The 125,299-nt window shown below is 51.4% G+C and overlaps 34 protein-coding genes and 3 non-coding genes across 37 annotated transcripts in view; 17 read left to right on the top strand and 20 right to left on the bottom strand.

The window, feature by feature from the left end:
- Nucleotides 1-2,966, bottom strand: part of V8C40DRAFT_245016 (uncharacterized protein) — a 3,492-nt gene extending 526 nt beyond the window's left edge. The window contains exons 1-4 of the mRNA XM_083215781.1: nucleotides 1,878-2,966; nucleotides 1,616-1,720; nucleotides 185-1,556; nucleotides 1-101 (exon numbers count right to left, since the gene is read on the bottom strand). The exon at nucleotides 1-101 is cut by the window's left edge and continues 526 nt beyond it. Coding sequence (XP_083072921.1) covers nucleotides 1-101; nucleotides 185-1,556; nucleotides 1,616-1,720; nucleotides 1,878-2,489 — 2,190 coding nt within the window. The 5' untranslated portion in view covers nucleotides 2,490-2,966. The remainder of the gene's footprint in view (nucleotides 102-184; nucleotides 1,557-1,615; nucleotides 1,721-1,877) is intronic.
- A 2,127-nt stretch (nucleotides 2,967-5,093) lies between these two features.
- V8C40DRAFT_t122 lies at nucleotides 5,094-5,188 on the top strand. Its single transcript has one exon. It is a non-coding gene; the product is annotated as a tRNA-Phe (tRNA).
- A 716-nt stretch (nucleotides 5,189-5,904) lies between these two features.
- V8C40DRAFT_287461 (uncharacterized protein) lies at nucleotides 5,905-7,952 on the top strand (the record flags this gene model as incomplete). Its single annotated transcript, XM_083222722.1, has 3 exons — nucleotides 5,905-6,102; nucleotides 6,163-7,207; nucleotides 7,265-7,952. The coding sequence occupies 3 exons, from the start codon at nucleotides 5,905-5,907 to the stop codon at nucleotides 7,345-7,347; spliced, it is 1,326 nt and encodes a 441-aa protein (XP_083072920.1). The 3' UTR covers nucleotides 7,348-7,952.
- Nucleotides 7,953-8,871: 919 nt separating this feature from the next.
- V8C40DRAFT_245006 (glucokinase) lies at nucleotides 8,872-11,855 on the top strand. The gene is made up of 3 exons (XM_083215780.1): nucleotides 8,872-9,687; nucleotides 9,762-9,841; nucleotides 9,922-11,855. Exons 1-3 carry the CDS (start codon nucleotides 9,591-9,593, stop codon nucleotides 11,308-11,310), a joined length of 1,566 nt encoding a protein of 521 aa, XP_083072919.1. The 5' UTR covers nucleotides 8,872-9,590; the 3' UTR covers nucleotides 11,311-11,855.
- Nucleotides 11,755-13,235, bottom strand: V8C40DRAFT_221666 (uncharacterized protein). Its single transcript, XM_083212218.1, has one exon. The coding sequence runs from the start codon at nucleotides 13,125-13,127 to the stop codon at nucleotides 11,985-11,987; it is 1,143 nt and encodes a 380-aa protein (XP_083072918.1). The 5' UTR covers nucleotides 13,128-13,235; the 3' UTR covers nucleotides 11,755-11,984.
- An 860-nt stretch (nucleotides 13,236-14,095) lies between these two features.
- On the top strand, nucleotides 14,096-16,448 carry V8C40DRAFT_245000 (uncharacterized protein). Its single transcript, XM_083215779.1, has 2 exons — nucleotides 14,096-14,769; nucleotides 14,992-16,448. The coding sequence occupies exons 1-2, from the start codon at nucleotides 14,701-14,703 to the stop codon at nucleotides 16,018-16,020; spliced, it is 1,098 nt and encodes a 365-aa protein (XP_083072917.1). The 5' UTR covers nucleotides 14,096-14,700; the 3' UTR covers nucleotides 16,021-16,448.
- Nucleotides 16,449-16,481: 33 nt separating this feature from the next.
- On the bottom strand, nucleotides 16,482-17,439 carry V8C40DRAFT_244998 (cyclophilin-like domain-containing protein). Its single transcript, XM_083215778.1, has 2 exons — nucleotides 17,333-17,439; nucleotides 16,482-17,238 (listed from the first exon to the last, which is right to left on the bottom strand). The coding sequence occupies exons 1-2, from the start codon at nucleotides 17,363-17,365 to the stop codon at nucleotides 16,783-16,785; spliced, it is 489 nt and encodes a 162-aa protein (XP_083072916.1). The 5' UTR covers nucleotides 17,366-17,439; the 3' UTR covers nucleotides 16,482-16,782.
- Nucleotides 17,440-17,591: 152 nt separating this feature from the next.
- On the top strand, nucleotides 17,592-19,903 carry V8C40DRAFT_244997 (aspartic endopeptidase). The gene is made up of 2 exons (XM_083215777.1): nucleotides 17,592-18,841; nucleotides 18,897-19,903. The coding sequence occupies exons 1-2, from the start codon at nucleotides 17,922-17,924 to the stop codon at nucleotides 19,723-19,725; spliced, it is 1,749 nt and encodes a 582-aa protein (XP_083072915.1). The 5' UTR covers nucleotides 17,592-17,921; the 3' UTR covers nucleotides 19,726-19,903.
- On the bottom strand, nucleotides 19,766-21,411 carry V8C40DRAFT_244994 (4'-phosphopantetheinyl transferase family protein). The gene is made up of 3 exons (XM_083215776.1): nucleotides 21,358-21,411; nucleotides 20,952-21,281; nucleotides 19,766-20,877 (listed from the first exon to the last, which is right to left on the bottom strand). Exons 2-3 carry the CDS (start codon nucleotides 21,036-21,038, stop codon nucleotides 20,077-20,079), a joined length of 888 nt encoding a protein of 295 aa, XP_083072914.1. The 5' UTR covers nucleotides 21,039-21,281; nucleotides 21,358-21,411; the 3' UTR covers nucleotides 19,766-20,076.
- A 135-nt stretch (nucleotides 21,412-21,546) lies between these two features.
- On the bottom strand, nucleotides 21,547-23,299 carry V8C40DRAFT_244991 (Alpha/Beta hydrolase protein). The gene is made up of 4 exons (XM_083215775.1): nucleotides 22,689-23,299; nucleotides 22,420-22,591; nucleotides 22,215-22,362; nucleotides 21,547-22,142 (listed from the first exon to the last, which is right to left on the bottom strand). Exons 1-4 carry the CDS (start codon nucleotides 23,020-23,022, stop codon nucleotides 21,813-21,815), a joined length of 984 nt encoding a protein of 327 aa, XP_083072913.1. The 5' UTR covers nucleotides 23,023-23,299; the 3' UTR covers nucleotides 21,547-21,812.
- Nucleotides 23,300-25,415: 2,116 nt separating this feature from the next.
- Nucleotides 25,416-25,841, bottom strand: V8C40DRAFT_244988 (uncharacterized protein). The gene has a single exon (XM_083215774.1). It carries the CDS (start codon nucleotides 25,828-25,830, stop codon nucleotides 25,513-25,515), a length of 318 nt encoding a protein of 105 aa, XP_083072912.1. The 5' UTR covers nucleotides 25,831-25,841; the 3' UTR covers nucleotides 25,416-25,512.
- A 3,009-nt stretch (nucleotides 25,842-28,850) lies between these two features.
- On the bottom strand, nucleotides 28,851-29,879 carry V8C40DRAFT_221569 (uncharacterized protein). The gene has a single exon (XM_083212217.1). It carries the CDS (start codon nucleotides 29,734-29,736, stop codon nucleotides 29,029-29,031), a length of 708 nt encoding a protein of 235 aa, XP_083072911.1. The 5' UTR covers nucleotides 29,737-29,879; the 3' UTR covers nucleotides 28,851-29,028.
- Nucleotides 29,880-31,894: 2,015 nt separating this feature from the next.
- V8C40DRAFT_221559 (uncharacterized protein) lies at nucleotides 31,895-32,981 on the bottom strand. The gene has a single exon (XM_083212216.1). It carries the CDS (start codon nucleotides 32,792-32,794, stop codon nucleotides 32,039-32,041), a length of 756 nt encoding a protein of 251 aa, XP_083072910.1. The 5' UTR covers nucleotides 32,795-32,981; the 3' UTR covers nucleotides 31,895-32,038.
- An 8,049-nt stretch (nucleotides 32,982-41,030) lies between these two features.
- On the bottom strand, nucleotides 41,031-45,173 carry V8C40DRAFT_244966 (PLC-like phosphodiesterase). The gene is made up of 3 exons (XM_083215773.1): nucleotides 44,656-45,173; nucleotides 42,482-44,502; nucleotides 41,031-41,753 (listed from the first exon to the last, which is right to left on the bottom strand). The coding sequence occupies exons 1-3, from the start codon at nucleotides 44,677-44,679 to the stop codon at nucleotides 41,582-41,584; spliced, it is 2,217 nt and encodes a 738-aa protein (XP_083072909.1). The 5' UTR covers nucleotides 44,680-45,173; the 3' UTR covers nucleotides 41,031-41,581.
- A 688-nt stretch (nucleotides 45,174-45,861) lies between these two features.
- On the bottom strand, nucleotides 45,862-46,441 carry V8C40DRAFT_244965 (uncharacterized protein). Its single transcript, XM_083215772.1, has one exon. It carries the CDS (start codon nucleotides 46,114-46,116, stop codon nucleotides 45,916-45,918), a length of 201 nt encoding a protein of 66 aa, XP_083072908.1. The 5' UTR covers nucleotides 46,117-46,441; the 3' UTR covers nucleotides 45,862-45,915.
- Nucleotides 46,442-48,919: 2,478 nt separating this feature from the next.
- V8C40DRAFT_221353 (uncharacterized protein) lies at nucleotides 48,920-49,795 on the bottom strand. The gene has a single exon (XM_083212215.1). It carries the CDS (start codon nucleotides 49,712-49,714, stop codon nucleotides 49,208-49,210), a length of 507 nt encoding a protein of 168 aa, XP_083072907.1. The 5' UTR covers nucleotides 49,715-49,795; the 3' UTR covers nucleotides 48,920-49,207.
- A 943-nt stretch (nucleotides 49,796-50,738) lies between these two features.
- Nucleotides 50,739-53,179, top strand: V8C40DRAFT_274887 (uncharacterized protein; the record flags this gene model as incomplete). Its single annotated transcript, XM_083220650.1, has 2 exons — nucleotides 50,739-51,073; nucleotides 51,130-53,179. The coding sequence occupies 2 exons, from the start codon at nucleotides 50,739-50,741 to the stop codon at nucleotides 53,177-53,179; spliced, it is 2,385 nt and encodes a 794-aa protein (XP_083072906.1).
- A 466-nt stretch (nucleotides 53,180-53,645) lies between these two features.
- V8C40DRAFT_244958 (glycoside hydrolase superfamily) lies at nucleotides 53,646-57,762 on the bottom strand. Its single transcript, XM_083215771.1, has 8 exons — nucleotides 56,834-57,762; nucleotides 56,524-56,773; nucleotides 56,440-56,472; nucleotides 56,288-56,383; nucleotides 56,092-56,226; nucleotides 55,949-56,017; nucleotides 55,280-55,892; nucleotides 53,646-55,206 (listed from the first exon to the last, which is right to left on the bottom strand). The coding sequence occupies exons 1-8, from the start codon at nucleotides 57,343-57,345 to the stop codon at nucleotides 53,867-53,869; spliced, it is 3,048 nt and encodes a 1,015-aa protein (XP_083072905.1). The 5' UTR covers nucleotides 57,346-57,762; the 3' UTR covers nucleotides 53,646-53,866.
- A 2,452-nt stretch (nucleotides 57,763-60,214) lies between these two features.
- Nucleotides 60,215-61,919, top strand: V8C40DRAFT_244954 (uncharacterized protein). The gene has a single exon (XM_083215770.1). It carries the CDS (start codon nucleotides 60,697-60,699, stop codon nucleotides 61,624-61,626), a length of 930 nt encoding a protein of 309 aa, XP_083072904.1. The 5' UTR covers nucleotides 60,215-60,696; the 3' UTR covers nucleotides 61,627-61,919.
- A 2,149-nt stretch (nucleotides 61,920-64,068) lies between these two features.
- V8C40DRAFT_287459 (uncharacterized protein) lies at nucleotides 64,069-71,971 on the top strand (the record flags this gene model as incomplete). Its single annotated transcript, XM_083222721.1, has 3 exons — nucleotides 64,069-64,209; nucleotides 64,898-66,197; nucleotides 66,315-71,971. The coding sequence occupies 3 exons, from the start codon at nucleotides 64,069-64,071 to the stop codon at nucleotides 71,861-71,863; spliced, it is 6,990 nt and encodes a 2,329-aa protein (XP_083072903.1). The 3' UTR covers nucleotides 71,864-71,971.
- An 800-nt stretch (nucleotides 71,972-72,771) lies between these two features.
- On the bottom strand, nucleotides 72,772-75,616 carry V8C40DRAFT_244950 (signal recognition particle receptor subunit alpha). Its single transcript, XM_083215769.1, has 4 exons — nucleotides 74,827-75,616; nucleotides 73,786-74,749; nucleotides 73,174-73,700; nucleotides 72,772-73,101 (listed from the first exon to the last, which is right to left on the bottom strand). Exons 1-4 carry the CDS (start codon nucleotides 75,058-75,060, stop codon nucleotides 72,856-72,858), a joined length of 1,971 nt encoding a protein of 656 aa, XP_083072902.1. The 5' UTR covers nucleotides 75,061-75,616; the 3' UTR covers nucleotides 72,772-72,855.
- Nucleotides 75,617-76,033: 417 nt separating this feature from the next.
- Nucleotides 76,034-77,462, top strand: V8C40DRAFT_221250 (protein transporter YIF1). Its single transcript, XM_083212214.1, has 4 exons — nucleotides 76,034-76,408; nucleotides 76,520-76,721; nucleotides 76,793-77,118; nucleotides 77,177-77,462. Exons 1-4 carry the CDS (start codon nucleotides 76,136-76,138, stop codon nucleotides 77,336-77,338), a joined length of 963 nt encoding a protein of 320 aa, XP_083072901.1. The 5' UTR covers nucleotides 76,034-76,135; the 3' UTR covers nucleotides 77,339-77,462.
- A 442-nt stretch (nucleotides 77,463-77,904) lies between these two features.
- Nucleotides 77,905-79,387, top strand: V8C40DRAFT_244947 (Mpv17/PMP22 family protein). The gene is made up of 3 exons (XM_083215768.1): nucleotides 77,905-78,360; nucleotides 78,462-78,541; nucleotides 78,686-79,387. The coding sequence occupies exons 1-3, from the start codon at nucleotides 78,262-78,264 to the stop codon at nucleotides 79,155-79,157; spliced, it is 651 nt and encodes a 216-aa protein (XP_083072900.1). The 5' UTR covers nucleotides 77,905-78,261; the 3' UTR covers nucleotides 79,158-79,387.
- A 740-nt stretch (nucleotides 79,388-80,127) lies between these two features.
- On the bottom strand, nucleotides 80,128-81,708 carry V8C40DRAFT_287457 (uncharacterized protein; the record flags this gene model as incomplete). Its single annotated transcript, XM_083222720.1, has 2 exons — nucleotides 80,128-80,588; nucleotides 80,672-81,708. 2 exons carry the CDS (start codon nucleotides 81,706-81,708, stop codon nucleotides 80,405-80,407), a joined length of 1,221 nt encoding a protein of 406 aa, XP_083072899.1. The 3' UTR covers nucleotides 80,128-80,404.
- A 1,614-nt stretch (nucleotides 81,709-83,322) lies between these two features.
- On the top strand, nucleotides 83,323-84,172 carry V8C40DRAFT_244945 (Dabb family protein). Its single transcript, XM_083215767.1, has 2 exons — nucleotides 83,323-83,630; nucleotides 83,800-84,172. The coding sequence occupies exons 1-2, from the start codon at nucleotides 83,415-83,417 to the stop codon at nucleotides 84,031-84,033; spliced, it is 450 nt and encodes a 149-aa protein (XP_083072898.1). The 5' UTR covers nucleotides 83,323-83,414; the 3' UTR covers nucleotides 84,034-84,172.
- Nucleotides 84,173-84,362: 190 nt separating this feature from the next.
- Nucleotides 84,363-85,341, top strand: V8C40DRAFT_221215 (RmlC-like cupin domain-containing protein). The gene is made up of 2 exons (XM_083212213.1): nucleotides 84,363-85,081; nucleotides 85,210-85,341. The coding sequence occupies exon 1, from the start codon at nucleotides 84,519-84,521 to the stop codon at nucleotides 85,077-85,079; it is 561 nt and encodes a 186-aa protein (XP_083072897.1). The 5' UTR covers nucleotides 84,363-84,518; the 3' UTR covers nucleotides 85,080-85,081; nucleotides 85,210-85,341.
- A 134-nt stretch (nucleotides 85,342-85,475) lies between these two features.
- V8C40DRAFT_265795 (major facilitator superfamily domain-containing protein) lies at nucleotides 85,476-87,510 on the bottom strand (the record flags this gene model as incomplete). The annotated part of the gene is made up of 6 exons (XM_083219688.1): nucleotides 85,476-86,264; nucleotides 86,418-86,640; nucleotides 86,707-86,913; nucleotides 86,982-87,105; nucleotides 87,163-87,296; nucleotides 87,341-87,510. The coding sequence occupies 6 exons, from the start codon at nucleotides 87,508-87,510 to the stop codon at nucleotides 85,476-85,478; spliced, it is 1,647 nt and encodes a 548-aa protein (XP_083072896.1).
- A 3,352-nt stretch (nucleotides 87,511-90,862) lies between these two features.
- V8C40DRAFT_244939 (uncharacterized protein) lies at nucleotides 90,863-99,005 on the top strand. The gene is made up of 9 exons (XM_083215766.1): nucleotides 90,863-91,332; nucleotides 91,389-91,445; nucleotides 91,503-91,590; nucleotides 91,660-91,725; nucleotides 91,799-92,001; nucleotides 92,059-92,299; nucleotides 92,370-92,719; nucleotides 92,771-97,214; nucleotides 97,274-99,005. The coding sequence occupies exons 1-9, from the start codon at nucleotides 91,114-91,116 to the stop codon at nucleotides 98,773-98,775; spliced, it is 7,170 nt and encodes a 2,389-aa protein (XP_083072895.1). The 5' UTR covers nucleotides 90,863-91,113; the 3' UTR covers nucleotides 98,776-99,005.
- A 43-nt stretch (nucleotides 99,006-99,048) lies between these two features.
- Nucleotides 99,049-99,128, bottom strand: V8C40DRAFT_t120. Its single transcript has one exon. It is a non-coding gene; the product is annotated as a tRNA-Gly (tRNA).
- Nucleotides 99,129-99,246: 118 nt separating this feature from the next.
- On the bottom strand, nucleotides 99,247-101,112 carry V8C40DRAFT_244935 (S-adenosyl-L-methionine-dependent methyltransferase). Its single transcript, XM_083215765.1, has 5 exons — nucleotides 100,677-101,112; nucleotides 100,579-100,624; nucleotides 99,859-100,530; nucleotides 99,523-99,788; nucleotides 99,247-99,463 (listed from the first exon to the last, which is right to left on the bottom strand). Exons 1-5 carry the CDS (start codon nucleotides 101,094-101,096, stop codon nucleotides 99,359-99,361), a joined length of 1,509 nt encoding a protein of 502 aa, XP_083072894.1. The 5' UTR covers nucleotides 101,097-101,112; the 3' UTR covers nucleotides 99,247-99,358.
- A 2,771-nt stretch (nucleotides 101,113-103,883) lies between these two features.
- Nucleotides 103,884-105,815, bottom strand: V8C40DRAFT_221122 (S-adenosyl-L-methionine-dependent methyltransferase). The gene is made up of 3 exons (XM_083212212.1): nucleotides 104,851-105,815; nucleotides 104,583-104,787; nucleotides 103,884-104,513 (listed from the first exon to the last, which is right to left on the bottom strand). The coding sequence occupies exons 1-3, from the start codon at nucleotides 105,713-105,715 to the stop codon at nucleotides 104,048-104,050; spliced, it is 1,536 nt and encodes a 511-aa protein (XP_083072893.1). The 5' UTR covers nucleotides 105,716-105,815; the 3' UTR covers nucleotides 103,884-104,047.
- A 1,260-nt stretch (nucleotides 105,816-107,075) lies between these two features.
- On the top strand, nucleotides 107,076-108,832 carry V8C40DRAFT_244930 (uncharacterized protein). Its single transcript, XM_083215764.1, has 2 exons — nucleotides 107,076-107,713; nucleotides 107,782-108,832. The coding sequence occupies exons 1-2, from the start codon at nucleotides 107,438-107,440 to the stop codon at nucleotides 108,640-108,642; spliced, it is 1,137 nt and encodes a 378-aa protein (XP_083072892.1). The 5' UTR covers nucleotides 107,076-107,437; the 3' UTR covers nucleotides 108,643-108,832.
- Nucleotides 108,833-109,970: 1,138 nt separating this feature from the next.
- Nucleotides 109,971-112,242, top strand: V8C40DRAFT_244928 (uncharacterized protein). Its single transcript, XM_083215763.1, has 2 exons — nucleotides 109,971-111,579; nucleotides 111,675-112,242. Exons 1-2 carry the CDS (start codon nucleotides 110,143-110,145, stop codon nucleotides 111,984-111,986), a joined length of 1,749 nt encoding a protein of 582 aa, XP_083072891.1. The 5' UTR covers nucleotides 109,971-110,142; the 3' UTR covers nucleotides 111,987-112,242.
- V8C40DRAFT_221086 (uncharacterized protein) lies at nucleotides 112,043-115,830 on the bottom strand. Its single transcript, XM_083212211.1, has 3 exons — nucleotides 115,640-115,830; nucleotides 115,245-115,559; nucleotides 112,043-115,172 (listed from the first exon to the last, which is right to left on the bottom strand). The coding sequence occupies exons 1-3, from the start codon at nucleotides 115,670-115,672 to the stop codon at nucleotides 112,254-112,256; spliced, it is 3,267 nt and encodes a 1,088-aa protein (XP_083072890.1). The 5' UTR covers nucleotides 115,673-115,830; the 3' UTR covers nucleotides 112,043-112,253.
- A 660-nt stretch (nucleotides 115,831-116,490) lies between these two features.
- On the bottom strand, nucleotides 116,491-116,580 carry V8C40DRAFT_t119. Its single transcript has one exon. It is a non-coding gene; the product is annotated as a tRNA-Arg (tRNA).
- A 3,008-nt stretch (nucleotides 116,581-119,588) lies between these two features.
- V8C40DRAFT_244913 (uncharacterized protein) lies at nucleotides 119,589-120,902 on the top strand. Its single transcript, XM_083215762.1, has 2 exons — nucleotides 119,589-119,929; nucleotides 120,023-120,902. The coding sequence occupies exons 1-2, from the start codon at nucleotides 119,908-119,910 to the stop codon at nucleotides 120,673-120,675; spliced, it is 675 nt and encodes a 224-aa protein (XP_083072889.1). The 5' UTR covers nucleotides 119,589-119,907; the 3' UTR covers nucleotides 120,676-120,902.
- On the top strand, nucleotides 120,903-123,361 carry V8C40DRAFT_244911 (bleomycin hydrolase). Its single transcript, XM_083215761.1, has 2 exons — nucleotides 120,903-121,856; nucleotides 121,927-123,361. Exons 1-2 carry the CDS (start codon nucleotides 121,627-121,629, stop codon nucleotides 123,224-123,226), a joined length of 1,530 nt encoding a protein of 509 aa, XP_083072888.1. The 5' UTR covers nucleotides 120,903-121,626; the 3' UTR covers nucleotides 123,227-123,361.
- Nucleotides 123,362-125,299: the final 1,938 nt, after the last annotated feature.

The raw sequence follows: 125,299 nt of genomic DNA, 5'->3' as shown, positions 1-125,299 counted from the left end.
CACTCGGTAAAAGGTACCCTGGGGGGTATCCATTCGCTCAAAGTCCTTTTCGAGGTTCTTGCGAGACAGATCGGATGTGAGAGTAACAACTTCCTTGATGCCTGGAGAAATAAGTGTGTTAGTCTCGCTCATGATTGAGTGGGGAAAGTGATAAGGATAATAATGCTAATGGGAGAAAACTTACGAGGATCCTTTGTATATTCGGGGCAGACGTCGTCGTCACAGGCGTACAAAACATCTTCGTACATGAGAGTGGCTCCTGGAGCGACCTGTCTGAAGAAAGAGACCTTGTAGGGCTCGCCGTTCTTGACCTTCTGACCCTTGTGGACAAAGATTTGTCTGGTGAACTTGCATCGGTCCTTTCCATCAAGAGACGGCACTCGGTAGGCCTCGGGGTGGTAGCCCTCCTTGAAAGGCTGCAGCGTAGCCATGAGATAGTGGCGACGAGCAATACGGTGAGTGATGACACGCTCCGTAATACCGGCAGTGACGGCGCCCTTGACAATGGCGGCCACGGAGTCCATGGGTCGGACAACCTTGGACTGGAACTGAGGAGGGACATGCAGCTTAATCTGCTGGAACAGGTACTCTGAGGCACCAAATCCACCGACAACCAGAATGTTTTGCAGTGTTCGGTTTTGGGCCTGGATGGCAATGATCTGGTTTCGCACCAGTTCCAAGATTCTGTTGACAACGGGCTCAAAGCACTGCAGAATTTCCTCATTGGTAAAGGTCATGTAACCTTCCTCAATGCCAGCCTCGGGGAACTCAGCCTCGATACCGACGTCAACAGCCCACTTCTGGCCGTTGTTTCGGAAATCGGCCTTGATTCGGTTCTCAAAGTCCATGATACACTTGGCGTAGACACGGCCGGCTGTCTTGGATCCATCCGGAAGCTTCATCTTTCGAATCTTGGTCCGCAGGATGTTGCTAAAGTTGCGGTTCAAGGCGGTAGAGCCACAGGAGTCACCTGATCCAGCGGTACATTCAGCGACTGTGAAAGGATTCTCATCCTCGACTTCGTACGCAATCAAATCGACAGTACCTCCACCACAATCAACAATCAGGACGGCATCGTGAACCTTGAGGTTGAGCAGACCCGTCTTGGAACAGAACAGAGCTGCGGCTTCCGGTTCAGAAACGAGAGTCAGGCGGTTATCGTTTTCGTCGCGAAGGAAGCCGGCTTGAATGGCGGCAGCTCGGGTGGCAGCCTTGCCAGCGTCGTTCCAAATAGCCGGCACGGTCAGATAGTATCGAATGTTGCGCTCTTCTCTGTTAAACACCTCTCCGAGAGTCTTTTGCAGCGATGACCGCATGGCTTGGCGGAGCTTGAAGAGGTAGTCGGCAGCGACATCGATTTCGGACTTTCCCGGAGGCAGAGGAGGCAGGTTGATGGGGTCAATATATGTGTTGCCGCTGAGCATCAGCTGCAGCTTGAACCACTCAACCTTTTGCACTCCTGGCTTGGGGTAACCTGTGGGAGCCAGAGCATCGGCGATATCTGGACCCCAGCCAACCACCTTTTGGTACTGGTCGTAGTAGAGCACGGTGGGGATCTGCTTGTGCGTCAGTTGTAATGCTCTTGTAGAGTATACGAGAGCGCAGCACTCCTCACCTTTTGCTTGGTGTATGAACCGGCACCTGGCCATTCTGTAATGATGTCTTCCTTGGCCTCGTTGTTGGTTGCAAAGGCAAATGCAACACCAGAGAAGGTTGTACCCTATGGAGACATCTTGTTAGCAAACACATTCTTGCGCTTCTTTCTTGTTTCTTGTTCTTGTTTCTCTCTCTCTTCTTTGTTTCTTATCTCCAGCCTCCTGCTTCTTGCTCTACCGAGCAGCACAGGCTGGTAGAATTTGAGAATCGGGGTTACTAACAAAATCGATGCCAACAATGAGCTGGGCCTTGCTTCTGCTCGCGCCCTCGACCTCGGCCGCCGGGTTATTCTGCTGAAACTGCTGCGTGATGGGACCTCCCGCGGGCGGTGGTCCAGGAGGGTATCCGGTGGGCTGGCCGAAACCGGGAGCACCTGGAGGAGGGCCGCCCTGGGGCATTCCCGGAGGCATCTGGCCCAAGGGATTCATGTTGGGCGGGTAGCCGACGGGAGCGCCTGTGTTGATAGGCGGAGGGCCTCCAGTCATCTGCGATGGCGGGGTGCGGTTCTGGCCTGGAGCCATGGGGCTGGTGCGGCCCATGGCGCCCTGAGGCGGTTGGGGATAGCTGCCAGCCGTGTAGCTGGGCGGGCGGGCGCCCGGGCCTTGGTGGTTCATTGGGCTGGCGGACGAGCCTGGAGGAGGCGGCGTCTGGGGATGCGGCTGCGGGAGCGTCTGCGGCGGGAACTGAGGTTGAAGCTGATGCTGTTGAGGTATTTGGCCTGGAGGAGGGGTACCGGTGCTGGTGGGGGGGACGCCCTGGACGCTGTGAATGCTGGCGGTGGATTTGCGTTTGCCGAGACCAAGGCTCTTGAAGCGGGAGTTCAGAGAACTCATATGGAGAGGGAAAAGAAGGGCAACTCGGGAAGGGGAAATAAGAAGAGGAGTGGAGGGGAGAAGAAGGGCTGATGGGGGACGAAGGCGCAGGGTGCAGGTGCTTTGCCGGGGCGAGAGGATTGGGCTTAGGCCTCAAAGGTTAGGTCGGGGTCTGGTAAGATCAGGTCCAGTTGAAAAGTGTCTGCTGGTGTCGGTTTTAGTGTCTGGCGCGCGCAGAGAGTCCTAAGAGAGGAATCTTTCAGCGGTTAATGCAGGGCCTGAGGTGTGGGAAACGGACTGACTGGATGGAGCAGAGGAGGAGGGAAAATGCAGGACGCACAATTGGTCTGGTCTGGCTCAGTTTGATTTGATTTGATTTGATCGGATCCTGCCAGGGCATGCACAGTACCAAGTTGAGGTGACAAAGCCAACAGCAGCCAGGACTGCACAGGACAACCGAAGGCAGGACTTGCGCTGGCCCTCGCTCGTACGAGTATGTACCTCGTTGCTTACCGTGCTTGTACTCGTAAATCGGTAGGTTCTCTCTCCCCCACGCCCCCCAGGGCTGGCTTGGCTGGGATAGGGCCAAGCCGGCCTGGCAGTCAGAATTTAGCAGCACGGCCAAGGGTGCAGTTTGGCTGTGCAGCGAGCTCTCTCACCAAAAGCGGCCATCGGATTGAATGATTAGCTATGATTATTGCCGTTTGCTGTGCAGGGCTGAGCCGCAGCTCGAGAAAGCCTCGGGGCTGGCGATGTGCCTTGCGCAGCACCCTAGTAAGAACCACACAGTCTGACACTGACACTGACATTCGATGACAGCACATGGCATCAAAGCTGTCTTGATCTTGACGACTGCCGAACGTGCTCCGTACCAGATGATACTCTGCAATTCCAAACATACAAGGTATCCCTTCGTCTGCTGCACCCTTTGCACCTCTGCCTCGTGTCAAAACGCAGGTTGGAATCACAAGTCACAAGCACTTCGTATCAAGACGAAATCGCCCACGTCCTTGACGTCAAGGCGCCTCTCCCCATAGTATATGCACTCCGTATTGCGTGGACGTTTGTGCAACTGCACGCGCTAGCTTTGCTCATTCTAGGGCCCACGAAAGGCTAACATGATTGAGTTGATTCCATCCCGTGCCTCCCCGTGCCCTGTTCCCGTCTTCTTCTCTCTTTCCTTTTACTCTGCTGTCTCTGCCGTCTTTGTTGCTCCTCTACGGATGCAAACAAAACCATTCCCATCCCTACATGCAGCTCTTGGAGCCATGGATGTTCAGCCAAGAGAGCGCATCCGTGTAAGAGCCAGGGTGCCCCCATCCAGGGCCTCTCATAGGCCTACCTCGTACCTGTAGGCTGTAGGCTACATCTGCTGGCCGTGCGGCTGAGAAACTCGGACAGCGATCAGCAGCAGCAGTAACACGAATATTGGATCGGGCAGCTCTTTGTGCCAATGGCACGGTTCAGTGGCGGGGCTAATGGCGAGCTTGCCATCTACTAGCGATGCAGTCAAAGATAGGCCAGATCTAGAATAGAATCAATGCAAAGGCGTTGAACGGGATGGCTTCTTCATCTTCATCTCTCTTCTCTGCTCTGCTCAGCGTGACAAATCCAATACTGTTACAGCACCTCTAAACAAAAGTCGCCGCGTCTAGCTAATCTCATAAATGGCACGACACGTTCAAGTAACAAGTGTGTGGACAAAGTGGGCTTTGCCAACCCAACTTCTCGTACTCTCGCATGCACTCCGTCCTTGGTACTGCCACAGTCAATGCCATTTGTGGAGGCGTTGATCGTGGCGGGGCGAAGCCACTCGCAAATCGACCACAAGCGTGAAGCAAAAAATATTCCCGCTGTTCTTTGTTTCCAAATGACCCGAGAGACAAGATACATGCACATGCCGTATTCCAACATCTCGCCTCTAGCTTCTGTGAACTCAACCATTCACCGTCGATGGAGGCCTCGGGCTGCTAACCTACTCGGCACAGCTGTACGGAGTACCTGCAACCAAAAGTACAGAGTAATGCAACGTGCCACACCCACAGGCAAGAGTCCTCTCCTCTCCTCTCCTCTTCTGTAGGGGCATCGGAGAGAATGTTAGCCCAGGACTTTTGGCTCTTGGCGGGTAGGACTTTGGTTTGGGCAAGGCGGGGTTGGTTCGGGCAGCCCTTGGGAGAGAACGGTGGGGCCTCTGGACTGACAGAAACCAAACCGTGTGCAACGGGCCATTGCGTTAGTAATCGTTTATCAACATGTCCAATGCCGCTCATGAGAACGACGTTGAAGCCCATCTGATACAGTAATGGGCGGTATTTATAGACTGGCCTGAAATAGGAGCCTTGCAGGCAGTTAGTAATCTTGCTCTCTATGTCCCTAGGTTGCTGGCTCAATCATAATATGCCCCAAATGAATCGACAATCACGTGTAAGCTTATCCATCTCCCAGGGACCGGCACAGAGCCGCATCAAGGCTCCACCGCCGCCGCTATTGTTTCTGTTTCTGTCTTTGTCCGCGTCAATTGCAAAGAAACAATTTTAGGAAACCACTTCGTCCCCACCCAATTCCACCCACCAACGAATGGTACTAATACCATCTAACTCTCGCAATTTCTCCAACAAATACCTTGCGACCTTAGCTCAGCTGGGAGAGCGTCAGACTGAAGCCTTTACTTCAATCACCAGTTTATCTGAAGGTCGTGTGTTCGATCCACACAGGTCGCATTTTTTTGCCCGTTTCAACAAATGCATCATGAAGTCTTTGTGTATTTTTTACCAACTGGTAGAATGGATTCTCCTTGTCTTTTCTTTTTTTCACTTTTTTCTCTCTCATATGGTTACTTCAGCAGGACATTTGAAATCCCAGTAGAGAACTCTCTGTCGTCTCCTTGCTCAACTATTTTATTTGGTTGCTGTAACAGGCCCATTCCGTTAACTCAGATAGTTCAAATGGACAACCTAGTTGTTGAAGTGATGAACCGAAATCTTCTTGGCTTGAGGATAGTATATGCATGATCGAATCTGTTACATATAACAAGACTGTCTATCCAGTGGGCAATTTCTGTGAAGTTGTTGCTGTTCGAAATCGTCCGTTGACTTCATCATCAGCTATTCCAGGGTAGCAGGCAACAACAGGAAAATAAATCCTATCGCAGAGAGATAAGAAGTCAATACGCCGATGCCTTCCTCATGCTCCCTATCTTTGCCAAATTGAGGCTCCTGCCTCGAGGAAATGCTTCAAGAGGCAGGTACAGGTCGACGGCAGACTTGGAAAGAGCGATGTATGACAAGCTCACCGGCAGATCGCCTGGACATGCACCATGGCCGTAAGGCAGACATTCACTGGCTTTGCTGTCTTCTCATTATTGTCAGAGATCGATTCGCCTCCTAGATCCAAGTCCAAAACATTTGAAGTGCAAGGCTATTTACATTCAACCACAATGGACTTCTATCAAGTGAATCTGGCCATCTTGGCCGTCGCAAATGTGTCTTCTTTCATCTACCATCGTCGCTCTCAGATCAACAAGCAGCGGCGTTGTGGTGTCCCACGAGATGAACAGAGTGAAGCAGTTGCTGCAAAGTTTCAACGGGAGTTCCTCTTCGTCTATGCTTTGGTGGTCGCAGCCGATTGGCTTCAAGTGAGTGAAACCTCCTTATCTCTTCTAGCTGTCCTGACCTTGACACGACCCACGGCATAGGGCCCCTACACATATGCAATTTATAAATACGAAAAGCAGCTCGAAGAACACACTGTCGCACTTTTATACGCCTCAGGGTTCGTTTCTGGTGCTGCGAGCGCCCCCTTTGCAGGACAGCTTGCAGATCACTATGGAAGGAGGGCTGCCTGCGTTGCATATTGCATCTGCTACGGGATTACATGCCTCACGATGCTGAGCCATAATCTCTACGCCCTATACCTCGGCCGCTTCTTTGGAGGCATTGCAACTACATTGCTATTTAGCGTCTTCGAGGCCTGGATGATTACCGAGTACCATCTATTGCAGCTTGACGAGAGTATGGTTTCTCTCAGCCAAGTTTTTGCAAACATGACCACCACCAGCACGATCACGGCGATATTCTCTGGCATAATAGGGAATGGCCTGGTCCAATGGTTCGATTCTCGGCTGGGACCCTTTCTTGCCAGCCTTGTCTGCTGTTTCGGGGCTGGCGTACTCATTTTGGTGATGTGGCGAGAAAACTATGGCAGTGTCAATAAGTCGAAGCAAACGCTAGGAGCACGAAAGCTGAAGCATCGCATGCTTGGAGCTCTAACTAACCCCAAGGTTATGGCTCTGAATTTTGCTTCTTGTTGTTTCGAAGGCCCAATGTACCTTTTCGTGTTTTTCTGGTCGGCTGCCTTGAAGAGCGTGAGAGTAAAGTCGGGGAACCAGGACGAGCTCCCCTTTGGTCTCATTTTCTCGAGTTTTATGTGCGCTATGATGGCCGGATCGAGAATCACCGCGATTCAGGACGCATTGTATTCAAAAGACAGCACATTGAACACGCTCATGCTCGTATTTGCCGTAACATCTGGGGGATTCGCTATTTCGACTATGCTGGATCACGAGTATATGCTCTTTTGGGCATTCTGTGTCGTTGAAGGCTGTGTGGGCGCATATTTTCCGAAAATGGCCCTCATGAAAAGCAACATAGTGGATGACTATGCGCGAGGTGGAGTCTATAGTGCTCTTAGGCTGCCTTTGAATGTCTTCGTGGTTGTCGTACACAGCCTCGATCGTGACGGTAAGAATAATTCAGCTTGGCCTGTTTAGTCTCCATCTCTAACTCGTTGGCTGCTAGGTGACGAACATAGGAATTCTGTTTTCTTATTCTGCGCGGGCCTCTTGTTGGCTGCACTCCTCATCATCTCGGGACAGGCCTGAGGCGGATATTATTCCAAACTGGTTTTTTTCAACCAGGGTAAGGCGTTATGACATCTGGCCTCTCTTGCTTCAGCTATGCAAGGTGGTCGGTCCACTTGTCCACATTGCTACGATCTGGCCTAGCACTGGTCCATTTTCTTACTGCCTGTACAATTGCTTCTGTACGACGATGTGTAATGGCGGCTCTACTCGAAAAAGTCTGAATCGATGGGCCAGTTATCCACACGGCATATAAGGAAAAAAAAGTTCTCCGGGTTAGGCTAAAGTGGGTGATCAAGGGGATATTACTATGGAATACCGCCTTTTTAAAGACCTAGAGACCAGTCGCTTTGTTGAAAACAGACCAGCTTCCCCGCGCCGATAGTTGATTGCTCGCTTTCGAGGGAGGAGAGTTCCCCATCTTTCTCTGCATTCGCGGATGATATAAGGCCCCCAAGTAGGACAGCTCTTGGTTTGTGCCGCTGAAGCTCCTTCTCTCGTTTGCGATTCTGTGAGTCGAGTAGGCCTTTTTTTCATGAGTTGTGAGATTGAATCGACGAGATCCCTTATCTAAGCGAAGCAAGCACAATTGACGTCTGCCGGAATTTTTGACTCTCTGGGTGTCTTATCTCTCCTCTCGAAAGCATTGTTATCGACGCGGCACAAATTGAGTCTTTTCTTACTTGCAGCTCTATCTTTCTGGACCCCCCCTACTTATCGAACCTTCAACCAAGCCTCCTCTGCGAAGTCGGACAGGCTCAATATTTTGTCAACGCCGCCTTGATTTGGTTTGCGCCATATACCATTATGCGCACCTGACGCTAGCATTACGGATCGAGAGTTTTCTGCGGTTCCCGGGTCAGCAGCAAGGCTATTCGGCGAAACTTTGCATCTGGCCGTGTCATTGCAGCGTCGTGATCGCCCGTCATCACCGGCAGGACCCAGGAGACGGTGGTTGTCTGGCGTTGGAGTGGCACTCTGTGCCTGCATCCTGCATCTTCGGGCCATTTGGGGGGAAATTAAACGATACAGGGGCTAAGTCCGCAGTACCACTTGATGAACGCCACTGGAGGAACGCTGAGTCGCCCAGCCTAACTAAACCAAAAATCGCGCGCTTTTCTCTCTACCACGAGATTTCTCGTACGCAGGACGGAGTACATACGCGGTATACGGCCCTTTTCTTCAGAGTCTCCAGCTTGGGCCACATTCGCTCCGCAGCTGCGTATGCGGGTGGCTCCATGGCCATTGTCTCTCCACGCCCAACTGTCCGAGTTCCTCGTGCCAGGAGGATCGTGAGGGTGTAAGTGGGAGCATGTACTGTGAGTAATGGCACGAATTGGAGAAGCTTGGCGGGATTGGGGTCCAAAATGCTTAATTGCCTTGTTAGCACACGATAAAAACGTCAAAACGGCGTGCCACGAGGACAAGGTTCGAGGCCTCGGCGCCGTGTGGCGCGACGGCCACGGCGACAGGGTGGTACCAGGAAAAGACGAACGGCCGAAGTCGACACTGTCCGTCGCCCATCGAGTGTGGCTGCTGCCCATACTCGTACTGTTTGTACTGTCCACGGTGAGCGAGCATCCCCTTCGTCATAGTTCCTCTGCTTCGTCTCAGGAGTCAGGGTACCTGTTCTGGAAAACCCCCATTGCCCGCGTTACTCCATCTCTTGCCCCGTCTCTACGTAACAGCCTACTCCTCAGTGGATGCCGTCTCGTTGGGGAACAGGAACATTCCAGAGCTTTGTCCAGCAGGACGGATATTCCGGTGGCCGTGAGCTTCCCACAAGCCTCCCACAAGCCCGCCGGCGTGTGACGAGTGGAGAGGCCTGTCCTGTGTACGCCTTGATTCGCCGGCCGAACTCTACACATGCGGGAGACACTCAATGGTAGGCTACGCTAAGCATGGAGCTCTCGGCCAAACGCCCCGCGCCGTCCCCAGAGTTGGGGCTAATCCCTGTGCTATCCATGCTCGCTGCGTAAATGCGCATCCACGGAATCACGCGAAAAGTATAAGGCACTGACGATTGTGGCCGGTTCGCTAATGTTTATAACAACTAGCTTGCCCAGCTCGCGCTCCATGACGCCAACATACAAACTGCCATCTCTCAGCTACCGTGGGCCTGCCAACTTCTCTCCCTCCTTCATCTCCATCCCAGAGTTCTGTGGCCTCTCTCTTCCTTGACCTCACAACTCACTATCCACGACGAGCTCATCTGTCCGCTACCACCTTTCGCATTCTCACCCCCAACGTCGCGAGTCCTCACAATGGGCCTAGCAGAGCACACCAGCAGGGTTGTGTCCGAGTTCGAGTTCTCGGACGAGGACCTCAATCGCCATGTTCAAGAATATTTGAAGCAGACCAGTAAGCTCAGCGCCAATTCCCTCGGGCGCATTGGTCGCCGCTCATGCATGTGCTCACCACTAACGTCATTGTAGACGAGGGATTAAAAGTAGATGGAACCAGTCTCAGTCAGATTCCCTCCTACGTAACTGCTGTACCAGACGGCACAGAGCGAGTGAGTTGTCCCCATAACTCTAGAAGTTCGCTGACGGACGGCACAACTGACCAATTGATTTTTTATTTTCATTTTTGCAGGGCATTTACCTAGCTGTTGACTTGGGCGGCACCAACTTTCGCGTTTGCTCCGTTACGCTAAACGGCGACAGCACCTTCAACCTGACCTACAACAAGGTCGCCATTCCCAAGAATCTCATGGTAGCCAAGACGGCGAGAGATCTTTTCGCTTTCTTGGCTAAGCAAATTGAGCTCTTCCTCCGAGAGCACCACAGAGAGCACTTTGAGAGCGCCACCTCCCGCCGCAACACGACTAGCTTCCCTGAGGGCTACCACGACGAGCAGATTTTCCGCCTCGGCTTCACATTCAGCTTCCCTGTACAGCAGCTCGGCATCAACAAGGGCAATCTCATCCGGTGGACCAAGGGCTTTGACATTCCGGACGCAATTGGCAAGGATGTCTGCAAGCTTCTCCAAGATGAGATTGACCGACTTCACCTTCCCGTCAAGGTCGCTGCTTTGGTCAATGATACCGTAGGAACCCTCATGGCGCGTTCATACACATCCACAGGAAAGCACCGCTCTCTTCTTGGTGCCATTTTTGGCACTGGAACCAACGGCGCCTACATCGAGAAGACTGCAAACATTACCAAGCCCATCAAGGGCGAATACGACGCCTCAACTGGCGAAATGGTCATCAACACTGAGTGGGGTTCATTCGATAACCAGCTCAATGTTCTTCCTACCACCGTTTGGGATACCGCGCTAGATCGAGACAGTGTTAACCCCGGCATCCAGATGTACGAAAAGCGTGTATCCGGCATGTTCCTGGGTGAGATTGTGCGACTAGCGGTTGCCGACATGATGAAGGATGACGAGACGTCCCTCTTCCGCGACACAAACTCTAGCACCAATGACTGGTCGACGACAACGAACCTCAGCCCCAAATCTGGTCTCCTGTTCCAGTGGGGACTGGACACTGCCGTCCTGTCCGTGGCTGCTGCCGACAACACCCCAGAGCTGGTGGCCATTCGACAAGAACTGGAGAACACACTTCAGGTGTACACCCCCTCACTGGAGGATGCGCAGGCATTCAAGGCTGTCGCCGGCGCTGTTGTTCGCAGAGCGGCTAGGCTCTCAGCTGTTGCCATTGGCGCCATCGTTCTCCAGTCAGGAAAGCTGAATGATCCCGCCGAGGAGATTGTCGACATTGGCGTGGACGGTAGCTTGGTAGAGCACTACCCCTTCTTCCGGGATATGATCTACGAGGCCCTGCGCGCCATTGACGGCATCGGCCCCAGCGGCGCCGGCAAGATCCGTATCGGTATCGCCAAGGACGGCAGCGGTGTTGGCGCCGCTCTGATCGCTCTGATGGCGCAGAAGATGGAGAAGCCTGGAGACTTCCTTGCTGACCTACGACGAGATATCAAGCGCCGCCTTTCTCAGCCTTTCGAGTCTCCTGGTATGTGACCTTCTCGAAAGATTTTACCATCTTTCGTCCTCTTTGCATTCTCCCTTCTTTGCATCTCCCCCCTCTCTGCTCATCTACTTTCTTGCATTTTAGCTAACATTTTTCTTACAGTCGAAGAATCATCATTGTTGTCCTTCCCAGTCTTGGTTGCCGCCGGCGTTGGAGTTGGTGCACTTGCCGCATTTTTGTACAGCAGATACAGCAGGAATTAAGAGGAGAAACCGGTGTTGAGCTGGTGTTGTCAATTTGGGTTGTTTCATGATTTGGGTCTTTTTCAATCTTTCAGGGGAATATCCAAAGGAGGCGTCTTTTGCACTTGGGGACACAAAAAGTTTTCTGTATATCAAGATTCCTGTTGGGACGATTTGTACGATGTCATGCATGATATGGAGAGAGCAGGTCTTTTTGTCTTTGGATTTAAAGCTTGTCTTGGTTTTCGTCGACTTGACGATGTTCTATATATGAATATGGAGGAAGGGGTGGATAGTAGCTAGTTGTAATTAAAGATTCTACGATAGTCATTAAAGATTCTTTCAAAGATTGATGTCTATTTTTCCAATTTTCCTTGAGTTTTGTTTCTTCTTCTTTTTGTTTTTGTGTATTCCTTTCTTTGGCTCAATCGCAACCAGAGGATTGGATGATTTCCTAGCAATTCTATAATGTATGATGCGCTTCACTGTCCAAACGCCGCAGCTGGGTATGATCTATCTTTCTTCCTTCTTACGGTGGAGCTGCTCCTCGAGCTCGCGCCGGATCCCGGCTCACTGCCGTTCTTGGGCGGTCCAAGGAGACCCGGCGCCATGTCCGCAGGGAGATCATTCCACTCCGTCTCGGGCCGCTGGTTCTGGAACGACTTGCCGGATGCTACTCTGGCAGGTGGCCTGACGGGGGGCTGGTTCGCCATGGGCGGCAGGCTCAGCACGGCCGCGGTGGTGCTGGATATGTCGGGGCGAGACAGCGGGGGCGCCGAGGAGGGGAGAGAGCCGAGGACGGAGGCGCTGACGGGTTTGGACACGAGCCAGGCCGAGTCGGGGCGCAGCTTGATGTAGTAGCCCCTGATGGCGGGCTCTTGCTTCTGGAAGCCGCGGGCCTCGTACCAGTGTAGGCCCTCTTCGTTCTCGGTCCAGACATGGGCCGTGACGGTTCGGACGTCGAGGGTCGGGTCGGTGACGGCAGCGGCGATGATGTCGTCAAGGGCGGCGGCGATGAGGCCTAGGGAGCGGTATGGCGACAGCAGGCATAGTGATTGGATGTATATGTTCTGGACGGTCTGGGAGCCGGCGGCACGCACGTCAACGTCGGGCTCGACGCGGCAGACGATGCCGCCGATGGGCTTGGGCTGGTCGTCACCCCGGTGCGCCCAGCAGATGACGCGCGAGAAGCGGCCTGTGACGGGGTCGGCGGCGCGGTTGTAGAAGGTCTCGGGGTAGCTGACGGGGAGCAGCAGGGCGTTGAGGCGGCGGAGGGCGTTGACGTCGGCGGAGGTGATGGGGCGGATGGATGCTTCGAGGGGGAGTCGGGGGTGACTTGAGGAGGAGGCTTGATGATTGTTGTTCTGCTCTTGAGCTTCTTGGTTTCGATCTGAGGATCGCGATGGCGGTGCGCCGGAGTGTGGGGATGTAGAATCCGGAGGCGGGGCGGACTCGGAGGATTGGGATTGGGATTGGGATTGAGATGGAGGAGATACTGGTATGAGGGGGATGGATGAGCCGTTGCTTTTGCTTGAAGGTGGCGGAGCGTATTGTGGTGGTTTGGCTTGGAAGAAGGATCGGATGGACGTTTGCGAGGGCTTCCCGGCGGTGGTAGGGAGTGACATTGCGAACAAAGATGTAGAGGGCCGCGTATAATGAGCAGTAATGATAAGTTTAAAAAAAAAAAGATGTAAATGCTTGAAGAAAGAAAGCTGGAGAGCAAAGCCACCAGATATAAAAACGAGTCAGTAAAGAATGTAGTTGAAACAAAAGTCAAGGGAGCACACGTTCTCCGGAGAAGTGCCGCAAAAATGTAAATACGAAGATAAAAGTGAAGACGGATGTTGAAGGTGTACGATTGGCTTTGGTCTCTCTTTTTTTTCTGGGTTCAGTTTAGGTTGTCTCGCGCGCGTTCGTTCAGGGGGTGCTATCAATGGATCTTTTGGCTGGACGGATCTACTACGGGATTGAGTTCAAGTGGCCGCTTGCAAACGGCGCTCGCCGGAAGGGCCATTTTTTGCCCAGCGGGTGCTTATCAGCGATAAGGCTGCAAATGTTCCGCTGGGTCAGGGGACGTGGGCGGGATGCTGGGCGCGCATCGCATGGCTAGTCAGGGGGGATGCAATCTGCAATCTGGGAAATCTACATGTGCAGTTTCTGGGCGCCGGATTGGGGCGTCTCATCGCTGTTCTCATTGCTGTACATGTATGTAAGGGATGGCTGGAAAGTATCATCAGGCACGGAGATCCATGGATGTTCGGAGTACGGAGTGCCACCAGGTACTGAGTACAGCCGAACCGAACTGTAGGGGCCTGTGCGCGCTGTAACTCAGCGGTAACCACCCGCTGGAGAGCTGCACGCAAGCCCATCTCGTCCCCTAAAAGCCTAAAATGACACGGGGGGAGATCCCGCAATTACGGAGTACCAACAGGCGCCTTAGCGGCATGCCGGCATCACTTTGCGCACAGCACGAGCACATGCACTCAACAGCAGCCAGTGGCAGCCACTGAAGAGTCAGTCAGCAGGCAAGCAGCTGGGGGTGCATTGATTCCTAAACCCAAAACTCCGATTCTGCACTCAATCGCCTTTTTTACACTGCATTCTGTTTCTAATCCACCTTTTTTCCCACGGCCCTGCGCCAGCAGAGCATCGCTTCTCATCTCCCTCTGCGTACTCGTACAGTAACCACTGCAATTAGAGCCAAGTCGCCAAGACGAGAGGAGCGTGACGAGAGCGGCCATCAATTCCCAACCATCGCTTTTATTTCCATCGCTCGGGAGAAATCAGCGCTTGGAGAGAGAAAACACAGACATACAAAAAAAAGAGATCGCCCTTCACTTCTCGCTCACCCCAGCCCAACCCCCAGAGTTACTCAGCGGAATGCTTAGTGCAAAGTGACGAAAGAACCGCAGGCGGCGCACCACTACCAAGTACTTTTGATGCTACTACTAGCAGCGTTCGGATTCCAAACCTGAGCCATCATCCATCCTTCTATTTGCCTCTGTTTAGCCTTTCCGTCAGATCAACCGGGGGCGAGAACCGGGACCGCCTTTTCCGCCCGGCATTGCTCGGTCATCCATCACACGACGCCAAGTTGCACAGAGCCGAACACTCACACACACACACACCTCAGCTCTTGGATCCTTATTTTTTTTTTAAACCCCTTCCTTCCCTATCCAGGGCTTACTGCGGCACATCATGAATTCAGCCTCGGGTCGGGCGGGCATCATCCGTGCCCGGGATGATGCTGGCAGCATGGATAAACTGGTAAGTCGTCGACACTGATGCAATTCCCATCTTCCCACCCTTGGCCTGCAAGACACCACTTAGGCTGGGCCCTAGAGCCTAGACGCTGGTGTTGCGATTTGCTGCTGCCCCGTCTGTCGTGGACGAGGACCAGTCTGCTGCATGCGTGCATCACCAATCAGTCTTGAAATGCTCTCTTCGGCGAGATGCGGCTGCTGACAATTCCCTGTCTCGTCGCTATAGGCGCATTCGGTGCTCGATGACATGCTATACAACATCGTGTCGGACCTGTTGATGAAGACGCATCGAGAGGAGAAGACGGCGAGGGCGACGACCGCTGCCATTCGAGTGCAGAAGCTGGCCTCGGACGCCTCAGAGAGCTCGACTCCCGACTCAGCTCCCGACGTGCGAATCGAAACGGATGCTGCCATCTACGAGGACGGCAAGGTGCTCCTAAAGGGTAACCCTCTCAAGACAACCGCGGATATCCTGTGTCCCCGATGCCATTTGCCGCGACTGCTCTATCCAACTGATGGCAAAGGCGCCCGAAAGCCAGACCCTACGATTGTCTACTGCAAGAAACACCCCTTCATCGAGAAGCCTGGGTGCGACATCTACGGCCAGAGTTGGGTTGGACCAGGCCCAGGAAGGGGCAAGAAGAAGAAGGACATGGACAAGAAGGACGGCTCGGATGCCCCCGAGCAGCGGCCTCCCAATGTTCTCTCGTTCCCTTCTGCAACCTGCAGCAAGTGCAAGAGATGTATCCTAGTTACACGGCTGAATAATCACATGGGGTCCTGCATTGGCAACAGTGGTCGTAACGCCAGCCGAGCAGCCGCTCAGAGGATGAATGGCAGCGGTTCCCAGAACGAACCGACGCCTCCTCCTTCTCAGAAGGCTACTCCTACGCCGACATCTCGGGCACAGAGCCCTAGGAAGCGAGACGTGAGCGACGACGACGACGACTCGGAAACCAGCAGCCACAAGAAGAAGAAGATTAAGCACATCCAGACGAAGAAGGTCATAATTAAGACGAAACCATCTTTGAAGAAGGACAAGATCAAGAGCAGCTCGTTGAGCCAGGAACAAAAGGCTGAATACGACGTGCCTTCGCCCAAGGTGCTGAATAAGATCAAGTCCAAGAACGAGAGCCCGATTAAGAAACTCAAGGTAACCAAGCCGGCCATGAGCTCGCCCATGTCGAAGAACGGTCGAGATATTGATGGGGAGTCTGAGTCGTCGGGAACGCTCTCCTCACCACCTCGCCATTAAGGGGAAGAGAGGATCAAGCAAATCTGGAAACCGTGCACGCGTCTGCTCTGCATGAATGCTACTGGCTAATTGGATACGGGATAGACTCGAAGCAGAGGGCCTTTGGAGTTTTGATATCCATGGATACTGTACTACTACCATTTCTTTCTTTTCTTTCAGAGATACAAGAGAGGAGAACGAAAAAGGAAAAAATGAATCCCCAGGGCTGCTTGCTTTGCAGTTGCTTTTCTTTACTTTTGCAGCTCTGGGGGCAGGTTGGCTATTGGGCTGGCTGACTGGCTTTTACATAAAGACGATGATACAACCAGCATCCCGAGGAAAACCGGGAATTTTGGCGTTGGGTGGAAAACGAATCTTTGCATCTTGACTTTTATTCATTCTTTTGCTTTAGGTTAATGAAATCTATATGTATAAAGCAAGGAGAAGATTTCTTCTTATTCTTTCTTATCTAGCTTCATTGTGCCGTCTACTCTTGTGTGAAATGTTCTTGATATTACGCCGTTATCACCTTGTTTTTGCTCTTGACGCGTGGTTGACGAAAAAGGGCGATTAACTCTCCCAAGATATATAGTAAGAATAACGAAACGCCATGCCGTGCCGTCTATGCCAATCCGCAAGCTATATACAAAGACGCCTCAATACACATAGAATATGTAAAAGCCGCGTCAAATGCATCCACATTATTGTATCCGTGTTCTCCCCCAAAAGACACCCCCAACTCGACCAAATACTCAACACAAGTCCCCTCAAAGTTTGACAAAATCAAAGCTCCTCCTCATCCTCCACCACCCTCGCCTTAAAAATCTTCACCTCCTCAACGGGCCTATCCTCCGGCCCCGTCGGCACCATGCCCATTCTCTTCACCACCCCCAGCCCGCTCTTGACCCTCCCAAAAATAGTGTGCTTCCCATCAAGCCAAGGCGTCGGCGCAAGCGTGATGAAGAACTGCGACCCGTTGGTGTTGGGTCCGGCGTTTGCCATGCTGAGAATGCCCGCGCCGGAGTGCTTCAGGCTCGGGTCGATCTCGTCCTCGAACTTGTCGCCGTAGATGGAGGAGCCGCCGCGGCCGGTGCCGGTGGGGTCGCCGCCCTGGACCATGAAGTCGGGGATGACGCGGTGGAAGATTGTGGATGCGTAGTAGCCGCGGGAGACGAGGGTGGCGAAGTTCTTGCAGGTTTTGGGGGCGTGGGTTGTGTAGAGCTCGAGGGTGATGGTGCCCTTTTTAATCGAGAATTAGTAGCTGTAATTTTTTTTGGCTGTGGTTTGGGAATATTGTTTGAGGCAAGGAGGGATTGTGAAGGGGTGGTTTTACCATTGAGGTTTCTAGAACGACGTTTGTAGTCATGATTGGCGAGATTGGCCTTGTCAGGGGAAGTTGGCGGTGGGATTTGAAAAGTTGGAATATGGAGGATTAAATGTTGGTTGTCACTGCGGGACGAGGCTGCGATGCTTGGTGTTGGCAAGCTTGGTGTGTTATCGCTATCGTGGCGCGCTATTGGCTGCCTTGTCTAGGCGCTGCAGCGGTGGCCGATTAGTGGCGTCTCTTCTGAAACCCACTGTATTTTCATGACTGCCTATTGAATCCATTGATGTTTTATGAAGGACAAGATTCAGAGTTCTTTCTTCTCATTCTTTTCTTTTTCGTGTCAACACATTTCACAGCCATTCCTTCTCATAGGTGCCTTTTGCTTTTTTTTTCCCCAGCTGCATTGGACTGGCCTGGGTCAAAGTGTCACACCATCTAGGACTAGAAATGTGCTGCTTGCTGCGGCCAACGTCATAAGCAGCCTTGTCGAGTTCAGACCACGTTTCGCCTGCCGGGGCATGTCCACGAAATATCCTCTAGCAGCTGGCATTCTCTGATCTTTGTATTAGAGCTACATTTGACACATACATAGACGATGGCTGCCACCAACGTCACCCTCATGGAGGGTTTGGACAGCCTCAACGTCACATTAAACACCACAGCATCTGCCGCCTCTCCTACTTCACTATTGGATACCCTGCAAGATGTGAGCTTCCTCCTGCTAGAGCTGAAGCTCGTCAGCGGCGCCATGGGAATCATCTATCTCGGAGCTCATGGCTCTCTACGCCGTCCACCATCTGCGGCTGTCTCGAAGGACAAGAAACGCCGGAAGCAAGACGATGAGACGTTCAGCCAGGGACTGGAGCTCTCTGACGCCATCCTGTTCCCCATCATGGCTGCCTGTGTGCTTGTTGGACTTTACTATCTTATTCAATGGCTCCAGGACCCAGCAATCATTAACAAGATTCTTCGCTCGTACATGACCACCATGTCCATGGCGAGCTTGCTGACGTTTTATGCACATGGGATCCAAGTGCTGACGTCGTTTGTCTTCCCCCGTTTCTGGCGTGGGAGAGACGGAAAGCTTCGAAGGGTTGATCAAGCCAAAAGGACCGTTGCGGTTTGCGATGACGCAGGCAACGAAGTTGAGAGCATCGACGCTGGCAAAGCGAATCCGCTTCCTGGCGCCTTGGGATTCTTTACGCCGGTAGCGTGGCTGCAGCAAAAGGCTTGGAACCTGAGGGATCTCCTGACGAGGCACTGGCTGCTGGAGATGTTTGTGCATGGAATGGGTAAAGAGACAGCGCACGTCAAGTTTGCGCACATGATGGCGCTGTTGATGGCTGTGGTCACGGCGATTGTGTACTTTGCTACCTCATGGCCGTTCCTGTCCAATATGCTGGGTTACGGCATGTGTTACGGGTCGTTTCTGATTCTTTCGCCGACGGATTTCCTCACTGGATCGCTCGTGTTGTGGGGCCTCTTCTTCTATGACATCTTCATGGTGTTTTATACGTGAGTTGTTCTTCTCTAATTTCTTTCCATATCGATGGACTAATGAATCTTGTAGTCCTTATATGGTGACGGTGGCCACGACTCTTGACGTGCCAATTAAGCTCACATACGAGGCAGCGTCTAGGAAGAGCATCCTTGGACTCGGAGACATTGTGATCCCTGGAATGGTCATTGGCTGGGCACTTCGACTTGATCTCTGGATCCACTACTATCGGAAGATCAAATACGAATCTACTGACTTGAAGATCATCGAGAAGGACTCCGACTCTGGAGAATCCATCACGCGAAGCGAGACCAAGCACAGAGAGGTTAAGACCCCATATGTCGATGTCAAAGGAAACTGGGGAGAGCGCATCTGGACTCGTCAGGCTTTTGGCCTTGTTAGTTCACAAACCCTTCCTGCTGAGGTTGCCGCGTCAAGGTTCCCCAAGACGTACTTTTACGCCTCCATGGTGGGATACTTTTTGGGAATGCTAGTTACGTTGGCCATGCTGCTCATCTTTAAGCATGGCCAACCAGCGTTGCTGTATCTCGTGCCGGGAGTGCTTGGGTCTTTGCTGCTGACTAGTTTGGTGCGCGGGGAGTTTAAGGAGTTGTGGATGTACACTGAGGATGGAAGCCTAGACACAGTAGACGTGGTGGTGGACCTAGACGGAAACGGCAAGGCAATCAAGACGATTGGCAAGCTGGAGGACGGCGTGGTGGACACGACCAAGGACGAGAAGAAGAAGGATGAAGAGAAGAAGGATGACGAAAAGGAGAAGGAGAAGAGCAAAGAAAAGAGTACAGAAGCGGGACAGACTGGCAGGAAAGGGCACAAGGTGTTTTCCTTTTCACTAGAGGCGCCGTCTGAGGGGGCAGAAGAAAAAGATCACGAAGAGTAAGGGATTCTGGTAAAATGGGTCATGGTTATATAAATATAGCATCAGATAAATGAATCAAGAAATGATACGGTACATCGTGTCTTCTATATGATGGAAGTATCCATACTTGGTAAATACACGAACAGGTATATATAGACTTACACGAATCGAGGACATTAGTCAGCCACATACAAATAGGAAGAGAAATATAAGATTCTTTCGTATCTAGAAGATGTAACCATCTTGCTTAGCAATTGCAATTCCGCTTGTCCTTGTCCTGTCCGTCTCTTGTCATGATGCATTCATCTATTCCATCTCTTTTGTATTCCATCTTATTTCATAAAACATGGCATGTCCAATCATCCCAGACATTCACTCGCCCAGCTCCTCCAACAGTGCCTCCGCACTCGCCAGCGTCTCCTCCAAATCCAAACTCTGCGGCTCTGGAACATCCAATCCCTCTCCCTTTTCTCCCCTCCTCACCACCGTGCTAATCATGTACTCATTTCCAAGCGCCCAGTCCAGCTTGACATCAACATCCGTCAGCTTCTCACCCTTGAACCACACCTCGAGCGTCTTATCCGCTCCCTCAGGCGGCGCCTCTCCCGGCGGCGCAAAGTAGCGCATCTCCAAGTCGTGCAGCCACGGAGCGAGAAGAGCGTCACCCGTCATCTTGACGTAAGCTTCACGAAGACACCAGTTCGCGTAGAAGTAGTCGAGCAGCTTCTGGGGTTGGTGCAACGGGAACGGAAGGCCGCGCATGCGACTGACCTCGAGCGGGCTGAGGACCTCGGAGTGCATGCCGATGAAGGAAGGCCAGCCCTGGGTCTGGATGTGTTTGACGTCGCGGTCGCGGCGCTCGCCGGGGCACACAATGTCAGTACCAATGGCGACACCGGGGGGAGGTTGATAGGCGCCGAAGAGGACGACGACGCCGTGCTGGTGGGTGACGTTGAAGAGGAGCGGCTCTTCGCCCGAGGGGAGGAGGAAGACGGGCTTTGTGCGGGCGTCGCGCACGGCGGTGGCGGAGCGGAAGGGGACGCGGCAGTAGCGGGAGATGGCGAGGCGTTTGAGGAGGGCGGATGCGAGGGAGAGCTTTGCGTCCTTGACGAAGTAGTATTTGAGGACGGCGGCTTGTTCCTCTGGGGAGAGCAGGGCGAGGGCGCGCTGGGCCTGGATTTGGTGTGTTAGTATGAGCTGGTGTTTATATAAAGATAATGAGGCAAGATAAGAAGATGAAGACGTACGTATTTGGGCAGATCTTTGGTGTTGCTGGCTTCGGGCCAGAGACTGCGGGTGTCGAGAGCCCAGAGGAAGACGTTGGGATGAGCCATGATGACTGCGTTGGTTCTATATCTCAGTCCCCGACTTTATCCCTTCAAACGCTTATATATAGATCAATGAAGCAAATAAGAGTGATTATGATGGAATTGGACAGAATAGAGATGATGTGAGATGAAGATACGGCCAGTCTCGGTGTTGAATGTGAGTAATTTTATGAGTGCAACGTCAGATTTGAATCCTACCTTATCATGAGATGTTGAGAGATGCAGTGAGATGGCCTCAGCTTTGAAACGCTGCCAATCACCTTGCTTAGCTGCCGCTTCCCCGCTCCGGCCCGCAGAGCCGCAGATTCACGGGCTTCTTGCTTACCGATGTCTGGCCGTATATTTTCTACGCTGTCCTCGGTATAATACTTTCAACTTCTATGTGGTGAGTCTAATTTATACATTGCTTTGTATGTGTCGTTCTGTTGGGGATTTTGACGCAAGTGGCTTTGATGTTGTGCCTGGTTTACTTGAACCTTGATTCATCATGCTTTTATGGCTTGAAGCTCATTGCTTTGGTGACCTAAACATACCATTCGAAAATTAAAGGCTCTATAGACCAGTCTTCATTAAGTATGGTTCTATAGCGAGCATATCTAGGTACTGCGGTCTTGGCCATTGTATCCGTCCCTTACAAGAGCACCTCTATCCGACTGCATAAAGAGGCATCACTGATGGGTAACTTGAAGCTTCCAGCGGTTTTATTCATTCATCTCATTCTTGTTTGCTTTTGCTTACAAGTAATCACTACACATGATTCAAACTTTTACACTTCTCCCTTCACACGTGCTTGCCAAAAAACTCCAAGAGCGTCTTGTAGCCTCTCTCATACTCGGCCTTGACCCGCGCGTTTTCCAAGTCAGAACGCGCCGCCATCCAGCCGTGGATCTGGTCAGCAAACGTCTCGACATGGTGGGGCACCTTGAGATTCTCCTCAAACTTCTTGACGTCCTCTGGGGTCTCATCTCCAGACGCCAGCAGGGCAAAGGGGATGGTGAGGCCTTCGGCATCAGCAGGGTCGACCATGGCGGGGTGAGCCGAGGCCCCGGCAACAAAGGCGTTTGTTGGCGCCTTGACTGTGAGAGCAACAACTTTGCCGCCCCAGCAGTACTTTTATTTCGCAACAAAAAACATCAGTTTCAAGTAGCATGACGGATACAAGCAGGGTGTTGATAGGCTTACCCCTAGCAAGGCAAGCTTGGAAACAGCCGGGCTGTGAGCCTTGACACCTTCCACATAGTCGGGAACATAGCCGGCAATCTTGGGAGGCGGAAACTCGCCAAAGAACTTGCCCAGGGCCTCTTGCTTCTCTGGGGTGTCGGGAGGGTAGCTGTGAGAGGCTGGGTCAGTCGTTTTGTGTCAGAATGCAACTGCTCAGGTGACTTACTATTCAATAGGGCAGGGCTTGCCCTTGAACCAGTCGGGCATGAACACCTTGTACTTGTGGTGATCATCGCCATATGCCAGGATGTCGGCTCCTTGGACAGTCTGGTCAAAGTAGCCAAAGATGTCGTAGATGACGACGATGGCCTTGGTAGCGTCGGCGGGGCCAGTGACATCTAAAAAAGCACAACAGGCAAATGGGCTCAGCGACAAGGACTCTTCACTGGGAGGGCTGTGGTCATGTGCATCGGATAGTGATCATGGGAAACATACACGTCTTGTAGCCGCCGACTTCCTCATACGAGCCCTTGGGCTGGTATCCCTTAGATACGATAGGAGGAATGTTGCAACAGGCGGCGCTGTGGCCGTGGGAAGCGGGCATGGTAGACATGATGCGGGTTTGGGCTGCGGTCACGGCGGATTGGCGATGGTGATGGCGATGGTGTTGAGACTTGGGTTGAGATTGAAGCAGAGGTTGAAGCTGACAGCAGGTCTGGAGCTGTGGGTGGGATGGGATGAACGTGGAGGGGCTGCTGTGGAGGTTGCTGCGGGGACCGGCGATAGTGGCAGACGTAGACGGAGAGGAAAGACGACGGAGATGCTTCATGAAACTGCGCGGTTCGGGCCGGACAAATAAGTCCTGTAGTTGGGCTGCAATGTCGTTCGGCCAGGGAAGATGCTGTTGGCTGGATGCTTGATGCTGGTTGAGGTGTCGTTGGGTGTTGTCAATTGTCGCGACTCATTGATTGCTTCATCCACGGCTCATGGCAGCGGCAGTCAGGCGCTGACGTATTTCAAAGCAGTTCAAGTCTCTACACGCACTCGGATAGTGCCTGCATAATCGATTCGTAAGTCAATGGGCTCTCATGGGTCCTTGTCAAGTTTCTAAGTGGAGGCTGGAGCTGTCGCAGAGCTTACGAGAAGCTTAGAGGTCGAGGTCGAGGTGGGGGCGGGGTTTAGGCCAACTGTTAGCCCGGTGATGTCAGGATATTGCAACTTGAGCATCAGAGAACAGAGACGGCAAAGACGTAGAAAACTCTCCGTAGTAGTGTCTGCCAATGCCATTCATCCAATGCCATGTTGCCATTTGTGGGAAAAATTGACATGCGCTGCGATATTCCAAAGGATGGTCTCAAAAGAAGCTTCCGATATTCTCTTCACCCCACACAGTCGTTCACTCTCAGCGAGCCCATCCAATAGCTTCATGAGGACCAAGCTGACAGCCAAAGATGTAGAAGCAAGTACAATGACTTCAATGGACAAGCGTAAGGTTTAGCATCAGCCAAAATACTCGTTGTCCATCCTATTCACCACCTTGTCACCTCCATGCCGGAAGCAGGGCATCATCTCGGATCGATTCTCCAGTCTCTGTAGCACTTTACATTTAATACATAAATGTACAGCCCTCGCAGCAGAACATCATGTACCGACCACCGCGTGACTGTCGTATTTTCAGCTCTGGATCTTTGAGAGACAAGTGTTGCGTGGACGAAGATAGAAACGAGTCGTCGTAGATCGCCTGGATCTCATTTTCAGAGCAGAAGCCAAACTCGGCATCATCTTCTCAAAGATACCATTTCATGTACCATTTCAAGACGGTTATACGACCACAAATCGCCTATTGTGATTGGAGTTGTATGAGAGGAAGTGCCCAGTCGCCCTTCTTAAAGAATGCGCATTGGATCCGCTATCCACGACGCCAAAGATAATGTGATCATTGACCTCCATATTGTCTATCTCTTTGGCCAAAGATCAGGGGAGTCTTGTAGCATTCTCATGTGTCCTACATTGGCTGTTAATCAATAGCCGCGATATCATCAGTCTCTTGACAAACCTTGGTTCCTTGATCGTGTGGATTAGTACTGTTTTTGACAGATAAAGGCCTCTGTGTAATCATGTCGAGATTGATTGTGATATATGCTCCCTGAATTGCTCTGCTACAGAGTAGTGTAGCTGCTGCAAGGAATTCTAAGCTGTCTGGATACGACTTGATAGAATCTGAGCTGCTGGCTTCTTTGGTATCATCTATTTCTTCATCCAGATGGACTTGGGAGGTGGCGTATGTAATGACCTCGCTGTGAATTGGGGTGTCACCACGCCCTTCCAGCCTATTAGAGATGTATCGATCCAATTCCTAGCTTGTCCATTTACGTTAACATCGTAGAGATCTAGGTAAGCATCATATCTCCCATGGCCCTGGATACCTACAATTTGGATAAGCAAACATCGATGTAATATGCCCAACAGTATGAAAACGAATAGATGAAAAGGTTTATTAGCAAAGTAGTAGAATATTGTCGAAAGATCAAGCTGAAAAGAAATTAATAATGAAGCTCTACGAATACTTTCGGTCTCAACGGAGCACTAAATTTGCCTGAGGCACCTACAGAGCATTGAATCTACAACTTGTGGCAAGAGCGCATTGCAGCTCCCCGCTCCTCCTTCCCACCACTCACTCGATAATTTCCAACCTTCTCGTAAATTTTCAACTCTCATTCTGTCTCTTTTCCTCCCTCTTTCTTCTCCTCTCCATACATATTAACCCTACAAGACAACCATGATCTTTACTTTACATCACGAGATTACGACCTATCACTTGCTTTCACCCCTTTTGTCGAATCTGAATCCCTTTTCCACTCGTCATTAGCGCCTTGCCAACGCACACTTTCCGGGCCACTAAGATTCGAATCCTCATTCTCCGGGATCCATACATTCCCTGGCTGTCCCGTGTTCTTGTCTTCTCCCTTTTGTTTTGCCGATCCATGCAGACGCACTCCGTATAGACAGGTAAATTCACTCTCTAGAGTTGGTTAAGCAGCAACCGCACCAGCACACCCCTGCTCGAGTTGCATTGACTAATTGAGAGTAGCCATGTGAGAAATGACAGCCAGACAGAGGGAATCAGATCTCAGAGAGGAGAGCTTCTCTGCATCAAAAACGCCAAAATGACTTTTCCTTGACGCAGAATCCACAATTTACAAGCAATTTCATATCCATACACCACACGCTCTGGAACCTACGGCTGTGGCCGCCATCTCACTTCGGGGAATAGCTCACGGTAGCCCACTCTCAAAGCCCGAAACTAGTATCTCGTAAATCAACCCGTCACTAACAAAAAGGAAAACAGGCAGCGTCTCGAATCCAATGGACCAAAATCGAGCCCTCGGCCAGCGTCCAGACAGACCACCCAACCCGGCTTTTGCATGACGTCCAAGCTTTCCCCCTTACATCCAACACCCATGCCTTGTCGCAGCACTTGGGACCCGGCTAGCTGGTAATTTTCCATCTCGTCGGCATATTGGCCTGCAGCTAGTGCGGTCCAGTGACCCAGACTATCTGTCGGTGCCAGCGGCGACCCAAAGCATTGACCAGACACACCACTGGGTCTCCTGTTGGCGGTCAGTGGTCCCTGCATTGCATTCCCCGTTGGCCCCCTCCCCAGAGCGTCTCCCCTTGTCCACATTCACCCAATCCGTCATGAGATATCTGCAAAACAGCGGTCACCGCCGCGGATTCAGCAAGAGGAGTGCGTGCGTCTGCCCCGCCGTGGCCTGTCTCGGAGACTTTGCTGCTGTTGCTGCTGCTAGTCGTAGCGGTAGTACCCAATTGGGTGGGTGAGGGAGCAGGTCATTGGTAGAGCAACATGCGATCTATCCCCATAAGCGATCGGCTGCTGCAGGTTCGCCTCATTTCATTGCCTTGCCTGTCCGGTGGGTATCTCAAGGCTGTCTCGGGGTTAGGCGGGGGGTTGGCCGGTCATTAGTCGCCCGGGGACAAAGATGTCATGTTTTGAGACAACTGCTATCAACTTTTTCCGTAGCGGTGGCGCTCTCGTACGGGATGGCCGCTTCACAGCTCAAACAGCCTTGATATCCCGCCGGAGGCACACGCAATCACGGGAGACGTAACAGTGCTCCATCACCAAAGCTAATCCAGCCCGGCAGTGCTGTCAGCGGCTCAGCTGAGACCCGGCTGGTCGGAAAACTAAGCGCTAGCCATAGTCAATCTGCATACGCAATTTATACAGCCGCACCTACAGCTGCTCCGTACAGTTGGAACCTCGATTGCTCGTCAAAAGAGCTCCCAGGACCCAGGGATCCGGAAACGCCAGATGCGAAACGGCAGGGGCCATGGCAGCGGCAAGACAAAGCGTCATCGACGAGCTGAGGCCAGTCCTGGTGTGCCCCCCTCAGCCTCATCTCTCCTCAACGCCAAACCGCGCCCAGCTCATGGCCCGGTCCTGACACTCACGAATCGTTAGTGTCGTGATTACTGTACACATCAGACGTCTCCGGCGCGCCAGCAGTTTAAACCCGTCAAGAGGTCACAAGATGGCCGCCCCTGGGCGACCTATAGCGGCCTAGAAGAGGCAAGACATGTCAATTTGACTGGGGTGGGAACATGACCTGTCGGTCTTTGGTCTTTGGCCTTCTAGACACACGGTAAAAAAAGGCCACTTAGTGTCCTCCCCGGGCCTGGCCCCCTCGCAAATGTCATCTTCCCATGAATCTTGCCAGCCGTCTGTTTCGAGTCGGTCCAGTTTGCAATGCCGCCAGCAACACATTAGCCGGGCTATTTGATGCGGAATTCAGACCCGTGTATTCCGACGGTACCACTAGTATCAGAAGAGCAAACGATGCGCCGTTTCCCCTTTCTCCTGGGCTTCTTTTGCACAGCTCAGTCTGCCCATATGTGAGAGGTCAGCATTTTCCATGTCTGACTAAATGCTTGGTAGCATCATACCTCCTATTCACCTACCTCCCTACAGTAGTAAGTACACTCCCTCATACCTTACTTACTGTGATACCGAAGGAGCACGCTGCATCTGGCCCATCTGGCGAATTACATCGTGCAGCATGCCACCTTGACAGCTTTAGCTCCATGACCGGAAATTCGTCATTCAATACCCGGCGCCAGAGGCCCATGTCTCGCATGGAACTTCGCACGGCTTCCATAGTACAAGCGGTAGCAGCACCTCCATCTTCCCCCAAACCCCCACGTCATACGGGGTGTCAGTGCATATTTTTTTTCTGCGCATGCGTCGATGCATTCGGCCATAGGTCTGTGAAACGCATCCTGCATGTTGGAAACGGCGTCGTGATTTTGCTCCCCCTGTATACAAAGAGCAATTATACCGGACAATTGGCTCATGCGCGTCCAAGTGGTTCTATGTTTGACATACTTGTGCCCAACACATCACGAGACAAGGTGCACAATGAAAAAAAAATCGCAAGACAAGAGTGGTCTCGTAAGATCGTCAAATATTAGTGTACATGCTACATCTAATTTACACATAAAACATGCTGGTATCAAGAAAGCGCCCGATTCCCCAGGCAGAGCACCCACGCACGAGGTTTCGCTAGCCGGGGTGCTCGTACCAAATAATTTGCCCAGTCCGAAAAAAAATAAGGAAAAGGAAAAGGAAACGAAAAAGAAAACCAAGAAAGTAAAGGAGAAAAAAAGCCCAGAATTTTGTGTTTTCCCATAGCCTTCCAGACTCCGCCCTTTGAACATGGAACTAAACCCGTACTGACTGTTCTGTCCGCACATGACGTCTTTTTTCTCTCTTGTCTTAAAGGAAAGAAACGATATAAAGGCAACAACTGCAAAGGAAAGTGGGAGAAGGAGAGCAGGAAAGAGGGGAAAGGTGGCGTCCACTCGTGCTAGCTGCACCTCGTCCGTGATTCGATTTGGCGTAATGCCCCAACAGATCCGGGTGCCTTAAAAGCTGAAAACAGGGTGCCATAAACGAGTTTGTCGATATACCCATTGTGAAGTAGAGAAGGCGTAAATCTCGATCAAAGAGAGAGAGAGAGAGAGAGAAAGTTCTGCGGTGTTCTGCCATTCTAATAACGCCGTCTCCTTGAAGCAGGTGACTCTTGTGTTCTTGTTTGTTTTGTAGTTGACGATCTGGAAATCAGAGTTAGTGGGCTGGCTCTAGGATACTCGGAAGATGCTCAACTCACGCTTACAAAGGATGATGCTCAGTCACACGGGGTACCGCAATAGCCGCAGCATCGGCCCGGGATAACCCAGACCTCCTTGCCATCTAGAGCACAGGTTGGGCATCTTGTGCCGGGGACCTACTCAAAGTTAGCATTGGTGCAGTGACTATTAGAGGCAAAAGCTCTTTCTGACCTTGGGTCCCAGCATAATGATGCCGTTAGGCATAGCAGAAGGCTGTGAAGGAACTGGGTGTTCCGGCAGAAGCGGGAGGATGGGGGCTTGGATGCCACGGAGAGTGTGTGAGAGGCACATGGCTGGTGAGTGTCTGAAGAGGCAAAGATGTATGACAAGAGGCTATCAAGTGAATGGCTAGTCCAATGTGATGGCAGAGTAGAAGTAATGGCAAGTAATGGTAGGGTATGAGAGTGGTAGTTGGCGAGCGAGACGATGATGGTGTTGGGGCCGGGCAGATAGGCGTATTATATGTCCAGAGGATTCAACGTGGGGTTGGCTAGGGGGCAAGGGCCCGACGGACGGCTCCAAAGACAATTGAATCGAGAGAGGCTTGGTTTGATCGATCGGTGTGGGGGCTCATTGGCATTTATGTATTGAATTATGGTTTTCTGGTCTGGTCGGGTCGGGGGGCAATCAGATTGGTATCAGAGTGCTAGCGGCAAGCAAGCTCTCCAGGAACAAAGTTGTGGTGACAAGTCGATGGCGCTAGAAAAGCGACTGGGGGGCGGCGGCAGAGGCAGAGCAGGCCAGGCCCTTGTGTCTTGTTAGTCGTGTTAGTAGCAGACGGGCTAATGCGGGCAGCGGCCATGGCTATCCGTCCGTTGATCGGGAGGCAGGCAAGGCGATGTCTCGAGGTGCTTGTTGGGGGTGGGATTGCCGGGTTGGCGCACCGCAGTGTGGGAGCAGACATGTCATATCGGCTGTGAGACGATGCCCTCATCTCATTGCTCGCTACCGAGCACGACGGCGCTTGAAGGCGGCCAGGCCTTGTACCTGGCAGTACCGCTACCTGTGCCTCGTCCGTCTGGGGTGGCTCTACTGGCAACAAGTACAAGTAATGGATGTACTGTACTGTGGCCCGGGGGGGTGTGCGGGCAGCGGCGCCGTGCGGCGGCTCTTGAGCTTGAGAGACGGAGACAGACAGCAGCAGAGGCGCGCTGGGTGGAGCAGCAAAGAAAAAGAAAGCTATCCAAGGGAATGCAGGGCAGGACAAGGCAGGGTCAGGGGTGCGGGCCTGGAGACAGATGACAAGGACGTGGAGCGATTCAGACATGGACCGGCTTTGCCATTGGCAGCACCGGTCCAGGAACCTGGTATCAAGGGCCAGGCAAGGGAGCTGGTCTTTGGCAACGTGACGCATGATGCTGGCCAAGCACAAGTCTTACCTGTGCGTACAGTACTGTACCAACTTGCACGGCATTGATGCTCTCTGCTCCGTACGGAGTGCAGTACCGTAGCAGCTTGCACTGCCGGAGGTGGTTCGCACACAAGTGTATGGGAGTGTGTCTGAGGTCTTACTCGTACGTACTTGCGCTGCGTGATGATGCCTGTCGTCTTGTTCATGCACGCCACGATGCGATGGCTTCTGCCATCCGCCTGCCGGGACAGCTCCTGTGCCACCCGTCGAACATGGTGCTGCATGTACGTCAAATAGAGAGAGGTGCTGAGCTGGGCTGGGAGCACCCGCAACTCGAACAAGGGGTGTGAGGCAAGGGTCGAGACGAGAACCGGCCAGAGGGAGGGGCAGCGTTAGCGGGGGAGAGGAGAGGAGAGGAGGAGAAGTGAGGACGGGAGATTTGATGCTTACCTCGTAGTACTTTGTATTTGTAGCTCGTGATGGTGGCATGGAGGAATGCAGAGGAGATGGAGGAGAGGAGAGAAAATGTGATGTGACAGCGGATGGACTTGCCTATCGCTCGTATTGATATCTTATCACATCATATCTGGATATCGAACTGAAGGCGAGGGTACAGTCCTGTACAGCATCGTACCTTCTTGGCCTGTGGTCTAGGTGCGAATGTACCCACATGTACCCTAGATTGGCTGAGCGTGCACAGGCAGTGCCAAGCTACCTTTAGCAGTACCTGCACGATACCAGCCCCACCAAGCTCGCGAATTACCCAGCTGGGACACTGCAGTGAAGCATCAACTGGCCAATGGGCACCGCGAATGGCCACGATGCGATCTCGGTTTCCATGTCGAGGAGCAACGCTACCGACAGGACGATGGACGAGCAGCCCACTAGCAGTTGCTAGCATCAGGGCCTAAAGTACTCGACAGGTACTAGGGAGTTTGTGGTGATTTGATTCGCAGCTACCGGTGCGTGGAGGTGCTGAGCTCAACCACCACTAACTTATACAAGGGAGTGGACGCTTCATCTTGCAGGCCAGGGCACTTCCAAGGATGGCGTATGAGAGCTTCGAGCTGCCATGAGACAAGACAGCACCACTCCATCCAATTCCAGATCAATTTGCTGTGTAGGCAAGGTACACCCTGTATCAGTGGTGGTCCGTACATGCACTGGTACCGCACAGGCACAGGCCAGCAGCACCACAAGCGCGCCGCCCTTGTTCCCGCCCCAGCTCGGTGGGCAACGACTGTATGTGCTGACATCGGCATCTAGGATCGCAGACTCTCGATTTTAGTCGTGCTAGCAAACGGCACCAGCGCAAGCCACCTGGTGTCATTGCTGTCCCAAGTGCATGGAGCCGCCTTGGAGGCATCAGGGCCCAACAAATGAGGGTTGACTGCACTGCTGCTAGCCGGCAAAAGGCAGCGCAGGGCCGGATGCCCAATGCTGCAAAAGGACGTTGGGACTTGAACTGGTCTATCTCTCTTGCTTCCGTTTGGCCAGTCGCAATTTCAAATTGGCGTCTCGTCTCTTTGCCCACACACACTCGCACAAGTTGTGGTGCTCGCTTAAGAGAAAAAAGAAACAACCAAAAGGAAAAAGAGGTAAAAAAAGGAAAGGACAAGGAAAAATGAGAGAATCCTGCTGACGCTGTTCGAGAACCAGAGACAAGGATCCTTGGTTGGAGGGGCACAACATCACAAGGTACGAGTACCAAGGCAAGTCTCTCGTACCTGTACTCACTTCACTCTGCCAAGTTGCTAGTAGTGGCAGGTACCACATGCCGTTGCAATATGTACACGAGTATCAAATTGCACATCAGTCAGGATTACATTTCCCCCCCTCTAGTTCCTTTTTTTCTTTTCTTTTTTTGGCATTCCTACTCTTGCCGTACTGAACTCAACTGGCAGTCTGCAAATTACCTGCGAGCCTGCCAAGCCCCAAACCTGGGAGCTAGGCACAGAATATCCACCCCTCACCTACGCCTACCTACAGGTACAAGTACGAAGCGATCCATTGACTGAGCCCTACCGCTTTCCCTCGCTAGCTCCCTGGCTTGCTGGGACAGACGATTGGGACGACACGCAGATCATGGAATCAATCAATGGACGGCTCCAGACTGGCCTACGCAATCCACTTCTGCACTGCATACAAACATACTCGTATGATGCACCAAGAGGCCACTTGCTCTGCCGTCGTACGTTTTGAGCGCGTGATTTCCCGCATGCCTGTTCTTCTGCGACGAGGCAGCATCGACGAGGCGCCTCCTTCATTTCCTAGCATGCATGCTGCCGCTGAGGCAAATCAAATCTCAATCGCAGCGCCGACGGCTCCCGGGACACACAGGGCCGAAGCGGAGACAGGATGGGGGGCATAAAGAGAGACGGAGTGACAGAGTGGGAGCAACAAAACTTGGAAGAGAGGGAATGGGAATGGTAATAGTGCCTTCGAGGTAAGCAGGTGGCGGCCGTGACTTACACGGATCATATCCAAGCACCATGGGATGGGGGCAAGACACAATTTTGGCAAGCTTCACGAGAGCCACATTTTGCTCTGCTCTGCGTGGGGCGGATGAATTTCTAGCCTCCGCACTCCTTCCACGGAGCCCGAAATGAGTCGAGTTACATGTGCGCTTACCAGCAGCATCGTCGACACAGGCGGCATCAAAGCAAATCTGCCTGTACGAGTATGCGAGCGCACAGCACAGCTGGCGATGGATGCTGGTATTGGGCTGCAACGGTGAGTGATGCCGTCCGCCTCCACTCTTCTTGTCGGCGATTACTAGTACGATGACGGTCTGCTGCAGCTTCACCCCAAACCCCCGCGACGATCCTTTCAGATAACCCCTGAGACCCAATAGTAGCCGTCTGGCATGCGGGTGCGATGGGTGATGGGCGATGGGTGACGGCCAATGTGGCCCAGCCGTGCCAATCGCCAAGGACGCTGTCGCAAAAACAATACCGATGCTATGATGCTCTACTCCGAACAAAGCCTTGATGCAAACTATTACCAAGAACAAGTCTGGCGAGACGAAACAAGAAGAAAGCACGCAAAGGGCTCCAGACATGGCAAGGGGCTTCGTGCTGTTAGCATCTCCCGCGCTACCAGATCCAGCAAGACCAGCTCCATCATTCTACATCTTGGATCAGACATCTTATCCAGCTATCGCCCCTCAGCCACAAGCGATCCCGGTCGTCGGGAACTTTACGAACGCTCCGTGCAGGTACTAGACTAGATGTATAGTCTCTCGATGAAACTCCTGCAAGTCTGCGGCGTGCACCATGTGCTCAAAAAGGGGGGGCCAAGGCAGAGACGGCCGCAGTTCCCTGGTACGAGTATTACACGTCTAAGTTTATTTTTTTCTTATTCTGTTTCTTCTCGATTGCCCTCTTAGACGCACTCCTCCTGTCTCCCAAGACAGCGGGACCACGTGCCGCGTACATGGATGATATACGAGCATCGCACACACAAACTTTGGCCATTTCATCAATGCGAAAAGCACGAGCGTTTCGCACTCTGTGCCGCTGCATACGCGGCTGCCCTTTTCCCTGCTCAGGGACCAGTTTTACAGCATGTACCGCTCCATGCCTTTGTACTGGCTGCGTCTTTGTACCACCTTTAGTCCGAACGGGAACACACAACGCCGATGACAGGTACAGAGTACCCAAGCTAGAAGTGGTGTAACTGGGTTCCGCGGTGATGGGAAAACATGTTGAGAGATGGACCGGGGTGGCCGCGGGACCGCATTGGCTGCCGGCACAGACATGCTAAGCCACTAGGAGCAAACCCCGACCAGAAAGATGGCTAAAGGCCTGCCTGCCTGCGGATCACAGCCGGCTTGTGCAAGGCGACTTGCAAATGGGATCGAATGCCGACTATTACGGCTTGTATGCGGAAGCGGGAGGTGGGTGCAGCTCTGCATCGTCATGGCCCGGTAAAACATTCTTATGGAGCATCGTGCTGTTGCTTGGGGGCCACTGCTCAAACGTCGACTGATAGTCTGACGCCTCGTGTCAAGCGGCACTCCATAACAGTCAGCGACGGGTAATACTAACTAACACCATGTTGCGACAGTCCAGACACCAGCACCGCAGAGCACCAGTTGATATCAATGCCACTTTTGCCGGCAAGGGGCTGCGTATTTGCCGGCCAGAACCTGATAGATTGCAGGTACAACGGGGAAAGGGATTAGGTTGCCGAAACATGTAGTCTGCGGTCGAGAACGTCTTGACGTTGATGCTTTTTTCAACTCGGTGAACATGTCGGAAAGGTTCCGTAGCTCCTACGAGTCCTACGAGCACGACTAACAAGTCTCGAGACGTTGCGATTGGGCATGCACAGAGGCCGTTCGCAGGCTAAACGAAGGCGTGGTGCCGTCTAAAGTACGGTACGAGGCGCTGCCGAGAAAGACGGCGGTGGCGCCCGTGTTGATGACACGACAGTATCGAATCGGGAATATACAGGTCCAACAAGCACGCTGCCGCACATGTGCTCGACCGTTGCCATTATTAATGCGCAGCGCACAAGTCCCGACTCTAGACGCGGCCCCCTTGGCTCATGTTGGACATACATACATATGTACGAATGCCCCATGCGTCCCTACAATTTCAAGTACAGGTACGAATCCCTACGCCAAGGCATGCAGAAGCCGGGCCTACAAAGGTGAAGATGTGATGATCAACTGTCACGGTTGCATTATCTAACCCGTGTGCATTTTCTGGGTCCCAGGCCAGCCCAATTTCACGCGGGATGCTGCTAGCAATGGCTACGGCTTCAACTTGCGTCGTCTTTTCTGCTCTCTCTCTCCCTCCCCCTCCTGGATTGTCCTGTACAGGACAGGACAGTACTCCATATTTCGTATCGCCAGTCTCATCATCTCTCGCCATCGCTTATCATCTTTCAGAAACGTGTCCACCAACTGCCAATAATTTCACTGTATCGAGTACTCTGCCGCCCCGTACCGGTACCTACCCGCAGACGCAATAAACCCCACCTCGTCTACCCGAGCATCCTCGTCTTTTGCCCTGGATTCGACTCCACCGCGCCAACATGGAACCACTGCAACAGGTACAGAGTACAGGAACAGGCGCGGGTACTGAGCAAGCTAAGGTCATGTTGGTGCTCCGACCCCACCATCTCGCAACCACATATCTGTAATTAATTAGATCGCTGGTGATGCCCTTGCCCATGTATGCTTACAGGTGCTACCTTATTTTGTAGTAGTGGTCATGCTTTTGCCGTCGTACAGGTACAGGCCAGGTACGGAGTACGGAATACGGAGCCGCCTCTATTTCCTCCGCAGTCAAGTCACCCACTTTCCGGTCAATCCGCCTTGATTGCTAGCAAATCATGTGCACTGATAATTGACGACTCGAAATTGGCAATATGCTGGTAGTTGTGCAAAGCCTCGCAACCAACAAGCTGCTCTGCTCTGGCCTACCCTGCTGCGTCCATGTAAGTGCGGCAAAAGGCCATGTCTGGTATCAAATGTGCTAATTTATTAGTGCCTCACCTTGATGCTCGGGCTTGAGCCTCGGCTCAAACGCAAGTCAAAGTCAGATCAATACTTGCTATAGCTCCAGGTCAGTCATCATTTAGACGTGACAAGAGGCCGAGCCCTTTTCATTTTTATTTTTTTTAATTTGTCTCGCTGATGCGTGTTTCGCAATTCCTTTCGAATGCCTCTAGCTACTACTAGCTCCTACTGGCTACTATAATCATGGATCCGTCTAGCATCTCTCTCTCCAGCATCTTGGCATTCGCATCGCCCGGCAAGAATGATTCTGGTGGATTAGCACTCCGTATCCCGTACATGTCGGTACAACTCCCAAACGCTCCACCCCCTGCCGCCAAGGAAGCCGTCCTGGGTCTTGGAGGAACCAAATCTGGCAGCACAAAGGCGTCAATCCTACTCGGCAACACTTGCAATATCTTCCGTAACGGTGCCGTTCTTTGACGTTGCATTCTTCAGCTGCCCTCTCTGGACATGTGCGCCATCCAAGTTCGAGGCTGGGTCGGGGGATCCGCAAGGGTTACCACCCGGTAGTGTGCTGGAGTCGTATTGAGCTGGGTGAGCACATGCCTACTAGGGAGTATGGGAAGTGTAAGGTACTGTACCTGGTAAGTGCTATATTATAGAGGTATGGATGTATGGAGTGTATGGAGTATATGGAGTATGGAGCACATGGAAGTACTTGTACGAGTACCTGCTTTTCCAAACCCTGACTGAGGTCATCGCCAGGATTCATGTTAGATAGGCGGCTCATCTGCTTGGCCAGATGCGGGCTGGTGCCGCTGGAATAGGCAAGCACGATGGGGCCAAGCCGCAAGGGAAAGGGAAACAAATTTTGGGGCGGGCTGATGCATCCGACAATCCTCCAGCTCCAGCTTGCACCAGTCAACGTGCCTATTCTCTTTCTGATGGACGGCTTTCCTTTTGCTGCCGGCATTATCCCCATCACTGGACTCCGTAACTGAGACATTCTTCTCTTGATCAGGTCAGGTCAGGTCAGGTCAGGCCGCCGGCCCTCGACAATCTCTCCTCTTTTACACCCCTGATGCCTGACGCCATTGGCCATTTGCCGTGGGATTGAATGGCTAGCTGCGTGCTCGCCGTCTGTAAACCTCCCGTCCTTTTTCTGGCCGGCGACTGATTCAGATTGCTGCCCGCCAACACGACGATCTGCATCTACGAGTACCTTGGCCATTACAATTACAGTAACTCGTACCAGCACAGGCGTCCTTTCGTTTCTCAAGCTAGCAACCGCAAACTAGACAGACAGCAGCTCGTGACCACTTTTCTTTTACGCAATGGCTCGCAGCAGCTAACCCTTGGAGTGCGGTTGTCTCTCCGCTTCGCAAACTCTCTAGCTGGCAGGCCCTATTTTTTATGTGTCCTAAATTGCTATCATTATTATTATCTGATGGGACTGTACCCGCGGGTGATGGCGAGTTTGCCGCGGGGTGCCAGCATCCAAAATTACAGAATCCGCATTGCCAATGGAGAAAAAGAAAGCACGAGGGAGAAGGGAAAACGCCGATGGCTACAAGATGCGGGCCCCGAGGTGTCACGAGAGACACACGCGGCTGTCAGTTCTCAGATGGCTCGACGGTCAGGCGGTCGCTTTGACGAGTGAATGAAAACGCAAAAAAACGGCTTGCTCAGCTTGGCCAGGGGAACCCAGCCAGAGCGCTATTGACAAAGCGGATCCCCTTTTCTCCCTCCCTCCACCCGGCAAACTGCACACACGACGGTATGGTTTTGGTTTCCATGGTGAGCCGCCATCTCATATTCTGGTCTAGTCTGAGTTTTCGCCCACAGGTATGTGCTGTTTGTTGCGTGTTGCAAGGGCACATTTCGCCGCAGCCGCGCTGTGGCATTGCTTTACCGAAACTGCCATGACATAAAACGACTCCATGAGCTGATGAGGGTTTCCTTTTTCCGCACTTGTCAAGCACGGACACAGAGTTTCGTTTCCCCTAGGATACGTCTCCGAGCCGGATCGACATATTTTTGATTCATATTACCAGTTTCGTCCCGTGTTAGCGGTCGTTGAAATTAGACAAGCCGCTCTATCATATCGTGAAGACTATGCAACATATGACGAAGCCTACCTACCTAGCTGAATAGTGAGCGAGTCAAAATCCAGGGGACACACCAGCCACCGTTCCACACGGCATCTCTGCAAGAAAAAAAATTAGCCACTCTTCTTTTTCCATATGTGTCTCCTGGTTCACATTTATCCAGCATTCTGTACCAAGGGAAACAAAGACGACGACCCTCGCCCCATGTTTTCACACCCCACTTGATCATCTCAGCGGCTGCAATGGCTAGCTGGTGGGTCATTGCTAGCAGAACTACCTTGTAGTTGAACTTTTGCCCCAGCATGGACTGGAAGTTTCTTTGGAATTACGGATCCTCTATATCGAAATGCATGCTCCTTCAACTGCAGGCATGTGTGGAGTACTACATGGCAATGCTAAACTACTGGGAGATAGTGCACATGGCCGTCCGGTGGCAGCTCCTAGAGAGATTCTAGATTAAGTTGCTAGTGGCCAAGCGCGAGTGGCCTTTGGGAGGGGATCCTCTTCGTGTTTACCGGCGTCAGCCAATGCCAAAGGAACCAAATCAACCTCCGGCCAGGCAGTAGTGCTGCCCAGTTATAAGTTATGGGACCCCAGACATATTCTCAAAACAGAGTTTCGACTTGCTTCGATTACAATACCATGACATGATACATGCTGCATCACAGAGGTGCCCAGAGAGGTCCGTGTTGTCCGTGCTACTGAGCTTTGCAGGGTGCTTATGCATATGAAATACAACCGGGGGAGGGTGTCAGGCTCTGAATGACAAGTTCATGCATACTGGTAACTCCTAAACGCCTCTCTTTTTCACCCTCGATTCAAACATGGATGGCAGTATTGGTTGGAAACCCCCCTATTGGACAAGCACTCGAGGGTCGCAACCTGCGAAAGAGCTTTGACCTGTGGCGCGAAGGATTACCGGCCAGCCGGCGGAACAAGGGCAATCCAGGTACTAATTTGCTCTTCAGTTGGAATTTCGTATCACTCAAGTGTCCTAGCCCCCCCTTTAGAGCAGAAACCAAGGCGGTGCTTTCAGGACCAAAGAGAGAGCTCTACAAGCATCCAAGGAAGCTGAATTAATCAGAGCGGAGCTTCCTTTGACCAGGGGAAGAGATCGGCCAAGCCACCAGCGGAAGGATGTCTCACATTTCACCAGCGGGAGGAGTATCAAACCACATTTTAAAGCCGTACCATGACAGGGCAACCCTTCGAAGAGCTTCCTTAGCGCCCATCGAGTGATTGGATGAAGCGGTCAGTCAGGTTAGTTACCCGAGAACGAAGACCTACCGTACGTACCCGGCAATCCTGCATGCTGCCATCACAGTTAACCGCACCTGTCTTATTGGACTAAGCAGGCATCATCCGTTTTCACATCTTACGTTTGAAGTATACAAAGTGGTCCCTCCTGCGGAGCCAATATGGAATCGAAATCACTGCTGCGGTTCCCATTTGCTGGATCAGATAGCTACGGTGAAAGACATTGGCGAACGAAGTGAGACCAGCAACCTATGGCTGCTAGGTACGCAAAACCCGTATGCCACAAACCAATCGCCGACGTCACTCTAATCTGGGGGCCAAACCAAGTCTTGCCATTGACAAGGAGTGCATATATGCCCAGCCCTCGTGACCGCACCCTCCTGTCCACTTGTCTTATTCCGCCAGACAGGCCCTGTCGAGGAGGGGGCGTGAGATGAGAAGAGCATTTTTTGAGGATTTGTTCACAGTAGCACTCGATTTGTCGCAGCCAGACGGCTTACTGTTCCCATGGTGCCACTGTTTTGGTCTGATTGATAGGCCCTTTCGACTTGTTGGGCCGGTTGTTTTGATACATGCATCTTCAGAGGCGCTTGACTTATAGCCCGCCGACTGCTAACCATAATGGTCCATATCCCTTGTGTGGCTAATATAGAATCCGCAGTAGTCTTTCAATCCTGTCGCTTTGCGGGTATTCGATGGGCGTATAAGGCATACTTTCAATTGGTATGGATGGAGTCCAGCTTTATGTGTCGATGCAGGTGCTGGACCCCGGCCGCATGAAGCATCACGCTTGGTTTCCTTCTCTCTCTCCACTTCGGCGAGTTCTGCCATCGGGTACAGTCCATCTGAGCAGCTGTATGGTCATGGCTTTGAGCTGCAAGCTTATCTCGTGGTAAGTTACCACGGGTAGTTGGCATTTCTTGTCCTTGTCGTTGATGATCTGACTCTGCTTTCTATTGGCGAAAAAAAGGTAAAGAAACACGGCGTTAAAAAGAAGCCCTACCCGCAATTCGACAGCACTCGAAAAAGGCAAGGCTATCCGGTTAAACTAGAACGCTTCAAGATGCCCTGCTCTGCAGACATCTCCTTGCCGGACGCATATAGCTCAAGACACCTGGACCAATAAAAAGCCAACGGCCACGACCTATCAGGCTACGCCAAACTCTCTTGCCCAGACGTGCTTCGATATGCCTAAACTTGTCCCCCACTTCAAACTAAGAGAGAGAGAAGAGGGAGGGAGGGAACAAAAAAAAAAAAAAGGTCGCACCATGGATGCGGTGCTGGCACGTTCTGTGACGTGTCGACGGCGGCTAGGACATGACAAAATGCAGCTTGCCGGACAACGGCTAGTAACCAGCACAGGTCATCCAATTCGTGGCATATTTGGTACACACCGGAGCTCTGCTAGCAGAATTCACTGCGTCACTGGCATTCAAGCCGGCATGGAGCAATACCGGCAGTTCGCAGGCTGTGGTTTGTCAATTGAGTTCTTGGTGGAGGATTCGTGCTCGGCCGCCAGTGCGTCCGGCCACCGACCGCCGGCAGTGAAACCTCCTACGTCCATTCCGTGTCTCCCAGACCTTGTTTTACAGCGAATTTCACACCTGGACAAAGCTCTGCCGACGGTGAATAGGCCGGCGTTGCGGCAAGTCCCTAGGAAACCCGCGGATACAGCCGCATCCGCACTGGCAGCACGAGGAAACCGCCCAATCGCTTCCTTCGGTCAGCGGCGTCGTGATGTCGTAGCATCAGCCCTTCGCTCCGATGCCACTAGCCGCGTTCCGCTCAGATAAAAAAGAGCAGAGAAGAATGAGGCAGAAAAAAAAAAGAGACGAATCAACTCCGAAAGGCCTGAAGGGGGTTGGGTCAGCGGAGAGCCATGTACCCAATTGGTTCGCTACCTTCGATCGTTGATGGATTTGTTACCAATTTCCGGGAGCCTCCCGCGCTCAGCGGCCGCACTACTGCGCGGGCAGCCATTCCTCAGACTTTTTTTTCCCCGAGCTGGTGACATTTTTCTTTTACGCGGCGGCGTTTCGCTAGTATAGCTAGCAGCAAGCTTGGTAGCAGGCAAATCTGCCTCTACCCTTCTTCGATGGTGGTGTGGATGGAAGAACAAGAAGAACGAGGAGGGGGGGGCATGCCATCTCCAGCAGGGCCAATGTTAGAGCTGCATGGCTCGTTGCACCACGGAGGAAGCGTGGCTACACCCGTGTGCCATTCCCGCGGAGGATTTAAGGCTCTTTTACGAAGTGTTCTAAGAAAGGGTCGCTGGACTGTGTGTGTGTGTCCTGCGAGTGTGGGTTGGGGACAGGAGGAGAACTGCGTCTTCTCTTTCTTTGCACAGCATCCGTCACTCTGCCGTCTCGGGCACTCACACGCCATGGCCAACCAACAAGACTTCACTTTTCACAGCAGGGAACATGCACAAGAATGCTGTAGATGGCAAATGACGCAGCAGTGCATGGCCTAAGACCTTTGATATCAATTTGATTGATTTTGCCAAGCCAGCAAACACAATTCCTTCCTTTCCCTCTTCCCCAACGCCTCCCCCTCTTCCTCCCAAAGGGAAGAGAGAAAAAATAAATAAACTATACTCGTCTTCGCCGAGAAGACTGTTTCCCCCGAAATTTCAATGGGGTCATTTCGATGCGGTTTTCTATAATGCATGAGGTTTCCTTCCTCCCCCTCTCTAGCCCGAAATATTCCAAGATGAAGATGAACCAAAAGAGGGACGCCGATTTCCATACGCTAAACGAGGAGGGAATAAAACTCGCTCTCTCTTTCCCGAGACTCTCTAAGAGTGTTGTTTCTGACAAAGGGAATCAAAGAAACCAAGAATGACAAAGGAGATGTAAATAAAAATGGTATACTGTTCAACCTCCGAGTTGGAAACCCCGAAATAAATCAAAGACCTGTAGACGTTTTCCCCCAATAGGGAAAAGGGAAAAGAAAAGAAAAAGAAAGAAAAGGGGATAGTGGTGCTGGGTGCCGGCGTCATCTTACCGCCCATTTACCGTAACACCTTTTCGACCTTGACAAGCAGCTTGCCGCCAAGGATTTCGTTGCCCTTCATGTCGAAGAGGCGGATGAAGCGGTACCCTCGTTGCAGCCGGTCAAGGCGGATGCATGCCCAGGCGAGACACGGTGAACTAACGGTGTGCGAGTTATCCTCAATTTTGAGTCTATTTTGATTCCTGGTTAGTCTTCTATTTTTTTCCCTTTCTCCTTTTTTTTTTTGTTTAATAAAATTTCTTGGGGTCACATCTCGGCCGTAAGCTGTGATACCACCGGGGGTAGGCGGCCTTTTCACCGTTTTTGCTGTGAGGCAGAAATGCAGCTAAAATAAACTAAGGGGTAATACTTGGTGTGCGGCCAGCCAAGAACTAGTAGTCTAGCAAATGCAAGCCACGGACACCCAACAAGAAATAGCTGCTCCTCTTGTGGTGGTAACCTCCGGACGGCAACTTGCCGCGAGGGCCAAAAAGGAGAGGGAGGGGGGGGGGGGGCAGTCGCGCAAACAGGACCCGAGAAGCTGGATCCGAAAGGATTTTCTTCTTCTTGACCGCTAGGCACACCACACCACACCAACTCGCATTCTCTTTCACACTCTCTCACACGAGCTTTGTGTAGTAGCCAAGAAGAGGGAAAAGATACGACATTGACTGAGCTCGGAAAGGAGCCGCCGACCGCTTGGTCGATTTTGCTACTCGCCGCCTAAAGCACCACGCTGTGTATCGCGCAACATGAAGCTCAAAAACAGCCATATTGTGGCGATTTTGAGCGTGACACAAAGAGCCCTCTGTTGCGCAAAACCCGGGTTAAGGAGAGAGAGGGGGGGAAGGGGGGATGACAGGGGGTAGCGAGAAGAAAAAACGACGGTGCAAGAAAAGTTTGTAATCAAAAAACTTACCGGATGAAGCTCAACTCCTCCACCACCTTGGGAATGTTGAGAAACTGCAACTTGTCGCCGGCGTCCTTGTGCTGCGAGCTGGACATGAATACCGGGTTGGATGACTTGGCCGTCTTTGTGTGCTGCTTGTAAGAGTGCTCGTGGCCGTCCTTGTCGTCCTCGCCAATGTGTAGCTCGGCCTTGACAACGGGGCGGAGGGCGCTCCTGCTACGCGAAGTGTCTTCTTCGCCATCCTCGAGCGGAATGTTGTGACCTGCGAAAAAGGTGATGGAGAGGTCCAGCGTGTGCTTGGCGGCGTGGTCCAGCGTGACGCTGGCCTTGTCGGCGCCCTGGTACGCGGCGGGCTTGAGGACCCAGCCGTCCTCGCCAGCGAACATAGCCTCGTTGAGCATCATGCCCTCGTCCATGTTCTGCCAGTTCATGGCCACCATCTGCACGCCTCTTCGCCAAAAGAGGCTCGGGTCCGGGTTGGAGCTGTTGATCCTTCGGCCGGCCGGGAAGGCCCTCATGAAGAAGTTCTTGTTGTGCGTAAAGACCTCGCGCGGGAACTTCTCGTGCAGCTCCAGAATCCTGTCCTCGCTGATGGAGAAGATGTGGGTGGGCTGCTTCGCCTGAGGGGTGCTGAGGCTCTTGAACCGCTCGCTGCGGGTGTAGACGGCGAGGTCGCTCAAGGGCTTGCATATCGTCACCTTGCCGTTCTCATCCTGCTGAGGGAGGGCCCCGGCTGGGGAAGAAGCGGCTGCTCGAAGACGAGGAGGAGCATGCTCATCGTCCGAGGTCGAGCCGTCGTCTTCTGTCTGCAAAACGGGCAAGGAAGCAGTGACGTCTTGGGGGCTGTTGATCTTGGGGAATGCGCGCTTGACTTTGACCATGATCTTGCACCGGAGGTCGTCCAACGTGGGTACTCTGAACTTGGGATCGCAGCCCTCATAAGGCTGTTGGACAAGCATATCTCCCCAGACATCCTTCATGATTGTCGCCATGACCTCTTGCTGGTTGTGATCCGCGTGGACCTCCAGGCTAATAATGATGGGCAGGTCATTGCCATGCGCAAAGGCATGGTCACGGATCGTCTCGCACACCTCGCGGAATCCACAGGGGGTCGTAAATGTCCATCCGTGGGTGACGATGGGCTCTCCCCGGGGCAGAGACTGTCGAGTCCTCGAGAGGCGGGGGATCTCCAACTTGTCGCTGGAGACGTTGACCACCGGGGCAAGGTATACGTTGCTGGAGCTGGATGATGTGTCGTCGGTCATGGTTCTGCTGTTGGTGCTGGTGCTTCTTGAGCGTCCGCCACTTGAGTTCCCGAGATAGCCCTTGGCAGTGTCCTTGGCGGCTTCGAGCTTGTCTTCCATCTTCTCAAAGACGGCAGCGGCCGCATAGGGGAGAGAGCTGCCGGATATGCCAGAAATGGCTCTCGAATGGCCGTTGCCAGATGGGGATTTGGATTCGCCGCCGACCGGAATATCGTCGCCATTCCAGACGTCGATTTCGATACAACGGCCGCCCCTTTTTAGGACATTCATGTATGCCTCTGGAGAAGTCTTTGAAGCCAATTGGTTGCCGCTGATGTAAGTATTATGACTGCTATTGATGAAATAGTTTGTGATGGGTTTCGAGTAGTCCTTTTGCGATGGCTTCCGGATGGCTTCCCAGCGATATTCGTGTGCCAAGACGTAGAGAAACTGTCCCAGAGTGTAGTTTTCTTTATTTAGTTGGACCATGGTTTCGCCTTGAATTTCTATCATGAATTTAATGAATGCTTCTTTCGATAGCTCAGGCTCGTCGCTTCGTAGGTCGTCGTATACTCTCTCTAGGATGGCAATCATTTCGGGCGTCATGGAATGCTCGCGTGTCAATGTGTTGCGGCGGGAAAGGGTCGGGTCGCCATCGCCGAGCCTTATCGGGGAGATCATGGTGGCGTTCTTGATCATTCGCTTGATGGCATCGAGACTCGGGTCGAAGATGGAAATGGTGCGGGTCCGCCGCGGCTTCTTCTCGTCCGTCTTGGAACGACGGCGCTGTAAGTTTGGCCATGTGTTAGCGTGGTGGGTTGGTTTGCGCATTTGATGGCACTGTAGATAGACAGGGAGATGGGAGAAAGTGAGAGAATAGGAGTTGGTATATTTAGAAGGGAAAAGAAAAGGAAAATTAAAGTTGGCCTGGACACTTACAAAGAGCCCGCAGGTGAGAGACATGGTAGCTGGCTGGGGGTGGGGAGAAAGACAAGGACAAGAAGCGAGATACTACCGCTGTCGCTGTCGCTGTCGTGATGAGGAGCGCATGAGAGGCAAGCAAATGCCAGCCGCTCTCGGAAAGCGGACGATGAACCCAAAGGCCGGGGCGAGGATGTGACGGGCTCGGAGGGTTAAGACGTCGGCGGAAGATGGTGTTGATATGGGACTTTTCTTTTGGATTTCCGCCCTTGAGGTGGATAAGCTGCCCGGTTTCTGTCGTGTGTGTCTCGTCTGTCTCTTGTCTTATATAAGGCGAGCTCTCGGTTCCCGTTCTGGATCAGCTGTATAACGGCGGAGATTATATTTTATTTGTGTATCTATCTTGTGCGTGGATATGCCAATCAGTCTGAAAAGGCAAATATCGACGCAAGAATACAGGTTTTCGAGGGGGAAAGAGGATGAGGATGAAAAGAGGGCAAGAGAGAGAAGTAGAAACGAAACGAGCTGGTGAGAAGAAGGAATCGGGTCAGCTTCTTAATTTAGGTGCCGCTACTAGCAAGCTCACTAGCAAGAGGTCTGGTGCTATTTCAGCTGCCAATGGTTCTCGTTTTGGGTAAGCTAGCGGAGGGTCCCTCTCGCTGTAACCCGAAGGGTACTTGTGCATGTGCAGCGAGTTGTAGCGGCGGCACTTGTCACTTTTGTCCCGTACTGTACGAGTTACTGGTACTGGTAGCTTTTCTCCCTGGGGCTTTTGCTGGGGCTGCTGCTGGGAAGTTGTTCCTGGGAGGGTCTTTTTTAGTGGAGCGACTTTGGATCCCAGGGCTTGAATTTGCAGTCATCAATTTGGCCTGGCACGGCAGAGAGAGAGACTGGAGACGGGAACTGGGCTGGGCTTGGACTGGGCTGTCGGGGCGGCTCGCACCGTGCGAGAGCCGGTTGTCTTTGCCTTGTTGAGCCTCAAGATTCGGGTGTTGCGGCGCTGTGGCGGGCGGGGAGGGCGCACAGTGCGAAGAGGGTCGCATGTTTGGCCCTTGTGCTGGAAGAATTACCTGACTCGAAGGCCTGGGCTTTGTCCGGTGTCTTGCTTCGTTATGCATGGGGCGGGATGTCCACCTCAGTGTTTTGCTGCGTGCACAGCCTTACTGCTGCCGCTGCTACTGAGGGCCCGGTGGCAATCCCCGAGAGCCTTTACGATTACAAGTTCCCACTCTCTGCGAATGGCAGTTTGCCGTCTGGTGGCATAATATGCACCTGTAACTACAGGGCGATGTATGTATGGGAGTACAGGTATGGAGTGACAAATAGGCGCCACTTCTCTGGCGCTGTTCTCGTGGCCAGCCTGTGAGCAGGGAAGAGAGGCTTTGCCATACGGAGTGCCTTTGCCGTGCTGTGTTGTCTTGCAATGCGGTCGCTGGCGATTGGTGCACTGGGCTGAGTGAGGCTGGCGGTAGCGGGCATGCCGTCGGATGCGAGCCACGGGATTGGAGGGGGGAAGTGAGGAGGAGAGTGGACAGGGTGACAGTCTGTGTATGGTCTGGTGTGTTCTGGCAGGGCTGGACGTGGAGTTGGTTGGTTGCCGTGCTTGGGCTGGGCTTGATAGGGCGAGGACGAGGATGGTTGTGTTTGATGGAGGACCCCGGCTTTCCATCTTGAATGTTTCCGTTTGGATAAGAGCACATGTTGACGGCGCTTGTTCCGGCATGGCTATGCTACTCTACTCCAGACACAGTTGTGGTAAGTACTTACGAGAGTACGAACTTAGGCATCAAAAAAGTCACAAGAGGTTACGGTATAGCCGGTTCTGCAAGTTTTCGCAAAGCAGGGCTATCGGGGGAGGGATTTCCCAATGCAACCCTCGCGACGCATGTGTGGTTGAGGCTAGGTTGCTTTGGACCGGTGCCAGCTGAAAAAGATGGGTGGCCTGATGGCCTCGTAGGGCGGAGATAATGCCTTGGGCAGATTTTTGACTACTGATGTACAGGAGAAGTAGGTAATTGGTCTCGTCATTGTTTCAGGGTCAAGCACATATTCAGAGAGGCTTCGCTAATTCTAGGCACCTACTCAAAGGGGGTTATGATGTTGATCAATGTCAATCATGATGCATTGGATGGCTATCAACATCAACATCAATCAATGACACAGTTCAGAAATTTTTTAAGGTTGTCCAAGCCTCCCAGCGCTGCGGCTCGGGGCGTGGCACCGTTGCTGGTGGTGCTTCAGGCTCTGGGGCTAGTGGGTCTGCGCCAGTGAGGTCATGCACTGTGAATAGCGCCATCTTCGCTTCCACCCTCTCTCTCTCTATCTCACTTTCTGCCTCTTTCACGGCCTCGCCCATTCCCATCGTTCATTCGCTTGGTTCTGCTTCTTCTCTCGGATGCGGCACAACCAAAGTATAACCAGCAGCAGAAGAACGAGACACGACCGAGCTCAGCCACCGTCTCACGCCGTATCGTATCAGCAGCCTCTTCGTCTGAGCGCCGGTCTGCCCCAAACGGGCGTCCACCACAAAGGCTCGCCTTGAACTCGAAGGATCCCGGCGGGGCGCGGCCTGCAATCGAAAAAGCACGCACCCGCCAAGATGGGTGACCGGCATGAGGCGCAGGTCAGATCGTGGGGGTTTGGCAACGTCTTTACCTGGAGTGATGGCCCGTAAGTCGAACCAGAGCGTCGATGCTTTTGCATGCCGTGCCTTTGGTCGTTGTGACTGGTTGATACGCGTATTTAGCTACCTGCGTATCCATCTAGCGCTTGTAATAGTCTGCTGCACATGTTTTGTATCATTCGTCTTCAGGCGTTGTCCCCTTGATGATACGTACCGTTGAGCAGTTGTATCATATTCGATAATGATCAGCAGCTTTCAATAGTCTTCTTCCTTCTTCTCTACTGTTCGGGCTCTGCGGAAGCATCGCCAGCAGATCAATGGTGGCTGTGTGCTTCGGTCGCTAATGCGCGCTGCTGCAGAAACTCTCACTACCCTCCCCACTCGCACGGCGGGCTGACAACGCATCTTATTATCGATGGCGAAATGACACTGTGGTATCCTAACGAGGCGGATCGTAAAAAGACGACGTACGGCGTCGGCTCGAGGGTGGACGTGGAGGCTGGGCGAGTGCATGAGGTTTGGATTGGGAGCCAAGGTTGTACGTATGTGATTGGAGAATGAGCTTCGGTGTCTTGGAGGGGCATTGAGGGTTGCAACGCCACCAATTCAGCCTGGGCGTGGAAGATTTGAGACATGCAGATGATTTAGTCCCATTTACGAATGCCGTCGTCATCATGTGAGTTGGGATAATTCAGTGTTACTAGATGAAGAGGCCAAAGGCATTGGATAACTGTGCCGTGTTGCATGCTCACGCACTTACATGCTTTGAGAGGATCAACCTTCAATTACAGTGGAGAGTAAAATTACGATGTGCTACAACGATGCAGAGTCGAAACGAGAGAAGAAAACTTCTTGAAAGTCAACATCATTCATGCAATTGATAATGGAAATGCAAAATCACGGCATCACGTCATAGGCAATAGAATAGAGTGCTAACGTGCAGATGGAAAAAAGGAAGAGAGAAGAAAAGAAAAAAGCCATTCCTCCAAACTCTCACGATAGTCTAGGGTAACTCTAATATGAGACATGCAATCAATGTTTTCTACTACTTTTTGAGTGGGTGCAGACAATGGCAAACGTCACGGATTTTCTCGGCATCGGCAGTCTCTCTCCTCCGCGCGTGCCGTCCAGCGAATGATGCAATTGCTACAGTATTTCGACTATCAATGGGATACCATGTCTCTGGGCGGAACCGAGATTTCGCTTGCCAGGGCTCCGGTCAGCACGATCCCATCGATGCTTTTTTGCTTCCTTTTTTGCATGTGGGCGGGAGTCAGCAAAATGGGATCGATTTGCCCGCAGGTTTGTCATCGGATGATTTCTCGGTGGATGGAGCTTCGCTACTGGTTCATTGGATCCAGCCTCTTTAAACCAGCCATTGATCCGTCTAAACGTCTAATAACTCCTACTAGCTAGCTACTGCACTAGCACGTTCGTACGAATACTCGTAAAGCCTACAAGTTTATAGTAGCTCGAATGATGGAGACGAGCAGCAGAGATTGCTTGTGCTGTACCTGTAACTGCAACCGCCTGATGCAACTGCTAGTAGGGAATGCTTCGTATACTCGATATTGCAGGTAGCAACAGCGAAAGGGGCAAGCTTAGTCATCGGCCTTGCTCATTTCTTTGCCCTCCACTGCCACTGTGACTTCACCATGGAATGCTGCCTGCGGTTTCTGTCTGAAATTAAAAGCAGCACCTCGTCGTCTTCGCCGGATCTTGCTGAGGGGCTCCGGTAATTATCGTTAGATCGTGGTGGGATCCGTTTGTAATGAGAGCTCCCCACACGCCATGCAGGCCAGATGGAGATCTTGCACCGAATGTGCCCGCAAAGGTCGCCGGTCTACGAGCATCCGAGGATCCGTCGTTGACGTTAGTTAGCGCTGGTTTCATTGATTGACTGGCGATATGGATTCGATTGATCGTCGATTGAAATTGAGTGTCTGGCTAGTTGGGCTGGTTGGGTTTGTGGACGCGACGTGGCAGCTTCGACAGATGGAACCAACCAGCCAAACAGGATGGACGGACGGCCAGACAGATGGCCAACCTCGACAGAGACAACCAAGACAGGACAGGACAAAACAGATAGGCGATGATGTGATATATTCTCCCACTGCAAATCCGGATTTCGGGCTTCAATGCCATGGGCTGACTCTCTCTCTTAGCTATCGACCGCGCTAGACCAGCTAGCCCCGAATCTTCCTCTCCAGCTGGACACGACGAAACCCAACCGTCGGCGAATAGGAGAAAGATGCTCCGAGCTTTCAGCTGCCAAGGTTTTCGCAATTGATGGGTCTTTTCCACGATGCTTCTTTTCATCTTCGTCGTCTCACCCATCGGGCTGGATTGCCCATGGTTGACAGAAGAGGTGCTCCCGTAGAAGAAGAGAGAACAGAAGAGAAAATAGAACAAATCAAGGAACGACGACGAGAGGACTGGATGCTCCGGCGGCATTGACTGGTGGACACGGCTAATCCAATCTGCTTTGTCTCAGACATGCAGCGTGACGAACTCTTGGCTGTAATGCGACCAACCAGGCAATCTCACAGGGGTAGCTTCGGTTGCAATTTGGGCTCCCCTGTCATCACCGTCGACCAGGAAGCGGCCTCAATTCCATCAGCGGCGTGCGAGAATTGTGGAGCTTTGCAGCGCATATACGATAGCTTTAGCCGCTTGTTGGATTGCCGTGGGAGATGATGTGCGAAGGCCATCGTCAGGCCCTGGTGTCGCGACATTTTGGCTGCTTGGATTGTTTACTCGGTCTTGCAGACTTCTTTTTCGCATCGATCTAGCTGCTCTTTCACGCGCCATTCTTTTGCCCAACGGACTTCCTTTCAATCTGATTCCCATTGATACTCTGTCAGACGAAAATACTGACGCCGGAACCGGATTCGAGGCGCAACGGCGTCGGCTTAGAACATACGTTCGGAGGTGGCGCTCTGGTCAAAAGCTTCACCCCTCTCTCCACGATTTAAGCATCACGGTGCGATTTGCCGCCTCGATTGTGGGAGGCGAAGGCGGAAGGGAAAAAAAAGAGGAAGAAAAAACTATATACCCGACTGCGCTACGCCCTCATCGAAACCTTTTTTCCCCATTGCTCTGCATATATTATTACTGTTGTTTTCGCCTTTAACTTCCGACTTGACGTTGGAGTCTCTTACAATTCTCCTACAAATTCCCCTGTCAAGTACCCCGTACATCCCCATGTTTTGAATTCTGCGCCCAAGTTTTGGAGAGACATGGCGACGGCTACATTCCACATCTGAGCACCTCTCACAGCTGGCCTGGTTGTTGTTTCCCTCGACTCTTCCCCGCGATTCTCGCCCAACCTTCGAAAACATCACTCTCTTCCCCTCTCTTCTTTTTCTTCTAAATACCCACCGGGGTGATCTACTTGATGGGGAACACACCGTCGTCAGAGGCGCCTCGGAAGCCTACTCAGAAGCTGTCTAAACCTCGAGCGGCTAGCCATGGAGCAATGCCGAGGCCGCAGAATCCTACGGGAGCAGCTGCATCAAGCAGCACCCGCATCTCAGAATCATACCTTGCAGCCTCTATGCCGTTCTCATCGAGGGATTCACAATGTGGCAGCGATGCAGCACAAGAGCCTTACATCGAGAGGCTGTATGAGCCCTCTAGACGGCTATCTCGGCGAGAGTCTGATTATATGCGGAGTCCCGTTCTACCAGAATCACCCATAACAGACGCGAGATCGCACTCTTTGTATGCAAACTCGACGACAAGCAGCCAGATGCGCAGGACGAGCTCCGTAATGCATAGCAATGCTGAACGGCCTCTTACGCGGACGCAAAGGTCTGTTCATGCGTTGGCTTCCTTCAATTGGTCTTGTGAAACTGACAGAAAACTAGCTGGCATGGCAATCGCTTGGAAAGGGGTTCGTCGATGCAATCCGAATTGCTACAGTTTTACGCTTCTCAGCAGCTGCCTCGGTCAAGCTCAGAATTCTTGCAAGAGCTTCAGGTGGCCGCCATGAACAGCCAAGTTGGAACGCGCCAGAACCAGAGACGAAGGCAGAGTCATAGCAGCCAATACCAAGAACGGCGAGCTTCCACCATTACGGGCGCCTCACTCGCGAGAACAACCTCAGACCTGTCAATCTATGCTCCAGTACGGCGGCGTTCTGTTATCCAAACGCCTGGCGTCGCTACCCGGCCAAGGCGAGAGGATAGGCTCTCAATTCCAGATAGGACAAGCTCTCGGAAGAGCCAGCCAGTTTTTGGAGATGGTCAATATGCATTCAACCCTAGCACTAAAGCGCCGAGACATCTTTCCATGCCTCCCATGTCCATACCTCCTATGTCGGTAGGATTTGCGCCCCTCGAGCGAGCTGTCACTCCGTGCGAGTCGGACTATAAGCAGCTTGGGGGTATCAAATTTGGTTCCTTGAAGATTATGAACGGAACTCCCCCTTCAAGCCCACCAAACAACGCCAACCAGCCGCACATTGAATCAAGCGCCGAGCCGCAAACCGAGGATTCAGGACTTGAACTGAACATGGCGCGCCGCAAAAATCGTCACACCGTCATTGGCTCAGGAGCAGAATCTCGAGCTTTGGCCTCCATTTCCGGTTTCAACTTGAGCGAAAGGGGTTCCCAGCTCTCAAGCCAGAAAGCAAAGCCTTCTGATGACTTGATGCCCAGTCCACTGTCAAAAGTTCCCAGTCCTCTCTTGGGTTATTCTGACGCTGAAGATAACGAGGGAGCCTCTGGTAATAAGGGTAGTATCGGGGTTTGGAGATCCAACAGTGACTTCAGTTCGACGGCGTCATCTGAAACTTCGCACCGGGCATCTTCTAAAGCGGATAGTGGCTACAGCTCGAATGCTTCGGAACGCTCGTTCCCGAGTTCGCAAAGTATCGATGACAACAGCTACTTTCGCCATAACCAAGCACAACGACCAACCTTGGTACAACCGGCAATGTCACACATGATTACTTCCGATAAGATTAGTAAACACAGCAAGCTATATAAGCCTTTTGTCCGCTTGGAAAGGGAAAGAGAGAGAAACAATGTCTTAACAAATGACACGGCGAAAGGAGCTGTCGAATCTGTTTCTCTCTTCCCGAAATCGAGAGCAAAACGCCATGAGAAACCTAATAACCCAGCCTTGGCGTCTCGTTCAGCTTCGCGTAAGATGGACGCCAGCAGCGCAACCCTCAATACTATCATGAGTGTTGACAACCTGGTTTCCCCTGATAGCACTGCGCACGTTCACAGCGTCATCGAGGCGGGTACTGAATCGGATGGGTCTAAATCGCTGAAGAAACGACGTTCGCTACGACAAGTTGCTGAAGCCGCAACATCAAGAATGCCGTCCCTGAGTTTGACCCGTCGGAAGTCTGCTGCAGGGAATGTGGGTTCCTCGAGCAAGGTTGACGCAGAAAAGAGAAAAAGGGCGATTTCACTAGTAAACTCTGCGGCAGCGAGCAGCAACAGCCTATCCGCTCACTCAGTGTCAGCAACTGCCCATTCATCTGATCAGCAGGCCAAAAGCTCTTCTCTTAAAGACCGATCATCAGCACCCGAACTACGAGTTACGATACCAGACAATAAAGCACTCAACAAGGGCGCGGGAAACCGCTCTTCCTACTCAACCACTGGGGCACCGTCACCAAGGACTCCTCGGGCCCGTGGCATCATGGATTCCGGTGTCCCACCACCCATTCCGCCGCAGTTTAGAGAGCCAGCTTTTGGCTCCTCTCCAAACCACTCATCCGGTTGGCCGCTTCTTGCTCAACCTCATCGCTCCTGGGATGGAGCCCAGGCACAGCGAAGGAAAGCCGAAGAGGCGCAAGCTGTCCGGCGTAGCGGACATGGTTTGCTCGAAAGCCCCATCTCTCCGAGGCATAACCAGCCTACGCGCGGCAATGCCCCGACATATAGGGGAGTCCGAATTTAAACTGTCTTGAGGCAGGCATTAACATCATATCTATAATTTTCGGCCGCATCTGGATTTTTTTGAGTACTTGAAGCATCTATCTTTATATCCTCCAGACTCTCATTACAGAAACAGGCCGTTGTTGGTTTTACACGTACATATATACCACTTTTTTTTTTGCATTTGCTTACGGTATTGATATACTTGTCAACTGTGGTGTTGATATCACACATACCCGTCCTCTTCAAGACGACAGATACTCTCTTTTTTGGTCTTTTCATCTGCGGGCACAGAGTTCTATTCTTCATTTCTTTTCTCTCGTTGCCTGTTTCTCATCACAAAGTCCGTATTCTTTGTTATATTTGCTATCTCGGCGGGCATTTTATTGCGTCCATAGCCACGCGCCTTGTACATTAATTCCAGCATTGGTTTTTGCGACTCAACACACGAGATTTTCGATACCCTTTCCTTTGTGGGCTATCTTTGCATTTGTTTGCATTTGAGAAAAGAAAAATTTTCAGGGAAAAACTGATAGGGCATATACGCGGTGGAGGGATACTATTTGACATTTACTTTGCGTGCAGTCTGGGCACCGTTAGGGACGCTGGACATTGTATTATTAGAAGCTCGAATTAACATGACTTGATGATCTTCTTCAATTGCAGATACTTGTTGAGTAAAAGCTAGTCTTGGGAAGCAAACACATGCTTAGTACGCTCCATATCTCTTCTTGTATGACGGCCCCTTGACTAGCTCTACCTTGCTCCTGCTCGTGAGGATTGGTGATCGGGCCTTGAGTTTCAATCCTGGGACTTTGGCACCGTGACTTTCCAGTGCCCAGAGCGCAACGCCGATCCAATTATCACCATTGTAGTTGAGGATGCCCTCCGGGACGGGAAACTCGGTCTGAGGACCGATATTGCTCACGTACTTACCGTATTGGAAGCCATTGACGTACAATAAAGCGCGATATGGCGCCGCACTGGTGGTGTTGTCAAAGACGAAGGACAGCGGGACGTCGTACTTGTCGGCGGGGATGTCCAGATGTAACTTTGCGGTGTAATAGGCAATGCCGGCGTGAGAAATGCCCTTGTACGGAGAGCCGCGGGAGAAGGCGTGAAGCGGAGGAGACGGGAGGTGGAATCCCTGCCGCTCAAAGTAGAGGCCGCCCTCGTTGAGAGGACCACGGAAAATATCGCGGTAGTCTTCGCCGCCGAGATTACCGGTGAGTTTCCAGGGGGAGATGGGTACATGAGTGCCCTTGGAAGAGGTGAGGGCGTAGTCGATGATGCCGCGGGGGGACTTCATGCCATCGAGGCCAATGTCCCAGTTCTCATGGAGACCCGTGGAGTCGACAACGATGGTGAGGGTGTAGCGACGGCCTCGGACGAGGTGATTGAGCTCGTAAGTGGAGTTGGCGCTTTCTGCGGCGTCAAAGCCTTTGAATGAGCCGATGAATCGGTCGTTGAGCCATACGGAGCTTGCAAAGGCGGATCCTCCTTGAGTGGTGAGGGAAAGCTGCTGCTGCGCGGTGGACGCTGTGAAGCGGCCACGGAAGAGGAGCGTTCCGGTGTTGAAGCCGTAGTCTGAGCCGTAGAGTGACACAGGTGTCTTGAGAGGCGCGATGGAGTTGTTGGTTGTCTTGTGGTTGGCAAGTTGCCAGTGGGCATCATCGTAGTTGCTGTGAATTTCTGGAAGAGAGTCCAAGTGGTACCATGTAAGTGATGACAGCTCCGGGACCTGGACATCTGGAAGCGCAATGGTTGGGTTGGAGATCCAGTCTCCGAGTTCTGAAACTGTGTAGTCTAGCTCTTCTCCATTGACGACGAGCTTAGAAACACCCTGTGGGATGCCAATGATTTCTAGCGGCGTTGTAACGTTGAAATCCGCCTGCAAGGAGAGAGCTGAGCCTTGAATGGCTACGGAACGCACAAGATAGCCCCCGTTTACAATGACAGCGGCGGGATTCATCAAAGAGCTGCCGTAGGCGGGTTGGTTGCCACTTCCCGGGAGCGTGGGAACCCAGTAGTTGTATGCAGAGTTACGATCTACAGCCGGCCATCAGTATTTATTTCAGAACATGAGAGACGAGTGAGTACTATTGCAGGGCTTGATACTTACCAACCATGTGGATGACCAAATTACCCAGTTGGATAACTTGCCTAGAGGGGGAAGCCGTCCACTGAAGAACCAGAGTCAAATCCTTGGCAGTGTGGATGGTAACACCACTTCCTTCAATCTTGTTGACCTTTGTGGCTTTTGTGCCAGCAAATGGATTCTTGACAGCATACTCATGCAGCTCATCTGCACCGCCGTAAAGAACCAGGACTGTCTTATCGGCAAAGGCTTTCCATGTAAAAATCTCTGCGGTTGAATATAGCAGTGTATAGTTTCCTACGGGATAGTCGGTGACGTGAAACTTGGAGTCTCGACCATTTAGAGTAAGCGAGCCGCCTTGCTGAGGGATGGTGATTTCTCCATCAGAAGTCGGTAGCTTGACTGTATACGACGTCGATTCTGTGCTCGAGTAGTTTGCATGGCGTACAACAAAGAAATTACCGCTTTCTTCTGCCAAGAGCGGTGTTATCGCAATGTCTTGGTTGTCGCTGTATACACCTGTTGTCACGTTGCCTGGAGTAGTGGTCATATATCCAGGAGAGACTTTCAAGAACTGGCCTTGCAATTTCAGCTCTGAATACTTTTCTCTGTCGACTGTTCTGTCCTCTCTGATACTCTATCAATCAATCAGCATTCGGTCATTTTGAAGCTATGGCATCTCATAATACTAACCGATCCGTAGTCATATGACGTATAACCGCCAGGGTGGCCGAGATTGCCCCAGTTGGTGCCGCCAAATATCTAAATTGATTGCGTCAATAATTTTTCCCTCTTAATTTGCATATAGTGTCATGCGCTGATGGGAGAAAACATACCATGTATAGGTTGAATATGGTCACTCCAGCCGCATAATTATTCTTATAAAAGACTCTCTCAAACTCATGATTAACCAAAACAGAGCATTGTTCGAAGCCCCATCCACCGAACGGATCAAAAGAACCGCCTTGGAACTATCTTGGGTGTTAGATGGTACTAACGAAGATAATATGCAATAAAGTAAACAATACCTACCTCAACAAGAGAAAACGGTGTACTTGGACTCTGACTGAGATGCGTTTGATGATATGTTGTAGGAAGCCCGTTTTCTGGCCAGGTATAAGGATGGGCCTATTTAGGTTGGTTAGTAACAAGCTTTCACATGGGGGATGATTCCCTCGACATACGCAATCAAAACCAACGGGATAAGCATCGTGGCCCTGTAACGAGTTAGCTTAATGCTCTCAGTCACATCTCACAGGAAGATATACGTAGATGTCTACAGATCCAAGGCCTGTGCCAGGGGCGCTTGTGCCGCCGGGGAAGGCATCATTGTTGATTAGGGGGACAACAATGCCAGCATTTCGTGCCTGGTCAATAACATATTGGAAATACGGCTTGTTTGGAAACACAACGCCCGCATTGCCGGCGCTATACTCGTTCTCTGGCTGATACAGAATCACCGGCCCCCCGTTTGTGATTTGTGCCTTTGCAATGATTGAAGCGACGTGTGCCATATAACTACATGTAATACGTATTAGCCAAAAAAATTAGCCGTCTTCAGAAGTTGGTTAGGCTCACTTGTCTGTGGCATGTAGATAATCAGGAGCATCAGTTCTAAGAATGCCCTTGACCCTCTGCAGCCAACCGGGAAATCCGCCTCCTGACACTTCAGCATTGATATAAGGTCCCGGGCGAGCCAGTAAGTAAATGCCAGCCTTGGTAGCAGCTTCAAAGAAAGGCTCCAGGTCAAAGATGCCATCAGCACGAAACTTGCCTGGCTTGCCTTCCAAAAGCGCCCAGTCCACGTAAAACGATACCGTGTTAAACCCAAGTGCCTTAATCTTCTGGAACAAATCAAGATACAGGGACGGCACGGGTAGGCGAAAAGGGTGAACTTCGCCAGAGAAGATCATGACTCGCTCCCCATGGACATAAAGAGAGTATTCGTCCCATGTGACAATATCCTGAAGCGGCCCATTTCTGCTGTCGAGTATAATCTCACGAGGTCGGCCGCCAGGGATGCCAACTCTCGAGGCATTGATGCTTGTGAGCAGCAGCGCAAACGCCGACAACAGAGAGTCTGGCTTCATTTTGATGACCTTATTCTCCCTATTCTTTCCCTTCTTGGCGTCCTCGATGAACAAAACACCCAGAACCCCAATTGGACCGCGAGGACGGTCAATTTATGCTTTTCTTCAACCCAAATCACCATGCCAATCACACCTGAGGGGCTCGGGACAAAACCGAAGCCTTGGGGTTTCACTGCATGGTAGCAGCGTTGCTCTCATAGTAAAATCCGTGTTAGCCAGTGGTCCATCCGATGACAGACCTGGTAGATGGATTGATGGACTAAACGAGATGAGATTTAGATCGCGGGGTCGGAGGTGAGCGTGTGCCGTCATTGGAGCGCGTGCTCGGGATTTCAGCTGATTTTTGCCTATAACAAGAAAACATGCGGTTCGTTGGATCATTGTTCCGATAATTCCTTCGACATCGTCTCCCAGGCTTGGTCATCACAAAGGATCGTCAGGTTTGGACGGTTCAAATCCAATTTAATTCTTTAAACGAGGGTTTATCATGTGATGTTTCTACAAAAGTGGCAGCTGCTGGTCGTTACTTCCCGTGACAATTGCTTGTATTCGGTACTCTCGTTCCCGAGGAAAAGAAGCACCCCTGATGGACTTTTCTTGCCTTTCTCTGTTCCGGAGTAATTTGATGCACTTCCACTTTGGTTCAATTCTTTTAGAAAGTGTCGATCAAGTGCCGGAATTCGCAAAAGTCCGCCATTGAAAGCAATTGCTGATTCTCTTTGTTCTGGGTTGCAAATCCTCCTGACGTCATGGGTGTCTCTCATTGTCTCATCTGAAATAGGCGTGGCCCGCGGATACAAGATACAACCTCCTATTTCCCGCGCTGGTTTCTGCCATTCAACCATTTAGTGCAGCGGCCAAAAAAAGCGGCACTAGAAGGAGCTTCTTTTTAGGGCTTTGGAGACTAGCAAACTCAATTGAGTGCTACCCTTTTTAGAACTACAGCAACGTCAATAGCCCCAGGGCTATCTATCGTACCTCTATTGGCCATGCATATGACGGGTTTCCTGTCAATAATATCGACTTTGTCCATTTCATCTACCTATCTTCATTACCCATCGGTCTCTCCTTCCTGTTCTGGGACATGACAGTTTCACTGTAGTGGTCAGTGTGAAACAAACTGACTGGATAATAAAACTTGGCACTATTTAGACTACATAGTAACCTTTCATCCTTGTCTTATGCATGCTGCAATGGCTACAGTTCCGTGCTCAATTATTACTGGGGCCGTAATGAACGTCAAGGACAAAGGGTAGATTACAAACGAGCTCCTCTCTCTTGTTTTCTCCTGTTTCCAAAAAAGTAAAATCACCCTTGATGATATAATTGATACGAGTGTTTTCAAGCTTTTCAAACGATGCATAAACAAGGCTCGTCATAACTCGGAGCTATGCCGAAGTTCTGTCGATCGCAGAGACGCCAAGTTGGCCAAGCTAGCCGGACAAAAAAGACGTGGCTGTGCAATACTGTATGATTACCTGTACTCGCAAACTCCGTCCACGTTCCGTTCCTTGATCGAATCTTGTGGCTACTTGCGGCCTCGCTCCCTGGGCTGTGTTGAATTTGTCCGGGACTTAATCTGCACAATTGCTTCTTGGCAGATGGCGCACTGTGCTGGGGAGCATACGTAGTGCGTGCGGGAGCTGCAAGAGGACCGGCAAGTCGTACGAGTACTCCGTACAAAGGGCATGTCTTGCCAATGAATCTGCGCGGCTTGCGGGTAGTGCAACCGAGCACTGGTCCAGCTGCAGCACTCAGGAGAGAGGCAGCGTGCAGAGGCTTGCGACGATTGTCGCACTGACTCGGCATTCGATGAAACCCTGGGGATCATTGGGCAGGAGAGCGACGTGTCACGGTGCCGGCGGGTATCGGGAGCAACGATGAGAAGAGACGACAGGCCACGGGCGTCAACACGTTCGTGAGGGCGCCAAAGCACGAGGCCATTCGGGTTCCATTGGATCCGTACGGAGTCGTACGGATTGCACGGCGTTTACCTGCCTGCGCGCAGCATGTTGCGCGTACAATATAAACACAGTATGCAAGCAAGCAGGCATTGTGTACAGATCCATCATACGGAATACTGGCGAAGCACAGTGTGTGAGCCACGACCTCAGTCCAATCTAGCCCACTCAAACTGGGACGCGCATCCAGCCATTGGCCAGTTCTGTATCAGTGGTGCTTGCAATTTCAAGTTTGGTCAATCAGGGACAAGAACCCTCGATTTGTTGCTATTTCTTGCGCACGTCCAGTTCATGTGTTTGGAAATGCATAGCTCTGTGCAAAGCAGAGGATAAGACAGCTGAGCTAATTTTAGCTCGCGCTAGAAGCAACACAGACGGCTAGCGACTACTAACGTCTCCGGCAAATGAGATGAGATGTGATGATGGTCGTCTGCTCACGACTTGCTCTGGCCTGATATCGATGCTATCGCGAAATACCTACTGTAAATCCATGGCCAAGCAATAACTCTATTTTATATTGGTCCCAGGCAGAGCACTGTACAGGCATATCATGGGCAAGTCGCGTGACAGACAGCTAGCTGCTGAAGACCCTGAAATTGAGAGCGCAGACCAACATGAGTCCGCAGCACAGCACCGTAGGAGGCCACCCGTCTCGCACTGGCTGGCGCTGGTCCACAGGGCAGAAGATGGCGGAGGCGCAGGCCGCTACAGCGAGCTAGGCGGCCTGCCCCGAGAGCCCTAGTCCTGACATGGCCGGCACAACAAAGCGTTCGGGTCGTTTCTGCCATCCGCGCACAGTGCGCCAAGTGCCTGGCATTGTGGCACTGCGCTGGTGGGATTTTGGGGGGTTCCTTTTCCCGCTGGCCGGAACTGAATACGAGCTCTCGCCGGTTTGTCAAACCCTGTCACCTCAATATTAAAACACTCTCGTTTTATCCTCACTTCTCAATCATTCTCCTTTTCGTCCCTCGTTTTGACGCTTTTACACACCCGGAACAAGGCCTTTTAGGTCATCGCTTCATTTCGCATATCGGCGCCATTCGTTCTTTCCACCTACCAACATACAAACGCACCTTATTTTCTTTCATTCTTACTCTTTTCGTCCGACCATCCGCTCTCTTTGTCCTGGCCTCATCACCGGGAGCTTTCTGACAGTAATTCGCCCGTCTAGCTTGCCGTCTTGTCCATCAAAAGACAAAGCGCTAGGAGGGGAGAACCCCAGTATCGCGTCTACCAGCCCTGCGGCTTCGATTCGACTCAACCATCCATCTGTCTCGACGTCCAAGGCAAGCTTCGACGATCCAAACTAATCAGAGCCCCGAGTCTTTGCTCTGCGTCAACTTGAACTCAGCCCTTTCCTTCGTCTATCTTCTGCTTCGAGATATTCATCATGTATTCTTCAAGGCTTATTTCGGTGCTGGTCGTAGTGGTGTCCATCCTCTGCATGGCCCAGGCCACCTGGTGGGATAACCAAAAAGTTCACCACCGAGGATTGATTCGACGAGCGGATTCCCTTTCCGGTGCTCTGAATGACTTGACCGGCTCTCCCAGCGCAAGCAGCCCGCCCCCAGCATCCTCAACTCCTTCGGCGGCACCGGCCCAAAGCTCCAGCTCTTCGTCTGCTGATTCTACATCCTCCGATGAAGGACAATCAAGTACCTCTGCTCCTCCATCTTCTACGCCACCCCCAGACTCATCTTCTTCTACGACTCCTGCCCCTGGCGGCACCACCAGTTCTCCTTCTTCCACCTCGGCTGGCTCAACCACGGCTCCTTCTGACTCGACCACACCTTCCGCCTCTGCTCCATCCACGACGCCTCCCCCCCAAAGCACTTCGTCTAGCGATAAGGGAAGCAGCGAAAACAAGACTAGCGCTGGAGGAGACGACAAGGATGGATCTTCTGATAAGTCAGAACAGCAAACTACCTATGTCTCAACCAAGGTCGAAGTTGTTGTTAAGACCAACTCTGATGGCTCTAAGCAAACCCAAACTACCACGACAAGGACCACCGAGACAGCAGCCCTCAACGCCGAGAACTCCAAAGCTACTGGCATGTCGGTTCAGACCCGTAACACTATTATCGGTGTCGTCGTCGGCGTTGGCGGTGCCATAATCCTCGGCACCCTCATTCTGGTCGCCTTCCGAGTCTGGGGCCGCAAGAAGCATGCCGAGGAAGCCGATGGCCTCATGGCTTACAACGCCGACATCGTTGCCGCCGAGAAGTCTCCCCGAGGTAGTTCATCGGGTGGCCAGCGGAATCCGTTCCAGTCGACGCTGGAGAACTACCACCAGCCAGTAAATGCGTCGGCCAACTTTTAAGATTTTTTTGGGCGGTGAGATTTTTCTTTTTGCAGCTGTTGCGGCATGCGGATATGGTCCACCCCAAAGCATGGGTTACGATGTATGTCGAAAAGATTTGACAGGCGATGCTGCAGACTTTTGGAAGAGAGTGAGAAGGATTTAAAAAAAGAAGAATTCTGAGCGAGGCTACTGCATAGCGAGCCCTTTTATTTTTCTGTTGCTTTGCATATAGAATTGATACTGTTTATAGGGAAAGAAAGCGTGATACCTACCTAATTACTTGGAACACTGAATATACACAATTTTTTACGTCTCATGGTCTCGTGTCTAGCTTCTTCGTTTTGTATCATTGTTTGAAGGTCTGCATTTATGATGTGGTCAGTCATGGGTCTAGACGAGATGTTGTAATCATGCTACGACATTGTCGCAGTTGTCTCTCCCTTGGAATGTCTGAAGCACAATGACTACGTGGAGTTGATTCCAGTATCTGCTTTTCTTACAATGGGGAAAGGTCTGGCTCAGATTTTCAAGGCATTGTTTTTAGAGACATTTCACCCCGACCTGGCAGGCTCATTATGGCTTTCCCTTGTGGCGATCAAGTGGACAAACTCATCCGCAGACCTACCTTGATCTCTCTCCCTCTCTTGTCTCCTCTTTGATGCTGAGGCTCTCGTAGCAGATGTCAGCACGGGATAATGCTACCCAACTTCCCAATCACGATACCCAAGGCAAACACAATGCATGGAGGCTCGGAAAAGGGCTTTTTCGTCCTGTCTTCCCTTTTGCTTCGAAAACAACAAGCTGCAGCCCTGGACACATATCCCTGGCCAGATGCCGCGTCTCTCTCTCTCTCTCGCTGAGGCCCAGCCAATGGCGCAGCTCCAACTGGACAATGCAAATGCAGGACTAGCCGCCGTGATGCATCGCGAGCGCGTCGCATCAAAGTGGGCTGCATTTTGGGCAGCCGTACAGGTAGTAATCCTGTGTCTTTCCGCACGCCCTCTATTATTACGGCGGCACACTTGGCACACGCTTGGGGGGAACAATTTGGCTGTCGTTTTTCATCTTTTCTTGTTTTTTGTTTAGCATCTCATTAAATGGGCGCAGGGATATTCCCAAGAGGTGATTGCGCTAAGGTCAATCTAAAGATTCCCCCATGCTCCGCAAAAAATACTCTTGGGATTTTCCCTTCAAGGGCCTGGGTGTGGCACGAAACTTTCGTGACGGTGGCTCGTTTTTTGTATGCGTAGCCTCGTCCCGTGGGATTGTGGCCCCTGCTATTTGGGTCTTAGCTCCCGAGGTCTGACCCCCGAACCCCTGGAGCTAGGGAAGTAGAGGTACAACAGTGGTCGCTGGTGGAGGGAGGAAAGTTGGACATCGAGATGCTGAGGGTTGATGTCTTTTCTTTTCGTAGCATGAGTATGTTGACGCAATATTTATAAAAAGCTGCTCGTGGGTATGGATGCAAATTGCTTAGGGTGCCCGAATCGGCATGGATGGTCATGAGAATCAAGCATTGATCTGCGCAGCACGTGAATCGCTTTTGTATCTCAACGTGACAGCTTTTAGCGGTCATCATTCGAGGTGAGTGACCTCTCGCAGCAGCCGTTTGGTACACGGTCTCGGAGTACCGTTGCCTCTTGTGCTAGCGCCCGGCCATTAACCACAGCCCAAAAACTGCGATTCTACACGGACGCTGCTAACACGAACGCTCTAAAGGCCTTTGGCGCGTTATCTAGAGGTACTTAGGATGAAAGTAGAGGCATCTCTGGTTCATGCTTAGCACGGGGTTTCTTGTTTAGCAGCTCCCACTCAGCATGGGGAACGAAATGTCAATAGTACGAGTGCTACTTTGGGAGCTCCAGTAAGCTCAGTTTGGCAAGTCATGGATGATTCTCTTTTTTTTACCCGAGCGTTTCGAGATGTCTCTCCACGTTTGGTACGTGTGCGCAACGTACAAGTACGAGGACCCCATATGTGTGTAGGTACCGGATACCTCTTCGTTTTTCATGGCTGCGGACAAGCCGCTCGTCACCGCCAGCACAACGAGCCTTTTTCAGCCACCAACTTGACACATCTTTGAGTTGACAAGCTGTATTGCATGGCGTCCACATTGCCGCATATGGTGGCGTTATGTCTGGAAAAAGTCCAGAGCTGGGATGTTGCGTTGTCGGTAATTTGTGCGAGCAAGCGGGCTTTTGGCCTTTTGGTGAATTGACTCAGTTATTGCGACTATTCGTAGTAGTGAGATACCTGTCTTAAGTGCCTCTTTCGTGTCCACATCACATCACGACCAAGTACCTCTACTATGAGACTCGTACCCCGGACCTCATTAAAATTCTGGCACCGGTGGTGATGCTACCTGCGAATTTACGCAGCATCGTCATGTGCTAGTGCTGCTGCCGCTGCTACCCTCCGTCTCGACTCCATAATACGGGCATATAACACCTACTAAATAATATGGAGTACGATGTGGCCATACATGCCATCGCAAATAGGGCCTGGTCGCAATCCGTCCAAACAACTCACGCCCAAAGCAGGGCGCTGGAGCTGCTTGTTCGCTGTTCGCTGGCCACTGGGCCACGACACCTGGCCTTGCTTGTTCGTGCAGCTGCTCACTCCCCTCCTCTCTCTCTCTCTCTCTGCATCTCTTGCTGTCCAATCTGTCTCCGGCTTCTCCTCTCCTTCACCCCAGACCCGCCCTCTCAATGTGGCATCGAATCGCTCTGTCTGCTCGTCCCGGCGCTCGTTTCATGTTTGCAAGGCTGTCGAACTCGCCGTCTCTGGCCTGACCTGCTGCTGCTGCTGCTATTCCTATTCCCGACTCCCGATAGCCAGACGAGACCAGATATACGATACGCACACACACACACTCTTGCTTGCACTCACACCCGCGCCTTTTTCTGTCCCCAGTTTCCGTTTCCCACCGCCCCCCCTTTTCTTATTTAGTTCCAGGTTTGAATACTGCGGCGGCTTGTCAACGCGTCGCGTATTTTCACCCCCCCAGACGGCCACCCGCTGCTGTTCTTTTTTTGTGGTGTCCCTGGCAGCTTGACTGGACGGTCGGTTGGACGGACGAGTAAGAGTAGAGGGACCTCGAGTAGGCGGATGTTGAGAATCAGCTGCAGGCGAACACGTTTTTCGTCTGCGCTGATCTCACCTGGTGAGCAACATCTCCAATCCGACACACGGCATGGGGGCCCGCTTCATATGCAGCAACACCGCCATGTGCCTTAAAAGTGCAGAGTAGCTAATTCTCGATTTCTGTTTTTCTTTTGTCCCCGTATAGAACTTCGCTACGACGTCGTCTCCAACTCCGTCGTCGACAATCCCTCATCCTCCTGCTGCACCTGCGCAGGACGGCCCCGGAGACTCCAGCGGGGGATCAAGAACGCCCACGTCTCCCGCCTTGTCGACTGCTTCCACGGCCGACGACGAAGACGACGACCTCGGATCGTCTCCCGTCTTCCCTCTGCTTCCCGCCCCCAAGCTATCCGAACGGGCTTCGGCAATCTTGAGGGCACCTGCTTTTGATCTTCACGATTTCCAGGTCGACGACGACGACCAGGACGACAGCGACGACAACCTCGCTTCTGACGACGAGCAGTTTGGCACCGCCAGCTGGGGCTCTCCCTACCTGCGCAGCGACCTCAACCTCCGTCGCCAGACTCAGAGCTACGCCAGCGACGAGTCCGAGAGCGAGGGGTCCGAGAGCTTCCCCATCCACTCCTTGGATATCAACACTCCTTTCTTGCGCCCGCCGCCTCTTCTCGTAGGGGGACGACCGCAAACCCCAGCACCGGCACCGTCGCTCTTACCTACCAGTGCCGCTGCCGCCGTTCTTGTGCAGAGGGCCAGGCGTAGGAACAGGGGACTCACCGAGGGCTGGATCCGCACCCACACCGCCGGCGTAGACCAGAATACCGAGGCTCGACTCTGGTTCAGCGACGGAGACAGCAGTGAGCACTCTTCACTGAGCGGCTCAGAAACCGAGTATTACCGCCGTCGAGATCCTCGAACACCGACGCCCTCCGGCCGATATAGAGCAAAGTCTCGATCCACCTCTCGATATCCCCGCGCCATCTCTAGCATCGAGACTCTCAAGGCCGGCGACCCCACTCAAGCAGATATCGACGACGAAATGGCAAGCTCGGCCGCCACCGAAACGGGCTCAGTTGTAGCCCTGCCTATCCCAGAGCACCGCAGCGACATGGCGCCCGCTGAGGCTGAGCATTTCACTATGCCCGCCATCAAAGTCGCAGATAAAACTCTGCCTAGGGAACCGCCTATCATGGTACCCCGAATCAAGAAGAAGGTACCATGGAAGGGCAAGAACATCATGATTCTCATCCCGCGAGATGATGAGCGTGGTCGCCCAGGACAGCCGCCGCTCCCACTTCGACAGGACGAGATTGAACGCATGTTTGATTCATGGACGGAGCTTGGCTACAATGTAGACGGTTTCGACTTGCCGGCCGAGGAACACATTGTGGGCGAGTCCCAAAGCAGAGAGCTCTGGCCCAGTCTTGAGGATTTGGCGCAAGAGCGCCACGACCGGGATTTCACTGTAGTCTTGCCAGACTTGAATGGTAAGTTTCTTTTCTCTCTCTATCTCATTTGGTCTGACGGCCTTGAGTTAATCTTTTCATTTTCTTATCCTTTTTATGTTGTCGGGTGTGATGACTAACACCACCACTTACTCATAGCATGGAAGAACTACGTCAATGAATTACAAGAAGCCAAGCTTAGAGCCCTTGGCGTCTCATTTTGCGGTGATGAGCCCGATGCTGCGCCCTCAATATCCTCACAACCGTCTCGCATGCCCTCGGCTCAATATCCTCCGCTTCCCTTCTCTCCTCCAATTCCGACGTCTTCAGCATCCAGCAATCATGCGATACCCGGCTTCCCGTTTCCGTCTCCTTTCATCCCCGGCGCTGCAGCCGCACAGAGCCCTGGCTTGCCAACGGGCGCTTCGCCAGTTCCTTTTGGTGTGCATGGCAAGTTTGGTACACGACAGTCCATCTCATTCCCCGCCAACAACTCTCCTTTCCAACAGCCACCTCAAGGATGGCAAAACCAGGCTGGCGTCTTGCAAGGGCTAAGTCCTCTCGACTCGCCGTCGATCATGAGCCTCAATGGCATGATTTCTCCTCAATCTCCTTACGGTATTGATGGGTTCAACCAGGCCGGAAGCCCGGCGTTTAACCTGCATCAGAGACATCAATCGCTGCAATACCTGCCGCAGCAATATGCTAGAGCGTCACCCCGTCTTCAAGATGTTAGGGAGGATGAAGAGGAGGAAGAACAATTGGCCAAGAGCCCTTCAAAGACTCCAGAGCCTACGCAGCGCAATGCCGATCAACTGCAGGCTGAGATTGACGATGCAGAGTATCACCTGGAAGAACAATTGCGTAATGAGTTGGAGCACGAAGACTATAATCCTCAGACCAGAGCGGAGTCCATCAACCACCAGCCCTTTGTGCCTGCACATGCTCATCAACCTTCCGCCGGAGGTTTTGCCCAGGTTGAGCATTTTGCCAACGAGCCAAGCAAGCCTCTTGTCTTGCATCATCCACGACCTCACAGCCGCGGACACTCTCTTACGCAAAACTTCTATCGGGACAACGATTCTTCTGAGGATATCAACCAGACCGGATTCCCACCATTGAATGACATTCCCGAGACCCAGCGTGTTGACGAAGCTTACGAGGAAATACAAACCAACCCTAGCAACCTCGGCACCCCGATACAAGACATTGACTTCGCTGCGGCCTTTAGCCAACACCAGAAGAATATGTCTGCTTCAAGCAACCCCTGGCAGGACGCTGTGTCACTCGCCAACGGCGGTGGCCAACATTCAGCTCAAGATAGCAAGTCATCCTTGTCTAAATTCAATGTGGAAGCGCCAGAGTTCAAATTCAACCCCACCAACACTTTTACTCCTGGCCTTTTCAACTTCTCTGCCAGCAGCTTCCAGCCTGCAGTCTTCCATGCTGCTCCCGCCGAAGACATGGACCAGACTCCATTTGGAGTTCCGCCACAACAGCCCCCGGCGAGCAAGATCAACGTCAATGCTCCAGCGTTTGCTCCTGGGCAGAGCGAATTCAGCTTTTCCTCATCTGGGCCCAAGTTCCGACCTGATGCTCCCGCCTTCACACCTTTCCAGTCCCAAAACAACTCGGCCCCAGCCCCTGTCGAGTCCAACAACAAAGGTTTCCCGAGGCGGACTGATTCTATCTTTAACATCAACAATCTCAACATTGCCCCTGATGATTACATCACTAAGAAGTCTAAAGCGGTTCCTATCTTGAGGCCCTCTAGCGTTACGTCTGCCGACCCGTCGGCGGCATATGATGGCGACGTGAGAGACCCTGACGGAAGTGTTGGCGACATCTCTAGAGTCAAGAGGGCCAGGAGTGCCAATTTGTCTGATTCTGATGACGTACCTCTCTTTGCTGATCAACCAGACGATTCTGCCGAGGACTTGATCGAGGAAGAAGAAGAGGAAGAGGAAGAAGTGGAAGAGGAAGAAGAGGAAGGGGAAGAGACTGCAATGGTGGAGTCATCGGTTAAGGAGTCACGAAGCATTGCTGGGGAAGGCTCAGTTGATGGAGAAGCTGTCTTACCCGCCGACACTTCTATGTCGTCCGTTGACCAGATTGACACCCAAGTTACCACTGCCGCGCCCTCTGAGACTTCACCAGCCGAAGTATCTGCGAAGTGGACTTCGTCATTTGAACATACGCCTAGGCTTTTGTCAGTGGCTACCCCTGTCTCTCTCCCCGAGGAGACTGAGCCTCGCTCTGATGGAGAAGGACTCTCCGAATCCACACAGCCTCAGGTTCTCTCTGCTCCTGAAGATCCTCGACTGCCGGATACTAGACGCAAACTTACTCCCAAGGGCCTTGCTGGGTCTCGTTTTGCATTGCCTAAGCCGTCAGGCTTGGCCGCCTCCCGCTTTGCAGAACCGACTCCCGCCCCTACTGCTGAGCAAGATGATGCCGAAGTTGAGCTGGTACAAGAAGATGCTAGCACCTTGAACCCCACGCCTACCACCAACGGTGAGAGGCGCGAGCCTACATTTGAGGAGATTGACGCAGTTATGCAGCGTATGGAGATGGATCAATCTCAGGGCGTTAACAAGTCCATTGAGACATTCAAATATCCTCAGCCATCTGTCGAGATCCATGACTCGTCTGAGGAGTTACATATTCCTTCGGATCATGCACGTGAAGGAAGGAGCGTTATTCCGCGTCAGTACAACGATATACCGGACAATGCCTCTCACCCAATGCTGAGTACCGAGCTGGAAGATCCATTTGTAGACCCGCCTTTGAGCGCCCAGGTCATCAGGCGTGGCAGCACGTTTGGGGATGGCGAACTTGACAGTGAGCCCGTCAGCGATTGGGAAGGCGCCTTTTCTGAGGACGAACACTCGAAGCTTCAGAATCGTGCCCAATTCTTCGACGGTCGCGTCAATGAAGTCGTCGGTACCCTGTTGGCATCCAGGCTCGAGCCTCTTGAGAAGGCCCTACTCTCTCTCCAACAAACTTTCTCATCCAAAGACCAGCGTGCTCCTTCTTCTCGACGCGACGTCCGTGGCGGCTCGATGGAATACCAAGAAAGTGATGCTGATGACGAAGATGAAGAACCACTTCCTCGCCGTTCAGCGAGTCCCAAGAGAGACCGTAGACTGGATCAGATTCGCTCGATTGTCGTCGAAGCTCTCGCTACGCAGCAACGTAGCCAGCAGGTCACCACCATGGAGGCTAATGAGGACGTAACGCTGCTGAGATCCCTAGATGAGATCAAGGACCTGTTAGTTTCGAGTGCCAGACCTACGCCTCGCGATGATGGCACTTCTGCTCCATTTGAGAACCTGCTTCAAGCTAAGCCCGATGAAGGGCTTGCTGCCCAGATTTCCGAACTTCAGGCAAAGAATGCAGAGCTGGAGCAGCGACATCGCCAAGACCAAGAGAAGCTTGAAAGGGAGATTGCTGAGCGCAGAACCGCAGAAGATGCAGCGGCTGAGCTCCACCGAAAGTTGCAATCCGCGGAGACTCGGGTGGAAATCGAGATTATCAACCGCAGTGTATTCGACCAACGTGTTGCTGATCTCGAAGAGAGGCTAAGGACCCAAGAGGACACCAACGAGCAGGAAGTCAAGAACAGACGTGTTGCCGAGGATAACCTATCCGAAATTCAGCGCCTGTTTCGCAACGCTTCCGAAGAAGAGGCTCGACTACGTGAAATGGTGGAAGAAAGAGAACAGGTCATCAAGGCACTTGAGCACTCTGCCAGCAAGAGTGCCCTGCAACTGACTACGTTGGAGGCTGCTCGTGATAACTGGACTCATCACCAAGCTGAAATGGCAAACAGGATCAATGTCCTCGAAGCCGATCTGCGCAACGTCCGCCAGGACAACAACACCTGGAGGGCGGAGACTGAGCGGGCTGATGAGGCCGCACGCCGCAGCAATGGTGAACTTGGCCATGCCTTGGATGAGAATAAGCGCCTTCACAAGTCTCTCAACAACGTCATTTCTCAGCTCGAAGAAAACGAGCGACTCCGTGAGTCGTGGCGTGCCAAGTTCCTCGCTCTTCAAGAGGATATGGGCCAGGCTGCCCGCGAGGTCGCCGAAGAAAACGCGCGACGCATCAAGAGGGACCAGGCCATGTTGGCACGCCAAGATGTCTTGGAAGCGCGGCTGCAGGCTGAATCTAAGACCAGAGAACGCCTCGAGGTTGAAATGGAGCGACTCCAAGATAATGAGCGGGCTGGTATGCGTGCTGTCAACGAGTGCAACCGCCTTGAGGAGATGCTCTCTGAGCTACGCACCGAAAATGCCAAGCTTCACCAGTCTTCTGCTCGATACCAGCGCGAGTTTGAAGAGGCTCGAGAATCAGGGGCCAGCGAAGTCAAGAGAACTCGCATGTCTCTGCAGACTGAGCTCGACGCTGCCAACAACCAGGTTAACGTTGTTCGTGAAGAGTACGAGGAGCAGAATGCCAAGTTGCGCGCTGAGCTTGATAATCTCAAGCTTGAGATTGATACTGCTAAGGCTCAGAACGAGATGCTTCTCGAGGGTGCTCAATCTAGCAATGCCAGCGAATTAGATGAACTCAAGCGCAAGCATCAAAACGAATTGGAGGACATCCAAACTCGCTATGAACGCCAAGTCCACAACGCAGTTGAGGATGGACAGCGAACAGAGCAACACCTCTTGGAGCGCCTCAGTCTGTCCACGTCCAAGACCGAACATCTGCAGGACCGTATCCTTCATCTTGAGGAGAAGCTCGAGATTACGAAGCAGGCCGCTGCCGCCGCAGCTCAAGCTGCGAAGTCGGCTGGCGTTGACTCTTCTTTCTTGAGCCCCACGATGGCGAAACCAGCAGAGCGGGTTGAAATGCCGGAAAAGATTTCCCCACAAGCTCTCCGGGAATCCATCATGGTTCTCCAAGAACAGTTGCAGGCTCGCGAACAGCGCATCGAGGAGCTTGAGCAGACCGTCGCTGAACTTGACCCCGATTCTGCGACCAAGATCGCTAAGCGGGACGACGAGATTAGCTGGCTGCGTGAACTTCTTGCTGTGAGACAGGGAGATCTCCAAGATATCATCGTGGCGCTCTCAGGAGACAGGTTTGACCGCGCCGCCGTCAAGGATGCTGCCATCAGACTCAAGGCCAACTTGCAAATGGAGGAACAAGAGCGTGAGAGAGCCATGAATGGTGGCTCAGCCATCACTCTCCCCAACATTGCTCAGACAATCCAAGCCGCAACACCGCGTGTAGCGCAAACCATTGCTCCCATCGCAGCTGCCTGGGGCAATTGGCGCAAGAGTGGCCAGTCTAGCTTCCGAGGCCTTTCAGGAGTGTTGAGTTCGCCCGCTGTTACGGGCAATTCCACTCCCTCTAAGAGCAGAAATGACTCGATGCAGAATGGCGGCATCATGAGCGGACTTCTTACGCCTCCAGCTACAGCGCTTCGGCAGTCCCCTACCCCGGACGGCCGCCTGCAGCCTACCGCGTTTTCCAGCACCGGACGGCGATTCACAGGCCAGAGTGTTCAGGATCGAACACGCCGAGAGTCCAACGTGTCTCATCGATCTGACAAATCGCACTTTCAGGAGGTCCCTCATCGACGTCTAGAGTTGGCGGCTGAACCAGTGACACCTCCCATGGTACACCAAACTGTGTATGATGAGGACGCGCAGCCTGGGGATTTCGACGACCATGACTTCTTTGAGGAGGACTGAGCCTGCTGTGTCGCGATGACGGGGAAGAGGATGGCATGAAATGCCAGAGGCTTACTCGAGCAATGTTTTATCACAACCTGAGACAAGACATTGTTCTTTATATTTATCACCTTTCCTTTGTAACTTGTTTTTAACGCTTATGCCCGCTATTTTTTCACTCGAGAAGAAGAGATATATACTACCCACGTTGTGATTTGAGATGATTCACCCCCCAAATCAATACCAGACTGCGATTACACACAACCCTAGAAGAGATACCCCTTTGAATTTTGTGCTGTTTGTTTGATATTCACATGGTTGAAGATACACGCAAAGTTCTAAAAACAAAAACCCGAAAAAAAAATTGTCCCTCAGATTGGTATACACATATATAACACGACACCAACAATTCACAAACATGAAAAAAAGAGAGACGTTTTATATTGGAAGTGTTTTTGGCGGCTGATATTGGTACATATTATTTCTTCTCAATTACTGTTACATTTCATCGTCTTTATACACTCTGGCGCTGGCCTTTTGCCGTGTTGAGCTTTTGATTCTATTTCTCTCTCTTATTCTTCTTTCTTTCCTAGTTTCTGTTCCTACTTGTTTCTCTTTTTCTTTTCTCTCTTTTTGATACGGCATGGTGGGAGGGATGGATATGAATTTCGGGTCGCTCATTTCATGCTGCCTAGTGATTAATGTGACTTCTAAAAAGGGGGTTGAAACGACATGGACGCACGGAATGGATTAGTCGGAGCCGAAACGGCAGCGGATGCATAGTATGGAACTAGTCTGCAGACTTATAGTATTAATGGACTAAATGAAGCTTGCAATGAGATTTTTGAACAACTTTTTTGCTGTTTTGATGTGTGCTTGTTGCTAGTTGTGTGACGGTTGACAGGGAGAACGCGAACAAGAAGTTGTAGTGATACATATTAACTCGTATTATATCCAATTACTAATACTAGGATAAGGCTTTGTCGTCTACTCATGATTTTTTGTTATACATATTAATTGCTGCTCAGCAGCTTTTGTACAGCCCACTTGACCGAAAAGTTCCTTAGGTCAGAGTAATGCTGGCCGACTCCCACAAACACAACAGGCACGTTGGTCGCGTGGACCAAGCTGACAAGGGTACCGACCATGTCGCCGACGGTGTCGCACTTGGAGATGATGAAGCCGTCTAGGGCGCGATCAGAGCCAAAGGCCGCATTAAAGTTGCGCGCCTGGGCAACAGAGTCTGTTCCAACGAGAGCCTGGGTGGATAGTTAGTAAATAAGTAACATGCTTTATTAAGTGTAGGGGGAGATGTGAATCCGCAAACGTACCTCACCAACCATGAGAATCTTATCAGGCTGGGCAAACTTGGCAAACTTCTCCAGTGAGGACATGAGTCTCTGGTCATTGTGCCTCCGCCCAGCCGTATCGATGAGAACGACATCATAGCCCTCCTGAGCCGCATGATTAACAGCGTCCTTGGCGACAGCAGCAGCATCCTTGCCGTATCCCTTCTGGTAGAGCTCGACTCTTCCTCCCTCTCGGGCCGTCAGCTCCTTGAGGTTTCGCACATGCACGGCGAGCTGCTCGACGGCGCCCGAACGGAAAGTGTCGCCGGCGGCGATGAGAACCTTGTACTTGTTCTGCAGCAGGAAGAAGCAGATCTTGGACAGATTGGTGGACTTGCCGACGCCGTTGACTCCGACGATGGAGATGACGTAGGGCCGAGCTTTGCGCAGAGATGTGACTGGGGGAGCTGTAATGGAATCGATCTCGCGCAGAAGATCGAGGGATGAGGTGGGAGTGAGCATTTTGGTGAGAGACGACTCCATTGCCGCCTGGATCTTGGCGTTGATACCTATGGTGCATGTAATTAGTAACCCTTTCCTTAGAGACAAAGTGAAAGAAAAAAGGGGGGAGGGTAATGCAATATCTGCACTCACTTTCAAAGTTGCCAGTTTTGACACCAACCAACTCCTTTTCGACACCCTCGCAGAGGCGAACGGCCGCTTCGCGCGCCACGTTTTTGCGCAGCAAGTGATCTTCCATGCCCTTCATGGCCTTGTCGAGATCCTCCTTGGTCAACGTCTTGCCGCCCACCACATTTCGGAACAGCCCACTGATGGCATTGACTCCAGAGCCCAAGAGACCAGTCTTGGTGTCTGCTCGCGCGGCCTTCTCGGCCTTCTGAGCCTCTGCCGAGGCCAAGATGTCGTGCACCTCGTCTCCCAAGTCCTTGAGAATAAACTTGCCTTTGCTTGTGGATCCCCAAGTAGACGACTCAACAGCATCCAGAGCGCTGGACCGCCCAATCGCCTCAGCCTCCGAGTCACTTGTGAGACTAGGCCGGGAATAATCCAGCTGTACATCGTCGTCTTCCTCGTCAGCGAAACCATCGGCGTTCCATTTGCGGCCCTTCTTCGTCGCCTTGGCGCCCTTCTTCAGTCGACTTGAAGCCAACGCCTCGTCTCCAGATGACGCAGGTGCCGAACCGGAGTTGTGGGCCTTGCGGGCTCTTCTAGACATCTTGGCCACAGGGCCAGCCTTGGCAACAACCAAGTTGCCGGGAGTCGAGGGACGTGAAGCGTTGGGTGTTTGGATAGGTGTCGAATCGGCTGATGTGGTGTCATGGGCAGCAGTACCATTGGCAGCATGGCCTCTGTATTTTAGGCCTGCTGCCGCGGGATGGGAGGCGGATTCCTCGTCTATAGGACTTATAGACCCGACATGACTCGATTTGTCTAGCTCTTTCAGCTGCTGGTCGAAATATTCACCAAACGAGTGGCATTCGACGAGGGTGGTATGGGGCTTGGTGAGTTGTTCGCCGTATAGCTCGACAAAGATGGTTTTAATGTTATCCACAAGCTTATCGACCCAAGACAAGTGCAGCAGAGAGCGGTAGACAACCTGATGTAGCAAAGTGATTAGTATACCAGACGTATGTACGCGGAACAGTACTTGCACCGCCCAGATCATGCGCATACCACAAAGATCAAGCCTAATTCCTTGACAAATGTCCATTTCAGAGTGTGCTGATCGCTTCTGTACGCTGGATTGGTTGCGGCCGACTGCGAATCGGTGGGCGCAATGGTGCCCGTCTTCTCCTCGATAAACGTGTCGGCAATGAAATTGTTGACGATGGAGGGGCTGACGGGCGCATATGTCCTGGACCAGAGAACCACGCCAGACGTGGTGAGAATCTCGAACGCATCCAACATGTTGAATTAGGGAGTCGCTGTCGATTCGGGAGGCTCGAGACGGAGTTTGCGACCTGGGGAGAGGTGTGAAGAGAGGAAGAGAGTGGAAGTGGTGAAAGGAAAATTCAGGGAAAAGGTGTAGGTGTAGTCATCCAGATAAACGATAAGGAGTGGAAGCTGGTGGAAGTGCAAAGCAACGAGAAGAGGCCAGCAAAGAAGTCCCGGCCCTGGCAAAACCAAGATGCAAAGCGATGGTAATTATGTATTATAACTGAGATTTTAAAAATCTCACACCGTCTTTGCAGAGAGGAGACAGAGGTGAAGAGAGAGGCAGAGTCAGGTCGAGGCGCAAGTCGAGAGACCACTTTGCGCTAGCAGTTGTGAGGTGGCGACAAAGTACAGATACGATACGATAGCAAGATGCAAGGCACAATCAATCAAGGCGAGCAGTTCAATGGTTCTTCAGCTCTGGAGACGGCACACCCTCCCGCGCATTTCCACCACTTTGTCGATTAACTCCATCGGTAGCCGAGGCGTCTCCGAGCTGAATCTGGCCTCTTTGCAATTCCACAATTACAATTACAATCCATATCGGAATCCAGAGTACGAGTACGCGATGGGATTCTACTCTAGCGATTAATAGCTGCCGACGCGGAATGGCAGAAGCCGGATCACGTGTCAATGGGCTGGTGAAATAGTGTAAAAAGGGCCCAAAAACTCCCTAGAGGCCACGTTATAGCACTCAAGAGGCCCATGGCGGCTCTAGTACCCAGTACGGGGCCTGTACCTTGACCGAGCAGGGTCCCGCGCGTGGCTGCATGTACTCAGAAGTACTCGCCCCCTGCAACGCCCCCAATGCGCGCATCGAGCTCAGCGCCTCCAGCAGGTGCATGTATGACGCTGCAGCAGCCAAGTCAACCACATTTCAGTTCAATTCAAACCTGGCATCTCGAACATCGCCATCTTCACCTTCACCTCTCCCTGCCACAGCCAGGCTCTCACCAACAGCCTCCCCGCCTCGACGCGCCCTCGCCTCCGAGCTGAAAAAAGCATTTCCTTCTCTCGTCTTCTGCCTTTTCTTTTCAGCTCCAAAAACATGCATCGGGCGGCGCAGTCCCCTCCGTTGCACCACCCGGTGCCGCAGCACTTTTCCACGGTTCCCCAGCTCCGATCACCGCCTCCGCCTCCGGGGTCCGCGCAGTCGCAGCAGCTCGGCTATGGCGGGAATCCCTACCAGCAGCAGCAGGGCGGAAACATGGGCAATGCCTTTGGCGCATACGGCCAGTTCATGAACGATCCCACGGCGCAGGTGGCCGCGCAGTTTGGCCAGACGGCCTTCAAGCACGGCCAGGAATATGTGGAACAGAACGTGTGTCCATCATGCCCCTGTCCCCGTCCCCGTCCCCGTCCCCGTCCCCGTTTACTTGGACGGAGTCGTTTCTTGTTCCCATCCAGCTAACCTAGATGTTCTGCTTCATAGATCGGCCGCTACGTCAATGTTTCCGCGCTCAAGTACTACTTCAATGTCTCCAACTTCTACGTCGTCAACAAGCTCTTCCTGGTCCTGTTCCCCTGGAGACACAAGCCTTGGTCCCGTAAACAAGCCGTGGGGGCAAACGGCCAGGAGCTGCGCTATCTGCCACCGCGAGACGACATCAACAGCCCCGATATGTATATACCAGGTCGGTTGCGCGCATCGAATTACCAGTTACACGCAAGGGAACGGTAGCTAACATGAACATGGTCGATGTAGTTATGGCATTGGTCACGTATATTCTTCTATCCACTTTGGTTGCCGGTGTGAGGGGCAAGTTTAACCCTGAGCTTCTCGGATACACAGCAACAATCGCGCTCGGCGTTGTCATTTTCGAAATCATTGCGTTGAAGGTGGGATGCTACCTCCTGAGCATCTCCAGCCAGTCTCAACTACTTGATCTGATTGCCTACTCTGGCTACAAGTTTGTTGGCATCATTGTTACCATTGCCATTGCCGAGATTGTCAACGGCGGCAAGGGTACCGGAGGCTGGGTCGGTTGGTTGGTCTTTATCTACACCTTCTTGGCCAACTCCCTTTTCTTGGTAGGTTTCCAACACCCATCCCCCCTGATATGACAATACTAATTGGCCTGATGTTTAGATGCGATCTCTGAAATACGTCCTTCTTCCTGAAACAGCCACAAACTCCGGAGGACCTATGCAAACCGACACCCGGGTGAAGCGAAACCAGAGGACACAGTTCCTTTTCTTCTATTCCTACCTTGTCCAGCTATTCTTCATGTGGCTTCTCACTAGGCCTTGAAATTGATTTCATAGGGGGACAGAGAAATAAAAACAGGAATGAGGCGTCGAAGATGAGCCTTAGCTTTTGCGTCTGTGAAAGAAGATAAAAGGGCGCCACAGGATATCACGAAAGGCGTTAGACACGGAATAAAGAGGTCAAGATGTGATGTGCATATATGGTATGGACCGGCATTGAGGCGTGAGGCTGGCGCTATCGGCGGCGTTTTGAGGGTTTCCGCTCCACTGCGGGGGTTAGACTTGTTCCACTTAATTATTCACCAGACGACGCTTGTTGCTTCTCGATTGAAAGAAAGAAAAAGCCTTGGTTTGTCCAGGAAGAGACGAGGAGAGATGAGGAGAGGAGAGGAGAGGATCATGCGGGTGCTTGCTTGGAAGGGGCCACGTTTCCGAGATATAATCAGCTGAGACAGAAAAGCAGCAGAAGATACAAAGAAAGCAATCTACACTGTCCGTAATGACAGGTGTTCTTATGTGAAATGAAATGACATGCTTGGAAGATATCGCCGTATTAGAGGTCGCATTGATCACGACATGGCACGGTCTCGACATAACATGCATGGCTCTGCACGTGTTGTCAGCTATATTGAACAGCTTGTCATCACGAATTGCTGCTTATAAAACCGCTGATTTAGGCTTCAATGGAGTTCCGTAGCCCTGGTGGAACGCAACACACTGTTATCGCTAGTGCTACCTTAACGTTAGTCAGTGGCTGTTAGATTGTGCAGGATTGCTCCATCCGTCGGTTTTTATAACAATTCTAATCCTGCCTCGCATCTCGAAAATTCCTCGACTCAAAAGCCGATACCACCCATACTATCTCTCTCTCTTGATTCCTTCTCTACTTATTCTTTACAAACATTTCTTATTGACACACATACATATATTCATCATAAGTTGTATCTGCAACAGCACCGTCCAACCATGGCACCGTCACCCATCATCCAGGCAACACTGCAATCTTCCCTCTTGGCAGCCTTGTCCAATATCCTCGCGCAGGCCATCACCGCATACCGAAACAACGTGAGTAACAATTCTCAGACATAATGATATTCGCAGTCCATCTCTTTGTTGAAGTTCTTCATGAAAGATAAGAGTCGACTAATGCGAGTCTTGACCGATAGGAAGCTGTCACAATAGACTGGGTGCCCGTGTTCCAATATGTCCTCTTCGCCGTGGTGAGCACGCCGCCAAACTTTCTCTGGTGAGTTCCATCCATCTTGCAACCCTCCCATCACTCCCACCATCTTGTATTCTTCATCATCTCAACCACCAAATAATACCCTCATAACATATAACAAGCATCTTGTAAAACATGATACATACATCTTGACTAACCCTCCAACAGGCAAGACTTTCTCGAGTCAACATTTCCCGCACACCCCTCCCCCAAACCCCCCTCAGACTCCAAGAAAAAATCCCCATCATCACAGCCTCCTCCCCTCTCCCTCACAAACACCATCCTCAAATTCCTCCTCGACCAAACCATCGGCGCCGCCCTCAACACCCTCCTCTTCAGCACCTTCACCCACTCCCTTCGCCAAGCAATGGTCCACGCCCCGCGCATCACCAACTTACCCTCTGCCGCAAAGTACTGGTCCAGCGCCGGCGCCGTCGACTTTAACCGCGTCGACTTTGGTAGAGTCTGGGCCGCGTCAAAGGCAGAGTTCTGGGCCCTCATGTTTGCTGCTGCGAAGCTCTGGCCCGCGGTGTCGCTCGTCAATTTTACGCTGGTCAAGTCTGTGCAGGGGAGGAACTTGGTGGGTGCGTTGGCGGGAGTTGCGTGGGGGGTGTATATCTCGTTGGCCATGGGAAACTGAGAGGAGTAAGAGAGATGAAGTCTTGATGTGATAGTTGGAAGTAGAGATGGGGGTTTGAGTAGCTTGGTTAGTCAAGGCTGGGTCAAACGAGCTTCGTTCATGCCATAAGATAGATAGACTCTGATAGAGTAGACACCTACTAGAGTAAAAACAGTGCAAAGATAGAAAGGAATAGCATTTCATCCTGTCTCCCTCCAACATCTACAACATCATCACGGGCAATAGATCAGCATTTACATAACTCATTCAATTAACTCAAACATCGCTGGCAGACCAGCGCTACCTCTAAGCTCAGCTATCCTCTCTCGCTTCCATGCCAACTCCCAAGGTTCTCCAACCATCGTGCCATTCCAACAGCCATCAGTGCTATGACCTCAGCTCAGAGCAAACAAGATACAAAGAATGTGTACTAGATGTCGCTTGGATGTGTTTCTCCCCAAAGTGTAGAATTCCAATGAAGAAACCAAAAGGGGTAGAAAGAAGAACCAAAAGCAGATCAAACCAGACTATTTCTTTACCCCTGATTGCAAATTGTAGCAAGGCAAGAAACCACAAAATAGCAGTAGACGAAGCAGAACTTTTCCCATGTCGCCGACCCTAACCGTAATCTGCCGCAAAGAGGACAGAACCAAACATGATCAATTTCTTTTTTCTTTTTTCTTTTTTTCTTTTTTTTTCTTGGTTTTCTTTTCTTTTGAAAACAGCAAAACGATAGCAGACCGAGCCGTACTTTTCCCTTTCCGTTGACAATGACCGTACTGAGCAGCAAGAAAACGGGAGCAAACAAGAACAAGAACTTTTTGTGACCCTTGACCGGAATATGCAGCAAAACAAGAACGAAGACCGAAGACCGAATCAACCCAGATTTTTTTGTGGTCGTTTTTGCTTTGTAAAGTTGCTTTGCTCAAGTCCTCTTTCCAAAGTTCCCTTGACCCTGGATGTGATTTGTAGGCAAAAGCAACAAAATGGCAGTAGACGAAACCGAGATTTTTAGTAGCTTATCGTGACCGGAATTTGCAAGCAAGACAAATAACAATTGCTTCTCCATCCTGAAGTCGAGCAAGGAGAAAAGCTTTTCATGGCGACCAAACGAAAGAAGTGAAACAGAAAAATGAACGGTAGAATAACATGGACCACACCACAAAATAGTCTCCAGCTTTCCAAGTGAGAGGATTGGATCATCGCCGGGACTGTCTTCTTCGGTGTCTTTTATAGACCGCGAAGGATAAATCTTCCTCAACCATTACCTACTGATCGGTATCGGCTTCAGAATCCTCATCCTCGTCGATAGAAGCCAGAGTGGTAGCGAGTCCAGTCATGGAAAAGGTTGGCTCGCGGGCGACAGCCTCAGAAGAAGGCGTTTCAGAAGACGAAGTGGAGGACGACTCGGTAGACCACGAATCGGCACCGGGAGATTCCGAATGATTTTGGCTAAAAGAGGTTTAATGTTAGTCTCTGCTTGTCTACAGGTACAACAAAAGACATTGACGGCGGTAATAACAGTGGCGACTTACTTGGTAGCAGATCCAGACACATTGGAAGCAGCGTCCTTGGAGGCATCATCTTCGCCATTGCTATCAGAGGCCACAAATGACTGGTCCATAATGTCGTCGTTGTCGGACGGCATAGAAGTATCGCGCTGTGCGGCAGAGACATGACTCTCAGCCATGCCGTTACAGGGGTGGACGTCGGATGGGGGTCTGCTGAACCAATCTTCATCCGGGCTGGAAATGTCCATCTGGTAGTATGCCGCGAGCTCGTTAGCCTTGGTATACCAGTACCAGAGCCAGCTGCGCCACATCCAGAATTCTTGGTCGGTAGGGCGAGGGTTGGTAAGAGCCTTGCTGGCAAGCATGTAAATAGACCAGAGGATCCAGCGGACATCCTGAGGCATGGTACATCCCAGCTGCTGGCAGGCCCAGAGCCGAGCAGACTTCATGACATTGTCACCAGTATGCTCGGCCTCGGCAAGGTGCGCAAACGAGTCCTGAGTCATGCCACGACCACAGAGCAACCAACCAGGCAGTCCGTCGTAGTCGACAAACCTCATGAGGAACAAGCCGGGGTGGCGTCGATGAGCCATCAAGTTAGAACCGAGCTCTCGATATGTGGCGTCGTGTCGAGGGACTGCTTCGAGCGCCGAGCCATGCTCTGGCACGTCGCTGGGAAGCGGGAAGATGGTGGCGAGTCGGACGGACGGGCCACGAGCATCCCCTTGGACGATACCACCCGTCATCAGTCGCAGGAAGTCAGGGGGGACGCTGTAGAACGAGAAATGATAGTCATTTTCTCGGACCCAGGTCACCTGGGGGACTTGGCTGTAGTATGCAGGGGCACACTCGCCACAGCATGGCTGGTCAACTCGGGAGGTGGTAGCCATGCAGTGATAGACACGATGAACCGCGCAGAAATGGTAGTTGTAACCCGGAGAAGTCATCTCCCAGTGATGAAGTATAGGGTTCTTCGACTGGGAGTCTTCTTCGGCAACATTGTAGCAACGGTAGATGCAGTCCCGCATATAACCAAGGCGGTAGCTAGCGCTGAGATCCATCTTGAGAGCAAGATGCTAAGGCTGTTCCAAAGTCTAGAATGTCAGCGAGAGTTCACATTGTAGGCATGATGGCAGAGGCTAGAATCTGAAATGGTAGAGATGCAGGGAGAAGAAGATAACTTGCTCACGAAGGGGGGTTGTTTGATGCTGATAGATTGATAGGGATCTTCTCGCTGATATTGAGTGATTGCTAAGTGAGTGATGGTAGTGATGATGCTTGAGAGAGAGCGTTGTTGATCGAACAAGACTCGGTTGAAGGTGGGTGAAGATGGAAGGAAGAAGAGAAGAGAAAACAAGAGAGCGCGCCAGAAGAAAATAAATACACGGGCTGGAGCACGACCAGCTGGCAGATCAGTAACGCGGTCAACCTCGACGTGTGCTGGGCATTAATAAAAACAAGGTACTAGTAGAGACTGGCGGCCAGCTGTCAAAAAGCTTTATATCCAATGAGGAATATGGACGGACGGACGAGGAGTTGCAAAATCAGTCACCGGCTGGCAAGTGGTGGCTGTCAGGGGCAACGCGAACACTCGGGGAGAATTTATAAAGTAGAGGCGGATATCTGGCCAAAGATGCGTGGGTGTAAAATATGAACGAATGATGATTATAGATGGAAAAAGAGAGCTTGAAATTTGTCAAAGATGGAGAGTATGGAAGGGATATTGTTGCTACGGATGAGGAAGGGGTGGCTCGGAAGCGCTGAACTCTTCCGTGCAAGGCAGTTTCGTAGAACTAGCAGAGCATAACACATTTGCCATTCTATACTTATGATCTACGGAAAATATTTTCGTAACGATATCATAATCTATGCAGTTTATAGCGCATCTGAGCTATTTCGGTACATACATACAGTTATAGATGTAGATGCTGTGTCTAGCCTAGTAGGTAGGAGAAAGAAATCTGGACTATACTATATACAAGGTATCTAAAACCCTCCTCTCATGAGTGACTTCTCTCTCTTTCATTTGTATATACTACCTAAGGTACTCTTCATCTACAATTTTTTATCTCTATCTGCGTTGAAATACACATTCCTACTCCATCTTGAATAGCAAGGCATCAGCACCTCCAGCAAACACAATCAGGCAAGGCGCTGGCCCAAAAAACAAGGCCCCTTGTCATTCACAACTCCCAAATGCGGCAAAATAAATCCCGGAGAAAATACTACATCATCCAATCATACGCTGCCATCCATATTGTTTTGGCATATTTGAGCCATCCTCTGATGATGCTGATATCCAGGATTTCCATCTCAACAGCCTTTGACCCACCGATCGCTCTCTACGGAGTAGAGGGGTTCACATTTCCGCGCCGCTTATTTCCCACCTAATACAGATCACGACACAAATCCCGAGGTATCAACCGCCTGCTTATTCTGACGAAACACTAATCACGGATCCCATGATGCGATATATAACAGTATAGATAGTTATGTCAGACTCCTGATTAATCAACGAATGAATCCGTCCACGGAATTCACGTCCCCACGCCGCCGCTTTTTGGCCGAGCTACGGCAATCTGCCATTCCCGATCCAAGCCGCGGGGCAACAATAATTCCCCGTTCCAGCACAATCTACCATCATAGTTTAGTTAGAGCTCACCTCAGCTCTCTAGCTGTTGCTGTTGGGTCCTCTTTTCACCTGCGGAGCCGATTCCGCTTCTCTTCTCCTCCTTCACTTCCCTCGGCTTATTATATAAAGTCTCCCATGACCTCCCGTGTGCTTCGGCCTCTGGCTCTCAACTCCAAGCAATTTGCCCCTCGCCCGTCAATCCGATACCCCGCCACCCTCAGATTGTTTTCCTCAGCATCCGTCAAAATGGCAGACCGCGTCCACCGAATCACCATGTTCAAGCTCCCCAGCGAGGAGAGCCAGAAGAAGCTCATTGAGGAGTACAAGACTCTCAAGGAGAACAACCGAAAGGTGAATTGAATTGAGCTCTTCTTTTTCTCCTTGCCCTTGTTATATAGGAAGCTACATACTTGAGGCACAGCGACCACATCAAATCCAACCCCTCATGAAAATGCCCCTCACTCCTGAACTCTTGGGGGAGAATTCTCAAAAAGCTGACTCGACTTGTGTATAAATCCAGGACGGCCAGCCTTACATCCTCTCCATAGCCGCTGGCCCCGCCGAGCCCGACCAGCGCTCCCAGGGCTTCACCTTCGTCTCAAAGTCCGAGTTCGCCAGCCTCGAGGACATGAAGTACTACGACGAGGAGTGCGTCGCCCACCAGGCCCTCAAGAAGGTCGCCATGACTCTTGGTGTCGAGGGTATCATGACCGTCTACTTCAAGCCCCAGGTCGTCGGAGGTGTTGCGCCCTGAAAAAAGCCGTTCCTCTCTGATTCTGATGGAGCCCGGGACAAAAATGTTTGATGCAAGTAAGCGCTTGCATTGAGATGAAAATAGACGCCCGCCTTTAGAAGAAGACAAAAAAAAATAAAGTAAACTCAACACAAAAAAACTTTACTGTGACGGAATAAGCATGACTCCATAGTGATTAGAATGGCTGTTATACTAATCAATCAGGGAGTTGTTGCATGTGCCTCATCTTGGCATCTATTTGGAATTTGCTCGGCGAGGTGCAAATGGGCAGGACTAACGCTACCACAGCCCCCACGCAACACCATCATTACATCATGTTGATTCCAACTCCCAGATCTAACCAGCATCTCGCTTTGACGTCAAACATTTCCTGTCAAATCCAACAACATTCATCTTCAATCGAAACAAAGCAAACATCCAACCAGCTCCGCTCATTTCTCATTTTCAGCTCATCACCTCCATCTCTTCAGGGTAACTAGTTCATCATGAGTCCCAACAACATCAACCTCGATCCAACTCCCCTCTCCAGCCTCCGAATCTCCAAACACCAAATCCCAGCCCACGACCTCATCCCAAACTCCTCTCTCCAGTCAAAGCCCCTCATCATCTACCACTCCGCATTCTCCCCTGCACAAGCCTCGCCAGATCAGATCGAATCTCATCTCCTCAGAATCGGCGTCGTCACCCCTCAATGGCGCTACACCATGTATAACACCACGCACTTCCACAGTACGACTCACGAGGTCCTATGCGTCACAGCTGGTCGTGCCAAGCTGTGTTTTGGAGGCGAATGCAATCCCGGGCGCGTTGAGCCGGTGGTCAAGAAAGGAGACGTCATCATCGTTCCCGCTGGCGTCAGCCATCGTCTGCTGGAAGACAAAGATCGCGATCCGTTCCTCATGGTCGGAAGCTATCCTAATGGCAACAACTGGGACATGTGCTACGGTAAACATGGCGAGGAGTCAATGATCAAAAATATCAAGAATTTGCCGTGGTTTAGTAAAGACCCCATCTACGGTGATGAGGGCCCTGTACTAGACGCATGATTGTAAGCTGATGTCATTCATTCTTTCATTCGGCTTATTTGTTCTTTCTTTTATAACAACAAGGAAAAAGCAAGAACCCATATCGTATATAATACATTCATCTAATCGACCGCCACTAATGACATCAAAGCTATAACACCAGGCAAGAACATATAAGTTGCTGGCTCTTGATCAAATTGTTCCAAAAATAAGCACATAGCATAGCGAAACATCTTATGAAGAGGATAAAATGAGAAGCGATCCACCGCAACCAGAGTTTATACCATAACTTTACCTCGAATTTGAAGGCTATCATGTTGCATTGGCTGAGGACAAGTCCTGTGGAGACAAGGAATCCAACACGGTGTCGAAATACTGCCGCATAGGGAGGCGTGGTTCAAATGGTGATATGCCATGTCAGACGATTTGGTGGGTATTGTGAAGATCCGTCATTTCTGTCTCCGATTCACTGCCGCGTCGCGAGAATTGATCTTCTTTGGACCTTGAACTCACGATTCTCAACGGCGTGGGATGCCTCTCTAGAGTGAAAAGGGCAGCAATCACCATGACTGAGCAAATGCAAGCCAATATCTTAATCTCTTCAGAGTACGCTCCAGCATAGACGGTCTTAACGAGATCTCGCTGGTCGACTGGAAGTTGCAACCCTGACAGGGGAGATCGATGAAGGCTCTCGAGTTGCCCTTTGGTTAAGTGACCTTCTAGATATCGGTTAACGTGAATGTTAAATATGACTGTGCAGATTGAAAGGCCTATGCTGCCCCCTAACACTCGAGCCTGGGCAACAGCCCCTTGTGCTGTAGCTTTCTCACTCGACTCAGCTGTGGAAATGCTCGTCACGATGGTGGTTGCCGAAAAACAGAGACCGACCCCTAGTCCAAATATTGCTTGGTAGGCATACTGAGATGGCTCCGCACTATTTGCTCCCGATCGAGTCGTCATCAGCCCCAGTCCCAAGAGTTGGAGGCAGGATGATCCAATGAGAGTATACGACGTGTTGTTCTGCTTGCTGGATATTGCGCCACCGAGGAAAGATCCGACTGCACAGGCACCAAGAAGTGGGAAGAGGTGAATACCAGCCATGAGAGCATCCTCACCATTGACGATTTGAAACCGCTCCGGAATAATGACTGTCAAAGAAATGTACGGAAATCCCGTAAGAAGAGTGAGTCTGCTTCGCGTCAAGTCCTGTTCAAAGGCGTGAGGAAGATTGTACTCTTACAAGAGGCTTGACGCATAGACTCTGTGCAACATCAAACGAATTGGAAATATTGGCTCAATATGACGGTGCCTTTTTGAATCAAGGACCACTTCCCAATAAATAAATGCAGCCCAGCTTACCCCCGATATAATAAGGGCCGATATGATAACCGGACTGGACCAAGCAAAAGTCTGGGAACCGGCTTGCTGAATAGCAAAAACGAGCAGTGACGAGCTACAAAGTAGAGTAGCGCTACCGATGAAGTCTATACTCGCAAAGGCCTCCCAAGAAAGTAGATGGGAGACGTCTTCTTGGGGCCAGAAGCTCGTACTAGCAAGAATGGCAACTAGTCCAAAGGGAATACTGTCGTAGGTGCATATCAATAGACGTTCAGCACAGGTTAGGTGCGTCGGGACTTTGCAGACTCACTTAAGGTTGAAGAGCCATCTCCAATCAGAGAGCCTCGAGATTAGGCCTCCAAGAAGAGGGCCAAGAACGAAGGCTATGGCAAGTGTTGCTCCGATCATAGCTCCGATCAGGCTGGGTCGGTGTACAGGGCCGACTTCAACAAGTGCTATCTGGGTCAAACTGTACAATCCAGATGCTCCTATGCCTTGAAAAGCACGGCATACGATACTGATGGACATGTGTCACTATCGTCTTTCCTTCTGTTTTGCAATGCTTGGGATTGGGACCATACGTACAGTGCAGTCATGTGTTTTGAATTGGCACAGCCTAAGGAAAATCCAGAAAAGATGACCCAAGAAAGAACTAAAATGTTCTTCCGCCCATATATGTCGCTCATTTTTGAAATGCAAACGGCGAACCCTACAAAGGTTGGTTAGAGAAGCCGAATCTGTACGCGTGCGAACACATGACTCGAACCCATATAGGTCAGCAGATACGCCAACACAATCCACGGTGCATTGACAAAGTCGCCCAAGTCGTTCGATATTGTTACCAACGACGTCGACACAATCGTCGTATCGAGGGTCGAGATCAAAAGTCCAACGAGGAGCCTACATCCGTTAGGACAGCAAGACTCGAGGAGGGAAAGCCATACGTTATAACGAGAGCCGCCTGATGCAAACCCGTCACTTGTGATGAGCTTCCATAGCCAATTTTTGCGCGTGAAGCCTCGTCGTCCATGGAATTGGAGGCCTGTGATCCTGCCACCATCTGTCCCAAGGATGGATTTGGGTACGAGAGTGACACACGATACTCTGTTGCCATGATTATTGGGGAGAGCGAATATTTTTATTTCGATGATTTGTGAGAAAACAGTATAGTCTGCTCAAAGAAGCCAGAGTCAGGAGTTCAGCTTAGTTGTTGCAACACTTGGATCTTGAGCAGGTAGACAAAGAAGAAAGGGGAAGAGAAGCGCGATGTTTTGAAGCTGAATTGTTTGTCACCGAGGGCTATTGAGGAGAAGGAGAAAGGTCGGCAAAGATAAATTTTGCTGATAGAGAAGGTCAATCGCACCACGCGTCGCCATCACAGGGAAGGAACTGCTCACGCTACAAGTCCAGACCGATTTGAGACAAGGCGCAACTTCTTCGTGAAACTACACAGTATCAGCTTCTAAGACTTTCAAACCCCAAAATAAAGAAACTTGTCACCATTCGAGCCCTTTTGCGTCGATTCAGGCTCCTATGATAAATCATACACGATCCTGGCCATCCTCGGGCTGTGGGAGCTGTGAGAGCCGAAGTCAGACATAGTCATGCTGAGACAGGCCGGCGAGTCGGGGAGATGGATGACGGTCCCTGTCCAGAGGAGGATGCTCATTGAATAAGTATCCGAAACATTCTCTCGGCTCGGTTGCACCTGTACGGCTCGTGGAGCTGTATGTAGCCTGCGTCTTACAGGAGAGGCCCGACCATGCTGTCCAGCAGGCTCCTGAGAAAGCGTATGTGAGCAGCTATGCATTCACCGGCTCCTCGTCTCGGCGGCAACATCGTCACGGACTTGTTCAATTGTTTCAGGATTTCCTTCTCTCTACGCTTAATGGATACTAGGAACGGCCGAATACTCTATTAGCGGACGGGACAGCGGGTATCGGAAGGGTAACTGAGCCAGAGTGACACTGTTGTATGATGCCGAGGCAGCAATTGCGTGGCAACGGCCTTTCTGGTATATGTCGCGATGTTATACCGCTACCGTTAGAGACAGGTCGCAAATTGCACACGTCGCGCCAGATGCCGGCTGGCATTTGACGCCAGCAACGAGCCGTTCGTTTGCGCTGCGGTTACACCTCATCTTGCTTCGACCAGTCAGACGTATGCAATGGGACAGCACTTGCGTGGAAAAGTAACGATCAGTTGCTGAACCGGTTTCACAAGAGGTTTGTTTCATCGCACGAGGATCTGAACTAGCATGCTGCCGCTTAAGCCGCCTTGCAAGAGATCTGGCGGCTGGTGTCCAAAACAGTTGGCATTGATAGCCAATTGCACGGCCCGTTGCATCGGTATCTGATCTACTCAGTCATCGAATCTATGATATACACTTCGAAATTATGCGGAACGGATTAATGGGCCGAGTCCTGAATGTTTGCTTGGGAGAAGAGGCGATGGGCGACTACAGAGATCCCGCAAAGGCCTCCGTGGCATTCCTCCAACAACGCCGTTAGGCGTCCGCTCGGCTTTGCCGTTCCCTGTGTTACCTGGTCACGGGAGCTAGGAAGCTGTCGAATCATAGGTTACAGATCATGATCTCTAGGTCAATGAAGCTGAGTTTCTACAGTTCTCGGCCTGTTAGGCTGTCAGTGTGTCAGCTTGGCTAGTCTTGGGAATGAGGGTGAACTCTTTTTGTCAATCCAGGTAAGCATCACATCTTGAAACACCTCGACTCTGCATCCAGATATGCTTACAAGACTCGGTGAATATCATTTTTGGTAAATGCTTGGAAGCGGAAAAGGGAAAGGAAAAAGAAAAACGAGGAATACCGCATGTTGAGCCCCACGAGAGATGCTGCTTCTGTCCGGCGGTGTTGGCGGGTCAAGATGTATGGGGCTTCCATATCGATCTGACAAGCCAGTTCCACGGTAGCGGATCTCAGCAAGCATCATATGATGAACTCTAATCGGGCAACTGCGCAATCGATGCGTGATTCCGTATCTAAACTTGGATCACTCTCGAGCGCATACCGGAGAACCGTTTTTCTAGTGCCGTCGGCTTGGAACCATCCCTTACCGCCATAACCGTCCGATACCAGGATCTTGAATTAGTATTCTTGCATTCTAAATAGCCTTGCCACCAATGCCGTTCAATGATGCTAGACGCATCTGTTCATTTTCATGTTCTGGTTGCGGGCTCTCGTGGATTTCATATTGACGCCTCTGTTTGTACAAGTCTCTTTTTGAAAGGGCTTTTAACTGCATCATCACATATGAAGTAATCTCGAATTCCATATTCGAAGAATTGCACATAAATGTATCTGATACGTGCCTTGACTCGGACGTTGCTGCATCATCTCTTCTCCAGTTCCTTGATTCATCAACCTCAAAAGTCCTGAACTCGTCACGCAGCAATATCGGTCAGCTAGCACCAAGGCCAAATGTCTGTACCCGAGCATTATTCCACTGTCTACCAAGTGGAGATTTTAGACCGCAGCTTGTATGGACGGGATGGATGTCACCAAGTCTTTCTGTTGATCTCTTTGTTGAACAATGTCGGTGTGTCTACAGCATGGTCTTCCTTCAGGCCATAACTATGCAGCGTGGCGGAATCGAAAAATCACAGACGTCAAAGAGCCATGCTCATTTTCTACCGTTCAAAGAAGCTGTTCATTGCCCCATACGCGAAGAGTGGAAGTGTGAAGAAAATGGAGTATATAAACCATTATCGTGATTTCCAGAAAAATCATTGACAGGGATTAATGACCAAATCCGATCCGAGTCAATGGAGATGCAGCTACTCTTTTCAGCCGCCGCAGCCAAGGTGGCCTACCCTCATTGGTCGATCGGATGCCTTAGATGCAATCTTCGGGAGGATTCCATTCCTTTGGGCAATGCCTGCGAGGCTCTTACTTGCAGAAAAGTCCTGGGGCTAATACACATGCGCGGCATATTGCGTATAAGCTTGTCAGATAAACAGTGCTAATCCTCTGGGCATTCCTACAATATATCACTCCGATGCTCCATGTTTCATCTGCAGGAGCATGGGTCAGCTTCCTGCAGGATTCCCAATACCACTCTTTGTCTCATGGGTCAACACTTTAGCAAATATTGTCACCACCGCGGCCCGTTTCCGGATTAGAAGCTGCATTTCTTGTCACTTAATGCGGGTAGTGCACACACTTTACATCAATAGTTGATGATCCGCATCTTCATCTATTGGCTGAGCTCTGCGCGTTTGTTTACCGCCATTGAGGTGCCCGTTGCCAAGCCTCTATCATTCAACCAACTCCTTTTGGATGATCCCTCCGATGGCCTATTCACTGTGGGTGGTGTAGAAGCGCCTTCGATGCAATGGAGTGCGTCACTATGGATAGGAAGCTTGCCTAAGCTAGTATTGAACCGGTGAGGCGTCAATACTCCGTTTGTATAGAAGAGTGAGTGTGGGTGTGTGGACTCTGCAAGCGTGTAGGTGTGCAAACGACCTCATCAAATCTTTCTCTGGTATAAGAACACTTCGAGGGCTCCTTGCTCCACACTTTATTGGCTCTTCTTCACATCGATTCTTTGAACACTCTACTCTATCAACTTCATCTACGCCCTCGAACCCTTCTTGATTTATATCACTGCACCTCCCCCTTGCCCTGATTGCTACCCGTCTCATTCTCCATTGCTCATATGACGAGAGGGGGTAGTTGCTCCTCACTTTGGAATGACACATCATGTCTGAATCACCGAGAAAAGAAGGCCAAAACGTTGGTTCCAGTGTTGTAGATGATATCGCCATTGTTGGGCTTGCGTTGCGATTCCCAGGCGACGCTACTTCGCCACAAAAGCTCTGGGATGTATTAGAGCGGAAAGAGTCTCAATGGTCTGAGTTTCCTAAAGACCGGCTCAATATTGATGGGTATTATCACCCAAGTAATCAGAGGCTGGGAAGTGTACGCTCTCATCCAAGCTCCTTATATGTTTCAGAAACTGTACTGACTTGTTGCAGCTTTCATTTCGAGGAGGTCATTTTTTGAAGGATGACATCAGCGCATTTGACGCTCCCGTAAGAACATCTGAAAGCGAGACTGAAGTTGAGCACACATTAATAAGGATAACACAGTTCTTTTCGATCCCGACAGAGGAAGCAAACGCTGTTGATCCCCAGCAGCGTATGCTTCTTGAGGTCTCATATGAAGCACTTGAGAATGGTACGTTGTATCCAGAGTTGGGCCTGGTTCCACAAGACTAAAGACACTGACGTGTGTAATAATTATTAGCTGGTATTCGGAAAGAAGACATTGACGGAAGTGATGCTGCGGTCTATGTAGGCTCATTTGTCAAAGGTCAGTTCAACACTAGCAATTTGTCTTTTCGGAGATCCTTCAGGAATGTTTATCTAATGTTGCACAACACTAGATTACGAATATATTAGCCTCCGCGATCAGAATTGGGGGCCAAAGTATGCCGCAACAGGAAATGGGATTGCTATCATGTCAAATCGTATATCGTATTTCCTCAACCTACATGGCCCAAGCATGACAGTGGACACTGGCTGCAGCTCTAGTCTTATTGCGGTTCACTTGGCTGCTCAGAGTCTTCGAACTGGGGAGACATCACTAGTAAGAAGCTGAACGAGTGTTTGGCCCCTGAATGACTTTGACTGACCTTGCTATCAGGCTTTGGCTGCGGGCACTGGCATGATTTTGTCTCCGGAAACTATGCTCCCCATGACGGCGTTGAACTTCCTCAGCCCGGATGGGAAATGCTTCACGTTCGATTCCCGAGCCAATGGTTATGGCAGAGGTGAAGGTATTGGTGTTGTAGTTATGAAGCGTCTGACAGATGCGATCCGTGACAACGATACTATTCATGCTGTCATGAGAGCTAGTAATATTAACCAAGACGGCCGCACAAAAGGTATGTTGAGAAACATTATTGAACAACCATTTTCTTCCAAGAGAGATACAATGTACTAACGAGATGCCAGGTATTACTTTTCCCAGCGGAGACGCTCAGGTTGCCAACATCCGTGCCGTTTATGATTCAGCTGGTCTTGATTTTGCTCAAACCGGCTACATCGAATGTCATGGCACGGGAACGCAGGCCGGTGATTGGCAAGAGCTCCAGGCTATCTCTCAAAGTATCGCTTCTGTCCGCACAGTTGATAACCCAATCATGGTGGGCTCTATCAAAACCAATATCGGTCATCTTGAGGGTGCAGCCGGGATTGCTGGCTTGATCAAAGGAGTATTGGCTCTGGAACGTGGCCGTGTGCCGCCAAATATCAACTTTATTAAGGGGAATCCCAAGATTGACTTCAAGAATTGGCGAGTGAAGGTGATTAAAGCCTCCGATCCTCAGTCATGCAATTTACTAACTGTATATTAGGTCCCTACGGAAGTTACAGACTGGCCTATCGCCGGCATTCGTCGTATCAGTGTCAATTCCTTCGGATTCGGAGGCTCTAACGCGCACGTCGTTATAGATGAAGCTCCAGGTTATCTTGCGCTAAGGGGGTTGAATGCAAACCACTCCTCTACCGACGTTATACCACCGAGTAAGACTGGAGTCTCAGGGGAAAGGAAATCCGAAGCTCGGTTGTTTTGTTACTCAGCAAACGACAATGCTGGTGTTGTTCGCGTCATGAGATCTCACCTCCAGTTTCTTGAGTCTATTCAAAGAGATGCTGGAGATTCTTTTCTCAACTATTCTTATACTCTAGGCTGCCGCCGATCAAATTTAGAATGGAAAGGTTTTATCATAGCCGAATCAGCACCAGACCTTATGGCTAAGATTCAACTTTTCGATTCGAGTCATTTAGCTCGCTCGTCGTCGAAGAAGCAACACAAGCTAGGATTCGTCTTTTGTGGCCAGGGCGCCCAGTGGGCGAAAATGGGCGCAGATCTCATGTCGTTCAACGTGTATAGCGCCAGCCTTAAAGAGGCCAGTTGCTTCTTGCAAATTGTGTTGGGATCTCGCTTTGACCTTTTAAAGGAGATCCTTAGAGGAGGTGAGGATACACGCATATTGGATCCTGAAATCTCCCAACCTGCAACGACTGCTCTTCAAGTTGCTCTTGTCGACTTGCTCAAGTCTTTCGATATCCAGCCCAAGTACGTTCTTGGACATTCTTCTGGAGAAATCGCCGCCGCGTATGCCTCGGGAGCCATATCACGATATGATGCCTGGAGAATCGCCTATTATCGCGGTCTCGCTGCCGCCAGCATTCCGTTCAGGGCTTCGAAGTTGAAAGGAGGCATGATGGTTGTTGGAATGTCAACCGAAGAAGTATCAGCATACCTGACCAGAATTAACAAGTCTGCACAAATCGCTTGCATAAACAGTCCTCGATCCATCACAATATCCGGCCAAGCGGAAGCCATCGAGTTTATCGCTCTGGATCTGCGCCAAAAGAACATATTCAACAGGGTCCTAAATGTCAAGGTTGCCTACCACTCTTCTCATATGAAGCTCGTTGAAGATGATTACGTTGCTGCTCTTGATGAGATTGTTTCCAGCGAATGTTTTGAGGGAGTCAAGATGTTCTCTTCTGTCACTGGCAAAGAGGTGATGGGAAGCGAATTGAACGCCAAGTATTGGGCAGATAACATGGTGTCTCCCGTTCAATATGTTGGAGTGATTCAGTCACTGATGAGTCTTCCGCCAGATGACCTCCCAGATGCTTTGATCGAACTTAGTCCCAGTGCAGTTCTGCGGTCGCCAACCGCTGACGTTCTCGCTACAATCAGCAGTGCTGCCAGTCCAGCATACTATTCAGCCCTTGAGCGAAAGAAGAATGGATGTGTCACAATATTCGATCTCGTCGGTAAATTGTGGTCTAAAGGGTACCCAGTGAACATGAAAAATGTTGTGTCCAAGGGCCATGAGCAGGAGTCCTTGAGGTGTCTCTCCAATTTGCCATCATACGTATGGAATCATACCAAAAAATACTGGCACGAGACTGATATGAGTCGCGAGAATCGTCTGAGAGAGTATCCTCGAATGGATCTAATTGGCTACAAGGTATCGGATTCTATTGCATCCTTCGAACCTATATGGCGAGGGTTCTTGCGCATCTCAGAAAACCCCTGGATTCAAGACCATCAGGTACAAAAGACAATTGTCTATCCAGCCGCTGGCATGGTTTCTATGGTTCTAGAAGGAGCAAGGCAATTATCCAAAGACATCCATAATCTTCTAGGCTATGAGCTCGTCAATATGAGCATTGAGAAAGCCATGACCATCCCCAATACCGCGTATGGTCTGGAAGTCTCACTTAGCATGAAAAAGGATCCGACAAGCACCGACAGTCATGACAAGATTGGAATCAGATCATTTGTCATCTACTCGCGAACCCAGGGCCGATCATGGGATCGACATGCCAGCGGTGGTTTACGTTTCCACTACAAGGTTGGAAACTGGCAGACAGCTTTCCAATCATATGAGAGACGCCAAAGTACTATGAGCGAGATTTGCAAAAAGCCAATCATTCCACGGCAGCTTTACGAGCATCTTGATTCAATCGGAATGAACTACGGCCCCTTGTTCCAGAACATTACCGAGGTTCGCAAGTGCGATGGTCACTGTGTGAGCAGAGTTAAGATCCCAGATACCAAGGCAAAGATGCCTTGCAAGTTCGAGTACCCGCATCTTCTACACCCAGCAACTCTAGACTCCATGATTCAAACTCTATTGGCTATACAGCCATCACCAATGGTTCCCGTTTCCATCAAATCTCTCTTTGTGGCAGCAAACTTGGGTGGTGCGGAATCTGGCGCAGACTTCACCGGCTACTCCTCAGTTAGCACTACTGGTATTCGAAACGCAGAAGCTACCATTGTCATGAAGCAGGCATCATTAAATCAAGCATATGTGGTCATTGAAGGCCTGAGTCTTACTGCATTGCCTCACCCATCTCCTGAAGAAGGAGGCTTTCTACCCAGCAATCGCAATCTTTGTAGCCAGATCATGTGGAAGGAAGATACTACCTTTGCACGACCAAGTTCGTACATTGAACAAGTCGCCGTTTTGGCTCACAAGTATCCGGGGCTATCGATTCTTCAAATAGGCGGTCACTATGAGTTCTCGCTGGCAACTCTTGGTGCGGTCAGCTCAGATCCGGACGCGACTCCCCAGCTCCTGAGATATACCATCCTTGAGGCAGATGGAGATGATACCGCTGCCCGAATTCTTTCATATTCGAAAGGTACCTCTCTTCAGCCGTTCATTGAAGCAATCTCAGATTTCTCGAGGATCAACAATGATTACCACTTAATTGTGGCTTGCACCAGTGCCCAGACAGATATTGACCTTCTGAAGACGAAATTGAAAGCCGGTGGTGTCTTACTGGAGCAAGTCATTGATCCAGGATCTAAAAAGAGACAAATTTGCGAAGCAAAGATCACATCCAACATCGGAAATTCTCAGACAATTACAAATAACCACCTTATGAGAGACGATGAAAATTTCGTCGATTTCATAGAGGGTGATGTCCAAATCCTCCTAAAGGCTCACAGGTATAACCAGCCATCTCGTTTAATCAGTCCAGTGGTCATTATCACTCCAAAAGAAGTAGGCTCTGAAGTTGAAAACTTTATCGCTGCCATTAATCGAATCAAGGAGACAAGACAAATTCCCTTTTCGATCTCGTCTATGGCTGTCGATGAAGCAGTTGAAGACCCGACTGCAATCGATGGAAAAACAGTTATTTCGCTGCTCGAGTTTTCTGGCCTTGTGTCTCGTGACTGTTCCATTTTCGAATGGCAGAAGGAAGATTTTGACGCGTTCCGCGTAATACAGAAACGTGCAGATCATGTTTTTTGGGTTACTCGAGGAGCCTTGATGAGCTGCGAGAATCCTCGCGGAAGTCCCATTGTCGGACTCTCTAGGACTCTAATCTCCGAAGATGCGCTCAACTCGATTGTCACTTTTGATTTAGGGAGCAAATCAAAGCTCGATGATTCCACTATTGTTAATCACGTATTGCGCCTCCTTGATGCAACTTTTGGATCAAAACTAGAGTCCCTACAGGATACAGAGTTTGCAGAAGAGGGTGGAAGAGTTTACATCCCTCGCCTTAAAACACTCCGTTCCATGAATCGCATCATTGAAGGCAAAACTTTGACTGGGAAGTTTTCTCAGAAGTCGTTCACGAACAATCTAGGTCTTCAGCTCACGATTGAGTCTCCGGGTATTAGTGAAGACAACTTATTCTTCATCAAATCCGAATTACCAGAGTTAGGAGCAGACGAGGTTGAAATCGCGTTCAAAGAGGCGCCTCTGTCTGTGCTGGATCTCGAGGTTGTCCTCGGAAAATCTCAGGAGTCAACTATTGGGGCTGACATCAGGGGTACAATTACTCGAGTGGGTAGCGATGTCAAGGGGCTTGCTGTAGGTGACAATGTCGTTGCTTTGGTTGCTGACGGCTCAATCAAGAACTTGGTGAGAGTCAAATCCCAATTTGTCAAGCGTTTTGCTACCGATATGGTACCAAGTTTTCTTGTCAGCGCCTATTTTGCCCTCATTCACATCGGAAGATTGAAACGAGGCAGGAAGGTATTGATCCACAATGGTGCTAGTGCTTTTGGGCTTACCGCGGTTGATATGGCTCTTGCAATTGGAGCTGAAGTCTTTGCTACCATTGTCGGTCCAGAGGCCGATCGACAGCGAGAGATTCTAGAACGGCATGGCGTTTCGGGAGAACATATCTTGGAGGCTGACTCTGGACTTTTTGTCGCCGCTCTATTAGGAGCTACAGACGGTAACGGCGTGGATTGCTTGTTTAACCCAACCTTGGACGCATTTGACGTACAGTTCGATTGCGTCCGAAAATGTAAGTCGTGAAGCTGCCCCTTTCATGTTTCCTCTAGCTTGCAACTAACATTACAGCAGGTGGTAGCATCATCCAATTTGCGAGCAAGTCTTCGACCCCGATCTCCTCCGGCCGTATACTACCAACATCTATAACTCTTTCCAACTGGAATCTACATGAGCTCCTCAGAGAGGATCCGGATTTTGTAGCGGAGCTTCTAGAGCAGGCTACTCAGTTCACCCAGACTGTTGGATTCAAGCCCTCCCCATACGCCGAACTCAAAAAAGTTTTCGATATTGGCGACTTGAAAGATGGGTTATCGTACCTTCAGCAAACACCGCATATTGGATTTATCTCGCTATCTATGGCTGAAGACGGCTCAAGCACAATTTCCGTACTGAATGACGATGTTACAAAATCGCTGAAAGAGTCTCTTGAATCAGATGGGACATACCTGCTAACAGGTGGTCTTGGTGGCCTCGGAAGGAGCATAGCTGAGCTCCTTGTAAGCAACGGTGCTCGACATCTAGCATTTGTTTCTCGGTCTGGCGCCTCATCAGATGTAGCGAAGGCATTCCTCAAAGATCTGCAGTCAAGAGATATTGATGCGAGAGTCTATTCTGTGGACATTTGCAACAAATCTGAGCTGGACTGTCTCATCAAAGATGTCATTAGCTTGGACATGCCCCCCATACGTGGTGTGTTCCAATGTGCGGCGGTACTCAGGGATTCCGTTTTCAGTAACATGACCTTTGATGATTGGGACACAGCCATCAAGGTAAAGACTCTCGGCTCGTGGAATTTATATCACAGCATCTCGGCCGAGGGCCATGATCCCTTTTATGTCTTCCTTGCCAGTTCATCCGGCATTATTGGCAACCGCGGCCAGGCCAACTACGCTGCGGGTAACTGTTTTCAAGACTCGTTTGCCAGATATCTCCAGAAGCAGGGAGAGCGCGCCGTGGCCATTGACCTCGGTCCAGTCTTGGGAGCCGGTATGCTTGCCGAGAATGAGGATATTCTGGATACTTTACGGTCCAATGGCTTCTTTGGTATTCCGCATGAAGATTTTCTTACAATTGTCAAGCATGCAATCACGGGGGAGATAACACCAGAAGTACCTATTCCCTCTCAAATCACCGTGGCTGTTGGAACAGGAGGCATGAATGACCAAATCAATGCCGCAGACCCGTACTGGACTCGCACTGCGCTCTATTCGTACCTCAACTTGGTCGACATTGCTCCACCGAATCTACTCGCAGGTGGTGAGGCGAGTGATAAGGACATGAGGACCATGCTTGTCTCAGCTAAAAGCTTCGAAGAGGCGACATTGATTGTTCGTGATGGTCTCTCCATTATGCTGTCCAAGGCGATGAATATGCTCCCCTCGGAGATTGATATGAATAAGTCACTGAACGCCTATGGCGTGGATTCCCTCGTGGCTGTCACAATTCGAAACTGGATTCTGAATAACTGCGGCGTTCAATTTTCTGTGTTTGAGATTCTCAGCGATTCGCCCATCATGGAGATGGCAGACACGATCGCGGTGAAAGGAGGCTATGGCGGAGTGGGAACGGAGTGAAGGAAAATCGAGCACAGTGAAATGGGAAAAGGAGTAAAGTTGGAAAAAAAACGCAACGCAAGAAGTAAGATAGGAGGACCAGAGTGAAGGGAGATTATGGACCGAAGCGAAAATGTAATAGCTAGTTGACAGGCAGAGAGAAACCAGAGCTCAATAGGCAATTAAACAGGCAAAAGATAATGCGATTTCTTGTACATCTGACGGAAAGAAGTAATCAAGATCATCGATGCACAAAAAAGGTAAAAGAGCCATTAGAGGCAAAAGTAACTGAGCTGCGTAATCTGGGAATCGAACCCAGGGCTCCCCGACGTTGCGGATGGCAACGGAGAATTTTACCACTAAACCAATTACGCGGGTTTCTTGTTGGAAGATGGCGTCCCAATGCTCAACTATGAATGTTAGCAAATCGAATGACCAAACCGGAGTGATAAATGCCTTCAAGAATTCAACTTCCAAGTTATGCAAGGTAACTGTTAATCAAGTATTATCCATCTCGTATGCTTTCTATCCAGTCAATTAATTAATCACCAACAACACTCTACACAGTCGATCCTTATCCCAGCTCCAACTATATATCAGAGAGTCAACCGCTTTGTTCCTCGCACTCCTCGACCTGAGCCTCAACGCCCTGCTCATCCCACACTGCCTCTATCACGCTCATTTTGCAATTTTCCACCCTGTGTACTCCCTGAAGAAATATTAGCGACCGAAACCCTTTCACAGAGTTGAAGATACGGAGTGGCATACCTTGAATTGGAATCTAGGGTCAGCTGCCCTGAATAGCTCGCAAAATTCTCTTTCCTCTCGTTCCTGTGCGTTGAGGAGAGTGCCCATGATCATATCCATGCTTCTCAATAGCTTTTCATCCCACGGATTCTCTGATCCTGGGCCTCGTATGCAATAATCATTGATGATGACCCGGGCTCCGGGCTTAAGAGCAGGAATGAGATTCTTCAGGATCGAAACGGCGTAAGGGTTTGAATAGTTGTGAAAAATCCACCGAAAGTAATATACTAGCATCATTTCCAAGTTAGCAACAATGTGGTAGAGCGAGAAATAGACGACTAGTGAGAAGCGACTTACTGTCAGCACCCTTGGCAGGTTGCTCTTTGAAGAAATCGTGGATTTGCAAGGAGATTCTCTCTGCCACGGTTGCATCCTCGCAGATAGGATTCGGCGCCGTGTTTATAGTTTTTGACAAATCTTGCACGATAAACTTCATGTTCTTCCACTTTTTTGCCAGTTCCACAGCGACGAAGCCATGGCTGCCACCGACATCAACAAGCGTGCCACCGCGCTCATTCACCTCGGAGAGGTCATAATTATCCACAAAGTAGCTAATTTCATAACCCTCTCCGCTTGTGAAACTGAGCATCGCATTAGCAAAGCGCTTGGCCTTGACTGGATCCTTACCAAGAGTCTCAAACATGGGCTCTTCTCCAACCGTGCTGAAAGCAAAGTTGAACCCCGTGTGAGTCATAGAGGTTGCCTCGGGGTGGGATTTCAATGCTTGCATAACATGACCAGCAGCAGGGAAAATGTCTTCTGAATTGAAGCCAATCCAGGCTTGAAGCGAAGCGTCCTGGGCTAGGAGACGCGAATTTGCAGTATGGGCAATGAAGCCTGGAGATGGCTCGCAGAATATATTGTTAGTCATCGCATGCCGTAAAGCACGAGCAAGGTTGATAGGTTCCAACGGAGTTTTGGATTGAAGTTCAGTTAGTTTGATGGGAGCATCCAGTGGAACGAGTTTAGCTGCACAACAGTTAGTCAGATCAAGAAGTCAGGTTCATTCTGCCGTACCAATTTGATAGCTATTGATTAGCTGTAGGCTCAAGGTGTCCAAATACTGCCAAGTCAAGTTAGCACAGGAGCGAAATCGGAACAGAGGCAGAACTTACGCTCCAAACATCATATCTGACGCTTTCTCGAGGGCCCCTGACGAGGTTTGTAAGCTCTTTAGTAGCGAAAACAATCTTTTGGCGGCTCTTTTGTATCTCATCGGGCAAAAGAGGGAAGTCGTCCGGTCCATCAACACTGAGGCTTGGCTGAGCTATACCATTCGCCTTGAGGTATGTTTGCAGCTTCTCGGTTTCAACGCGGATGGTTTCTGCCAGCACAAGCATTCGGGAGTCGGCGGATTCTACTTCTATAACTGGATTTCGCTCTTCTTCTTTCCTTTGTAAAGACTCGTCTCTCGATCTTACAGGAGAGAGTCCGGGAAAAGATCGCCGACTTAGTCTTTTTTTGTCGACATGCGTGCTGGCTGTAGACCCGTTGCGCTCGGAGGACAGCCAAGGGACTCTAAGCTTTGCCATCATGATTTAAAATAGAGGGCTAAAAAAGGCAATGTTAGAAAGCGAGATGAGTTTGAGCATGGAACAAAAGAAAAGAATAGAGATGTCTGAGTGAAAATGATTAGGTGGCAACAGCAAGAAGAGTAACGGCCAGTATAGCCACAGCTCCGTTTGCAGACGCTTGGCATTGAAGGATCATAGCCAACATTGTAAACAGTCCAATGCCTGTACCCACAAAACAAAAAGATCAGACCATCATCCATCACATTCTGCAAACTTGCAAGAAAGGCCCCCGCCATGTGGCCACAATTCACAGCATACAGAAACAATCCTCTTGGCCGTTGTCCTAAGCTCTAATGGTCACTGCTCCCTTGAGGATTGATAACCATACTTCAGCAACTAAAGAGGTCAAAGCTCTGGGCTGCATTCGCCATGGGAGTTGCTTGTCTATGCTTTCCGATCGTGCATATCAGACATATCTTTTGTCTCATAGGCGTGTCTAGGAAGCAAGTTCGACAATGGACAAGAAACGGGGTCTCACGAAGCGAATGCCCAGCTGAGGGATTCCCTATGCCTCCAAGTTTCACAATCAGGTGACAATTGTGCCATAATTGATGCCTCCTGCAGCTCTGGCCACGCACAAGAGAGTATGTCTGTAATTTGGCAGTTTGGTTTCCTCTCTTCTCCCTCATGTAGAAAGGTCGGATTGTCAAGACCTTCCTGGCTGTGTTGGCATGCCCACTGGGGCATTCACGCAATGGCCTCAATGGTCAACAAACAAAAAGAAATATTTGCAACAAAATGATTTGGAGCAGATAAGACACAATGTAAAAAGAAAAGGAATTGCACATACAATGGGGCCAAATCTGCCTGAGGCTGCCTTCGCAGACAATGTCACCAGAAGTGGAAAGAGCTCGGTGAGGACCCTCCTGCGTAAGGGAAGCAGCGATATGATGTGTCGTAATCAGGTACTTCCGTTTCGAATGTCTTTAAGCGCCGAACTTTTCTTCTTTGCTTTATTTCTGCTCTCACCAGGCAGAGGTTTCTTCTCAACTGTTTGCCGTTATTGATGCCGCCGTCGTTTATTTCATAATCAGCATATAGTTGTCAGGTGAAAAACACAGTTTAAGCAACTGGTTACGGCCTCAGTGGTAAAGAAATAGAAAGAGGGGAGAGCAGAGGAGAAAGAAGAAGAAGAGGCCAATTAACCATTTTCAAGACACGGAGACTCACAGCAATTAAACTAACCCGATCCCAGAAGGCACAGCTGCAGCTGTTTGCATTGATACGATACTACGAGTACGAGCACCAACATATTCCGTCCCAATGGCCGGCGCTCTCCGCATCTACGCCGCCGTCCAATACTGTAAGCCTGGGTCGATCGATGCAGGAGCCGGAGGCTAACAAAACCCTTGTCAGGCGTCCCAGTCCGCGATCCCCGACAGACTAGAGCGGCATCAGTCTCCAGAATTACGGAGCATCCAATACAGAGCGGCAGTGCTCTGAGGGTTGCATACGGGTACCAAATACCCGTTTCCAATGCCAGTCATGTCTCGTGCAGAGCCCGGGTAGATAGCTAATCGCCGTCAGCGAGATCAGATTCGACCCTGGAGGAAACTATATCCCGAGGCCTCCATTTCGAGCAACGTTAGAATCAACGATGAGACCACAATCTTCAGACTATGACAAATTATAGCTGTTGGAGATGTGTTGGTCCCGACTATGGCAGGGGTAGACTGCGAGTATCGTGCAATGAGTTCTGCACTACTCAAGCTAAGGCAGCATAAGTTGAAACCATGATGGCTTGGAGCCAACAGTGCGGTTGCTGGATATCCAGCTCCTCTTCCTCTCCACAAATTGACTCCCCATCGTGCCCTTTCTTTCAAGCTGATACGTTCTTACATTAGCCGCAAACATTAAGGCGCGGACCGCACGCCACCCCCGGCAAGCTTGTACGCCGGCCATCTATTGTATCACCTAGCAAAGATGGAGTTGTGCTACTACGATTAATGATCGGTCACCAGCTTTTCGTAAACTGGCAGGAGAACGGCAAACAGCTCCATCAGGATCCTCCACTACTCTCGGGATTCTCTAAACTAGCGTGATATTCGGCGTCTTGGACTGAGCACATGTCACTTTTTGGGATCCGGCAGCCAGCCGTCTCCTGCAGCTTTTTCAGCTTTCGCTCAGCCCTTGCGTCCGCAAACTTGGCCGTCTTGCTTGTGATATCGCCGGGAAACCCTGGTCAGAAACGCCACCGGGAGCTGGTCCCCAGCGCCACTATCCAAGGCGGGACGTGCTGTAGGCAGGTGAAGCCATTTGTGAGACTGTTTGCTGTCATTGACCCGTCTCCTGATATGAGGGAAAGTGTTGTACACAGCACTCCTAGAGCGGCCAGACGTGCAGCTCCATATTGCGACGGACGCTAAAAACTGCGGCCGAGACGCCGTGTTGGCCGCAAAAGTCTCGGACGTTCCTCTTTGGTAGTCGACGAGAGGTCCAAGTGGATCACGAGCGGGTGATCTCGTTGGCCAATTCGTATATCACGGCTGCGCTTAGTGGTGGCTCTCTCCCTCCAGCCATCATCCCTGACTTCATGCTGTATCAGACTGAACCACATTTCACCGCTTAACTGCAGAGCTGTCATTTTTTCCCTTCTTTTGTTTTCCAGCGGTTTCCTTTGTGCAGAAGATGTTCATTGTTGTGCCTCGCACTGCAACATATGAATCAATAGAACAAGGCAGAGAGGGGCACACAAAGCACAACTTATGTGTATTATCATATTGTAATTAAACCTTTTCACCTAGTTGTTCATAAGAACGGCTTGAACTGAGCTTTTAATGAACTCTGTCATAGAAGAAGAATATGTAATTAAACTATCATAGTAGTGGGGTAGTACAGGCACTTCCAAATACTAATCCAAGACATATACTGTCTTGCCGAATTAAAGACAAGTGATTAGTATCTACGTCACACTACGACCTCTGCCCGTAAATGACATGGAACGGCATGTACATGAGTTGGGAGTTGTCAAAGTAGGCCCGCCGAACCTCGATCAGGAGTAACTCGACCTGTTCCCGGTTCCATCCCAGGCCCCGAGTCAGCGGGCCCATGGCAATAGCCTGCAGCCCGTCCAGGAGAATGGTCCGCCAGTAGAGGCCGACCGTCTTGAGGACCTTGTTCTTGGGCCACGTCCCGATGGGCACATGGAGCACGCGTTCCGTGACATTGTTGAAGCCTGCCTGGTGCATCGTGTCGGCTAGTCGTCCATCGGATACGGCATCCAGGTCGATGCCAAGGGCGGCTAGGCCGTCCGTCACATGCTTCCAAAAGCGAGCGACGGGGTGATCTGGGGCCAATTCTCCGTTTCCGCCTGGAAGGGCGCTTCTGGGTGTGTGGTGGATTTCTTGGAGCTCGATCCAGCCGCCGATCTTGAGATGCCTGATGGTGGTGTGTCGGTCAGTAAGATGTAGCTATCATGGTGTGGGAGGGTGGGGGGTTAAGATTTACTCTATGGCTCTTCGGAAGAGCTTCATCCAATCTCGGATGGCCATGACAGTGTGTCTTGAGTGAATATAGTCGAAATGGTTTCGAGAATGCAGCCATGGCGATTCCACATCGTCTATCATGAAGCGAACGTTGGGGGGCAGCCAATCTGGCTGGATAGGCGAAAGGTCGATCCCCAGGATGTGAGCACTGGGGAATCGGTCTCCCACTAGATATTTGATTGAGCGTTAATGTAATTCGTGGAGCAAAAGTGGTGAGGGCAGCTACTTACTCTCGATCGTCCAAATACCCGTGCCTGTTCCGATATCGAGAATCTCTTGAGGATTGTCGCCAATGGGGGCAAAGTGTAATTTCTGATTGCACAGGAGTTTGACCATGGCGTGTTTCATGTCTTCCCTCTCCTGCTCGATGTCTTCATTAGGGAAGTTATAGCTACCCTCGCGGAATCGATGGTAGCGGCGGCCATTCTCAAACATGTAATCGCGGACCGAAGACATAGCAGATGTGCTCGCTGAGCTGGCACTGTCGCTGTCATAGCCGGCATCAGACGATGTGTCGTCAGCTCCACCATCAGTGCTCTCTGCACTATCAGCGATGATGGACTCTTCGGCTTCCTCAAGAGCTTCGATGGATAACTGCTCTTGTTCGGAAGTGGAGAGCTCTGGGAATATAGAGACGCCATTTGGATGGGCTAAAGGAGCTACTATGGACTCTGGCCTAGCAGCATGTCCCAACGGGGCGGACTCCCCATCAGCTGGCTGTCTCTCGTTTTTCTTCGTGAAATTGAGCGGCGGTATGATGATCTCGCTGTTTGTATCTTGGTATGTTTGTCCATGTGGATTGTCTGTCAGCCCTTGCTCGGTGCCCTGTGGTTGCAAGGGCGGCAGTTTATAGTCCAGCTGATTATTGACTTGTGAATGAGCATGATACTGAGATTCATATTCGCCATTTAAAGCATCACTGGTGCTGCTGCTAATGGTGGTATTGCTCGCCCTTGGAGAGCTAGCCGAATGGCTACCAGTACTCGTCGTGCCATTGCTGGCACAGGAGTCTGGTATTTTATGAGGGGGAGCTTCCAAGGTATCTTGCAAATACCGATCCATGGCGAAATGAGATGAGGCGGAAGTGTATTTCATAGCTAACCCGATGTGAAAGAGAAAGAAGAAGACGAATAAATGAGCGGCTGGAGTCGCTCGAAGAAATATGAGTGTCGCTAAGCGGTGGAATCAAGTCACGGACGGTACGCCAGAGTACGTATTTATCTCCCGGCTGGTAGACACAGCGTTCGTTGGGCAAAATACGTATCTTGTCTTCACTCGGGAAACTGGAGGCCGCAATGTCTCGGGGAAACGATTATGCTGATCTCGTGCCGCCTTTAGAGAGACAAGATGGAGACTGGCCGCGAGGTTCCAGGGGAGCTCAAGGACGGACAGAATGGCAGAGCAGAACAGAGCAGAACAGAACAGAACAGAGTCATGTAGGTGAAGTCGCACCCGAGCTATTGGATCTGACTGATTCAAAGAGTGTAGAATCGAGATATGAGAGAAGTGTCGAGGGCCAGATGGTGGGGGAAGCTGGAATGTAGATCAAAGAACAAGGTTCGCTCTGCATTAGCACTTGACAGACGGGATCTAGCCAAGGCCACTAGGGGACTAGAAGGACAGGGCCTGTTATAGTCGGCGTTCACCAAACGTAATGGCAGCTGAAGGCTTCGAGACAAGCAGCTTTAGAGGCGGGGGACAGAGCCGGTCAGGGGGGGACGCCACCGGCTTGAATGGCCCATGGGTGCGTCACACTCAGATTTGATCGGTGATCCGTGCAAGGCAGAGCCAACAGCTGGAAGCAGGGACGCTGAGGCCTGTCAATGCGGTAGAGGAGAAATTGCATTGCGAGTCGTGTGTGCTATCGTTCATTCGTTAGCTGGAGTCAGTAGTGCGTCGTAATAGTGCTACAGGGCCAACATACAGCTTCGGAGGATGCGCGAGCCAACCAACAGTTCGTCTGGTCTAACACGGGAAGCACATGCATATGAGGATGCGGTGGGAGTGCTATGCCTGTACGTTCTCTCTGCACGGTCCATACTGAACTATCCACTCATTCACTCATTCATGCGTGTATTGAGCAGCCAACTACTCCGTACAGATGGCTGTTGCTTGTACCTGCAGAAGCTCTGACAAGATCTTGTTAGATGGAAGGGAAGGGTCCTGGCCGGCTGGGGCATCTTGATCCGAATGCAAGAAATAACCTTCTGATGCCCCTCTTAACTGGCAGCTGGCGGGGGATTTTCAGCGGCGGGCGGATCTGTCTCCAGCTGAGCCGGCAGTCGCCGCTCATTGAACTAAACTAACATGGATGGGACTTCCTTGACCTAGCAAGCCTAGTGCTAGTGAGTGAATGAGTGAGTGGGCTGAGCAGCAAGACAATCCATCCAGGATATCAATTGAAGTGAGTGAGTATTAATTTGCTAATGTAAGTCAACTCATCTCATGTCTCCTCACTTTCGCTATACCTCTCACTCCAACGTGCTCATTCATTGGAACTACCCGGTATACCAATTACACCAAGATTTCCAATCTAATAAACCTTTTTCTCAACCGAGTATTTCCTAGCACATCTCAAGCCTTCTTTTAACTCCGACATTTCTGCGGAATACACAAGAATAACACCGTCGTAGGCTCTATAACCCACTTTTTTTCTCGGATATTGGCACATGTAGTCTAAATGCTCAAATCCATCATATCAACGCCAGCTCATGATTTTCCCACTCATTCTCATCTTCAACTCCAAACTTAATAGCTCTGTGCCGCTCATCTCATATCTATCAGTTGCTTCACCAGTAAATTAAATCATCCAACTCCATGTCGCGCACTCTGAAAGCGCCTCGCTGCGTTGGCAGCCCGTCCTTCGCTCCAGATGAAGTCATCGAGGATGCTCCCAGACTCCAGCAAGCCCGTGAGCTGTTGGCAGCAAATGATCTATACAACGCCAGCCGTGCCCTGCTCAGCCTTCCCGAGAGGGACACCTTTACGTATCATGCCATGACAAGTGTCAAGCTGGCCGAGGTGCAGCACGTTGTCGGGCTGGGCGGCGTCAATAATCTGCACGCTTGGTATCGTGATGAGGATGGCACAGCTGTAAGCTCAATACCCTTTCACTCCCTTGCACAGGTCATGAAACTGGAACTGAATGCAAAGTCTTGCAGAGAGAGCCGCCGCCACTAGCAGATATCGAGGCGTACATCTCCATCTTCAGCCCCTCAACGGCCACGGCGTCCGCTCTCAAGAACTTTGAGACCAACGCAAAGAAGACGTCGATCCGGTCCGAGGCCGCGCGGCACTTGGCAGAGAAGCGCTACATACACCCGGCATTGGCCTCACAGCTAACCATTCCCAAGTCCAAGCAGCCGCCCAGCCAGAGCCCGTACTTTGACTTCTGGGCCTGGTCGTGCCGCAATCTAGAGTGGTGCGGGCCGTGCGCTTCGTCTGAGCGGGTGGCAACGAGCCACCATGTGCTCCCTATTTTCATGCATCACTTTGGCTGTGCAACACCGTCACACGAGAGCCTGGCAGTATTGAGACTGCTGGCGGATGGCCGAGCGGTTGCAGATATGGGCTCGGGTAACGGGTACTGGACGTTTCTGCTTCGGCGGTACGGCCTGACGGTCTATCCGGTGGATAACATGCAGAGCGAGTGGAGGGTCAATTGGGTTGACGACACCGTCATCATGGACGGCGTCCAATGGCTACGAAAGAACGACAATGGCAAAGATTTGGTCCTGCTGCTCGTCTACCCCGTTGTCGGAGGAGGCATTGGGGGAGGCACTGAAGGTAGCTTTACCAGGGGTCTTGTCAATGCCTTCCAAGGAGACACAATTGCTGTTGTTGGAACACAGAATGGCAATGGATACACGGGCTTTAAGAACATGACAATGGACGTGTTTATGGAGCAAGAGCACCCAGAGTGGACCAAGGTGGTACAGATTCCCCTGCCAAGCTTTGCGGGCAAGGATGAAGCATTGTACGTCTTTCAGAGAGGCGGCAGAGCGCCCAACGAATCAAGTTGAAGCGGGAGTGGGAGTTGAAAGGACGAATCAAGTCGGGGTTGAAGTGGAAGTGGAAGTGAATGTGGAAATGAATATGACGTGTCTCGGGACGCAAGGGGAAGGACGTACATATGATGCCCATACTTTGTGGATATAGAGCCCAGTATGGAAGTGAGATGAGAGAAATAGAAATCAAAGTGTTAAATTGAGCACATATCTGATGTGCCTTGTTGGTTCTTTGAGTGGTTGTTGTCTGTTTTCCTAATCAGATGTAATCAATGTATGTGTTTCGTCAGATATAGCTCGCAAGGTCGGACAGACTCAACATGGTATGAATGGACTGTGTACTGCACACGAGACTTCACGTTAGTGCCCGCTCTTCTCGGCGCTGCCCGAGTCCCATCATGATGCATGTATGTCCAGGTCCCTACAATCGAAACACGCACAGTGGCCGAGTAAGCTTACCTGCACTCACGGGAGCCTTTATTTTTAAACGGCAGCTGTCGCCATGTCGAGCACATGATTGAGGCTCTGCAGGGAAACCCGCTGGCACCGGCACTAGTGTCGGGTCATGCTGGCCTTTTCCTAGTCGGTGTAGAGAGAGACTGATGCCTGCATTGCTCTACAGTACAGGTTCTAACTGTACTCGTACATACGAGGGACAGGAGCACAGACGCAGATGCGGATACGATGATGGCTGTGAGAGGAGAGGGGAGAGGGCGCCATTCACCCACCATCTTTCTGTAAGGCTGGTTGGTGTGAGTGCGAGGAAATAGGGCACCACTGTAGCACTCGTATGATGGAAGTTTCAACGCGTTTGATTATATGCAATCGGTGTTTATTCTTCGAGGCGCGCGCCTGATAGCTCTGTTCTGCTGTGTTCCAAGCTTTTGATTTGTGGGTTGCTGCAGGAAGGATTCAATTCCCACAACTGTTGCCTCAATGCTTGAATCGAATGGCAGTAGAGCAAGTGAATGCGTCAGGTATCAAGGCACTCCCAAGTGCTATCTACATTTGACACCGAAAAGCAGTCCAGTGTCATATGCGTACTGTATGCTTCGCTCAGCTTCCGTCGCGATCGAATGAAAGCGAAGCGATCAGCACCGATAGGCACGGCCCTTGCACCTCTTTGGCGGCCCTTCACCGCGCTCAGCTCGCTGGAACTGCCGCACCTCGGGCAGCGGCTCTGCGCTCTAACCACGGTAAGGCGTAGCGTATATGCAGGTGGCCTGGAGTTTACTAGCAGCCCCCAGCTAGGTGCATATGCGCTGAGTCTGTAACCGCCATCCCATGTAGAGAGGCTCCAGCGTCTTTTCGTCTGGTCTTTCTATTCTTTTCCTCCTCCATCACCATCGTCGTCGTTGCCATTGTCGTTGTTCGCCAGAGATCAGGTCAAATCTACGCTTGTTCTCGCCGGTTCTTCGACAGCTTCCGGTGGATCGCACTAACGAGCGGCTTCACAAACCCAAATTCCCCTCCCCCAGACGCCACCCCGCGCCCCAGCTCCAAAGCTCCAAAGCCATGGACCATCCCGGCGCGACCATTTCCCTGTCCTCAATCACCAACCCGAGGGCCAGGTCTAGGTCCCGCGATGGCCGCTTCATCGAGGAGCCCAGGCAGTCGCGGCCTTCGTACGGCGACTCGCGCGAGTCCAGCTACGTGCGGGTGGATGACGACCTGCGATCCCCTCGTGGATCTGGCGGCCATCTGCCGTACCCGGACGACGACAAGTTGAAATATCTGCCACAAAAGTATGGCCACGGCCTACTCGATGACGTTGACAATCTGGCCTACGGCGTGCCGCCGCCACATTCGGGCCGGTCCAGCGGCCATCGCAGCTCTCAGTCGGTGGACATTCGAAAGCACTCGGACTCGGATCGGGACGATCCCAGGGGTCACCGACGGTCCAACACTCTGACGGTGGACGCCGCCAGCCGTGACCGCTCGCGTTCCCGGTCCAGGGACGGGCGAAGCGGCCGAGACCGATCACCGCAGCCGCCTACCGGTCGCATGTCAACGCTGACGGTTAACACCGGCCGAGGCGCAAGCCTGTCGCTTGCCTCGGCACCGGCTTCTCCGCTGCTTGAATCGTACCACGGCACATATCAGAACTGCTCGCCCATGCCCTCTCCTCTGCTGCTCGCGTCCAAGCACCCGGGAGACCTCCCGAGAGTCGTGGATGCCCTTTCGCCCATCTCTGACGGTGAGGGCGATGGCACCAGACTCAATCGACGAGCTCGCTTCCATGATACAGAGGATATTTCCTCTCGTCTTGCACGCGCGCTCAAGGGCACTCACAAGCCCGACGTTGCGCCGTTCATTGAAATCCTCCCCAGCCTGTCGCACGAGCAAGTCATGGAGCTCCGCTCAGAGTACAAGCACATTGTCAAGACTGGCACGGACCGCAAGGGCGTCAACATCGCCAAGCACATCCGCGCCCGCTTCAAGGACGAAGATCCACTTCTCATGAAGGCATGCTACACCGTCGCTCTTGGCAAGTGGGAGAGCGAGGCTTATTGGGCCAACTTCTGGTACCAAGGCGACAAGACCCGTCGCGAGCTGCTCATTGAGTCGCTCATGGGGCGGACCAACGAAGAGATCCGCCGCATCAAGGACTCCTTTTCCGACAAGAAGTACGACAACAGCCTGACCAAGTGTATGAAGACGGAGCTCAAGGAGGACAAGTTCAAAAAGGCCGTCTTGATGGTTCTGGATGAGCGCCGCATGGAGGAGTTTGACTACGAGGGCCGCAGACTCCCGCTTGACTATAAGCTCATCGATCAGGACGTCGACGACCTGCACAAAGCGGTCAAGTCCGAGAAGGGTGGAGAGACATTGATGATCTCCATTGTCGTCCAGCGAAGCGACAGCCATTTGCGTGCTGTGCTCAAGGAGTATGAACACCAATACCGCAGCAACTTTGCCCGTGACGCGCTCAAGAAGAGTAACAACCTTGTGGTATGTAATTATTCTCTTTCCATCCCCCCTTTCCAACCCTTTTTCCAAAAGGTATATGAAACTCCAATGCTAACGAATTCTTTCTTTCAATATAGGGTGAACTCCTCGCACATATCCTCAACGGCGTCATCAACCGCCCCGTCCGAGACGCCCTCCTCCTGCAACACGCCATCACCGCCTCGCGCAAGGACTCGCTCCGCCGGGAACTGCTCATCTCGCGCCTCGTCCGCTTCCACTGGGACTCGTTCCACATGCAAGACGTCAAGAGGGCCTACCGTGAGCGCTACGGCATAGACCTGCAGGATGCCGTGCGCGAGGCCACGAGTGGCGAGTGGGGGATGTTTTGCCGCGAGCTGTGCATTGCCCGGATGCCCAATGAGATACGAAGAATGGAGAATACGAGGTAAGTAAGTTTGGTAAAGCTACAAACTACATATAGATGTATATGTTAGTGAGATGTATGAAATATGATGGTTTCTACTTGATTTGATATTGTTCGAACAAACCGGTTTGGGATCGGTATGAGGCTAGGAAACGAATGACACGGCACGACTATGATTGCGTCTTAATTTCCCAAGATATGATGACTATTTATAGCTATATATAGGCATATATAGATATATACTTATACACATATATGCAGGCTTGCTTACTCTCTTTAAATGATCTCTAGTCTACTTCTTTGATCCTTTGCCCCCTTTGCCCCCCTTCCCTTGACTCTTCCCACCACCTTTGCCCTTCCCGCCGCCGCTGCCACCCGAACCACTTCCTCCGCTGGCTCCGGCCATCATGACTCTCAGCTTACCGACCGGCACGCTGTTGGCAATTTCCTCCGGCTTGAGTCCCTTGATGAGCTCAACCTCCCTGGGCCACATCTTCTCTGAATCCCTCGCCGCCTCGTCAATGACTCCTTTCCTAGCAGAGTCCGTCTTGAGCCGCTCCAGCACTTCCTTGATTGCCTTGCCCTTCTTCACAGAACCCGGCTGCATCTTGACCTTGTACTTGTACCGAACCAAGGCGCTCCAAGGCGCACAAACGGGAAGAACTTCCAGAATCTCGTCTCCCGCCAGCGGCGTGCCAACCAACGTATCCAAATTCGTCGCCTTCTCCGCCTCGTCGGGCTCCCCAGCGTCCAAGCCCTCGTTCATCATAGCGCGGCGAATCTCCTCTTGCTCCGCAACTTCCTTCTGTTTCCGCTCGTGCTGGGCCCGCCGGCGCTCCTTCTGGGCTTCCAGCTCGGCCTGGCGCTGGGCTTTCGCGGCGGCTTCTGCTTCGGCCCGTTGCCGTCCTATCGTAGCTCCTATCAATGCTTCTGCTGTGGCGCGGTCCTCTTCGTCTTGGTCCTTGTATTTCTGAGCAATCTTTTTCGCTTTTCCCTTTTGTCCACGTTTCTGACCTCTTTTCTTCGTGGCCATCGAGGTTCCCGTAGTATATGAAGCAGCATCAGAAGCTTTGGTAGGGGCCTCGGAGATCTCAGTGGCCTGTTCGGAAGGTGTCGCCTCGTCTTCTTCGATGCCATCCTCTTCTTCAACTGTATCTGCCTCTTTTTCTCCCTCTCCTAGCTCCTCTTTGGATGCATCTATGGTCAATGGCCCAGCTTCATCGTTCTCAGGCTCGTCACCGATCTTCACAGCTGACAACTTGTCTGCTGTGTCGTCTGTGACCTCATCCTCGTCGCCAGAGCCTTGCAGGGGGTTGGCTCGTCTGTCGTCGCCAGGCTGATTTTCTTCAGACTCGGCTCCCGAGTCATCTGAATCATCAACTTCTTCGGTGGCTTGCACCTCATCTTCACCTATCGCCGCAATCTCAGTAGCTCCTAATGGAGAGCGCTCGTCGTGTACTCGGTGTTTCAAGTGCTTGCTCTTGCTCTGCTCGCTAATCTTGAACGTAAATCCCAAACCGAGTAAGAGTTGCGTCGGGGGAAGATAGTTCTTCTTTCCTTGAATTGTAAAGCTTCCGGCAGGTAGAATGTCTCCTGTCGGGGTGGATTTAGATACTTGGTCCGCATTCACCCACCATCCGCCCATGCCCGCCTTGGAATCCCAAGCTTCCGAGGTGCATACCGACAGTGACCCTGCCTGTGACAGAGTTGCTGGAGGAATAGGGGCATCTGGCGTGTTTGAATTATTCTTTATCACAAGATGCGCAGCGCCACGGATATCTGCGTGACAGTAAATGTCCCCCTTGCGCAAATACCTTCTGTAGAGAATTTCAGTCTGCTGGGGGTCTTTTCCTCCAAGGACCAAGTACCCATCCGAGGAGATGAACCAAATGAATTTCTCAAACCACATCTGCTTGCGAATGGGCTGTAGCAAAGCCTTCTCCTGCTTTAATCCCTTCTTCAAATCTTCTGAAATTTTTTGCTCGGTGCTCTTCAGGGCTTTGTTCGCCTGAAGTTGGGTTTTTTCCTCCTTCATGGCAGCAGACCTTCGCTCTTCATAGTACTCTCTTGCGTTGCTCCAGGGGCTTATGTTGAGAACGATATCGACGGTGAGAAGCTTGTCGTTTTTTTTATCTTTAGCTTGAGCAACTTCATTCGCCTCTGCTTCGGAATCGCTGTCGTCTGTTTCGAAAGGATTATCTTCCTCCGGTTCGTCCTCATCAAACTCTTCTTCTGCGAGTTGGAGCGTAATGGTGTTTTCCGCTAGTTTCAGGGGAAGGCTGATGGTCTCAGCGACTGGATTCTGCCGTTTCTTCTCCCGCTCAATGAGCTTTCCAATATCAACCCAGTCCATGCCTTGAGCGAGAAGGCCATTTACTGCATCCATCGCTTCCTGCACACGCTCCACATTGGCTTCAATTGCAGCTGCTTTGCGGAGGTTCATCGCCTGTGCATCCTGCAAACCTTCGATTCGCTTGGACTGTTCGTGCCTGGCTGCTTCAAGCTTCTTCTTAGCAGCCTCCTCTCTCCCAACAAGACGAGATTCTAGCTTCTGACCCTCTAGAGATGAAAAGAATTCATCAACTGTTCGATTATACCCTTCAAATTCTAATACTTGAATAGACGGGTCACTCTTGAACTTTTGCGGGACAAATGGATGAAAGTCTTCATAGAGCAATCCCTCGTGTTTAGTGATTTCGTCGGTCTCTTCTGCTCCGCTTGAGAGGGTCGCCTTCTTCTTTGCAAAAATGTAGCCCTTGCAAGTTGTAGGTGCAATGATGTTTTCGACAATATCACGAGCCTCAGACAAATGTGTGACCAATTCATCCAGTAGCGACTCATTATCAACCACATCAGCCGGCTTAGCAGAGACATCAAAGTTATTTGCCTGAAGAATATTCTCAACCAGGGCAGGAGGCAGTTCTGTTATAGAAACCGCCAACGCTTTTCGTAGATCGCCACCAGATTTGCCTTTTGCTTTCTTACCGGAGAAAGTAGCGGCTACTGTGTTTGCTTCGGCTTTGTCGGCGGCAGTCTTAAGGGCATCCCTTATTCGTTCTTTTGTCAAAGGTGGAATCCCACCAAAGTTCTGCCTATTCTCCAGAGAATACTGTAGGCCAACCCCTTGTGGCTCCTGCCCCTCTCCCTCACTGACATTGCGAGAAATGGCCAATATCTTCAAGTCGGCATCGGTGAGAATAATGTTTCCACTCTATAACAACACCATAAGTTAGCCTCGCGGAAACATGCTCTCAGGGCAGCCAGGCCACAGCAATTAACATACAGCAAAGAATTCGAGAAACATGCGATATTGGCCATCGCTAAACTGGAACTCGAGGATCCTGTCGGTCCCTACTTGCGCAACGGACGTCAACCGTCTGGTCTTGAGATATTTGCGTAGCCGGGCTACAAAAGCAGACGGTGCCGCCGCAGTTGTTCGGGCAAAGTCGGTCAAGTGGCAACGAAATCCATTGTCGATGAGAAGTTGCTGCTTGTTATCCGGTTTGGCGAATTTTAGGAGCAGGATCTTGGAGGAGAGGTCGTAGACATTCGAGAGTCGTAGAGTCACCAAGCTCCCTTGGAGCTCATGCGCAATGACCTAATCAAGGAAGTGGTCAGCAGGCGATTGGTGACGCTGGTTTGCTGATACAGAGAGGAAAAGACGGAATCGAAAAGTACCTTGACATCGAGAGACGAAAACCTCTGCTTCATGCTGGTAATTGAGTTTGCGCAGACCCTGAAGCGTACCTATATATTTGAAGCTTGGTGGGAAACTTCACATTTGGTCACCGTGGGGCACTTTGGCCGCGGGGCAGCTGTGACGACATAAGCATGGGCATCACGTGGCCTGGCATAACGCATAATGGCAAGGAAGCAGAGCTGAGATGGGCAATTGTAAGTAAAGTTAGGGCAAATATCCTCGTCTTTGGAGAAATAACATATTAATTGCTATAGCTGAGACGTAGAATGGTGCACAGGTATAATCTATAAGTCGTTGTTGGATGGAGCGTGTATGAATGGTATCTAGATGGAAGACGCTATTCGCCCATACAAGCGGAATGACAAGCTCAGCATAGCTTTAGCACTGACACCTACCTACCTACTAAGGTATGCAGAACACCAACTGCTGTGCATTGCGGCGGCAGCAGCTGACGCTGATTTGCAGCGCATGCAAGCGCTGGAGCTGAAGCCAAGCAGAACCAAAGGACTGGCTGGAAGAAATCGGTTTGAATCTCCGGCTTACGTAGAGCATTTAGTAAAGCATGCAGTCGAGAAATTAGTCTGCAAAAAGGTGAGACACTCTGATACGAGTGAGAGGCACTAGAAGTTGCCCAAAGCGGACATAACAGTCAAAAGAGGAGGCTGGGTTATTAGGGAAGGACCTTTGCAGCCAAATTCCTCGTCGCCTCCTTACAGCAGCGCTCGTAAGCAAACGCGCCGACTCAACTAACCGTTGACAAACACACAAGGGCAAAAAATGAAAAGTGAGAAATGAGAAACAGCAGCAAAAAAGCGAGAACAGAAGCAGACGACCACGCCAGGAGTCGAACCTGGAATCTCTAGAGAAGATGATTCTCTGAAACCGAAATCTAGCGCCTTAGCCATTAGGCCACGCGGCCGCTAATCTTGAGTTGGTGTGACAGCTGCTCCAATGCACTCAACAAGGCTTCACGACTCTTCCGGGCAAACCTCTGGGGAAATCAGCAGCTGAAGCCATTCGACCGAGGCACATGCGGCTACGATTGGACCCGCCGCGTCCATGTCACCAATCCAATGGAAACGCGAAATTGAGCTTCTTCCTCGGTCCACCCGCGATTCGCGAGAACGACGCGTCGCAGCACGGACCTGCTCCCTGCCACCTTGTTGGACGTCTGGTGCGGTGCTGTCCAAGTGGTACAGATTACAGTACGGGTTGAAACGCTGGCGATATCCTTGTCACCCCCCAGAGGCAGAAGGATCATCTTGGGCAAATGTCGTCCCAGCAACCAGATAATTGAGGTGGAGAGGAGACGGGAAGACTGTCAAGGTCCCCAGCATTTGGCAGCTCCTCGTATGCACGAGACGTCGATGCCCACGAGATCCATGCTGATGTTCAGGACGAATGTACGGGCAAACCAGGGGCGGCCGACAGAGAGAGCTTAAAGGCACAGATCTGCCATGGATTGGGCACAGGGAACCGCTGCGTATTTCCCACCAGAACGTCATGGCCAACTGAGAAGGAAATGAGATGCCCGAAAAGCGGACCGAGGCCTGGCCCGCGACTGGTCGAATAGTTTGCCAGCCATCTCTATCTGAGCCTGAGTCTGGAGCTAGGCAGGGACCCCCTCTGGGACCGATCCGACAAGTCTGGCTGCTTGTTGCCACCCAGCCACATATTTCGGGTGCTACAGCACAGCTGCCGTACAATCGAGTACGCAATTATCCTGCTGCATTAGCATCAAACAGCCCAATGGCGGCTTTACACGATGTCAACACACGCACGGGTGGCAGGGAGCGAGCACCCTTTACATACTGTACGTGCAGCAAACCGCAGCCATAGTCTCAGGCGGGCGGCACGCCAAGCTGGCCAATGGCAGCCCCGAGTGTGCAGCTCCCCGAACAACGACGGGCCCTCAAGTCTGGCCAGCAAATAGCCAGAGCGCGACAAGATCGAGAGTAGCCCTCCCCCAGCCATCTCTTGTTTTGCGCTGCTGCAGCTAAGACTGCATGTGCATCACAAAAGTGGGCGCTTGATAGACCTCCTCCAGCCGGTATTGGCGAAGGAGGATAAACGATGGACAGAGATGCAGCATCAGCTCGGACGGAGCCTGCCCTCCCTTGATAAGCCCAAACTCTTTCCCGGTGGCGCCATACGAGTGCGGCACATGCTGCTGGCAGGTCTATCAGTATTACCAGACTCAATGGCACGGCACGGGCTGCTCCCAGCCTCTCTCGCTTGCTGTCTCGTCTGTCTCGCTCGCCCAGTCTCTCGCCCGCGGTCTGCTGGCCCCCATGGCCGATGAGGCTGGATCGGGGAACCCTCTAGGCCAGGAACCAGTCGCGCCAATTGCTGGCCAAAAGGCAAAGAGGAGGCCACAGTCGCGCTTAAAATTGGGTCGGAGCTGACCACACCCAATACTTACTGTATGGGGAGCTACCGCAGCTACTACGGGGTACTACAGGTACTAGATTACATTACCGGTTTATTACTGCCACTAGTGGCAGAGTAGCCATGAACATCAATCGCCGAGCCTGACTGGTCAATCAGCGGCCGATTCAGGGGGACGCAAGGGAAGCAGGGAAGCAAGGAGGCTGGGGAGCTCTTGGTCGCCCTTGGGGTCCCATCCGCTTACCGCTGGGTTGCAGCATTCATGTCCGAAGAGTCCACTGGCGACTGGAGACTCTAGTACGCCTGAGACGCAGCCTCGGGAAACCAGTGGACGAGATGCCTGCTGAGCTTGCTGAGCTTGCAGGGGAGTTGGATGAGGTTGGCTGAATGTGGAGACGATGGCGGAGACGAGAGGCCAGGATACGACAGAACTAAGCCGCTTGTGATGGGAATAAACAACAACATGGCCAGTCCCGGTGGCAGGTAAACATGGAGGCCCGATAGGCTTACCCTCCTGAGCAACGCAACACAGCGAGCACGCCCTCAATCGCAGGCCTAGCCCCCGACCTCAAAAGCCCATCGAGCGTCGTTGCTTCTGATCCGCCATTCCTTCCCTCCAATAATCTCAATCGCCCACCAGAAACAAAGGAACAAAGACAGAAAAGACTCTCAGAGGTATCCAATCCCTCTCTCTTTTCTCTCTCTCTTCGACTTTTGTTTCAGGAACAAAAGCTTGAGGATCCTTCTTGTCTTCCTTTCGTGATTTTACGGAAGGTTGTATGAGAAGATTCTCTCGCGTCAGCGCAAGCCGTCAACCTGGACTTTGAAGCCCGAGTTCCCGTGCCCTTTAGCATCTTCCCGTCCACTTATAAGGACAACGAAGCAGCACGCCCTCAGACTCAAATCACCACTCACGAGGAGGTTCAACTAACCCTCCCTCAAAAGAAGCCAGCCGGACGGGAGGGTCAACTCTCTTCTTTCCCCCCAAGCACCGACCTAGCTCCTCCTCGCGTCGAACAGCGCTTTGAAGAAGAGGTCCGTATCACTCGTGAGGAAGAACGTCACCGCCGTCCCGGTTCCCGCCAGTCCGAACGCTTCGTAAAGGAAGAGTTCCGGTAAGTTGATATCTATTTCTTTGCTCTTTTACGATTTTCTCTGCCCTTTTTTCTGTCCCTTGCGGTGTGAGCCGCCGAGGGAGGAAAAAGGGGGAAAGGGAGCGAGCGGCCATGGGGACCCCGAGTGAGCAAAAGCAAAGACCGCCTGCCAGCGCGGCTGCTGAAATTGCCCTTCGTATTCTCCTCGCAGCTTGTGCCGCGGCTTCTAGAACGCGTCAATTGCGAGTGGAGATGAGAATGGGCACGGGGAGGGCGGCGGAGCTCACTATGGGGAGCTGACAGCCGGGGTGGGAGTTCAGCTAGGGTTCCCAGCCATGCTATTTTATCCCGGCTCAGGGGTGCCCGGGCCCACAGGTGTTGGCCCAGAGACGAAGGAAGCTCAAGCACAAAAGGGAATCTCTCCAACTAACTCGAGTACTTTTAGACCTATCCCACCTCCTCCTCGCGACTACACTGAGACTCAGGTCAAAGTTGATTCATCTCGCCGCTTCTCCAACCCCATTGACGTTGCTGAGCGTGAATACCGAGAACGTTTCCGTCCTCAACAACCCGAAGCTACTACCGGTCTTGAACTAGTTCAAGTCCGTCGTCCTCATCACCAGAAGTCAAAGTCCTCTCACAAGGTCTCTGACATCACCGTCGACGAGCGTGTTTCCATTGCCCGTCCCAACTTCCGTGAGGATATCAAGATCACTGAGGAAATTCGCGAGTCTACTCCGTATCCTTCCGAACAATCAGCCAAGATGGGTTACTACGACGACGAAGGTAAGCTAATACTAACCTTTCTTTCTGTTATTACTTTTTCCTTCTTTGTCAGCCAAACGCGTGCAAGCGTACGCTAACGCGTGTCGCCGGTAGGCTCCTACCACTCCATCCGCCAGGATGTGAAGCATGGCCTGGCCAAGGCTGCCGACAAGCTGCTTCCCCATCACCATCACAACCACCACCACCATCATCATCACAGTGACAATAATAACACTACCATTACAGAGCATGTTGAGGTTGATGTTGTCCGCCACGATGCTAATTCTTCTTCGCGCCGCCCAGCTCCTGCCACCGAGTCGCAGCCTAACACTGTGTCCATCCCCTGCCACCACATCCGTCTGGGTGACTTCTTGATGCTCCAGGGCCGACCATGCCAGGTCATCCGCATCTCGACCTCGTCTGCCACTGGCCAGTACCGCTACCTTGGTGTTGACCTCTTCACCAAGCAGCTGCACGAGGAGTCTTCCTTCATTGCCAACCCCGCCCCCAGCGTTGTTGTCCAGACCATGCTCGGCCCTGTCTTCAAGCAGTACCGTGTTCTCGACATGGCTGACGGCTTCGTCACTGCCATGACCGAGACCGGTGATGTCAAGCAGGGTCTGTCTGTCATTGACCAGTCCAACCTTTGGTCTCGTCTCCAGCAGGCTTTCGAGTCTGGCCGCGGCAGCGTCCGTGTCCTCGTCCTCAACGATGGCGGCCGTGAGCTCGCTGTTGAGATGAAGGTCATCCACGGCTCTCGCTTGTAAACAAGCTATGCTTTGTTTTCAGGAAGGGTTGTCCATCCATCCTATGGATATTCCAGGCTCGGTTCTAGTCTGAATAATGTGAAATATACCCCATGGGCTTGGAGGGTGCGCGGAACGGATTGTCATTTTTGGATCGGTTAGGGTTGTATTTTGGTTATGAGGCAGAGTGCCCAGTAGATAGGATCTACCTATATGCCGCACTGTAATTAAGATGGATTTTGCATAATGTCTTGTACCCTACTATCTCTTGGTGATTCCATCGTGATGTGATTTGAGTCCTTGTCTTGTCGCGTACTTGCCCAAAACGCGTAAACGACTTCCCTGTCGAGTATCATTCAGGTACCATCAACCAGCTGAATGGTCATGAGATACATGGGGAAACCCCACAAGTTAGTACACGATGGCTGGTATATGAGAGCTGATAGCGCTTTATGCTCGGCCCCACCGTGCCCGACGTGTGGCTCTGTAACTTGCCCAAGCTACCCTATACCCAGTATTTAACATTCGTGGATCTTTATTTTCGTTACAGATACCAGTGCCTTCAAACAGGTGGTTAAATTTGGCCGGCGACAGAGAAATAATGACCTTGATGGTCAAGTAATTGTAAGCAGGTGCCCTAAGTTGGGGGACGGTACGTGTGAATAGCCAAAAGCAGGTAGCGTGGCAAAAGAACCAATCTGTAGGATTATAGCCGACAAATGATAGCCCGCGATTTCCAACTTATAGAGAGGGGAATGAGGGGGAGAGGCCGGATAAGCAAAAGTGTATGCAGATGATCCATGTCTGTGAGATAAGAAGCTGCTCCAGCGTTACGTCGACTCACGGGTCGTGTGCCGAGAGTTTGCTGCTTCAGACGTATATCCCGACATACATACACTTGAGAATTCATTGTTGGTGAGAGAAGATACATACGTGGGAAACTCCAAATAATAGCTTCTGCGAGTCGTCATAATGGGTGGCCAACCGTCCAAACCAGTCACTGCTTCGGAGAGCGAGAAGCTTATACTGGAGCGCCTCCGCAGCTTCAAGGTGGAAGATGAAGACTATCTCAAAGTCCAGGTCAGCGGCGATGCTGAGAAGACGGAAGAGCACCACGAGCATATCAAGCGGGAGCCTGAGGGCCTGCCTGTCTCGTCACTCGAGCTCTGGATAGATAATGTGATGAAAGATCCCAAAAACAGGTGAGTCGATGGCTTCCTTGAGTTAAGCGACGACATGATTGAGATTCTAACGGCAAGGCTTCCTCTTCAGACTGGCGCATGCCACATTGAGCTCGTCTGATCCCCGGCAAGCTCTGGTTTCGCCATCGGTAAAGATTGCAAACCAGCACGTCTTCAACGTCCAGATCCCGTTTGAAGGCGATCCCATCACCAACCAGCGGTCCAGCGGGCGCTGTTGGCTCTTCGCCTCGACAAACGTCTTCCGCGTGGCCCTCATGAAGCGCCACAACCTGGCGTCCTTTGAGCTGTCCCAGGCCTACCTCTTCTACTGGGACAAGCTCGAAAAAGCCAACTGGTTCCTCGAGCAGATTGTCGAGACCGCGAAAGACGATCTCGACAGTCGCGTCGTGCAGAGGCTGCTCGGGGACCTTATTTCTGATGGTGGCCAGTGGGACATGGTGTACAACCTCGTCGAGAAGTACGGCCTCGTGCCCCAGAGCTTGTACCCGGACAGCTGGAACGCCCAGAATTCGAGCATCCTCAACAGTATCATCAAGACGAAGCTTCGTGAGTTTGCGCTGCAGCTGCGAGACTTGGTCAACGGGACGCCGATTCCGCCGTCTGTTATTAGTGCGTACAAGGTGTACATGATTCAGGAGATTGCGCTCATCATGACGCTTTTGCTGGGACAGCCTCCGAAGCCGACGGAGGAGTTTACGTGGCAGTTCCTTGACAAGGACGGCAAGGCTCGCGAGGTTAAGACGACTCCCAAGGCGTTTTCCAAGGATATCTACAGCTCTGAATTCCGCGTCACTTCGGATGTCATTACGAGCATGATTTCGCTGGTCCATGATCCTCGCAATGATACGCTGAAGAAGCTCACTGTTTCGAGACTGGGCAACATTGTTGGCGGCCGGGACATTACATATGTAAACGTGGAAATGGATACTCTCAAGTCAACATGTGTCAAGATGCTCAAGGCCGGGTTGCCCATCTTCTTTGGCTGCGATGTTGGTAAGTTCAGCGACAGAGTGGCGGGCATCATGGATCTGGATCTATTTGACTACGAAGCTGGCATCAACACCGGCCTGAAGGGCATGACTAAGGCGCAGAGGCTCATGACGGGCGAGAGTCTCATGACACACGCCATGGTTCTGACGGCGGTGCATGTGGATGAGAAGACGGGCAAACCAGTTCGATGGAGGGTGCAAAATAGTTGGGGCATTGCGGCTGGTGACAAGGGCTGGTTTGTCATGAGTGATGCCTGGATGGACGAGTTTGTCTATCAAGCTGTCGTGGACCCGAGATTCTGCAGTAAGGAGGTGAGAGATGTGTTGAAACAAGAGCCTATTGTGTTGCCGTTGTGGGATCCGATGGGTTCATTGGCTTGAACTACAAACCAGTCGTGAGCAGTGTTGGACAGTGGGCATCTACTAGTTCTTTTTTCCCATGTCGACTTGCTTTGTATGCCTAATTCCTGATTGTAAGTTATAAGTATGTTGAATGAAATGGAAGCAGTTTTCAAATTTGTCGATTCCAGCATCTTTCAGTGTTTGTATCTCATCACGCCCTGCAAGTATGACTTGTGAGATGAATATGTGCATGTAAGTTGAACCATTTCATGAAGGTTATAATGAGACTGCCACAATTTTATATATATACCAACACACCCTCAAGGGGTAACGACTGTAACGTCTCATTCAAAGAGCCCTTTACATGGCATACACGTTCAGCCCTTACAACAACCTCAATGCTTCCATGCCCTTTGGCTCAGAAGCCAGCAATTGACCCGAATACGGCTCCGACGCAACTGTGACGGCTCAGCGTCTCATGGCTTCTGGAATAGTGTAGTATCCCCCCTTGTCATATGTGCCCAACCCGCGCTTGTTCTTGGCGGGAAACGGCCGCATTGGGCTTCAACGGGAGCAGGGATCCAGCATGTGCTAAGTTGTGGGACTTGGTCGAGTGGGCTTTTTGATGTCGATGCTGCCAAGGTTCTGGGAATGCCCAGAGACTTGCTTCGCCCTCATCAAGAGATGGCAGAACAGGGAATACCATGCCTTGCCAATCTTCTCATGGGTGGTACAGCCAAGCCCTCCTTACCTACAGTAGCGTTCTGAACTCTCCTTACGGAGAACTGACATGCCCCTTCGTTCCCTGCCGTCAAGGTTTGAAGCGAAGCTCGTCCAGGTGTGCAACGGGCCATGCGAGCACGCCTCCATGCCCACATATGCCCACGTACGGGCGTACGCAGAGTATCTGTATGTATTTCTTGCCTGTGCATGGCATATGCCAGTGCATGCACGTGTCAGACGGGAAGGGCTCGATATCAAGTGCCGTACTGGGATGCCGCATGCCAATAGTTTGACATATAAGTATTGGACGTAAACCCAATCCATACATGCGTACATATACTCGTATATAGCAAGGCATTAGGGTGAGATGTTGGCTTCCAATGGCATCCCTTTACAGAAGCCATTGCATGCTGAGAGGTCATTCGCTTTGATGGGACCACGTAAAGAGCCATACTGGTATCTCGGCTAGACATCAATGGGTGTCACGTTCGTTTCTGTACATGCCTTGCAAATCGTCCAAAATGGTTGACGCTTTCCCGTAGGAAAAGGCCCGAGGTTTATTCAGGCCCTGGTCAGGTTGGGCACAAGCATGGACCAGTATGGCAGCCCAACCTTACGAATGTGTATTGAAGCCGATCCACTCAAGAATTAGCCATCAGGATTGGCGCGTGGTCCGTGAAAAGGCACCAAAGGCCGCGATCAATCAGACGGCGTTCTGTAACCATCAAGAGGAAAGCCGGCGAACTTTGGTTTTCGTATGACGGTGGAGTAAGGTTTGCTAGTCGGTAGACTCGGTGTAAGGGGGGGAGAGAAGCCGTGGCTACCGACTGATTCCATATTCGACTCGGGGGTCACGTAGTCCGTCTCCCACATACCGGAGAATGAGAATATCCTCTTTGCAGGTTCCTAATTCAGTAGATGGGACATGTCCTTGGGTCGGCAAATTCGAAAGAATCCGGAGGTGACACCAGATCAGATGCGGGATATTAGCTTATCCAGTGCGTTCCTGGCTAATTGCTCGCACGAACGGGTGCGGGAACATGGCTAACAAGGGGGGCACTCCTCCGGCATGGGGACGAAAAAGAACACCATCTCGGTGCGAGATTAGCATAGCAATGCATATGGCCCCGATAAGAGGAGGGAGAAAAGGCAACCAGAGGCGTGCAGTCAGCTAGCTCTGACGCTGGCGTGGTGGCGATATCAAGTCGCGACGTCATAATCGTATTTGTCCCAAACTTGCAAACGAGGCTATTCCAGCCCACCAGCCGTAATTCTGCGCCCAGAGATTTCAAGGCAGCTTCTCCAGAATTGCGAGACGTCTGTGCCCAAGGAGACAGACCAGACCGGATAATTGAGCCCCTTGACTGGTTTGTTTCCACCTTGGGGCCA

This window comes from Trichoderma camerunense (genome assembly GCF_050948025.1).
Source record: "Trichoderma camerunense strain CBS 138272 chromosome Unknown V8C40scaffold_9, whole genome shotgun sequence".
Lineage (NCBI taxonomy): Eukaryota > Fungi > Ascomycota > Sordariomycetes > Hypocreales > Hypocreaceae > Trichoderma > Trichoderma camerunense.
This window is presented reverse-complemented; position numbering and strand designations above follow the sequence as displayed.

Excerpts from the sequence above, each read along its gene's own strand:
- V8C40DRAFT_244966 (XM_083215773.1), bottom strand. The coding sequence starts at position 44,679 with ATGTCTCTCACCTGCGGGCTCTTT. Across the intron at positions 44,503-44,655 it reads CTCTCACCTGCGGGCTCTTT|CGCCGTCGTTCCAAGACGGA; the intron begins GTAAGTGTCCAG and ends CCAAACTTACAG. Across the intron at positions 41,754-42,481 it reads GAGGAGTTGAGCTTCATCCG|ACTCAAAATTGAGGATAACT; the intron begins GTAAGTTTTTTG and ends GAATCAAAATAG.
- V8C40DRAFT_245006 (XM_083215780.1), top strand. The coding sequence starts at position 9,591 with ATGGGCCTAGCAGAGCACACCAGCAGGGTTGTGTCCGAGTTCGAGTTC. Across the intron at positions 9,688-9,761 it reads AGAATATTTGAAGCAGACCA|ACGAGGGATTAAAAGTAGAT; the intron begins GTAAGCTCAGCG and ends ACGTCATTGTAG. Across the intron at positions 9,842-9,921 it reads TACCAGACGGCACAGAGCGA|GGCATTTACCTAGCTGTTGA; the intron begins GTGAGTTGTCCC and ends TCATTTTTGCAG.
- V8C40DRAFT_244913 (XM_083215762.1), top strand. The coding sequence starts at position 119,908 with ATGGGTTACTACGACGACGAAG. Across the intron at positions 119,930-120,022 it reads GGGTTACTACGACGACGAAG|GCTCCTACCACTCCATCCGC; the intron begins GTAAGCTAATAC and ends TGTCGCCGGTAG.
- V8C40DRAFT_244911 (XM_083215761.1), top strand. The coding sequence starts at position 121,627 with ATGGGTGGCCAACCGTCCAAACCAGTCACTGCTTCGGAGAGCGAGAAG. Across the intron at positions 121,857-121,926 it reads ATGAAAGATCCCAAAAACAG|ACTGGCGCATGCCACATTGA; the intron begins GTGAGTCGATGG and ends CTTCCTCTTCAG.
- V8C40DRAFT_244935 (XM_083215765.1), bottom strand. The coding sequence starts at position 101,096 with ATGATGGCAAAGCTTAGAGTCCCTTGGCTGTCCTCCGAGCGCAACGGG. Across the intron at positions 100,531-100,578 it reads AATCAATAGCTATCAAATTG|CTAAACTCGTTCCACTGGAT; the intron begins GTACGGCAGAAT and ends ACTGTTGTGCAG. Across the intron at positions 99,464-99,522 it reads ACCCTAGATTCCAATTCAAG|GGAGTACACAGGGTGGAAAA; the intron begins GTATGCCACTCC and ends ATATTTCTTCAG.
- V8C40DRAFT_244994 (XM_083215776.1), bottom strand. The coding sequence starts at position 21,038 with ATGGCTCATCCCAACGTCTTCCTCTGGGCTCTCGACACCCGCAGTCTC. Across the intron at positions 20,878-20,951 it reads CCAAAGATCTGCCCAAATAC|GCCCAGCGCGCCCTCGCCCT; the intron begins GTACGTCTTCAT and ends CACCAAATCCAG.
- V8C40DRAFT_244928 (XM_083215763.1), top strand. The coding sequence starts at position 110,143 with ATGGACCATCCCGGCGCGACCATTTCCCTGTCCTCAATCACCAACCCG. Across the intron at positions 111,580-111,674 it reads AGAAGAGTAACAACCTTGTG|GGTGAACTCCTCGCACATAT; the intron begins GTATGTAATTAT and ends CTTTCAATATAG.
- V8C40DRAFT_221666 (XM_083212218.1), bottom strand. The coding sequence starts at position 13,127 with ATGTCACTCCCTACCACCGCCGGGAAGCCCTCGCAAACGTCCATCCGA.
- V8C40DRAFT_221353 (XM_083212215.1), bottom strand. The coding sequence starts at position 49,714 with ATGCCGCCGGAGCATCCAGTCCTCTCGTCGTCGTTCCTTGATTTGTTC.
- V8C40DRAFT_221559 (XM_083212216.1), bottom strand. The coding sequence starts at position 32,794 with ATGTCTGGAGCCCTTTGCGTGCTTTCTTCTTGTTTCGTCTCGCCAGAC.
- V8C40DRAFT_221569 (XM_083212217.1), bottom strand. The coding sequence starts at position 29,736 with ATGCGTCACGTTGCCAAAGACCAGCTCCCTTGCCTGGCCCTTGATACC.
- V8C40DRAFT_221122 (XM_083212212.1), bottom strand. The coding sequence starts at position 105,715 with ATGAAATACACTTCCGCCTCATCTCATTTCGCCATGGATCGGTATTTG. Across the intron at positions 104,788-104,850 it reads GGGTATTTGGACGATCGAGA|TGGGAGACCGATTCCCCAGT; the intron begins GTAAGTAGCTGC and ends TCAAATATCTAG. Across the intron at positions 104,514-104,582 it reads CTCTTCCGAAGAGCCATAGA|GCATCTCAAGATCGGCGGCT; the intron begins GTAAATCTTAAC and ends CACCACCATCAG.
- V8C40DRAFT_245000 (XM_083215779.1), top strand. The coding sequence starts at position 14,701 with ATGAATTCAGCCTCGGGTCGGGCGGGCATCATCCGTGCCCGGGATGAT. Across the intron at positions 14,770-14,991 it reads CTGGCAGCATGGATAAACTG|GCGCATTCGGTGCTCGATGA; the intron begins GTAAGTCGTCGA and ends TCGTCGCTATAG.
- V8C40DRAFT_244939 (XM_083215766.1), top strand. The coding sequence starts at position 91,114 with ATGTCTGAATCACCGAGAAAAGAAGGCCAAAACGTTGGTTCCAGTGTT. Across the intron at positions 91,333-91,388 it reads GTAATCAGAGGCTGGGAAGT|CTTTCATTTCGAGGAGGTCA; the intron begins GTACGCTCTCAT and ends GACTTGTTGCAG. Across the intron at positions 91,591-91,659 it reads ATATGAAGCACTTGAGAATG|CTGGTATTCGGAAAGAAGAC; the intron begins GTACGTTGTATC and ends AATAATTATTAG.
- V8C40DRAFT_244954 (XM_083215770.1), top strand. The coding sequence starts at position 60,697 with ATGTATTCTTCAAGGCTTATTTCGGTGCTGGTCGTAGTGGTGTCCATC.
- V8C40DRAFT_244991 (XM_083215775.1), bottom strand. The coding sequence starts at position 23,022 with ATGAAGCATCTCCGTCGTCTTTCCTCTCCGTCTACGTCTGCCACTATC. Across the intron at positions 22,363-22,419 it reads AAGCCCTGCCCTATTGAATA|CTACCCTCCCGACACCCCAG; the intron begins GTAAGTCACCTG and ends AGCCTCTCACAG. Across the intron at positions 22,143-22,214 it reads CCAAGCTTGCCTTGCTAGGG|TACTGCTGGGGCGGCAAAGT; the intron begins GTAAGCCTATCA and ends GCGAAATAAAAG.
- V8C40DRAFT_244988 (XM_083215774.1), bottom strand. The coding sequence starts at position 25,830 with ATGCAGGGACCACTGACCGCCAACAGGAGACCCAGTGGTGTGTCTGGT.
- V8C40DRAFT_244998 (XM_083215778.1), bottom strand. The coding sequence starts at position 17,365 with ATGACTACAAACGTCGTTCTAGAAACCTCAATG. Across the intron at positions 17,239-17,332 it reads TCGTTCTAGAAACCTCAATG|GGCACCATCACCCTCGAGCT; the intron begins GTAAAACCACCC and ends TCGATTAAAAAG.
- V8C40DRAFT_221086 (XM_083212211.1), bottom strand. The coding sequence starts at position 115,672 with ATGAAGCAGAGGTTTTCGTCTCTCGATGTCAAG. Across the intron at positions 115,560-115,639 it reads TTTCGTCTCTCGATGTCAAG|GTCATTGCGCATGAGCTCCA; the intron begins GTACTTTTCGAT and ends TTCCTTGATTAG. Across the intron at positions 115,173-115,244 it reads TGTTTCTCGAATTCTTTGCT|AGTGGAAACATTATTCTCAC; the intron begins GTATGTTAATTG and ends GTGTTGTTATAG.
- V8C40DRAFT_221215 (XM_083212213.1), top strand. The coding sequence starts at position 84,519 with ATGAGTCCCAACAACATCAACCTCGATCCAACTCCCCTCTCCAGCCTC.
- V8C40DRAFT_244958 (XM_083215771.1), bottom strand. The coding sequence starts at position 57,345 with ATGAAGCCAGACTCTCTGTTGTCGGCGTTTGCGCTGCTGCTCACAAGC. Across the intron at positions 56,384-56,439 it reads ATCCCGTTGGTTTTGATTGC|GCCCATCCTTATACCTGGCC; the intron begins GTATGTCGAGGG and ends CAACCTAAATAG. Across the intron at positions 56,227-56,287 it reads CACCGTTTTCTCTTGTTGAG|TTCCAAGGCGGTTCTTTTGA; the intron begins GTAGGTATTGTT and ends CACCCAAGATAG.
- V8C40DRAFT_244965 (XM_083215772.1), bottom strand. The coding sequence starts at position 46,116 with ATGCCCGCTACCGCCAGCCTCACTCAGCCCAGTGCACCAATCGCCAGC.
- V8C40DRAFT_244997 (XM_083215777.1), top strand. The coding sequence starts at position 17,922 with ATGGCTGCCACCAACGTCACCCTCATGGAGGGTTTGGACAGCCTCAAC. Across the intron at positions 18,842-18,896 it reads ATCTTCATGGTGTTTTATAC|TCCTTATATGGTGACGGTGG; the intron begins GTGAGTTGTTCT and ends TGAATCTTGTAG.
- V8C40DRAFT_244947 (XM_083215768.1), top strand. The coding sequence starts at position 78,262 with ATGGCACCGTCACCCATCATCCAGGCAACACTGCAATCTTCCCTCTTG. Across the intron at positions 78,361-78,461 it reads TCACCGCATACCGAAACAAC|GAAGCTGTCACAATAGACTG; the intron begins GTGAGTAACAAT and ends CTTGACCGATAG. Across the intron at positions 78,542-78,685 it reads ACGCCGCCAAACTTTCTCTG|GCAAGACTTTCTCGAGTCAA; the intron begins GTGAGTTCCATC and ends ACCCTCCAACAG.
- V8C40DRAFT_244950 (XM_083215769.1), bottom strand. The coding sequence starts at position 75,060 with ATGTTGGATGCGTTCGAGATTCTCACCACGTCTGGCGTGGTTCTCTGG. Across the intron at positions 73,701-73,785 it reads CAAAACTGGCAACTTTGAAA|GTATCAACGCCAAGATCCAG; the intron begins GTGAGTGCAGAT and ends CATGCACCATAG. Across the intron at positions 73,102-73,173 it reads AGATTCTCATGGTTGGTGAG|GCTCTCGTTGGAACAGACTC; the intron begins GTACGTTTGCGG and ends CTATCCACCCAG.
- V8C40DRAFT_244930 (XM_083215764.1), top strand. The coding sequence starts at position 107,438 with ATGTCGCGCACTCTGAAAGCGCCTCGCTGCGTTGGCAGCCCGTCCTTC. Across the intron at positions 107,714-107,781 it reads GTGATGAGGATGGCACAGCT|AGAGAGCCGCCGCCACTAGC; the intron begins GTAAGCTCAATA and ends AAAGTCTTGCAG.
- V8C40DRAFT_244945 (XM_083215767.1), top strand. The coding sequence starts at position 83,415 with ATGACCTCCCGTGTGCTTCGGCCTCTGGCTCTCAACTCCAAGCAATTT. Across the intron at positions 83,631-83,799 it reads TCAAGGAGAACAACCGAAAG|GACGGCCAGCCTTACATCCT; the intron begins GTGAATTGAATT and ends GTATAAATCCAG.
- V8C40DRAFT_221250 (XM_083212214.1), top strand. The coding sequence starts at position 76,136 with ATGCATCGGGCGGCGCAGTCCCCTCCGTTGCACCACCCGGTGCCGCAG. Across the intron at positions 76,722-76,792 it reads CCCCGATATGTATATACCAG|TTATGGCATTGGTCACGTAT; the intron begins GTCGGTTGCGCG and ends TGGTCGATGTAG. Across the intron at positions 77,119-77,176 it reads TGGCCAACTCCCTTTTCTTG|ATGCGATCTCTGAAATACGT; the intron begins GTAGGTTTCCAA and ends CCTGATGTTTAG.